Consider the following 144179-nt stretch of genomic DNA (forward strand, 5'->3'; position numbering starts at 1 on the left):
AACCCCCAGTGGTATTTGTGTGCAGCAGCCCTTGCACAATTTCAGCCCTGTATACTCTATTCACTGACACTTTTGTGAAGAAATGCATTCTGCTTGTTACAGAATAAACGTGCTTTATGTTTACATCTCAAAGTCACAACTTTGCTAATCATCTCCAATAAAACTGCAGCCTTAGGAAGCACTTTCTCCCCTGTCTGCTGAGCCTGTTACCTGACTAAATTAGAATGGACTTCTGTGGTTTGGCTTCCCAGGCTTCAAAAAACCTTAAAGCCAGTTTCCTCACTGTAAACAAAAAATCCCGAACCAATCATAAGGCCATAATTCCTGTTTACAGAGATAAGCCTTTATTGTATGCTATTGTAAGCAAATGGGACATGGTTACGGTTTTATATACAGAGAAGTCTGTAGCATTGGGTTACAATCAGTGGCAAATGAACCAAGATTACAGTGCAGATCTAAGTGTTGTGTACAGTTAATAACAGTGGCTGTCATACAAATCACAACACAGAAGCCAAATGAAGCCAAGTGTACAGGGTACAGCATCACGTGAGGAAGCAACTTAATGTACAAAGAGCATTCCATTTACTTTACATTTGCAGGCTTTTTTGGCTAGTGAGTAGATAAAGCTCAATTTAAAATTCGGTGTGCAGTTATTTTTCTTCCCATTCAACTGCTACCAAATCAAGACAATTTGAATGTTCACATTACATTTTTAATGCTATAAATAGCTAAGGTTGTTGCCAAATTACTTTATTTGAAGTTGCGTTATTTACAGTATAGTCAGGAGTAGTTTAATCATCATTGTTCTCTACAGATTACAACTTGGGAGAAATCTTAAATATTTTGAAAGTAGTTTGCAATTGGACCACAAGGATCTCTTGTACTTCATTTGGAAGTTTAATTCTGGGTAACTTCTTTTGAGAGAGAGACTTATTGGGAAGAAAGATGGAATTATCCACCAAATTACTCATTTGTGGAATTTGTTCATAGTATTTAAGGTTTAGATAGTTCAAAGGTCATACTTCTTTTTATTCAATGCCATATCCAATCTTAGTGTAAAAATAAACACTCTGTCCTCTGTGGATAAATAAATCCATCTGTTGGCTGCAGGTCAGACCTCTATTGGTGAAAGAGATTTTAGAAAAATAGATCTTTTCTTTCATGTTTACTATGCTGACCCACAAAGGAAAAGTGAAATTCATTCAAGTCTAGAAACAGAAATACAGTACAAGTGATTTATAGAATTGCATTCCTTCCCTCTACAAACTTGCTGAGCATGAAACACTGTCCCAAAGCACTGCCTCTGTCTTCTCCTTGTCTTGTAGAAGTAATTGTCATCAGAAAAGTCACATTCTACTGCACTGCCAGATTTCTTGTCTGCCTTCTAGCATGCAGACTCTTAGCAGGGCTCTGCCTCCTGAGGATTCTTTGCTTAAGAATTATTTAGATGGATGAGTGGTGGTAGTTATACAAGGGGGATGTTTTAGCCCAAATTAGCAGCAATTGTTTTAATTGAGTTGACAGATGATGATTTTTGGTGGGTGGAAACTCAACCATTAGGAAAAAAAAAAGCTTATGAGTTGGACTTGGAAAACACCAGCCTTTCCTCAAAATCTCCACTTCCAAGACTGCTTCTCATTGATGTCCTTCTCATTAAGGGGCTGGTACATTTGGCAGTACAGGTTTCATGCTCAACTTTGTCACTAAGAACTGGACAGGACTTCAAAAAGCATACAGCCCACAGGGACGTGCTCTGCTGTAGTATTTCAGTGCTTTTGACAGTCCCCCCACAGCAGTGTTGCTCTCATAGAAGTGCAAGTGTCCCAGAATGGCTCTGGGACAGCTGGAGGATGGGTGACATTCTAGAGTGGAAGTAGTAGTTAAGCACCAGTTGCTGGCCCCTGCAGAGGCTTGAGAGAACAGAATTGCTTCGTAGAGAGTTTGTCGACCTAAAAAGCTTAGTCAGTTTGATCAATAAATATTGACTTAGGGTTAGGATCAGAAATAAGACACTGCACTTTGGAACTGGAAGACAGAGTCAACTTTTTCCCTTTTCCTGTCTAAAAGGAGACTAGCTTTACAACATTTGTCCTTAAGGACCTTTGTGATGTCTGATGTGTAACTCACTAAGCATATATGAATGTACCTGTCCCTTTTTCAGGGAAGAATAAATGTATGACTGGACAAAGCTTCGAGGCTTTTTTCTGTGGTTTCTTCTTTTTTTAAATATCTGTTCTGTGTCATGTTGTCCTTGAAGGCATATTTACCCACTCTTAAATTTTGCAGCATTGCCCAGAGAATGGCTCTGTAGTTGAATATGCCCTCTGCATTACACCCTCCATTTTCTTCCAGTATATGTATATTTCCATGCAATAGATGTTGTTAGAAAACTACACTTGTCTTTATCCTGTTATTTTGAGCAGGGAAGCAGTGATACTAGTTTGAAAATGCAGGGCATAATCTATATAGCAAATCAGACTTTTGATAATTAAATGCATACAATCACTAACTTTTCAAAAGCTGTACTTCTGAATGCTGTTCTTCAACCCACCATTATTCTGCTTGGAGCAGTATCACTTTACGTCTGCTTCTAAACAGTTATTTGTGCAAATAAAGAAGAATACTCTCTCCTACACTGACTACATTTTACTTAGTTTACAGGATGCCCTTACAGAACTACGGGTTCTTTTGGGAGTGCAGCAATACACACATTTCCCTATGCATAGATCATTAAATTGTAACAGTGCCAGTAGCAAAGCAAAACCTGCCAAGATGTTCTGTTCCTCTTAATTAAGCTTGATTTATATGTGCCTGTTGACTTAAGATGCAGTTAGTGTCCACTGCTGAGATGACACAGTACCCTGAGTAACTTTGTATTGATTACGCTTACACAAGCTTGTGCTTTTCTAAGAACATAGAAATGAGCACAAAGAAAATAAGTAAGTACATCAAGTTGTTTCCATGGAACACTGTTAATCAACTTACTCATAGCAGCTTCGAAGTATGAAGTTAAAACTTACCTTCTGCTCTACTCCCTTCGAAACAGATGATTGCTATAATTAACTCTCCTCTAGCTTAAAAAAATAGAATTGGATAGAATGTCAAAAAGTGCTTTTCTGGCAAGATGAACTTACTTTTTCATAACTAGTTACACCAATATTGATGACCTGAAATATGTACATTACAACATGTAGTTGTGGAAGCAGTATCTGCTTTCCCTTGGTGCTATGCTGTTCTGTGTAAAATCCAGTTGTCTAGAAGACTGTGGGCATTGTAGAAATAAGTTACTAGTATTCCTTTAGGCAAAATCACTATTATTCCTTTTGCTCCCAAAATTCAGTTGCATGCAATGTACACCGCCTGGAGTAGTCTCCCTGTTTTGGACAGGGCTGCATCAGGAAATACGATTTGTTCACTGGATTTCTCCCATTCCTCTTTCTCCTCTAGAAAACCTTACACCCTGGATTTGTTTACTGAATAGAAGAAAAAAAAAATTAATTGCCTGTGGCAACATCACTAGAAGCTTTTAGACTGCTATAAGGGTAGCTTAAACCTCTTATCTGATTTCTTACAAACTATGTAAAAAACCAATACCATCTCCCCCTGCTCTTGGTATACTAAGGCTCCTGGTTTTACCACAGACTCTATTCATGGACTTTGAAAAAGCAGTGCAACTTTTCCCCCAACTTGCTATCTATGGTGCTCAACCTTTTAAGACTGAAGAAGGGCATTCTAGCTTCATTTCTGTCTTTTCTTTCTCTCTCTTGCCTCAGCCCATTCTCCCAGGACCAGATGCATTCAGCAAGCCCGTGTTCAAGTAGAAGCTGCACTACACCTCGGCAACTGCAAAGCAGCGTAAGGCACCTGGCACTTCTAGACCCAGGTAAGAGGCAGGAATGAGGATTAAGTCTACGTGCTATTTTGGAATTAAAAATTAATTGCAACTTTTATTCATTCCAACTCCCCTGTACCAATGAATGAAGGATAGCCAATTACATTAAATTAATAGCTTTTAGAATTAGTGTAGCTTGTTCTAGTAGAGATAACAGTCCAGAGTTTTTCACAAACGTGCACTTTTGGCTAGCTAGAAAACGTTTTGATGTTTTTTACTTACACAGCATAGAAAAGACTGTACCTTTAATTATCTTATTGGCACAAACCTTTGGAGGTGTAAATCGGATAAATTCAGTCTCAATCTGTGGTTAAAACTTTTATATGCACTTTAAATTCTTGCAGCTCTTGTTTATCAATGGATTATTAATTAAATGTGGAAGAGAACTCTCCCACTGAGAAGGCTTCAGTCTTTGCAACAGTTTTGTAGACTAGGCTTCATGGAGTCTTTTAAAGTACACTTAACAACCTGTTGTACAGTATACACGACCTTAGATTGTACAGATTTAAGGCACCAAATACAAGATAAAACAACATCCAAAATAAGAAATTTGCTTCAGAATTGTATGTCTCTACGTACCACTTTTGGACATTCAGCTCCTTTTAAACATCAAGGTCAACATGTGGTCTGAATGTGTTCATGCAACCACAGTAATTGGAAAAAAACCAACCACTTTACTGAATTTAAATCTTATACTATGATGAACTCTTCACTTACAAAACTCACATTGCTACTTTAGTAAGGCATTGCATTGCCTATACAGTATCAGACAGGCCTAGCAGAAAAAGCACCCTTTCTCCTGGAAGACCCCAGGCTAGAGGAACAGATATATATATATATGTGTCCTACTGATGCTTTTGTATTGTCTTAAACATCAGTTACGGACAAACAATGGAATCAGTCCCATTTCTATGGGCAGAATGGGAAAAAGGAAGATGTTTCAGGAACACTAGGAGACTTAGACATAAATAGCTATGGATTTAGATGACACAGATAAAGCTAAGGAGACATAACTTCTAAGGTTAAGTAATAAAACAACTTTGTGATGACAGTTCATGTCAAACGCTTTATTACTAGCTTAAGTGGTTAACGTTCAAAAGAAAGTACAGGTGAAAGCTGCTGTGACAATCCATAGGCATAGGATTTCAGTGCCAGGTTTCTCCACTGAATTGCTCTAAAATGACTATAACAGAATTTCCACAGTAAGGATCAGATTCACAATAAACTAGATGTGCTAAAGCAGAAGAATGAAACCAATGAGCTGTTAGACAAGCTGTCTCATATACTATAGATAGCAGATGAAACTATAATATCCCTTTGCTTTGCTTTAAACAAGTCAATAAAGTATCTCATTTTTCAATAGATTTATTCAGCAGGAAGCCTGAGAGGGTCTGTGTCCTGAACATTCAAGCCAAGTTACTTTTTTTTAAAAGACTGTACAGCTCCTCAGTGAGTCCAGCAGAGAGCTCATTTTCATTCTTTTGATGCCAGAGAGGAAAGGTCTTAGTCAGCTTCATGGCTGAGAAGAAGAATCTAAACTTCATATATACATGTCTCATCATGTATCCAGAAGAATCCAGCACAGCCGTTTTTGTAAGCTGCTTCTGTGACTTGAAATTCATCTGAAGCTGGGACATACTTTTCCCTTGATTAAGTAACAGGCAACTGCCTACAGAGAATTTAGCTAAAGGCAAGAAGTTCTAATACTGAATAATCGTATCTGAGCCTACCAAGCAAAAGAGGCAGAGTGAAACTTGCAATTTTGCCTTGGTAAAGACTGAAATACTTTTGTCCACTTGCTTTTCATTTATACAGTTCTGGAGAGATGTTCAGGAGTCCCACCTCTAGACTATGACGATCTGTCAGCTTTCAGCAGTGCAGATGGAGAATTACAAATGAAACAAGGGACACTGTTTCTTTCAGGGGATCAGTGACTGAAAAGACAGGGACCGCCAGGCTCACTCTCCAAGGACATTGCTGGGACTGGATCAGGGATGGTACATTAAAGCTGCTCACATTTATTGCAATCTTGGAGTTTTAGAAGTGCCAAGAGATTGATGTCCCATAGCTGAACAGCAAACAAACAGGAAATTTTTTTCTTAGACCACCTGAAAAATCTTAACGCCACTCTTCCTTCATTTTTTACTTCCTACTAACATAAGGAACTTCTGGACAGGGAAGTTTTTCTCAATTGTTCAGTGAAAGCAAAAAGCCTCAATAATTTCAGAGGATTTTATTGTGGAAGAACTTTTCCACAATTAAGTTCTTTCAGTGGCTAGAGGGCGTAGTCTTTTATTGAGTAAGACACGCTTTAAATCTTTTTTCCTACCAGAAGGCAAGGGTTCTCAAAGAAAGGATCCTAGTCTCCAGAGATACCAGAGTAGTTTTCACAGATCTTTGTAAATGAGTAGAAGTAGTCCCCTGACACATTAATAAGTTGAAATATTTGTAGGAAAACTTGTTTCTCTGAAACTCTTATAGGCTGACTAGAAATTTTCAAGAATCTAGAAACTTCTATGTAACAATTCCAAAATTTGAGAGAATCAGCTATTTACTGGGATGCTAGAAGGTGATCAGAAAAGGCAGGGAAGGAGGACAGAATTCACAGAAGCAAAGGTATTTAACTGCAGTGAAAGTCACCGCAGCAGGGTTTACAGCACATTAAGTGGGAACCATGACAATTGCTGAATCATCTAATTAACTCACATTGGCTACATGACAGCAAACTATACAGATTAGGAACCGCCTACTTGGGCACTAAATTGCCGTTGTGAGGGTTGGATTGTGCACTGTGTCCAACAGAAATTGCTTGGGCAACAGAGGCCGCGTGTCATACATTCCTTCATGAGTTTAGGCTGGCCTCCCTCCATCAAAGTGGCACACTGCCCAGGAATAAGGTCACCATGTTCCAGCTCCTGAACGTGTGCTTAAGGAAGATGGCAAGCACTGGCAGAGAGAGGACACGATAGCAGGAAGGATCATGTACCATGCTTTCAGCTAGCCAAGCTCTCCAGACCAACCTGGTTGTCTTAAAACCTTCTCTAGATAGAACATACCTGGAGAAATCTCGTATGGCTGGCAAAGTAGGATTGAATTCCTACTTTATTAAACACCTTATTTCATCAGAATTTACAGTTGAATATCTGGGAAAATGACAAGCATTCCAGCTGCCACTTACCCAACAGAAGGAAAAATGTTGGTCAGCAGGTATGGTCAGCAGTATGCAGTCCTGAAGGGTTTCCATCTGTAAAACACTGCTGTTTAAAACCATTGCAGCTGGTGACATGGAGGTGCCAGCTCCTTGCAGAGCTTTGCACTTTTGGAGAGGAGCTACCAGCTGATTTGTACCACATACATGATAATGCCAGGTGACTCCTGAAGTCATGTACTGACAAATTTCTAAAAAATACTTCTGTTTAGCTTTCACCTATTTCAAAACAAAGGAAAACAGTGCTTCTAGACCATATGACCTCACAGCAAGGTCGTATCAATGCTGCGCTTACAGCAGTGCTATAACTGTGTAAAGTCAACTGGGATTAAGTTCTCTGAAGGGGTGATAGGCCAGAGAGAACCACTGTCCTCCACGGGCACTTCAGACAACAGTCAGACAGTGCACCAGGCTGGTTATCCATACATTTCTGCCTCATGTGGTCCCATGAAACCCAAACTGGTAGAAAGGGAAAGCAAGTACCTGCCTGATGATGGGTATGTATGCAAGAGCGGCTAAAGGCAATCAAATGCTGTTGTACCATTGGAACAGTCTGTATTTTATCCCCACTCTGCAAATAGCCTTGCTTCTGTCCATGTTAACTGAGCAGACCACTGGAGCTCGCAGTTGTTCTTCCAAGTCACTGGTAATGCCATCCACCGCCAGTACAGATAACACATTAAACAGGTCAATTCTTTATTGTAAAGCTCTGGCTTCTTTTAATCCTTTAAGTGCCAGACACCATCTCCCAAAATATCACCTGGTTAGCTAAAACTAGAGTTAAGGTGAGTAGTGTACAGGCACAGACTTTCCCTGGTACCCTATTTATGTATGTACTAATTGATAGGAATATTTTCAGAGTTCTTTTCCATGAACCAGAAATGCAAACTATAACATTTTTGCTTCACTGAAAAGGTACTACAAAATAGGCAACGACACTAGCAGCTGCATGAAGCATATGGAACGAGGTTTACATATTTGGCCGTTGGGTATATCCAGAAATACAAAGCTCAGTAGCCGTAAAATAGACCTCTAATCTCACAGAAAAGGCACTTTAGACCACGCTCCCGTGAGGAGGCTTTTAAAAGGAAACCTGCACATATTATGCCAAAGAAAGGAGTTTGTAGTTCTGCCTTAGCAATGCGCTTATTGCAACATTGATCAAGCAGATGTTACACAAATTACTCTCAGATAATAGCCTGGTATTTCAGCTAGGTTAAAACCTGGTGTTAGAATTTAACTGCTCTCTCAAATGTCAGTCTATTAGGCACTTAAGGACTCTACATCCGTGACCCTTCAATACACGGGAATGTTTTGCTCAAGTTCCACTGTCAATGAAGCAAGTTCCTAGGCAATCTTGCATCATTTTATCATTGATTCCAAGTGGCTGCAAAAACCAGGATTTAGGAGTCTTAAGTACGTGGTGTATCTTGCATGGCAGGAAATGGTGTCTCTCTCATTGAGAAGGGGTGCAGCAAAGGCAAGGGAGCAGATTTCAGATGCAAGTACTTGCATTACAAACAAAAATGTATTAGAGAAATTTCGTATCTTTTCAGTGAAAAAGAGAAGATACAACAAAGTGAGAATTTTAAAAAAGCAGAAGAGTGGAATGCTTCGTATTGTAAAGAGTTAAAAGGGTAATGACAAAAATAAGGAAATTCACAGTCAAAGCCCTTCTGATGGAAACCAATACAAATGGATTAAGCTGCCAAGCACAGGCCACAAAGAAACAGATGAAATAAGAGTCAGCAAGTCATTTTATTAATCAGTCCTTGAACTGGACAGTGCTTGTCAGACTGACATCAGTTAAGCCTAGGAAAGGAATACTCAAGAGAAGTTCATTATGATGCACCTTAACGTTGCCTTGACACATATAAAATAATGTCTTTTGAAGAAAGCAGAGCAGCCTGCTGCTCCGCTATCAGCACTGCTTAGCCTGACAGGCTGAAAGAAGGAATTGAATTTTAAGTGGGCTTCAGACCAAACCCCAGGTTTGCACCTTGAAGATAACAGCAGATGAAAACCTGCACCCCCGAATGGGAAGGACATTCTGATGGCTCATCAATTGCACCTGCAAATGTAATCAAATGGTTATGTGCTTTCATGGGCAAGTCACTGGTACAGTTCCTTAAGTTCATTTCCCCAGGTGCAAACATATAGGCCACTGGCAAGATCAGGTTTCTGCCAACAGTAGCAAAGCTGACAACATGGAACAGCTATTTTTCTATATCAGCCTGTGAATTCTATCCGGACATATCCTGAGTTATGGATAACCTACACATGCAGTTATTTACTGAATTTGATGTTTTCAATATTGAAATGAAATACAGTTTATTTTTGCTGTTATATTTTGATGCAAAACAACAAGCTTTGGGCCTGATACATTACTACAGATTCCATACCAAGTGTTTTCCTGTTTTACATCAGTATAAACTGTGATTAGTCAGGGTTTTTTTATACTTTCATCTCTGAATTGAGACCCTAAAATGCTAATAACAACATAACAAATCTCTCCGTATTTTTTTTTTAATTTTTTTAACCATTTTTATAAAAAAAGAGTTGTTTCCAGCAACTTCAAGTACTGCAAGTACTGCAATTGTGCAGTACTGTACTATGCAACTTTGCATAATGCAAGGTTATATAAAGGCAAATTAAAAAAAAACCCTAGTATTTTAAAACTACACATATCATGTGCACCATATAGGTCATAATCCAAACCCATTTTAATCCAAGTAAAATATTTGTTAAAACATTTACTACAGAACTGAAAAGAATTATTTATGGATGGCTGTATCCTAATTTCTAGCTTTAGAAAACCACAGCTAAGCAAATTATTCATGCAGAGTTAAATCACTGCCTGCCTGCTTGCCTGCCTCTCCTCCCACTAGAGGAAAGCAAACCTGGCTGCTTCATGAATTAATTTGGCCTAATGTAATTTGATCTCTGCAGATTTTAACTGTAATGTCTTTTATTCTTCATTTGGAGTTTAGCTTTAATAGTTTAGGGAAATAATTTCTTTCTGTATTAGTTAGATAATACCATACATTCCACTTCTCATTTTTATTCCACATACCTATAACCATGGTATGGCTTCAGCGCAGGCCATGACCGTGGCTTTGGTACCTGCCCAAATGTTTTCCAGAGGTACGCAAGGAATGCAGTGCCTGACACACAGCAGTATCAATACAGCTTTTTATGCTACACAAGAGAAAAATATTTGAAGGAGAACAGTCTGTTGATAAAACCAAACAATTTCTTAAAAGTATTAAGTCACATTTCCTTTAAGTGAAGCTGGAGTATTTGAAGTGGCCTTGAAAAATACAAAGTTGGAATTCAGACCTACGTATTACCTGTTTAAACATTTAGTTAAACAAGACATAAGAAAAACGTGCCATATACAAGATTGTCACAGGTATATGAGATTTTTAGAAAAAAGCAATAAAAATATTCTTTAAGCTGAAAATAAAATCTCTTACCTTTTATATCACGATCTCAGCTTACAGTCACTACATTTCTGCTTATTTTATACAAGTGCATATGGCTATGAAGGTCCGGAGAGAATGAGAATAAAGTGGTATTAACCTGCTGATAACTGCTTCAAAGTCTTAAGCTGCAACATATAGATGTTCCAATACCATTTAAAAAAACATTCACCTTTCAGTTATTGCTGATTCACAATCTCAAATTATCAACATACAAATAGTTAAGAGGAAAAAAACTTAGTAAATTTAGAGCAGCAAAGTTTTTTGAACTGGATGTTTACCAAACACTATGTTTTCCTATCATTTGGAGATGATTTTAAGAGACACAAAAGCAATCCATTTGAAAGTCAAGTTCAGGCCTACCCTTTTTGTGCCTCATATTAATGATGTGGGGAAGAGACAGAGAGAGAGAGAGAGAATATATCATTTAGTTAGGTTTTGGAAAAAATATATATTCTATTTTTTTCTTCTGCCTATTGCTACATTTCATGTCTGCTGACACACACAATGGTACAAAGCACTACTGCTTCAAGAGTGACCATTGCAAGTCATTGTAGCAATTTTTATAGGAAACATGCAAATACAGTCATGGTATTAAAATTCTGAAGTATTTAAATAGCGAAAGTAAACGCAGGATTCACTGCTTAAAGCAGGCACTCTGCTAGGTTTTGTTTCTTGGTTTGGTGTTTGGTTCCCCCCCTGCAACACACCAGTCTTTCCCTTCTAATGTAGAGAAATAATCAGAAATATATACACATCTATTGCTATGTACCCAAAGAAAGGACTGTGGCTTGGAGTAAGTATTGCTTTTCTTTAAACGGAACAAAGTTCAAGAAGTGAGAAAAACACTTAAAAAAAAGGAAAAAAGCTCAGATTCCATGTCTGAAGTTGAGAAACCTCAAAACAAGCCACGTTTGTTCTTGCTTTTAAGACATGTACAAAATGCCATTTCGAGCCACACAACCTGATGGTTCTAGAAGTCAGAGAAGAAATCTTGAGGGCCCAAGTGAATAATAAAAGGTGCGATGCTGAGAGGCTGGCAATAGGGACTGTCAATGAAAAAACCACCTACAGTGGGAAAAGAGCAGAGAAGCAAAAACTTCATGTTAATTTCAGAGACTGGCTGAAGCTAAAGCTCCATTTAAATTTCTCTGCTCTTTCAGCTGCAAGTGGAATTTTCATTGTAAAACGGGCACTTTTAATTCTTTGAAGGTATTGAAACATCTAACACTTCCAAGGTTACCACTTTCTAAACAAAGAACTGACAGCTCATTCATATTTTGAGTAAAGCAGAGAAATGTAAAATATGCAGCAAGGGGGCAAGTTTACAATGTGGTTAGTAACTCCCAACAAATGACAAAAAAAAAAAATGACTTCTATAAATCATCTGAAATGACTGCCATCATGTTGGAAAAGAGCATAGCGCCCTCCTTGTTTTTGAAATAAGAACAAGTTATTTGGCTTACAAATGTTCATCATATACAATTGGTTCAGAGAATATTTTGTTTGAAATTTTACAAAGCTGGGGATTCAAAAAAAGAAAAAGAAAAAAACACAAACTACAAACAGTTGCCAATCAGGGGAACTCCAAAAGAGGGGGGCGGAAATGTGCGCAGAGGAAAGATTCCTTTAATGAATATTTGATTAACAAAAACGGGCTTTTATCAGCCATGCTTTTTCTGCTCCGTGATGGCTTCCTTTCATCCATAGGCCAGCAAAATGTATCGGTGATTTACGAGCACCACTCAATTTGATGGCATCCCCGGGACCCTGCTCTCTATTTCAGCGCTAACGCGTGGATGACAACAGCAGGCTCACCGCTAGTTGTCAACAGATCTATGTTTTTTATTAAAGTACCACCAACACCAAACAAAAGCAAGAGCTATGGCAGAAGAAAAGCCATTTAAGATATAAACACATTCCTAAGCACAAATACTTAAGAGTAACGGCTGCAGTTATTTCCAAGAAAAGCAGCTTGTTACATAAGCCCCCTCTTAATAAGCTTTACTATTTCCTTTCCCTGTGACGGGGGGCGCAGGGGAGGAGGAACTTGACATGCTTTAAGCACCATCCGTACACCCTCTCCAGATACAAAGCTCCCGCCTCAGCAGCAGGGGCTGCTGGCGAACAGTGCATCGAGGCAATCTTTGAAACGGCATGAACTGAAGCAAACCTACTGAAAAGCAACGGGCAAGGTCTGAGCAGAGAAGTACATCCAACAACGCCGCATATTTTGTAGGGTGATACCTTAATAAAGACTACTCGAATCCCTCCTTTGAGCCCACCGCAGTTTTTATGCAGAAGGCTACAACACACGGAGACAGCCTGGAGCTGGGGCCTGTCCCGCAATGTCGGACTGGGGCACACGCTCCGCAGCGGAAGGGGGATTCTTTCCGTTTGAGCACCAACTCTCAGAAAAGTACTGGCCTATGGCTGAAGTGTGTCACTTTTCACAGCAGCACTCAACAAGAACTGGGACAATTAAATAGCAAGTTTTCATGGGGACCTTGTTGCTGCTTTAGATTCTTATAAATGTAAGGGGGAAAAGGAGAACCCTTTGTTTTAATATAAGATTGACAACTAAAATGTTTTCTGTAGAAATGGTGGATGGAAAAATCAAGGCTGGGCAGACAATCGTAAAAGTGAAGAAGGCCACAAGAACAAGTGCATTTTTTTTTTTTTTTTTTCTTTTTTCTTTGTTTTTTTGTAAAAACAGAAAAGAAAGGAAAACAAGCAGCTTTTGAGCTCTAAAGAACCTGATTGTAGCGTTATTGTCGTCCTTTCTCTGGGCAATACGGACTTGACTGTGTATCCCTGGAATTATGTAAGAAGAGTGCTTCTGTGGGAACTTCCTTTGTTTAATACTTATTTCACAGAATGTAATCTAATACAGAGAGACAGGCTAAGATTAATTCCCTTCATTTCATTTGTTTTTCAGTATTTCGTGTAGAAGTGAAAAGCCTTCTTGGATAATTAAGACTGTGTCTAAAATCACAGTTACAGTATGCTGATCTTAAAGATTATAAGGAAACTCAGGTACTGATGCTTAACTATAAAAAATAAGATAAAACAATATTTTAACCCATATTTTACTAAGTTTATTACACACCATAATATTTACAAAGTTAAACGTTAACTGTAAAGTTTCTATTGTGTGAGTTGTTTGTTTGGTTTTTTTTTTTATTTTTTATTTTTTATTTTTTAAAGAACTATGCCCTGCATTTATTAACCCTACAACAAGTACAGGTCATTAACTGAATCTGTGTGACTGCATTAGGAAACAGGCAGTACTCTTGTGTTACAACAAAACAGTTTATTTGTGATCAGTGTTTTATATTCTATACATCCTTCACAAATTTAATTTTACATAATCGAATACTTCATTTAAAACGTAAGATTTAAGCTTCTAGTTCTTCCCTATAACAGAAGGCTGGTATAAGTTATTTGAAAATGAGGTAACATTTCACAGAACATTTTTTTTTCAAGTTTTAGAGAACTAAATTTGCATTTCGTTAAAATCAAAAAGTAGGAAAAAGATGTTTCTTTACAAATGACTTTGCTCAAGTATGTGTTCAAAGAAAACAGGATAAAAAGGCTTTTTTTCTTCTAACATTCTGTACTGTACTGTGTTGTTCAATCAATAGGAATTAGCTTCTGCCATTTGCTAAAAGAATGAGTAGTGGGGAACAGGATAAGTTGGGAATTTCATAACTGGTAACAGAACCATTCTCTTGGGTAAACCTACAGAGAGAAGAAAGGGAGAGGACTCCAAATAAGTTCAGTGATCCAAGAAAGTCAGATAAGAACTTACAGTAGTGTTCTCATTAACCTTTTCCAGATCAGTCAGTCCATGTGATTTTAGGGTGCAGTGTCCCATAAACAGTAACACTTCGACACTATGACTATTTCAAACAGATAGTTAGCTTAAAGCTTGCTTTTACTTTTGTCCTGGTGTTTGGTAAAATTAAAGTAAGCAATGTTCTCAAAAGCAGAGCATGTATTTGGACTTAGGCTCCACTTCATAATCTTTATGATAATTAGTCTCTACTATCTCGTTCTACGTACAGAGTTAATTTCAAAGGCCAGTAACAACTGCAGATACTCTTTAAGACAAGCACTGCTGTGCATAAAGGAGAACTCACAGGGAAACTGTTCAGCAGTTTCGATAAGCATCCAGGTAGGTCAGCCAGAAATCAAGCACCTACAGTAAATTCTGCATCTGCTTCATTATTCTGCATATCCTCTCCTGTATTGAAGTGGCAAATCTGGAAAGATTAATATCTGCCTGATTTGGTGATTATTATAAAGTTCTTGTGGCCTCACAAACTTCTGCACAATTAAATGTTTGTTTGTTTTTTTAATCTTGCCTATTTAAGTTCTAGTATTTAACCTACGTATCCATTTAGAAATCACAAAGCAGCAACAGCAGGTATTCCAGAGCACCAGATGATCAAAGTGAAGTTTCCCAACATGCAACAGCTTACAAAGGCAAAGAGACACGTTTACCTTACAGCCAAAAAGCATTATCCCAGTACTTCGCATCACAATCATAAGACATTAAAAACAGAAACTCTTTATGTGAAAAATGGGGGCATTCAATTCCACAATGCTTTGAAGTCAGTGATATGTCACATATACACAGCTAAGTAATTAAAATCCAGCTCCCAAAATAGGCATCACGAGAAAAAACACAAAACAGAAGGAATGAATGAAAAAAGCAAGAAAAGCTGCAAAGAAAGTTGGTAACAATTGTAGTCGTTTCCTCAGCAGGGACAGGATTCTTCTTGTGTCACTATGTGTCACTGCTTGTAAAGAGACATACATGCAGAGACCGCTCATCCTAGTTACAGTCTGTGACTGTTGCTTGGAAAGAACCAAAAGGACTTTTAAAAAATCCGTACCATGAATTAAGCCCTAAACTAAACTTCCGTTCATTTTACCCTGAGAAAACACATAGCTGTTCCTTGTGTGATGCACCACAAAAGACAAGACAGAGAACACTCAATGGGCCAGCACTGCTGCCGGTCTGTCAGAGCACTTGGCCAGCAACGGGGCAGGAGTTGTACACCTTGAACATCGCTTCAGTTCTGCAGGGGAATTGCACACTGAGCGCAGCCTGTGGGCCCAGTCTCCTTCCCCTTTCCACTGCAGGAGTACTGAATAGGACCAGCTGGTCTTAGTCAAGCAAAATGAACATTTTCAATAACGCAGCAGCATTCTTCCACTGTTTATAGCTCATACCTCTAAAGGAAAGTAATGAAAGCAACTTTTCAAAATGTTTTTAACTATTATCATGCTATCAGGGGAGTTGGTACTGCCCAAGCTATACAAATTTGAGAGGAGCAAGTATTTGCAACAAATGCTGCAAAAGCTAGAAAATTCATAGTAAATTGCAGGCTTAATTTCCCAGTGAAAAACTGCAGGTCCTGAAACATGCTCAGCTTGTCATTTGAGAGCAGGCTTTCAGCCAGTCCCCGGACAGGAGAGGCCCGTGGGACTGGTTCTGGCGGACGTGCTTTCTGTGTGCCAGGACATATCACTGACTCCAAACGGCTTTGCTCCCATTGCCACATAAACCTCATTCAAAGTAACCAAAAGGGCCGGTTAGAGGTATGCATTGTTAGTCTAGCATAAAAAAAGGCGGTGGGTAGGGAGAAGCTGAGTTAAGAAAAAGCCTTCCATCATAGCTCCCTGATACTAGTTTTTTTACAGTCGTCATGAACCCAGTGCTTTGCCAGCCTAGTATCACTATGTTTCTTGGTAAAAAGCATTTTGGGAAATCACCATGTCCTAGCTTCCCTGCAGTCTGATTGCTAACGGTATAAGCTACACAGAAACCGTTCTGCTTGTCCCAGGCAGCGGTGGTTCAGCCTGTGAGGGGGGTGGGGGGGGGGGGGGGTCTGTGCACACAGACTTCAGAGAGTCGCAGCATTAAGGGAGCTTTGTCCACAAGCCACTTACACTTGGGACAAACATTTCGCCAATGTTACTGTAATGCCATTTAGATAAATATTGCTCAGAGGTGCTGAAATAGGCCCTTCGGTAGTCTTTGAATGGAGCACAGATTGGCTGTAAAAAGTAAGAAAACTACTTCAATTGGGTTTCAGTATGAAAGGGAACAGGCAATTAGAACAAGCAGTCCTTCCACAGATCAGGCAAAGCATAGGCAAAAAAAGCTACTCCAACCAAAAAAGAACCACAAGGTTATGGCATAAAAGTGTTGTTGTCATGGTTTAAGAGCTTTAATCTCTTTGAATTTCTCCTTGGACTGCCACATTTGGACTGCCACAACAGTTTCTGTATCATTTCTAATTTGTTAATTATTAGGCTATACATACCGTAAGCTGGCGCAGCTGTACTGTACCCATATGGTGCCCCATAGCCTGCAAGAGAAACATAAGGGATGGAGTTTATTTCTGAGGGTATCTGAAGACAGACAGTGTTTGCACACTAACACCCAGGGAGGGGCCCTTGCTGGTACATGAAGCAGGACCACGGAAAAAACAAACTCACACTAATACGTATAAATATTGCTGAAAACACTAAAATACTTCTACATGGTGGCCTGAAGAAAAAGCTACCCAATGACTTTCTTAAGCCTCAGCACCAAAAAGTTAAATTCTGCATTCATTTCCTTAGCATTTTCTTTCAGCTGAAGCCCTCAAGTCTGTACTGTCAGAGCACGCAGTTAGCATGATCCAGTCAGACATCCCACACTCGCTTAGGTTCTTCCTAAAATACGAATACAGTCTAATGCGGAGAACAGTCATTTTCCTCAACATCCATTAGAAGGAGGGGAATGCTAGATGCCTGTGGCAGATACCACATCATCATCAGTAAAGCTCCTGTGAGTTCTGCTTTCTCTGCCATTTCTAACAGATGAGACAGTTTCACGAGGACATGTGAACACCTAGAGGCAAACCAAGAACAGGATGTTTTCCCCCAGAGAGCTAAAAGTGAGATCTTTTCCTCCAGTGAGACAAAAAGCAGCAGTGGTAAACCCAATCTCAGTTAGTACATCTCACTGGTTCATGAGGGCTTTACAGGGTTTTTTATGGTGGGATCACTTGTGCACATCACAAAAAGCAAGAGATTTCTGAGAAGAATAGGGGATGAAGAGAAATCGTCTGTGAAGGCCAAGGCCAATAAAAGCTTAACAACTACAGCGACTGGGAAATGGAACCTATTTTTGGAGTAATTCCATGCTGGCAAGAAGCATGCCCCTGGCAGGTTAAAGTGTCTCATAAATGACTCCTTAGGCAGAAAGACAGTTCCAAAAACAATGTTAACAGCCATTAAAAATGAATTACTGGTTTTTAATATTTATAATTACATCAACATACAGGAACAATGAAGACGACGTGCTGTCAACTGTGCCAGGAAGCAAGTCTACCAAACAACGGGGCTGTGCTGCTAGCGTGCGTGAACTGCTGAAGGGTGTAATTAGAGCTCATGCTGTAATCTGAAAACCTAAGCATGAGGAATAAAGGTTTTACTTTTTGAAAGCTATTGGATTTGCTTTGACTAAGGAATCCCCAGCATCTCTTTCTTACAAAATTGATTCTTATTCCAAGTAAAAACAATGTCTAGATTCTCTTCACATGTCACCTGCAACCCTCAGACGTGTTGTGGAGTCCCAAAGAACAATGCACTTAAAGTAAGGGGAAAGAGAAAGTGAACATTTCCTTAAAATTTTCTTCCCTTTACATTTTAACACCTTACACTTCATGTGCCTGTCATACTAAAAAGAAAACAACACAACAAAAACCCTGTGCTATTTAGTACCAGCCAGTAGTAGCTGAGCACTTCAGCTCTTCAGGCTGGAACAGCTTTGCCTCTGATGGCTGCAAATCTGCCCTAAGGAATCAGGAATGAGAGATCCTGACCAGTAACTCACCTGCTCTGAACGGTAAGCACCAAGGATGTGAACCAGAAGGCCCTTGGATTTCAAAAGGAGCATCTGCTGATCAGAGCAATGCAGCAGGGATGATGAATTAACAGCAGACAGAGTATGAATGGAAACTTTATTTTTTTTTTGGCTACGACAGAAGCTACTAATGGATGCTGTGCTCACATACGCAATTCATGTAGAAGGTTTCTGGGAGCCCAGTGGCTCCTGAGCCTGCCAACCTTATCTCCACAAGGGTTTCCTGGGAAAGCCACTCCTAATGCTAAAGGGCACATGATCCACGAGGTTCTTAGCTAGGAAGAGAGTTCTGGGAATTGTGCCATGGCAGTGAGCTATGAAGAAGACATATAATAAAATAATAAAGCCAGGAAAGCCATTATGCCTGTAACTGTGTGCTCTGTGCACACCAGGCTTCAAGCTGTACACTTAAAAAGGGCAAGTACTGCCAGATTTTCAGCTCTTTGATTTATTTAAAGCCCCATGAACTCTCCCTTCTGCTTCATCTCAGATGATTAAAGACGAAGATATCACTTGCATAGGTGACTGACAGACATGGAAAAGAACACCCAAGCAGACAAATATTAAACTATTAATGTTGTGCGTTACCTGGTGTTATGTATCCGGTAGCAGCAGCTGCCCCAACAAATGCCCCCCGTGTTAAAGCGCCTCGTCCTCTGCCTCGAACAGCCTGGACTGCTGCAGAAACAGCTGTATTGACAACCCCTTTAGTCTGCCCAGAGTAATAAAAAATAGCAATTCAGAAAGCGAAAGCATTGCTGGAAATGCCATCTGCATTAAATCACCACCTTTTAAAAATCCCTTTAAACATGCTTCATTTGCCAGTCGTGTTAAAGGCAGAATACAGACTGGAGAAGTACTGACCCGCAGAATCTGACACACACCCAGCCAGGTTGGTGACTGCAGTGCACAGCGGTGCACACCCAGTCCAGCGCCTTCACTTGCCTCAGCCCTGCCGGTCGGCACAGCCAGACCGTGTGTTATTAACTTCAGGTTTGGTTGCATGGGCATGAACCAACACCGGTGGCTTCTACCCTTTCTCTGCTGTGCCTCGCTGCTGTTTTTCCCACCACCTTACAAGCTTCCTCTCCTCCATCTACAACATTTTCCTTGCTTCTCTCCTGCCATTCTGAACCCACAGAACTTCAGCAGGGCCAGAGTTTCACCCCAAAGACAAATAACTTCCTTGGGACAACACTGCGCTGCTTTAACCGAACTTCGCTAGAATGCCACCTGCCTTTTCCTATTGTCACCAACAAGCAAAAGCGCGCAACGAGTTACAGAAGCTGCTGTTGCTCACTGCATCAGAGCACAGCTTTGCTGTACTAGATGCCCCAGCTGCCCCTGAAAACAATAAAATCATGTAAATTCAGGTATTTCAAATACAAGTTTGACAGTTATTGCTACTGTTTACCTGCTGCAAAATGAACACATGAACAACAATAAAAAAAGAAAAATCAGAATTTAGGAACTGCCTGAATCAGAGGTCATTTCCGTACCTTAACTGCATGTGGAATGTTATCCTGTGAGGTAGTGTTTCCTCATTAACTAGACTTTCAATACTCCTAACCAAAGGTCTTAGTGAAATGGTGAAACAGAGTGGACTTATCTTTTGTAAGTGTATTTTAAGATACATTCTGCTCCAGTGTGAAATGACAAGAAAATCCTAATTCTAACGTTATTCACGCAACAGAGACACAAATTGTAATCCTCGGGACTTAGCTCAGACTGTAGTCCTCTGGAGGAAGAACACTCTAGTTTCTGCTCTGTTCAACCTTAATTTTAATAGATTTGACACACCATTGTGGCTGTTAAACCTAATGGACGAGACTGAGCTTTTTTATTATACAAGTCTTCCTCACCAAACCAAATGGCTCATCTGAAAAGTTGAAAAGGTGCAAAAATTTCCGTTTACTCCAAAACCTAGAGTTAAGACCTTTACCTGACAATAAATGACTCATCACTAAGCCTCCACATCGTACCTGATGAAGGAGCACACTGCGGCTCTGGCCCAAAACACAAGAGACTTCCACATCATCACTGCCTGAACCACTGACCTTACTGTACCTCCTCCAGCTAATCGGCGCCTCTTTCTGTGTGCCTCCTTTTCTACTGTATTTCCCACAATATGGGCTCAACTATCAGATTATATTGTTATACTACAATAATTATTATAGAAGAATAAAAATAGAAACCTTACGTGTGTGTGCATAGAACAAGAGACTGAAATCACTTGCTTCCTGTGTAAGTTCCTGTATCATAAAACAACCCAGAGCTGTGATAACAGAGTGGTCCAAAAAGCAAGTAACAACTCTTACCTGAGGAAGAATCTTCTTTTTCTTGTTGTTTGCTGCATTGGGCCCAGAAAACAGTTTCTCAAGTGCTGCTAATGCAGCACTTGCTTTTGCTACTTTCTTATTTGGGCCTGCACCTCTGAACTTCTGCCCATCTACTTCTACCTGAAAATGGAGACAGGAGTTTATGCCTAGTATTTATCCTTGGGAGTACCACACTGCACCCACTCATCATGGTGTGCCATCCATAAAGAACTTCAGAAGTTTAAAAAAAAAATAAAATCCTCAGTGTTTTATGTGACAAATTCCTATTGCTTCTAGGTTATGAAGCTGATAAAGAATACCTAAGTGATCCTGTGAACCATTACATCGCTGCTGTTAGGAATCTGGAACCTACGAATGCAATTCAAAGACCAGTATTTCTCTTTGATACTGAATTTAGCCAATATGCTTGAGCTCCTCAACACGTGAATGATACCGCTGGGAAACAGGGGGTTTAGGAATCATTTGAGGCTCCCCTCATCTTTATCAATGCTTTATATACCAACATCTTTGCCTACACTATACATACGCTGTTAAACTGGGATGCTGCCTCACAGCACTTCAGACCCCAGCACTACTGCAGAGGCAGCACAAATAGATGAAGAAGAGAAATGAGTTTACTCTCTGCTACAGTCATTCCAAATACCCCTGATAAGCTGGCAATAGGAGACCGAAATCAGGTCACTGATGTGGGGTTACCAAGTATGTTTGCAAAAGTTGCAAATCAGATATTTTTGTCATGCTGTGGATCTTCTACTTCCCCCTCCTCCTCATTTCAAGACATGATGTAGTTTGGAGCTGTCAGAATCCTGCTTTAACTCTCATTGTATTTTCCTAAAGCATAAAAGACATTCCTTTCCCCAGTCTAATCATCACAGCAGTAATAAGAGATAGAAAAATCTGAAAACATGACCACCGCAGATGTGCATTGCAAAAAGCAAAATGCAAAAAATCTGAACTGTAGCAGCAAGCAACCCCAGAGGCTGAAGTGCTGTTAATAAAACCACCTACCAACTCTGTAACTCTGCCTCACTCACCTCCATCACAAAGCGCTTGTCATGGCTTCCACCCGTCTCAGAGATGAGCTCATACTTCAGACCTCTTCTTTTTTCATTGAGCTCCATCACTGGGTTTTTGCCACTTGCTGTGAGTATAGGACCCTGAGTTCTTACCTAGAGAGACATTTATGGTGTTGCTTTAGAGCCTTTGTCTCTTCCAAAGGCAGACAGACATCTAACAGCACTGTGGCTTACAGTGCCGCATGGCCAGCCACTCGGAGAAGGCCAGCAGTAGCTTGTTCTTCCCACCACACAGGCCTCAGCAGGAACAGACCTGTGTCAGAGGCAACACTGCTTTGGCTTCAGCGTAACATGCTGCACTAGAACAGCAGATAGAAAGTCTCTTCTCTAAAGAACATCAGGGGGACAAACAATACTGGCAAAGAAGTCACACCTTTATTTCTGTTGGTGAGAGCTACTGTTCTGGTGGCTTGGTCTGGTGCCTACACAACACTGAACATCACACTTGGAATTTCAACCCTGAGAGTATCCAAAGCTGAAGCTGATGCCACAGTCTCAAGTTCTTTGAAATGGAAGGCTTTACCACTGAAAGGAGAGATCAGCCTTCACAACCTCGCACACGTCTCTGCTGCGCAATTACATCCTGGCACTACTGAGCTGTGGCTGAAGAAGTCTCATATCCCAGGTCGCATGTTTCAGCAGAAACACCTGTAACTGTCTGGGAAGCAGGGAAGGTACAGCTGAGCTCCCAGCACACCAACCTGTGTTAGAGTGCACTCAGCTACAGATACAAATCACTCACGAATGAAGAAAACTATGATTAAGGGATCAAACCAATGCTTTCCAAAGCAGCTTCTTATTTTGGATAAAGATCAGGAGTCCTAGTAGCAGGACCTGCCCTTTGAAAGTAAAGTGGCTCAAAAATGTAAACATGAAAGCACAAAGTCTTGTAGCTTGGGAAATACCTTGGTCATCTTAAAATATTGCCCACTTTTGTGATAAAATACAATAAATTCTAAAGGAAAATTAACAGGTCAGTTTGTTGAGTATAAAATACACCCATTTTCTTTCCCTGTAAATGTCTCAGTGTACTAAATATATATGTGAATTGAGTTGTCCGTGATTACAGACTGTCTGGAAATTAAGTGGCTTCCAACTGAAGAATTTCATGTTTTAACACCTTGGCAAAAATTCGAAGAACAGAACAATTACTTATATTTACATCAACCCCCCCTGCAGTCCTGGAAAAAAGCATTATAACAAAAAAGAAAGCAGGGATCTACGATGGTTTATCAGTACAACCCCCAGGAAGCTTGCCGCAGAGCTATCAGGCGGACAAACAAATATACAAATTAAAGCTGTTCCTCAGTCTTTACACAGGATGCTTCTCCAAAATCCCTGGTGGCAATTACAAACACTGGTTGAGGAAATCAGGAAGAGAAGGGTGAAAGGGGTGACATCTACGCACGAGTTTAAAATCTCCTGTTTTCTCAATGGTGAAAAGAAACAAATACCAGAAATATTTTAAGAAAATATCCAATTAATGTACTACAGTCCCATCACAGCTTGATTCTGGGGGACATTCAGCTAAAATTACTGGAATTTTGTCCTTTGAGGAATACTCTATTTCCCACAGCCTCAGTGAGAAAACAAGCACAGCATGCTCCTTGTGGCACCTGACTTCAGCTACAAGTGCCAAAGTTAAAGTACATTACATTGAAACTGGAGCATTTTCAATGCAGCATGTTCTAGTCCATTCAATATGCATAGAGTTACTAGGTTTTACATTTCTTAACATCTAATGAATTTTTATATTTTCATTGGTCTTCATGTGTATCAGTTTAAAACACTGTCTATGTAAGTACACCTTTTTGACAAACCCACTATTACAAAACAGAAATTATGAAATTTGCACTACTAGCGCCCAAAGGCACCAAACCAGATGGAGCTGTCCCAATCGTAAGACCGTACATAAGCCAAGAGACAACACCTGTCTCAAAAGGTTTATGGTCTTCTGAGGACAAGATGGCCCCCACCCTAAACTTGAGGAAAGGAGGCACAAAGATCAGTTACTCGTGACACAAAGTTTATGGCAGATCTGAGACTGGAAACCTTCTCTTCATTCCTCATCCACCACCACAACTAAAACACGATCCTCTTCTGGGAGAAGAGAAAAAAAACCCACAAACCCCAAAACCCTAAAGCCCGTACCTCTCCATCACTTGTACTTTTTAATGCAATACTCACCTCTAGGGTAGCGGAGGTGTCAGCTGTGGAATTTCCAGTATTATTGCTTGAGATTGAAGATATTGTTTCATTTTTACCTTCAGTATCTGATTTTTCATCAGAACTCATACACTCCACATCTGCATCAAAACCAGTTGGATACCCCATCGCTTGCAAAACCTACAACAAAGCCACAGGAACTGAACTGTAAAATAGGTAGCAGTACAGGAACGAATACAAAGCTGACTACAACACAACAAGAATGTCCACCATACACTTAATAAAGGCAGATTGCTTAGAAATAAATTTTCTCCTGTGTTGAAATGGAGAAAAACACAATAGCAATGGGAAAAATAGTTCCAGGTTTCCAAAAGTGGAATCAACACAAACAGAATTTTAGTCTCAAAGACAGCAACTACTCATAAGCATCATCCATCATCTCAAGAATTCCTTGAGCAATAAATCAAGATTCAGAAATGCATCCACTGCACGGCACTGCTTAAGAGTATGATAAGGAGATTGTTCTACACACCATTTTCCCCCTCTCTCTGTGTATATGGACAGATCAAGAGATTGACTGTGAGGCAAACAAGACAAACAGTCTTATGAGAATCAAACCATTGTAATTCTCTAAGATGGTAGTTATGGAGTTTCCTAGGAAACCACAGGCAACAGCGAGTGGGTACCCAAGTAGTACACAAAACGCATCCCTGAAGCTACAGGGCTGATACCACCTCCACCACCAGAGGGTAGATGCTTCCAAAGCAGCTGTACAGGGAGCACGTTCCTGAACAGAGACGTGAGGTGAAGGGACGCCCAGCAAGCAGAGAACAAAATCTGTCTGCAGTGAGCCTGCCTGGTGGTGAACCACGCACAACCTCCAGGCCTTTCTCCATACTGCTTACAACTAGCACCTCTACAGCAAATGAAATTTTGCTGATTAAGGTATTCATCAGTTCCCTCAAAAATAGCCTTTGCTAGCAAGGCCAGCCTCTCCTTTAACCAGCGAGCCAACCTAGCTGTATGGAGCTACCAGACGCAGGCCCAAAAGAATCTGAAAAGAACCTGAAGCTGCCCTGAAAATTGAGTCCCAAGAACAAAGTTAGCAAAAATCACTGTGTTCCAACACTGAATTGAGAACTGAATGGGTAACTCCAAGCTCAGCTCCTGTACAATCGTGGTCCATTTGGCTGCCTTTTCAGAGCTTCTAAATTCTAAAAAGTCAGATCTAGAAACTGAAATGGGCACATTATTCCCTTTTCTAAGTCTGGGAAAGCAGGGCCCAGATCTACTTAGGAAAAGAAAGAATGAAAGAGGGGAAAAAAAAAAAAGCTAGTCTCTAACACACCACCCCTTTCCTCTTGGCTGGAATCAGACATGTTTTGAAGTGTAGCCCAGGATTTGTAGGTGTGAAAATCTAGAGAAGACAGAGCTGGGTAGGCACCAGCACAGATCTGGCTGATGCAGAGAGGTTCAAGGGCAGACAAGTCACAGCTTTTCAGGGCAAGTTTTGTATTTTATTTTTTTTAAATGACTGCAGGGATAGAGGCAAAATAAAAGAATGAGGCAGAAGGTCTGGAAGGACACGCATGCAGAGAGCTACTTTTCCTGGAGGAACACCACATTCCCTCGGATACTTCTGGACACTTTGAACTTGAAAGGACATGGGGCAATGGGATTTTCAAAACTGAAATCAAAGGAAAGCAGAAAGTTGCCAGATGAAGCTTCTAAAAAGGAAATTCTGTTCAAAACAAAGTGAAGCACAGAATGACAGATGGGCTTGTTCCTATGATAAGTGCAGTTCCATTAAAAGAGGTTCGCTTTCACATGAATTGTCTGGAGGAAACTTTAATTTCTTCCCAGAAACTGCTCTCGCAGTCTGAACTGTCCTCACGCAATGCAATAAGGACGTTCATGTGGGATGTTTCAGTCTGTCACTGCTTTACAGGGCTGAGCTCTGTCATGTAGAGCACCCACAAGAAGCACCAGTAGGCTGGCCAGCACCTGAATGATACTAGGCCCTTACTGAAAATTGGACTGGAGAGCAATCATTTAGGTACGCTGTTTATCCCAGTGCACACAGGTAATCTTCAGACGCTGAAGACAGGAAATGACTCCACATTTCCAGGAGCTCACAACCCAGGAACAGACACAGCGAAGGAAGGGGAGAAAGAAGGAGCCACCAACATGCCGTTTTCAAATCAAAAGGAGGAAGGAGTAGAACAGAACTGAACCCCTCCAGTCCAGAACTTAAACACCACATTCAATCCATTGTCACTTGACCTGACCTGCAGAGCCCTGGGAAGTTCTCCCTCCCCTCCACTAGTGTAAAACCAGGGATGCTCTTTGAACCATGCCCAGCAGTGTTTAGCGTATGTAGGAAACTCAGCTTCATCCAAATTTATTTTTTTTAATTCTGAGGTTGCATATTACTAGTTCTAACCATATTTCATACTCTGTGTTCCAAGATCTGGGTTAGCAGATTACTTCAGGCTGCCTTACCTTCACTGCCACATGGAGCTTGGCTGTTTTCTTAGAAGGTCCTGATGCTTCATATGTCGTACCATCAACATCTACAGACATTGTGAAGACTGGGGCATGGACTGGACCAGACTGTGACAGCAGCTTATACTGAAGCCCTGGCCTGATTTGGTTCAGCCTCATCAGAGCATTCATGAGATCTATTGCTTTACTATCTAGTACTAGTACAAGATAGTAGAAAGGGGAGTGGGGGAGGAGGGGGAAAAGAAAAAAAAAAGAGGGGAGATGAACAAAACAAGATGAACAGAAAAATGAAACAGTTTGCATTTCAGTGCCTTTGGTCTGTATAAAGGAGCAAAACAACCCCTCAGCCTCTCAGAGGTCGAGGATAGCCCTCACACTGTTAAGTCTTCAATAAGCCATTCTAATTCTGGGTAATAACTACAATTACCCATTTTTTAATATTGTTAACGCGATTCTTTTGTGGCTAGCTGTATTCTTCCTGGCTGCTATAAAAGGAGCAACAAGTTTTATAGTTAGTGAGGAACCAGATCCAGAGCTGGCACCCAAGTAGCACAATGAAAATAGCCCCCAGAACTGACTGGGTCCCAGCGATGCTGAGAGACATCTAGTCTGTGCAGATATGCAGTGTCAATGTTTTGTAGATTAAGTATTTTACTTTTCTTGTGGGAGGTCTTGAGAGACCAGCAACTAGCTCTAGAAGAGGAAAAATATAAAAAGGCAAATCTTCACCCAGCAAAGTGACTGCACTATTTTGGAAAAAAAAAAATAGACCCACAGTATCGGGACATCAATAAAATACCTCAGCTGCTTGGGCAACTTATATTTTACTGTAACTTGATAGGTAATCCCATTTTAAAATGCAAATCATTCAGTTAGTAAAACATGTCAGGGGAAATTCAGATGCACAATAAGAGATGTGTTTGACATTCCAAATGTGGGGTGATAAGAGACAACACTTTTTTGTTCCAAAGACTTTTTCACATGCTATTCCACACTGACACAGAGCAGCTTTTAAACCAGCTCCCACTGTACAATAGAGCTTTGAAAACAGTATGGAGAAGTGTTGCACTTACTTTTCCTCAGATTACGCTTCATCTTTTTATTTGGATCTTTATCATCCCCGACGCTGTCTTCAAATGGTCTCTTAAGAGCAGATGAGCCTGTACCTAGGGTATAAATTTCCTTGTAATATGGATATGCTATTAAAAAAAAAAACAAAATCCCATAGCAGGAGTCTGATTAGTCCCATACTGTTCCTTGCATGTTTATAATGAAAAGAACTCAACCATCAGTCAAAGCTTTCTTACTGCTACATGTCAGCCAATGTTAGCTTATTACTCACTGTACCATGCCATGCAAGATGCCTGTTCCCAATATTGTGTGTGATATAAGCACTGTAATTCTGCTGGTTTTTACACTTAGTCTAATAGCATTGTTTTTGAAAAAATGCATAGGAATTTATTTTTATTAGATGTATATTGTTTTCTAGGATGAATTCTTGAGTAATTTTTTTATAATAAGACATGCATCACATGTTTTTTGAGCAGCCTACAGTCTCTCCTTCCCCAGCATAAGAATCAAGCACGCTACTTTTACTCTTCAGACCCCAAAGGACTTTGTGCTTAAAGAAAATCATCAGCTATATTCTAGCTGTACTGCTGCTCTCCTCTGTTGGTACGTCTAGAGAACAGAACTTCCAGATTTTCTCCTAACAGTGAAATATTTTTTAAAAAAAACACATTTAACACAAACAAAAGCCTTTACCTTCACAGCCTAACTCACGAATTTCACACATTCTAAATTAAACCCCAGTTTACTGCCCAATTAGTGGTTTTTGGAGCAAACAATACCTACCTTCTTTGTCAGTTACTGACCAGGAATATTTCTGAAATGACTTATTTGATGGGAGGGGATCCATTTCCAAAACTTTATAGATCTGACCAAAGGCTGATAATCTGAGGGCATGCTATAAGGTGACAGTAGAAACGTAAGTTACATCATAGCACTGCTTTATCTCAGTTGTCTTAAGTTTCTAAATAAGTTTGTAGACGCAGACCCACTTCTATGAGAAGACAGCTCCTACAGCTACCTTCTGTGATAGCTATAGAAAATACTAATGTCTAAAAATTTCAACTCGTTAACTTCTGTAATACAAAGCACAGGACACTTGGACAGGGCACCTACTCAAGGGCTCCGTGCCACAAGCACTTGAGGTGGGATGCAAGTGGCACCCAGACATTAGACTGCCTTTTCTGAGGATTAGATTTCATATACTTTTAACTCTTGCACTCATGAACTATCATTAAACCTTTCCACCATAGCACACCAGAAGAACTGTCAGGACTGCCATTAAAATAAACTATCCTGGCAGAGAATAAATTGTATTAATGAGCTGCAATCTTCACTGTTACAGTATCGAGCTCCTCAGAAGTACGAGTTTTCTACCTGAGCGCTGTGTGTAATGGCTTCTTTTTGCTGAACCGTCATATAAGACAAAGCATCTGTTGGCTCCCGCTCACAGGGGTCATGCAGACCAGGGCCTCCTAGGAGTGAAAGAGGCGAAGCAGATTATTGAGAGTAAACGTGAAGCAATACAAAAATGGGGACTGATGGCTATTGCAAAGCCAGGCTCAGTCTTCAGCAGAGCAGGAAGTGCACCTTTTCCATAAGGGATGCAAACATCATACAAAACAAGCTAATTCCAAGAATTGTACTCCCTTGCAGCAATGGCCACAGAATTTACCAGGGTTAACACCGCACATGCATAACAGCAGGAACTAAAAGCAGTAGGTTTAAAAAAACCAAGTTATTTGGATAGATCTATAGATTTCAATGAATCTATAGAAAACAGATGGTCATTAAGTCTATTAATTGTTTACAACCCCTTAATGAGATAAGGGTTAATTTCTAAACAAACCTAACATTCCCCATTAACGTCTACTACATTAGAAGTATTCATTCGAACAGTTACAACCATGCAATTCCTTTTTTTTTTTTTTTCTGCCTTTTAATTTTAAATAAGAAACCATTCATTTAGCTCCACTGCAGGTTAGGAGTTCAAGGCAGGCATTTTTCATCTACTCATACAGCCACAGCAAAACGTTAAGGCCTCATCAACCTTTTGTGTTCCTGAAGTTAATCTGGCCGCTTACCGGGAAGCAGAATTCCAGATGCCAAACACTCCATCACTCGTCGCAATGCTTCCCCAGCGCCCAAAGGTCTATTACAAGTACCTATAGATTTTTCACATATAAGCTCGAGTGGCTAGAAGACATTAAATTATGATTAGTATGGACACAAGGGTAACTGTAACTGCAGTTAAATACGGAGGGGTAGAAGGGAAGAACATTCACATCCGCTTACTTCATTTTTAATGCACGACAGGTCTAACTGACGGACAGCCATCCTTGAGGACAGCTCACGGCACACACATTTGTCCCCGACGCTGAGTCACCTTTTGAGGAAAGCAACTGCTCTCCACTAACCACCCCTGAAGTCTAAAAGGAGGAGCCTTGCAAAGCCAAGTCACATGAGTATTTCCCTCCTCTCAAAGGGTTATCAGTTCTACATGAGAGAACATGCTGCCTCCCCTGACCTACAAAGCATTCCTCTCTGGATATGCCAAGCATTTGGCCCTCTCCAAACCTGCTAATGTGAAATGGAATCCTCTGGTAGGAGCAGCACTGTCATGGTAGCAAGGTCTTTTTGAAAAGCTAAACTTGGAGGAAACAAGTGGGATTCTATTGCAAGCCCATGAGGATGTGCAAAGCCCACAACATTATGCCTCTTCCCACGGTATCCGTACATCTTACAGACTGAACAAATACTCGTGTTTTCTTTCCTTCCTACAAGCGCTTTTCTACACAGGTAAGAGTTAGTGGGGAGTAAAAGGCAGGGGGTTAAGGAGGAGTTCCACACAATGCACTGTTTTCTCCACTCCAGATGCTGCTACAATTCTCAGGAGATCTGAGAACTGACCCTGTGCCCTTCAACTCTTTCTGTACTTACCCATCCTTTCAGTGGTGCCCATGTGGGGACTCTGTTGCACAAATCCCGCAGAATACGAAGGACAATTACACATGATTTTAGTCCATTTGCCCTGGCCTAAAACAAACAAAATGATTCCAGTACACCTGCAAAAACCTGGCCTTCAATTTTGCTTTTCTTTTTAAATGTACAGAGTCCTGGGACAGATTTTTTTAATTATTATTACTTAATACGTAATCAGCTTCATGCAAAATAAAAACAGCTATATAAAAGTAAAATACTTCAATTTAGAGAGACATATAAAAGAGGAAGCAAAATGTCAAGATTGCTTTTGTAGCCTCATGACAACTCTAGACCAGTTGGCTGTCTACCTGTCATGTTTGCCCTGGTACAGTACAGCACTGACTTCGGAACGCTAGACCTTTGCTCTATTAGGGGCTAGTCAGAAATTAAAGAGGCATTAAAATTAAAACTGTCTCAAATTAAACCTCATAAGGCTACAATAACAACAAGGTAAGAACAAATAGCCAACCTGAAACCATTTGGCGTGCCGCAGAGACGCCAAGGCCTCCAGGCATTTCTGCCTGTCCAATAAGTCCGGAGGATCTTTCATCGCAACATTATCTACTGGTAAAAATGGGATAAAAAGAGACAGATACAATTTGACCAAGGGGTTTCTGTCACAATACAAAAAGAGTGGCAGCATCTCAATGAGATAATAAGACTCCCAGAATTTAAGTGCACCATGTTATTTAATTTAAACAAGCCATTAAAGGTAGTAAATGTGCACGTGTGCAACAGAAGCAAAGGCATTCACTCCTTGTAAAATAATAGTAATAATAAAGATGGCCACTGCTACAGACAATCTGGGATCTTATTAAAAACGTAGAACACATTTCAGGGCAGAAAATAGCTATATAGCACTTTTCCTTTTTTGTTGTTGTTTGGGTTGTATTGGGGTTTTTTTTCCCCCCTCTCCTTTCCCTTCTTTTGACTTTTATTCCACAAAAGTGGCACAGAATTTCAGACACAAGTTTCTTTTGATTCTTGGAGGGATATAAAAAAAATTGTAAAGAAAACCGTTGAATATTTGAAATATTATTGCATGAACAGTACAAGCCAATATAATTCAATGAAACAAATATACAAGAAACACTAGTAAGAATTTTTACAGTTTGATTAGTCTTTCATATAAACAGAACATATGAAAGAAGTGAGTACTTTGGTAACTTCCAGATCATTAACGTATTAGAGAAGTAGTCCCCTCCTGTAAAAATCTCTTCCCAACAGCAACTGAAATCAACAGAGGAAATTCAAAGAAGGATTTGAGAGACAAGACACCAATATCTTCTGTGCAGGTTTACACTTTTTTCTTTTTTGTTTCCTCCCCTTTTCTCTTTTTTTATCCACCATGCAAACAAACTGCTTTTAGCAGTCCTATCTGATTCCATATTGAGGGACATTAGGCATCAGACCTTTCTTCCCTAGTTTTGTGTGTGTGTGTGTGCGAATGCAACGTCAATTAAAACCTTGAATATGTTATTTTCCTATGAATACACAATTACTCTATATTTCAAAATAAATAATTTGGAAATACAGTCTTTTCATTGTTCATAATGGTCAATTCTCCAGGTCTTGAGACTTGTGCAGGTCTGAATGCAATACAATACCCATTAAAAATTGAAGACCATGCTAGATAAGCAAAATACAGCAAGACTTGTAAAATATGAGGACAAGTTTGAAGAATAAAGTACCATCAATTTGTAGTACAATTTATTAGTAACATCTCAAAGTACTTTTTTGTAGGTTACTTTGGATAGTACTGGTTGAACGTGTAGTTGAATCTTTAATGTTAAAGTTGCTTCACCTCCTATTCCATTCAATGGGAAGGTTACTCTGGTAAAAGCACATTGTGTTATGATGGATAAAAGAGCCCAAAGCCAAAAGAAAAAACCCAGTGTAAAACTGAACAGAACCAGTTGTCTTGTCTGACAGTTCACAGGTTGGAGTTCACACCTGCTGGCTCTGCTGTCAGCAGAAGACTTAAGTGCTATACGCTTATTTTCTAACACCAATGAACTTCGCAGCAGATATTTGCATTGTTTCTTATTGCCCTTATCAATAGTATCACAAGACTGGATTAGTCACTCCTCTTGCCTGTTTTCCAAATAAAAGCTGCAGAGTCTCAAGGCACGGGATTTCTATGAGCACAAAAGGTCACTTTGGAACACAGGATTTGCTTCTAAATTTCCTTTGCAGTTTCATTATTTTCAGGAGTGACATTTTGTGGCATACAATTACTAAATGTACATCTATGTAGTTCTGTAGGAAACTTTATTGTGGACAATATAAACATCTGCTTAAAGCTCATGTATTGTATAAAACAGCTACTGTCAATGAATGATCAGAATCTTATTTTAAAACGTTAGAAATGGCAAAGGTGACTGATTGCAAAATCATTTAATTTCTTGCAATGAACTGGATCTTTAAACGCCTAGGTATTTTTAATTAGTATTATACAAGGCTTTGCTAAAGTCTGTTGCAGCCATTGACAAAGTATATTAATTTTTCCTTTAAACTACAAAACATAAACAGAATACTTATCATCTGTCATTCACGTGAATGAAAAATTGTTTCCAACAAGTTTTTCCTACTGGATTAAGGCTAATTCCAAAGGTCTAAATTACAAATATGTCAGAGAATTTTGCCAATTACAAATTCCATAGTAGTGTGCTGAGCATCAGGCACAGATGTTGCAGTCAGCCAACTTTTGGGTGCAAGATTCTATTAAACAGAAAGATGAAGAGAACGGGCAGTGAAGAGGGTGAGCAGCTTTAGCAGACTCCCTTTCGACACCCTCGGGAGAATGGCATGTTTCTTCATGCTCTGCCAGTCAGGAAAGTGAGACCAAATCAAAATTTTCAAATGTGATTGCAAAGCTTTACTTCTTTTCTTGTGGTTTTAAGAAGGGCAATGATACAGGGAGTTTAATAAACAGTTAATAACAAAGCCCTGACATTAGCTCACACTATGCAACACGGAACCAATCCTTCAGTAATTCTCTCCCCACTTGCTGTATGTGTTCTCTTCACACAGGAGCTGCCAACTTCATTCATTTGCAGCCAGCCATAGGAGGAGCATTGTCTTCTCCATAGAGGCAAGGTAAATCTGTGGGTCGTTGCCCCTTCAAAGGCACTTGGCACCTTTGGAGCATCACTGGCCACGTCTGCACAGCGAAGGCAGCAGCAGAGGCAGACCATTCTCAAGGAACAAGGTTGATTTCAGCCCCACTTTGGTAAATTAACTTGTTTATTATTACATAATTTCGTTGTTACTATATGCTCAGTAGCAACAACCAATTTGCAAGCTACAAGGTTCTGGTCTAGAAAGCCCAATTTATACTTTATGCAATGACTACAAAAATTCAGTTTCTTAAGAGGGTTAAATTTTAAACTGATGCAAAATGTGGGAATTTTAGGTGCTTGACTTCTCAAGTCAACATGAGAAAGCAGAGCTTTATGGATAGCCATTTGTGAGAAACACTGAAATGCACACACACACACTGGTCCACTATTTATTTTTGCTAACAAGCAGCAAAAACAAATAGGACAAACACCACATCTTAAACGTGAACACTCTTCCAAAGAGGCGGGGACTGAAGAGAAATCCAGGAATGTTTTTTGATACATTCTGACATCAGGGCATGAAGGCACACACAGCATTCCTACGGGACAAAGGGGAGCGCTGGGGCGGCCGTGTCGCCTCACCTCACAGGGTTAGAGACAGGTTAGTGCCGCTCCCACCCAACTGAAACCTTGGTCAGTTTCGCCCCGCCCTGCCCCGAGCGGCCCACGGCCCATCTTACAGCCAGATGAAAGGCAAGTTGACAAGCATTTTGAGCTCCCTCATTCAAAAGAGTGGATGGAATAAACTCAAAACAGTTTTTAAAACTGCACAGAAAGTATATTTACATTTAGGTGGCATTATTGGGGGGTATTGAAAAAAATATGGCAGTACTTTCTTTGGAGAGCGAGGTGTTTTCACCAACAGTTTCTCTGAGTATTTTCTCTTCATATTAGATATGAAACTTTTCTGGTCTGAATCTATGTGACAGTGACCTAAATATGGTTGGAAATATTATGGAAAAAAGTATTCCTTCCCTTTAAATTTACTTAGTGACATCTGCATAATGTTTCACATACCTTTGAAAAGGAATATGATAAATGTCTCTGTTCACTTGTGATGAATCAATGTCAAAGATGCTGGGCTTTAAAACAAGATCCACTAACCTATTAACTGTCCTTATCGGCTGTACTGAAATGATAGTGTAATACCACTCTTAAGAGAGGTAGTAAAAACATTTCAATTTTTTAAGAAATTAGTACAGAATTTTGAAAAATATTTTAAGATACTGAAAACAAAACAGAACACCTACATTTGAAACATAAGAAAGCATAAAAATCCAAATCCTCATTCAGTTTGAGATTAATTTAGAAGTCCCTGAGTTTACTGCCACAATGGCATCACTTTTTGCAAGAAAATACTAGGAACAGAAGCCTTTGTGCAAAACTGTATCCCCTTGTGAGAATCTTACAAATCCTCTGCCATTAATATTTGTTCTGCACTTTGTGCTCGTTCTCATGACCATGGATCAGCTGCAACAACTACAGGGGCTGATCTCAGCATCTTTTGGGAAGCCGAAAAACATCTGAAGTAATATGCAATTTATTTTCAATGGTATTGCAAGAGAGCATGGTTGCTAATTTGAGAATATACAGACATTGCAATTAGGGAATCTTTGCCATTCATCTGTTTTGTAAGATTTTTCTGCATCCAACTGCTGCCAAAGTTAGATTTTATTGGAAAAGAGATCCTTCCTGCCACTGCCTCGAACAAAACCGGAGAGAAACTGACCAACATTTCTCATTGTGTCGGTATTTCAGGTGGGAGAAGGGAGGAAGCAAAGGACTGGTGGCAGGTCCAGAAATGGGAGGAGAGCGAGAGGGAGTTCCCTAGCCCACACGGGCCCGGCTGCCTCAGGTGTCATGACAGAGAGTGGCCAGTTGGTCAAAGGTCTGACATCATCCAGTGGCAAAGCTTCTAGGGATAGGTTTGGGAAGCGGAAGCAGAAATTACTGACAAGATTTTTAAAATAAAACAAAGTATGGCTACATTTGCTCTTCTCTATTTCTCTTGGTTTGTTTCCAACTTCATTGATACTACAGTCAACATTCCTCTAACAAGGGGCGTACAACTACAGGGGTGTCACACTGTTAGGGAGAGGGAACAGAAAGAAACTAAGTTACAGTTCTGTATCTGTTTTGCTCTAAAGAGGGGAGGTTCAATTCAGAAGCAAAAGTGCTGTATTACAGCACTGTGACTTCAGTTGTATCCCAGTTAGGAAATTCTTAGAGCTAGAAAAATACACATATGTATCATCAATTAATAAAAATTGAGGGCCAGGACAACATACTTGGAGCTTTGCAGGAGAGGGTTGGGTTTTTTTTTAATGTAGAAGGTGAAACAATTTTGAGTTTTTCAAGATACTACGAACCAATCCCACTTGACTGACTTAATTTGAAAACAAGACTGTGCAGCACTGGGGTGCTCAAGAATTAACTAGCAAGTCTGAAAGAAAGAACTAAGAACTAATTGTATGTCAAAGTTAATACTGTAGCAATATTGCTTGCAAATGAAAACTATGCCTATTTACATAAAAATTAAGTGACTGTTGTCTTTTTAAGGCACAACATAACTTATTGTGGCAATAGCCGATCTATTTAGTATGTGACGCGCAATTAGAAACCTACTTCCCAATTAACCCTGTGCTGCACAGTCAGGGCATTTAGATAGAACAGTCTTAAAAACAAGGTAAAACGCTCTGTGTACCTCCTTCCTTCTTCTCTGCTTCATCTCGAATGAGAGGGGATGTAAGTATCACCTTCAAAGTTAGCTTGGGCTCCTTTGTGTTATGAATAATAATAGCTGCCTCATTTACATGCTCCTCCACGAGATACTTCTCTTCTGTAAGTTTCTGAAAGTCACCAAGAAAGATTTCAAAAATCTCTCAATTAACTGAAAAACTGCAGAATCTCTGTATGTGCATATGCCTCTTAACTAATGAAAAGCCTACAAGACATTGCAGTAACAAATAAGGCCTTGCCTCCCTCAAAACCAAACAGAACTCCAGTAACGTGCTTAAGAAAAAAAGGTCTGCAGCAAGTTTAATGAGAATACTAAGTAGTTCCACTGTGTTACCACTTTTTAAAAAAACTTTTTTTTAAATAAAGGCAGAAGCTGACTTTCATAGCTGCTAGTGTGCAAAATACCACCGGCAACTTTTGTTCCTAGTAAGCACACACTTCTCCGGTAATGCTGCCTCTAAATGTGAAAGCTCTCCCATGCAGCATGACCAGCACAGCCAAAGCTCTTGGTGCAAATGGATGATGGGTTCCAGCGCAGGAGCCGCACCGGCTTGCCTAGGCCATGTACCTGCCATGAAGTATGACCAAACATACCTCGTCCATCTCTTACCAACCATACTCTTCAGATGCCCTAGCAACACACTTCACCACCTCTCCAAATAGTCTGTTCTGATTCTTAGCCGCACATATCATTTAGATGACCTATTTTGCAACAAAATCCCCCTTGCTACAGTTCCAATTACTGCTCATCCTACCTTTGGAAGCCATATGAGATACCAAATCACTGCTCCTTTATAAGTAACCATTAGTGTCTTAAAACTTACACCTACATTCAGTCTTGACTTTTTCCAAACCAGATAGTTTTAATTATGTGGTTTTCTAGGTGCTGATCCTCACTCATTTGATTTTCTCCATCTTGTCTGTCCATCTCTCTCACTCCCTTTCCACACAGCACTTGAAACTGCATGCAAGACAACACTGTCACCCACTTTGTTCATTAATACCAGCCCCAAGAGAGATCCCTGACAATGCCTGGAAAACCTGACTTTCCTCTCTTGACAGCACACCAATAAATTGAGTGTTTTTTAAATGGCTTTCAATAAACTTTTTATTTCTTGCCTAGATTTCTTTTGTAGATAATACTACAACTGCCCTGTTCCATTAATGGGCATCGTATCAGAGTTATCTCAAGTGACCTGTATCTGCAGGTCTTTCAGCAGTCTTTTGGGACCTCTCTCAGGCTCCAAAAGTGCAAAGATAACCACGGATGCTTCCGAGTCCTAAAGCTATTCCTTGTATTTGGGAGTTTGCTTCAGCAAGACCATACAGTTAGAATGTATCTAACATATATTGTAAATTCCTTCCCTGTTGCAATCTGCGCTGCTCCAGCTCCTTATTGTTGGGATGAAAACACTTAAGCATCTGCTCCCTACTAGCCTTCAAAGAAGCAAAGCAGAAGCTGTTAACATCTCTGTGCCTCATCTGCTCTTTTTGTCCACTAATGGGCCTACCCCTTCCTTCTCCCTCCTGTGTCTGATGCGTCTGCAGAACCTCATGCTGTCTTCTATGCTCATGATAGTTGTAGCTTCATTCATGAGTCAGGTTCCTCTTACCTTATGTTTTCTGTAATCCCTTCCCTCACAATGCTTCCCCATAACATCTTACCTACTTGTTCCTTGAATTTATTGCAGTCTTCATACTTTTAATTACGTCTGTTCTGCCGTTCTCTTTTTTAGAAGTGTATGCTAACTTTTCTTATCACTTTGAACCCTTCTCATCTCACGCCTCACTACAAACAAGTAAAATTTACTCTTTACTACTCAATACATCCCTATCATTTTCAAAGTAGTAAAATTTACTCTTTACTACTCAACACATCCTTAGCGTTTTCAGCTATGGATAAGCCACATCTGCAGGCACATTATCTCATTAAAACAAGCCCTTTACATGAGAAAATGAACAACGAGGGGAAAAAAACTGTCAAGAATGCTAAAACACATACTGTGTATGTGGAAATAAACACAAGAAAAGCGGATCAGGAGAAAAGCAGATCAAGTTTGGACATAGTTTGGAGAGGGGCACTTGCAGCGGAATACTTCAGGGCACAGCTTCTGGGCAACAGTGCACATCAGTCTAGGGGCTGGACTGATGTTTCAGACTTAGAACTCTGTCAAAAAGGTATTATCCCTAGCCGCTTTAGAGACCAGTATTAGCTGTAAGTGCTGCCTACTGGATGCCAACATAGAATCATAGAATTGTTAGGGCTGGAAGGGACCTTAAAGATCATCAGAAAAAAACCTTGAAGAACATCAGAATTAAATAGCCATAAATAAAAAGAATTATGTGCTCCTGATTACCGTGAGCTAAAATGAGTGACCACCTAAAGCGACTTGTTCCCACTTCAGAAGTAGAGAGGCATTTATCTTGGAATGGCCCAAGCGAAGCAAAGCAGCTGCAGTGTAGAACTTCAGGTTCAGGCAGGGGACGGGGGACAACACCACAGACCAACTCTCATGCTTGCGCAGGGAGGATTTCTGGGACTGCATTTTAGCTCATGTTAGTGGTTGGACCAGAGAGCAAAAATCAGCTGGGTTAGTTCCCAAACAGAAAGGTTAGCTGCCATCGTAGGAAAACTGACATTGCAAATAAGGATTAGGCAACAACAGGAATAAGATGTTAAATTTTGTGAATAGCTACTTCATGTCATCACCACATTAAACATGTCACACCCCCTAGATGTCGTCCTAGATTCAGAGTACACTTCTTTAATCTGTATCACTTGTCTTTTTTCCTGGGAAAAATTCCAGCCTTTACCCAAACACACCTTGCAGTGCTATCCACCAGTGTTAGAGGACTACCCTAAGTTAACTCACCTGAATTTGAGCTGGGAGATTGTCTTTAACTATACATAACAAGGTCTTTGTGGGTTTTTCTTTGCACATGAGAACCAGCTCCAGATCCATATCATCCTTTATCAGCAAGCCCTTCGCAACCAAGCCAATTCTCATAACACCACACAATGTCCGACCACCTTGGTCCCTGGAAATGAAACAATTTGGAGTAATTAAAATGGTATTTTCACACATTCAAAATACTTATATTATCTTATCACAGTGAGGAGATAAACTGATGGAACTGATGATTGTGATAAAGTGGCGAATAACTGATCAGAAAATGAAAGGCAGACTCCTTTTATGCAAGTAACTCCTATGAAAAAATTAATTGAAGCACTGATTTGCAATTCAAGCAAAAGCAGAAGTTGCCTAGTTCAAGTCACAAACCTTCACAAAGCTCAAAAAAGCCCAAATTCACTATCTACAGATCTACCAAAAGAGCAGAATAATTAATCTAGAATAATTAACCTAGAGTATTTTAAATGGAAAGGCAGGAATAGGTGCTTAAACAATAGACAGAAGAAAAGAAAGAATGACACAGAAAATGAAGCATCAATCCCAGACCAGCTACCATCCTTGGAACAGCCAGAAGCAAAAAAAACTGTTACAAAAGTAAAGAACATCTTAACTTCCGCCCTGGAACTGTGCTACTTCCAACAGCATCTGGATGCAAATGTGTGAGAAAATGCAGAACTCCTTTAGATATGGTTTGTAACTAGCATAAAGATGTTTTCAGCTACATATTTTTCTACAGCATAAGCCCCTTTTACCTTCTAAAATGATTAATAAAATAATTTGTCCCAAACAAAGGCACAAATACACAAACTATTTTATACGTATAAATAATACACTGATGTTTACAAAAACTGTACTCTAAATTTGTAACAGAACACAAGCATGAAAAATCCTGCAGGCACACGTGTAAAAGCAAGGCTAGCCAGTTGCGTCAAAAGCATTTACTGCAGGCTTGGATTTTTAAATATTATTTTTTTCCTGAAGAATCCATTCTGGGCCTATCTCACCCACATCAGAAGACACCTAAGAACACCACCAGTAATGCAAGGAAGTCATCAACACAACACACAGCACCCTGCCTGTCAAGAAAGGCTGGTTCTTCAGCAAAACACTACCCTTAAATACCTTCCTCAAGAAGGTGACAAAACTTAATTGTCCATATGTGGAGAAACAGCCTGTCAATCCACTACAATTATTCTCTGGTGCCAATACAATCATGCTGTCTTAAACAAAGGTATATATTAATTTATGTAAAAATATTCATTATTTTAAGCATTTTGCTATTTCTATTTGAATACATTTCACACCAAAAATGTGATATATCACAGCTCGGCCTTACAAGTCTGATCACTGGCATTTTTGTGTGTCTGTCAAACATTTATTAGGGAATGCAGAAAGCCACAGGCATCAAAGTGAGGGACCATTTGTGTATTTACTTTTCCAACACTATCGTACAATGGTCTTCACACGGTTCAACATTTCCTATGTGGATCAGTCTATTGGGAGTAGGTGGTGCTGCATTTAAACTCCAGGCAGAGCAAGCAGTTTCTTTCAATAGCTCCCAAGCCCACAACCTCTCCTACAGAGCGTCAAAGGCAAGCTTCAGTGTTAAAAATGAAACTTATGGAAAAACACTACTAAGACTTGACGAATTTTCTGTAGAATCTTGGGAAACCAGCTCAAGCCATGAATGCTTTCTGCTCTTCCCAGCCACACAAACTTCCTCAGTTAATATAGCACAGTTCTTGTTTCTAAACTGAAGTACATCCAGATAGTGGGGTACAGCAGGGCTTCACACCTTATTTCCTGACTGTTACTCTCAAAATTTACGAGATATTTAGAAACAACTAAAACCCACATTATTATGATAAAATAGGAAGCAATATTTCACTTTTGAATTTCCAGATATATGTCATTATGCATTTAGGACTAACTGACAAATACAATGGTAATCGCTGTCTCTTTCACACTATATCAGTAGACTATATTTTCAGTTTAAAAACTGATAGTCTTCTTGATTCAGAGCTAGATCCTCCTGCATTACCTGCACTGAATTGTATCTTACTCCGGAAGTATACAATATACAGAGTGTATTTTGATCTGTTACTGCTAAAGTAGGCTATACTTCCCACCATTCCAAAGTGTAAACAACTTCACAGATATATCATTTACCAGGACCCAAAAATTACAAAAGGTCTCACAATAAACCTCTCACTGCCATAAAAGGTGTCAGAAAATATAACAAATATATGTGAAATAATAACCATATTCTTATACACTTTATCAGTTTTAATATCAGATCTTACTGGGCAAAGCCCATGTAGCAGCAGACTTTCTTAATATTCCATGCGTCATTAGAAAGGAAAGGGAAAGAGTCCTTTGACTACATCTCCGTGCTGGTTCTGCTACCAGATGTACCCAGATGAAGTCCCAAAACACTCAGTAGAGAACTACTGTATCACACGAAGTTTGGTAAATGCAACTTCACACCATCACAGTAAAATAAATAAATAAAGAGCAACTGCTGCCCACATTGGGCTTATTACTATTCCCTGCACTCACCCTACGTGCTCCCACCTCAAAAAGTCCAAATATATCCACTTCCTCCTATGAACGTTCATATGTAACAGAATCCAGTAACACTGCAACTCTTATTTAGAAGGAAAGGAACCCATTCAGAGCAGCACAGTAACACATTATGAAGCTCAGCTCACTCACTTGGCATTGCTTTCTGCAGCTTCCTCCTTTGCTTCCACATCACCCTCACATTTTGTAGACTTGTTCTTTTCATCCATCCAGTCAGAGACATGTTTAAGGGCACATTCTACTGTTGATACCATGTTCTGGACAGCTTCAAGTTCCTCTGGAGATGGATAAATGGTTGAATGTTTCACCATAACATGGCGGTCATCATTAGCAAAAGATCGGATAGATCTCTGTTATGAAGGGGGAAACAGGGAGGGGGGGGGAAAAGAACAGAGTTACTGGATTATCGATAGAAGGACATTGCCTGAATGGGAATCCTCCCTGACAGATGTAGGAAAGTGTTTTATGATGACCACTGCTTATAATCATACAGGAGTGATTTCTTATCCTTATTTAAATAAATTTAAAAAAAAAGAAGAAAGAAACCAAATACTACTGCAAAATCAGCATTAAGCTCCTAATATTTGATGCCCAAATTCAACTCTTCTAGAATCCTTTTACTGGCTACTGGGAGGAACAGGCACATCTGGAGCACAGCTCATGTTTATGTCTACCAGGCACATCTGGAGCCAAGTTTATGTTTATGTCTACTTTAGGAAGAGAAAAATTGTTCTTTAGAGGTGCATTTCCCCACCCACCCACATGTGACTACAGAATTCCAGACTGCTGTACCAGATAAGCCACTACAGGCATCTGAAAATTAAGCAAGCTGAATTTAATCTTTTGTCTGGTAAATCCACCATAAGTGGAAGTTGTGATGGTGCATGCACTAGCCACAAATCAGAAAAAGGGAGAACTTCGATCTAGGATGAGACAATTCTCCGTACTCCCATATACAATGATGGTGAATACAAAACAGGGTCAAGACCTGCACTATGCATTACTCTGTTTGCAGTGGCTAGAAATGGAGTTTCTACATCTTGTTCTTTCATAACTTCCCCCCCCTCATTTTCTTTTTTCCCATTTTCATTGTTTTTCCCTCACTTCTCCCTGCCCTCCCCTCCAAGCTTCTCTTTGAGAAGAGGGCACGGTCTGGCTGGCTAAGTAGGTGTAAGGCTACAGTGCTGAAGCAGGGGACCCAAAAAACCTGAGTTTCATTCCCAGCTTTGCAACAGAGAGTCTAGGATCTTGGGCAGCTCATTCCACTATTAAGTGTCTCTGACTTGCCTCATCCTTTGACTAGCTTGTTTATTTAGACTACGCTTTCAAAGTGAGGGAGAAAGCACTTAGGCCTTGATCCTGCCTGAAAGATCTACATCTCATGGAGACAGGAGCTGTGAGCAATAGCACTAAAAGAGAGGGGGGGCTTCCATACCCTGGAATACTTGCAGGAATTAAGGAATTCCTAATTTCAGTGAACTTTGTTGGTTTGGGTCAGCCCTCAGCAGCTGGATAGCTCGGAGCAAAGGGAAAAGCCAGGTCCTTATTCCCAAAGGTAACTTCATTTCAAGGCAGGGAAATTCAGAACATAAGCATTCTAGGGTGAGAGCAGGCTGAGTAAAGCATGTGGAAAGGAGGGCAGACAAGGAGAACATGGAGCAGATTCCTATTTTGTAAAAGGTATGCAAAGTTGTATTTGGAGAGAATAAATATTCTGGACGTGCTGAGTACAGCCATCTCTCCTCCGTTTATGCTACGGACAATGGCAACACACCTTAGAACAGGACAATTAGCCATTCCCTTATGGTTTTGTTACTGCTGCAGATGAAGTCATTGGCAATACATGTTGCTGCCAGAGGCTTAGCAAACTGCACAGGGCTTTACAAAGGGATGAATGAAGATGAGGATAGAGATGAACTGGTAAGAAAAGACCAAAATAATTCCTAAAAAATATGAAAAAAAGGGAAGATATTAGAGTGCTAATTAGAAGAGTTTGCAGTGAAACTCAAGGTCCTGAGTGATATTGCTGAGGAAGGTAAACTTAAGTGGTTGGGTAACTTGTGCTGGGAAGCTATGGTTTGTCACACACTATCCTGATGAGACTTAATTGATCTAAACAGTGACCCGGGCCAGTTGCCATCACAGCACAGACCTCTGGCAAGAAGAGCTCTAAGTCTTGCTCTCCAAAGACACAGCAATCACTGCTGAAAGCCTCCCAGAACTTGGAATCGCCAAGCAAAAATCTCTGTTCCTCCCACACATTAAACACCTTAAGTAGGTTTCATTTTCACCCCTACTTCATGGATTTGTCACAGTATGCACTTAGGGACAAAAAGGGCCTTTGAAGGATCTCAAAGGCCTCTGGGTTGAATCCTTGTTAAGGAACTGGTCATGATTTCCTGGTTCACTGCATTCAGTAGGTCCTTGTGTTCCTACCCAGATGGACAATTGAGGTAGGCAAGCAACTCATCAGTCAGGGTCTGGTATTATCCCCAGTACTTTCATAGGTTGCAAAATGCTTCCAGGAGGTCCCTCTTGTGGCTTATTCGCAACATGGATACAGAAAGAAGCTGCAGTTCAGCAGTGAAAACTGACAAGCTTGATTTATTAATTCACCCTCACCATCTCTTATCTCATGAAATATCAATTAGGAAAAACAGCCAAACAGGAACAAATTAGTAACTCATAAATTACAGGACTTTTTTTTTTTTTTCCTTTTCTAGTAAACAGGGACCGACAAGATTAATTTTTCATTATAATTTAGGCCAAAAATAATAGGAAAATGTGACACTATTTAAAATACAATATATTGACAACTCTGCTTTGTCAAGTGTTCTTCTTCCCTTTGTGCTCTGTAACAGGTAAAAGTCTCATCTTAGGTCTTTTTTTTTTTGTAACATAAATATAAACACACAGTCCATCAGCAGCAATCAGCTACACAAACATTAGAGAACTGTATTTAAAATTTATTGCATTTATTCTAATTTCCATTCTCAGTAATAACCCTTAGAGGACTTTAAGAATATACAAATATGCTTAAACTGCTCTCCACAGCTATTTGTCAGGAACTGGGTAGGCTTATTGCCTTTTTGTGAACTCATCCTTCAGAATCTTACCATCACAATAATTCCTACTTGCACAGCTTTACAAGTTTAACATCTCAGGCATTACCAATCTGCAGCCGCTACCAGACAAATTAGAAGTGACTCCTCACTTAAACGATATACACCAAGTATATCTGACTACACACATTTCATCTACACTATTGACAAAGTGTGCATAGAATCACAATCAATTAGCTTTTCACATATACAAATACGAATAATCAACACTCGCTTTTGTGAGGAAGAGGTAGAAAGGGAATATCAGCATTTGGTTATGCAATTGCAAGTTCAAGGTCACTTATACTGTTTGCTACAGCTTGCTAATGCCAGTTTTATTAGAAAATCTTATGAGCATCCCCTTCGTTCATATTTAATAATTCATGTAATGCAGGCTCACAAGACAACTCTCTGGTTTTGAGAGGCTGACAATATATCAAACCTCATTTGCTCTGCTCAGAGCATGCAGTACCATCTCTAATTTAGTGCAAGGTCAGAAAATCCCCTTACTCTTGTTTCATCAGGCCCCATGCAAGACTGTCAGCAGAGAATATTTTTAATGCAACCCCATGAAAGATGACAAATACCTACCATGGTTTGTTAGTGTTTCAGCTCTCTCTCCCTCCCTTTTTCCTTTTCCCTCCTCCTTGGTGTCTTTGCTAAGCACTGTTTTGCCTGACAGAACCTCTTCATAAGCCTCTCAGTCCCTTGACAGCTCAAGAGTTCATACAGCCAAGATGCTCTGGAAGTCACTTTCTGTAATTCACCTGCAAAAAGAGAAACAACTTGAAACCAGAAGAAATGGCATGTTAATTCCAGGAAGTGTTCAATGCAGCACATTAAGTCAAACTCCTGATTAAAGCAAGCAGGCTTCAAGATGGGGAGGCAGTCACTGAACCATTTATTCCTGAATAACAAGCAGATGTTACAGGGGAAAGCAACTTTTTGCAATGTGCCCGCACATATGTAACGACTTTCCCATGCCAGTTAGAGCTTATCTCTGTGTGGTTTGTCAGCCACCTGGCAATTTAAGTTTCTGAAACAACGAAGATGGGAAATCCAACATCTCAAATGTGGTCTGTGTGAAACCAGCTCAAGAATTCTCTATTTTTATGTTGCATGCGCATTAGGAATCAAACGCACTATATTTAATTATCAAAAAGTAATTATCTGTTGAAATCCCCAGCGCAGCCCTAGATCTTGAATGTGCCAGATGCTGTACAACAAGAACCAAGACTTCAGGTGGCAATAACTGTTAAGTTGTTAGTTAAAAAAAGACAATTGCGTTATAACAAACTGAAGACATAAGACTTGTGAGAATGTTCAGCTGAAATCATCCACACCGCCTTTGCTGCCCTTGCACTGCTTTTCACAGCACAGAACATTTAGAAGATCCTGCAAGAGCAGCCCTCTTGTACTAAACTAGGAAACAAACACCAGCACTGGCAGCAGAAGGGACTGCAAATAAACGCTCTGTAAGGCAAGAGCAGAGCAGAATAACAGAGCAGGTAACGTGAGAGAGGAAAGCATAAGCTCATTGTATAGCAAGACACACTAGTCCTTGCAGAAAAATCGTGTTTTCCTTTTACTGCGCATATTGTTGCATCAGCTTTTCAGGAATGTTTTGAAGCAACTGGAAACCCAGTCAGTAAATTTCTGCAGACTGACACACACACACTCAAATGTTTTCCTTTTCTCCTACATGTCGATCCTCCTTCTCTAGCAATATGTTGCATATTGTCTGTCAGAGAATCCCGACATTGTTAGAGATTAAAAGCATGTTTGGCAACAGCAGAGGGATAGGCAAGATGACTTGAAAGCCGAGTAGCTGCTTAAACCTCAGGGGTGTGACAGGGAATAATTAAAATGTTGCATCCCGTAGAGATTTGAACACACCAGGGGAAGGCAACAACAAATCCTACTTCACTATTTTCCTAGTTAAGAAGAAATGAAGCAGGTTTACACGACCAATAGCTTTGGCAGCAAGTGCTTAATAGTTGTTTGCATCTCACACCACTGCATTTAGGATGTAGAATTGGGTAAAACAAAAAGCAGCCAGACATGAACACTGTGCAGGGGCCTGTCTGCTCCAGCAGCTAAGGATTGCCAAGGAAGAAACCCCAAGAGAGTTAAATGCAGTCATACTAAAAATACTGGGGAAAAGCAAGCTTTCCCCTGAAGGACCTCACTTCTTATCACAAAGGCTATATGCCCTACCAAGGTATATTAACAGTCTACCAAATTGCTTCCCAGCAGCTAACAAGGAAGGGGATGTTCTTTCACAGAATCAGATTCTCCTCTGACAAGATCCCGAGAGCCAATCAGGGGCAGCTTGGAAGAAAAATAAGGAAGTATTACTGCTTTGGCACTATTTATTCTATGAGCTAGTCATAAGCTCTTCCACATTTAATAGCCTTTCACCATCTCCAGAAGCAACCAGACTCTTTACAAGGTCTTTTTGTTTTCCTTTTCTATAATAATAATATGCTTTTTAAGTCAGTAGATGGCAAACTAGAGAGACTTTTACGAGACGCATTTCCAGATCATCTATCTATTTCAAATTAGTTCTCTCTGCAAACTAAATACCAGCTATCTTCACATGCTCTTCTTCCCTGCGACTCCTACATTTCACATTTTCAGTTTGCTATCTTCTCTGGTAACTGTAACTTGGCAATTCCAGGCAGAGAGAAGGGCACTGGAATGTGTTGCTGACTTCAGCATATGCCCAGTACAGTGTCTCTAGACTCCAAGCAACACTCCAGCCTGGCCTCCCTCCGAAGACTCCTACAAGCTGTTGCTTATCAGCTTGTACAGTGTATTGAAAGCAGATGGACACAGAGAGCTGGCTGAGCAAATTCTCCGGCTTCGGTAAACTGCCGAGCAGACTGGTGTCTAGAGGGCAAGTCTGCAAACTACCGCAAAAGCTCTGGAAACAGACTCACCTCAGGGTGCAATTCAGGATGTGCTGAGTGCTTTTCCGTGTTCTTTGAAAATCTGAAACAGACCGAAGATAACTGTTTCACAGCTATGATGAGGGTTAATCTTCTACTGGACAGATGAAGCAAAAAGCACCAACGTCTCTCAATACTCTGCCTTAGTGGGTAGTAACCATCTTGTTTTCAAGACAAGTTCAAGTTCCAGTGACAAGTAAAAGCTGTTGGATGATGGTATTTAAAAGTTTGATTCTACCTGCCCCTTTTTCTCAGTATTGAATGGCTGAGGACAGGGCATATACAGCTGAATTACAAAGGGATCTTTATAATAAAGCTCAGAAAACTGGGAAAAAAAGATAACGCGAAAGTCAAGTTGAAACTGATATACAATGTCTTTCAAGTCATTAACATCCTAAGAATATTTCACAGAAATGTGCACAGGAGTGAAAACCTAATATAGTTCAGACTTCGAGAGAAAATTTTCCACAAAAACACTAAACAGGAGGGAGTTTACTATAAAAGTGCAGACACAATATACAGAACAAAGTACATTTGACAGCATGCAGAATTAAATTAAGGAAAACTAAAATCAAATCTGCTCCTACCATATGGACTAAGGCAGCAGAACATAGCTCAGCACCAAACACATCAGAAAGCATTATATGAAGTGAGCAGCAATTCCATAAATCTAACAGCCTCACTTTACTACCAGGCTATAGCAGGATATTTGTCCCTGCATCCTTAGGGAAGTAACAGCTGATACCCAGACTAAAAAGCACAATATTAAAATGCATGGTTGTCTTAGCCAGGGGCTGCCACCCACACTTGCAAGAAAATTTCTAGGAAAAGCTATTAGCATTACCGAGACCTTGATGACCTTGAGAAAGTCACTTTACCTCGGCATCATGTGGCCCTAAAGTGTAAAACAAGAGTAAATACTTGCTGTCTCCAAACCAGGTCACAGAGGAGCCAAGTAGAGTCTGCATGTGGTTTAAAGTCACTGTGGATTTGACACATTAGAAATGTTATTAAAACACCCTGACAGTCGAACAATGTTTCCATTAAACATCCCATCCTTCACAGCGGAAGTTTATGCTTTGGCACAAGACAAACAAGGAAAAGAATTTCAGATGAGGCCTTTGTAGTAGGAGATATTCCTGCATCTGGCAGTTGTGTTCCCAAGAGACAGACATTTAAACAGCCAGGATGAATATGCTATCTCCCTTTGAGCGCTTGTGAACAGAAAAGTGAAAAAGCAGGAGAAACAGGCACTTTTACTGCACGGGGACTGAAACGTAGCATCAGAATCTGAGAACTCTAAGCTTTGAGAAAGGAGACATGAACTGCATTTGGCACCCTGGTATCCCCTCGCAGCACAGAGCGGCACCTTGCACAGAGGTGTTACTGGTGCAAGAGAGAAGAGGAAATCAGGGTCACTGGACTCCAGTCCTCCAAACCCCCACTTCAATGAGCTGCTGTTTAGGCACCTGGCCAGGCCAAGTAGAATATCAGAAAAATTGGTTTTAAATGCTACATCAAGAAGACACACACGAACAATATTCAGCTGAAGGATTAAAAAACACCCTCCACCCTCCTAATCTACCCTTACACTAGTATCTGCCCATAAGAAATACAGTTTACAGCATAAACCACCCTAGGATCACTCAAAGTTTATGTTAACAGAGCAGCAAGGACAAGTAAGGTTGCTAATAACAAACCAGTGAGTATCTAACACAGCCTGAGGTGTATCAGACACAGTAATAGAAGAGAACTGGAATTTATACAGAATGGGTCAGTGCAATTTATATCCTATTTTTGTTACATTTAGAAGTCAGAATAAGAGGCTTGCAACTTTAAATGGCAAGTTTATTTTGACTTCTGCTTTGCATTCAGGAGACAGGTAATTTTTCGTCACACCACACAAAGTGCTGCTGAAAATATGTTATGTTTTTCTGCAGTATAATTTTATTGCTGGCCTTCTGCCAAGAGGCTTTCTGGCAGCATCTCCCACAGTTGGAAACTGTGTATCTGGGTCAGAAAAGACAAGCCGCTTTTCAGAACAGCTCAATACATTTGGCAGAGATGCTGATATTATAATTGAACTCTTTCAGCAACTCTTTTTATGATGTACCCAGACACCAAACAAAACAAGATCTGCAATGTTGATTAATGTCAAGATAACTGACAGAGAAATATCAAAATAGTTTTCCCTCATGTTAAGAGTATCAACAAACCGAGGGGAACTGATAAGAAATACAATTCACGAGGATTCAGTGAGGAGCATGGGGCAGAGAAATCTGCAAAGTATGACAGACCTTCTACTTGTGCAGATATTTACTATTTTAAATCCGAACTCCCTGTAGAGAACTGGTTTCTTCATTCTTCACCATCATCTGCAGAGAAATCCTTGCCACTTGCAACCATATAAGCATTCCGTAAAGAAGTGCAACACTGGGATACGCATTTAATAAGACTCAGACTGCTTCCAGCAATATGCTCAGCATTCAATTTCACCTGGAGACTGTATATTCATAGGAGTTTTATTATTTTCCAAGTAATGCAATTCCTGGCAAAGTTGCATCTGGGTTAGCCTTTAGAAGCCTGGAATTTTCCAGCCAAATGAATAATTACAAAGCAACACTACAGTTAAAATCTGGAAAAGTACTTCCTCTGGCAAATTCTTACACTTCATACAACAAATACTTGAGTCTAGTATTACTCCTGCCAGTTCAGTTCTCACAACATTTCAAGAAAAGGCTCCTATACTCAGAAATCTCTTAGGAGTAGCCTTTGCCAGGCCGCCCCAACACGAAGCTTTAAGAAGTGCCAAAGACAGGGTAGGCATATACTCGATGGACAGATCTGGAATCATGGCACCTGTAATCACCAGAACGGAGGAACCAAAGTCATCTTCTATGGTCTAAAGCTCTGCCAATCCTCACAGTGCAAGGAAAGCAGCAGCCCCACTTGTCAGCGTGGAGGAAGCTACTGAGAGAGCTCCTAGAGAGAATTCAGCTGTGCCAAGAAGGACAGGCACGGACAGAGAACTTGAGCATTCAAAGATGCAACAAAGCACTTGCAACTGAAAATGGGTGAACACATGGATGCCCCTCCAGGTGGTAGAGCCAGGAATGAAAAAACAACCAAAATAAATCACACTGGTAAAGGAGTTGAAGTTGAAGAATCAAAGCCAAACAATCAGTTAATCTAGATTAATGAATTAAGGTAAAAGCAAGCAGGGATGTTCAGAGCATAGCTCATATTTTTAGCTCCTGAAAAGAGGGTGAAGAAAAGATGGTCTAAGGGGAAATCATCACTAGCCTAACAGGAAGATTAAGAAAGCAACACAGAGGCACAGTGTGAGCATATATACAACCATTTGAAGAAAAGGCTGTATTTTATATAGAACCACACCATCCAGTCTCAGAAAGATACATACATTAGTAGAAATAACTGCAGATATCCAATTATAATGTATAACAAAGAAAAATAGTTTTGGAAGGAATATAAATCCTTCTCCTTTAGGATTTAAACTACTATTCACTACTGAGGACAGGAAGATATGCCACCAAACTCACTATGTGGTCTTCAGAGCAGCATACCAGTTGCAGTCCTCAAGGTATTTTTTACATATATCTCTTTCCAAATTTTTATGGCCTCGTGTCCCCTGGCCCCTGCACAATACCCAGCACACCAGTCACACCTAGTGGTGTGGTCTCTATTGGTCTCTAATGAAATAATTTTGAAATGAAAATTTTGAAAATGCCTTCATCTCTTGGTATGGGTATCAAGATGCAAGACTGATTAGAAACAGACCAAGTGCAAAAAAGAATTTAAAGTTGGCTGTTGACACTTAAATAACAAATCAACACATGAGCATTAATAGTTTAACGTATTTCCTGCTCAACCAGTCAGAAACATCCAAAACAGAATTGCCTGTAAAACTGAGCACTACAGAAAACAAAACTTCTTAAAGGGAGCACTTCCTGGCAAGTGTCTTAAAAAATAAAATAATAAAAAAAAAAATCACAAACTGGATAGTACAAAAATAATTAATAGCAAATTACTAATTTGAGACAAGGCAGAAACCACCACTAAATTCTCAATGTCTGTGAAATGTTAAATGATTTCTGACTTCCAGTAGCCTAAAGTAGGCATTCCTGCTCTTCTGGCTAAACTGGACAATGGAAACCTGATGCTACTTTGCAGTACACACCCGTTTGTGAAGCAGTCATAATTTGCCATTCACATTCAAAATCATCTGAAATTCATAACAGACTACATTCAATTAAAGTTGAAGAATTAACTAAATTAATAAAAAGGATTACATGACACTGAAATGACACTCACCATCTGCAATGTCATTTTTCCAGAGACAGAGTCGGTTTAAGCAGAATTCTGGATCTATGCCTGAAATTACATCACATTCTCCAAAAGAGAATCACAGTTCTACCTCCTCCACCACACAGTGCAGTTTAGTGCCATACTGGGCTTCTCACCACCCAAGCCTTGTCCTGCACTCACATCCCAACACTAAAGGTTTACAGACCTTCAAACTCCTTGATACTTTCCATGTCTATATCATTTGTGTCCACTTCCTTACCTGCAAGGTTTTCTTTGCTCCAGAATCATACTGGGAAGCAGCCACAATGTTTAAGAGATAAAGACCAAGGACATTCATTCCCGAGCACCCTTCAGCTTAACTGAAATAGCTGCAGTGCCCCAGTTTCTTGCCTGCTATGATTCATATCCCATAGACTGCAGGTTGACCTAAGCTGCAGCCTGACAACTAACTACATTTGACACACACAACCAGCATGGGGACAAGGTCACCAAGATGTCACTCTCCCACCACGAAGAATGGGTCTTCTACAGAACTGTGCGGCCAAAGTCATATACATGGAAAAGGCTGAAAGTCCTGGCATTCCCTCCCTATGTTGGTAACAAATAAAATAAAATTTATTAAAAAAAAAAAAAAAGAGGGGGAGACTGGAGAACAAACTGTCCTACAGTAAAACTAGATCTGCTTGTACTGGTAGATTGCACTTTTCATCAATTCCATGATGCAACATCAAAACTTGTTTGCTCTACTAACTGCTCGCTGTTCTGCATCTCAAGCTAATACATATCCTGGTAATTAATAAGATGAAAGAGAAAGGCAACATGAATTCTAAACCTCTGTGTTGTAAATAAAACAAATTTGGTAATTCTTTCTTACAAGTAATATAATGTAAATACGGTATTTGAGATTCACATTTTTCTAATGTTTACATAAAGTTTCCATTTCAAAGTATTAAAAAGTTTTTAAGAATAAATGCTATTCTTCTGACTAAAACTTGAGTAACCCCCAATGGGTTAAGCAACAGTTTCTCCCCTAGAATTTCTTCCTTGATGTCAATATGTAAAGAAGCTGGCATTTTCAATATTGCAAATCCACACTAGCTACTGTGCACATCTGCCTTTCAGCCAGTTTAAACATTCATGACTCTCCACCTCTCCACTTAGATGCATTTTCTAGTATGTCAGTCTTGCTGCTTCAGTGACTTTATTTTTTTTTTAAATTTAATAGGAGAAGATTTAAAAGGATTTGGAAGAGATGACCACTAGACTCTGCAAGTATTGTGCAAAGAGCTCTTGTGCTCTCAGCCAATACACATCCTCCATCAGACTGTTACCATGCTTTAGTTCCACTATGACTACTGAAGTTCAGGTTAATTTTTTACTTCCTAAATGGCTATTTTGTCAAAGACCATCTTGTGAAAGGTTCTAGGTTACTAAAAGCTTCTTTAAGGGCATTTTTCTTGCCATCTCTCATCCATACAACCCGGTTATTTTATTTCTCTCTTATTCTCCTGTGGCTTAGATTATTATTTCCAGGGAAGTCTGAAGATCAGTGTCACAACATATAATACCACAGAAGCACATGTAACTATGATCTTAGGCTGTTTCAGAAACAAAAGCCTCCTCTTTTGAAACAGTCTTCCTTCACAATGTTCAGACGTGGGCCGTGCAGTCTCACCAGCCCAGAGCAGCAGAATCCTCCTGTTGCTGCTGCACCACTCAGGTCTTCAGTTCCTCAGCAGACACAGCACCCTCAGCTACAACAACACAGAACCTCCAGTTTAATCAACGAATTTCTTCCACATGACTGACTTGAAATTGATTTTAAGTCATTCACTCAAAAAAGAGGGGAAAGGGGGATTTTTAGTAGAATTGTTGCCAAAAAGCACATGTTCCAAAAAAACAATATTCAAAGCCAATTAGTCAGTGTTAGTAATGGAAGCATTGCGAGGGAGAAGAATTGAAAAATACTGTCTGCCGGGCAGAAGCTACCAAATTTCTTTCGGAATACAGTGCAAGAACCCCTACAACAGAAGCAATGGGGATAACTCTCTAGGGAAGAATACTCTCGCCGCCATCGATTTTCAGCCTCAGAATGCAATTATTTACTTCAAATGCACAATAACTCTACCAAAAGATTTCAATTAGTTTATTTAGGCATGAAAGCTAGCAACAATATCCACACCAACACGTTAGGTGGCAGAGAAAGAACTGTCAGTCTGACATTAGTGACTTAAGTCCACTATTTGTCTTGAACAAGATTTTGTAGTAGAAAGTCCTAGCTTGGCTAAGAGGAAGAGCGAGCACCACAAACATATTTAGAGACTTACAAAACTAATATTAAAAAAACCCAACAAAACTATTTCCCTGGAAAACCATCAGAGTCTAAAAATACTTTAAATTGGCTTAATCCAGCATCTTCTTGCCTCAGCAGATCTACGCTGCATGCATGTGCTGTCAGATCTGCCAACTTCAGTTGCAAAACCCATCTATTATTCTTCTCTCCAGTTAGCAGAGCACAGCTATGTAAAAGGAAAAAAAGACAACTTTAGCAGGGACCATCAGTGGTGGCAATGCTCAATTTGAAGACTACAAGGTAGGTTGCAAAATTAATTTCTCAGTGAAAGTTATATCCGTCAGTCTCAACCTGAGGAATTCCCTTCCTGAGATAAGTAATGAATTCCACAGCCGTTTTTGTTTGCTTATTTTTAACATATTGAAATAAAAAAAGTTGTCAAAATTATGCTTAGGTGTCTGTAGCACTACATTCTCCAGTGTCTTTGGAGAACGCAACTGTGTAAGTAATTGATCTTGAACTTGAGAAGTTACAATTCAATCTTTTGAATTTCAAATAAAATCAGGGGGAAAGAAGCAGCTATGGGTATAAATCTTCCAATCCCACCTGAATCTCATTTTTAAGAACATGGACACAACTATGTTGGTTTGGTTCTTTTCTTTAAATTCCACATAGAGCTATGAATTAATTTAATCTCTCTTCACAGATAATGATGTCATCTCTCATGTGCCACTTCACTCTCAACAGCACGAGACTTTTTAGTTCTTCATTTGTTAACAGAAGGCTTCCTCAGCCTTTGCCATTCACTACTGTTTTCTTTAGATCAAGTAATCAGCATCATACCTTGTTCTCCCTGTCCACATTAAGCAACACACCTCTGAACAGCAAAATATAAGGCTATGATCAACATCAGTGTCTTGGAGGCAACACACTTGCCACAAGCCACAGGAACCCACTTTTTAGTGAGTTTGTGGAGGTTAATAACACGACATCCAGGTTAGGAAACAGAAGCGCGCCATAGCAAGCTGTTGCAACTCCAACGTAACGAGGGTGCAGACCCATTTTTCTCTGAGGGAAGCAAACAGACTGTGCAATCAATAGCAGCATTCAAAGTGCTCTCAGCTTTACAGGGAGATCAATTTACAACAACAAAACTCTCACTTTCTCCCCAAAGCTCACTTCATATACTATAGTTGCTAAAAGTAACACTTGAAATTACTATCAGGGGAAAAACTAGAGAAAAACAATCCAAGTTAGTTTATTTTGGGCCATTAACTGCATTTTGTGTCTAGCCACTTCAGTTTCCCTGATAACAGGAAACCTGCTGTTCCTAAAAGCAACATTGATGGGATTTATTTTATTTTTCAAAAGAAGGTCCCCTTGGAAAACCACAATCTGTCAGGGTAGAAGAGTGCACGGTCCAAGATACAGAGGACAGGATCAAAACCAGAATTAAAAGCCAGCTACTATATAAATTGATGGTATTCTCCAGAGCTTGGCAATAGGACATAAAAACCTTTCATCCCTCAGTGAGAAGTTACAAGGAAGCTAGATTAGAATATTAACAGTTTTATTGCCTGCTTAGCCACCTATGTAAATCTGCGTCCATGTCACACCGCCATCATTATTACAGGATACAACAGCAAGGAGAACAAGAACCAAAGGGACATGAACATTGAACTCTGCTCTTGTCAGCACAAAAAACTTGCTTGTTTTCAGTGTCTAAAATTATACTTTTAGTGGTAAAAGAATGTAAAACTATAATGCCATCAATCTAGCTTATTCCACAGTTCAAAAAAAATTCAACTTTAAAAACCTGAAACTTTTGTGTTAATGAGAAAAATCCTTTTTTTTTTTTAAAAAGTACGTGTATGTGTTGCTTTGTGCACTGAAAGAGCACTTGCTTCTGCTGTTTTCTGAGTTCTTCTATTCACTTTGCATGGATCCTCTATTGCGGAAACAAAAGTGTCTATATTGGGCCTTCTCAGTGATACTTGGAAACTCCTACACTTACTGCAACAGAGTATTCACAGGCCAATAAGAACCACTTTAAAAAGTTAGTTCATCATTAATTAACTGCAGAAATACATTAAAGAAAACAATAACAAGGTGAAAGAACATTCTTCCAAAGGCTTTTTGCTTGTTTTGAGAGAAACAAGAAAAGAAGTAATTAAACCTAGCCAGCACTTTCTCACATAGCATTTTGCTCTAAAGCATTTAGAACTCGTACACTGCAGGACCAGGAAAACAATGCCAGAACCACCAGGGCAGAACCCTCAACACAAGCAAAGGTTGTCCCTGAAATTCAGTGGACAAATACTACCAAATAGTTTCATGCTTTACTGAGACAAAATCTACAAGTTAAATTTAGAATGATGATTTCTGCAGGCACTCAGATGTTTCTGTTTTAAATTTTCTAGAAATTGCAAATTAGAACTTGGCAGACTTTAAACTGACCCAGCATGCGTCTTCTGTAATCCAAATCATATTCTGTCCTATTACTCTGTAAAACTGTTAGGAAAAAAAATCATGCCTTTCAACACATGGTTTCAGACAAGCAACAGAGACATTCCATTTATCTCTGCGCTAAGAGCAAAACTTTAGTGTTTTTTCCTCTTGGAATATCACTGTGAAAATTAAAAGCTACTAGATGAACCAAAGTTATGTCCATTGAAGAATAAGCACAGTTTGCTAAATAACACTACTTACATAACTGTATTAATTCAAAGCGGTTGTGGTATTTTTTTGCCATTTACCACAGGGAGAATATATTGCATTCTTAAATACTACAACTAGATACTCAAAGTACGCAGGTGTCACCAAGCTGTTTTGTGGACACAACTGGCGATCCCTGCAAGTTCACTAGCGTTGTCTCTGCAGCCAGTCAAGAGATTAAGGTTTTTTGCTACACAATGAACAATAAATTGAATGAAACAGCTCAGAGATTACAAAACAAAGAAATCTGGGAAACTACTTCTCCATCTACCGGTAAGCAGACAGTACTACCCAATGTTCCATTTCTAACCTGTGGGAGATGGCAATCTTCAGGCTGGACTTAACAGCACAGACTGAAACACATTACTCAGTCTCTTCCATTTTGACTGCACTATCAAGCTTCAAGGTGCTTTTATTACCAAAAAGATATCAGACCTCAGCTACACACACAAGAATTCCACAACCCTTCAAAAACATTACTTTTGCACTCAGAAGAGACCCCATTGCCCAATGCCATGGTAAATCAGTGGTGGGACTTGGAAAAGCGGTTTTTAATTTACCATACACACTAAGCTCTGGAGCATGCTGTCTCCCCCTCCTTCTGGCTTTCCATCCTTTACTTAGGCTTCTTTAGTTTCATTTGAACAGACACTGCACTGCTGGCTGCTTTTGCTGTTCAGTCTCTCCCTCATAGGACCACAGCCATCGTTCACAGGCCAGCTTGGCAAACTGTCATAGTAAATGCTTGACAACAATTACCTGTAGATTCATCAAATTCAAATTAGCAATTCAGTATCTGAATATAGCGTGATTAAACTCAGGAATCTAATTCAGAATGTGTCCTATTTTCAGGAGTCCAATTTTTTGAGCACTCCACACTTTTAAAAGTCAAACTGACGTGGAATCAGGAACCTTATGTGTCTTTTTCAAAAGAGGACAATGGAGTCCCTTTTTTGTTAGGCAGCAGGACACATGCAGTCTGTTCTCAGGAAGAACAGAAGCCAGAAAAATAAGAACATTTCAGGACACTAACAAGGGACCTGAGCTATTCTGTAAGATAAGGGGAAGCTGCACAGCCCAACTCTATAAAGCCCACTCCTCAGCATTAAGCATCTCACTCTGGACACCAAATTCCAGCATATCATTTAGTTTTAAAGAAAAAAAAGAAAGGCAGTTGTCTTTGCCACTTGGCATTTTTAAAGCTCTAGGTGGCACAGGAACAGGCTATGGAGGATAAGGGAGCTCATGCTTCTTTCTCTCTTAAATAGCAAACAAAACAAACAAAAAAATCAACCAATTAAAAAAAACCAAAACAGCCTTCACACTATTAGATAGTCATCTAAAACACCCAAAAACAAACAAAAAAGATGCAGCATCTGACAGCATCTCTCTTAGAAATCAGAAATTGGCAACTCCTGGATGAGCAGGAGTGTGTGCCATCACTTACCCTGCCTATACCCAAAGCACGCACCTCAAACAGTATCTCCAGCCATCCAACAGCAGTTTATAATTTCTGTGAGTTCATTCAGGATGGCTACTTTGATCCTAGATCTGTTGACAAGGGGACTACAGAGCGTGTACTTCAATATGATGATCCCTACAATAAGCCAAACTCTGCCAAAAGGTCACTTTCTATACCTATTGATGTTACTTTTTCCTCCTAACCCTGTCGTTTCTTAGGCTCCTAAGAAACAAACAAAAGAAAAGCAAATGTACACATGCAACAAACACGTACTGCTTCCCTTGGCCTTCATACCTTCTGGATATTTGGATTTCCAGGCAAGCAATTTTGTCTCCTGTACACCAAACACAGAGAGGTCTAAAAAATACGGGCTCATCTCTTTCCCTCCATACTAGTCTTAAAAGCTAGCCTGTTTAATCGTTTCTGTGCTAGAATATCTGCAAGCTGTTCTTGTGCTGCAGTGCTCAACTGCTACAGAGAGACTGGCAAGAGGAAACCCAGTTTTGTGCTGTGGAAGAACAGCACAGAGGGCCCTGTCAACCAAGCCTGCACCAGTTCTGCCTGCTCTCCCCCTTCCCTCCAACCTTCCCGTTCTCCATGTTTCGGGAAGAGAACAGTAGGTTTTTGCAACCTCGTGACAAACTTAGAAGACATTTTTCTTTCTGAACAAGAGCAGCCAAGAAATATTTTTCAATCTTTTCCACACCAACAACCCTCTCTCTACACAGTTCTATGACTGAATGCTACAGAGTTCTACAGTATAAGGCTGTCAAGTTTTCTGATCTGTTCCAACATTCTGAAGACTTAAGATTATCTTGTGCATGCATATTATCAAACTACTATCCAATCTACCAACACAAACCCTACCCATGCACACAAAAAGTCTTTTGACAAGATATTACGGATTTTGTTAGAACTGAATATTCTCAGTTGGAAGGGACCTGCAATGACCATCTAGTCCAACTGCAACACACAAGGAACACAAATAATGGAAATGGAGCAAAGAAAAGAGAGGGGAAGTACAGCAAATCCCTGTACTCCTCAGCTTGCAGACAAAATTCAACCTCCTGTGTACTGTGCATGAGGCTTGCTACTGTACTGTGTGATGAGGGTAAAGAGAACTCACTGAGACAAGGTGCACCTGCTAAAACTGGCAGTAAAACCAGTGGACTACTCCGAATCAGTAGTGCCCAGCGCAAACAGAAAGCAAGTCTTTGTTCTTCCGGCACAAGAGAACTACTTTACTGTGAGCACCACATACAGATCAAACATTTACAGGCAAAAGAAAAGAAGCTAGCCAAGGGATTTATATTAAAATAAAGATTACAGATCACAGTGTGAAAGAAAACAATAAACGAACCACTGAGTCCCATGCCCAGACAAGCTCTCCTCAAGCAGTTCTTCCTCTGAAGGAGAACTGCAAGGAGACAGCCTGAGCCAACAGTTTCTACAGCAACTGCAGAAGCACCGGTACAATGATATTCAAACCCTGCAGTAACTGCAGAAGCATCGGTAAATGGATACGCCAAATACTGAAAGCACATTTGATGGTTTCACCTAGACTCTCTTACCTCATTGGGCAATTAATTGATCCCACTCAGCTTAGCTCAACTCTGTATTTGCCTATTTCTCTGAAAACTCTTCTGAATCCTCTTTACCCTTAATATTCTTTCAGAACACTCGCTCCCCTCCAAAATGTCATGCAACCCGACACAGCCATCACAGAAGGTTCACATGGGGCTGGAATGATGACTGACATAATCCTGTATGGGAGAGACCAACTGCATCTTTGTATGGTGCTGCTGCAAATTCTCACTCTGGGTGGAATGCTGTTATGACAATGACACTACGCTTATGTTGCATTACTAAAAGCACAGTTGGAAGCATCTCAACGGGAACCAAAGCAGAGGTATGTTACTACCCAACTACACAGAAAAAGCAGACCCATTTGTAAAATGATAGTTATTTTAACACTAATGCACAATCCATATTAAGGAACAGAAAATACTGTACCTATGCACTTGCTAAGTTTTTCAACTAAGGACTGTAATTTATTAAAGAATGTTTAAGGCAGGCCATATCTCACCTCCTTTTTAAGAATCGGCTTTAATAAGTCACAGTGCCTCAACAGTCGTAGCTGTATCAGTAGTTCCATGTAACTCTTTGCAAGCGTTTTTTCTAAACTCCGCAGTCTTACTTTGCTTCACACTCAAATTTGGCATGAAGCTCAGGCTCCTGACCCATAGCAAGAAGTTAAACAACATTGCTCATTTGTTTTTAAAAGGGTCAGGAAGTCTACAGTTTCGGGTTCTTCAGTGTTCAGGGTGGAGGGGAGCAACATACAGAGTCACCATTCAGGAACATTCAGTATTCAACCCTTGTCTGCAAAGAACAGGGGTTAATCAGAGAACTGTCAAAGATGTACTTTGTAAACTGCTCTTATTATTGGTTTATTACATAAGGCCGCATCCACAAAAACAGATTTTTGGTCAAGAGTTCACTACTTATATAATGCTGACTCCCAGCTACCTGCTCTAAACGCTATCCTTTATCTCACGGGCTAAACAAAAGAAAAATGACTGAATTCCCACAAAAGATAAAGCAGACTGTACGGAAATAACCAACCTGCAAAAAGACAATATTATTCCCACACTAACATTAGTAGAAAAGAAACATAAACACAAAAATATTTTATTTTTATTTTTGTGCTTTTTATCAAGATTGATTCAAATAGTATCATCACTATTTAGATGGTGACAGCTGTTTTTCCCAAAATGTGAAGTACTATGAAATCTGAAGTGGAAAATATCTTATAAGTTGTTAAAGCATAAGCATACAAAGAAGACTTCTAGATCAAATTTATTCCTTAGCAGGCTAGTTTTGAAGGAATAAAGAATACAGTTCCAGCCAACCATCTTTTAATACAAAGTAATATAAAATAATATTTATTTACCAACTATAAACAGTGTCAGGTTTCACATAATTTGCTAAGGCTGAAAATTCAACCAAGTTTTTTGAACTGTTGAAAATACCCCAGTTACAGGAGGTTCTTGTTCGTCTCCAAGGTGGGAGTCATGATTCCTTTCTCTTACACAAATTTAGATAACTGTGTTCTCTCTTCAGCCTCCTGGCCATCTGTAGAGATGAGGAGGTGTGTACAGATGTGGGCTCAGAGCAGAACAAGCTACTTCTCTGAGCTCATATTTTTGGCAGTCACCAATTTCACCCTCACCCACCAGAAGCAAAGAAGTTATCAGCCTTGTTTCCCCCCAACTTCCCAGGATGTGCCTTTCTTCCTGGCTTTTCTAGAACACTTGTCACCGTATCTACCAGAGTACATTTATTACTGGTTTTAAAGTAACAGGTTTTGTAGGAGAGGGAAACATTTCAGGTCTTTATAGGGGAACTTCAGACGGTAAGAAATTAAATCATGCAGTAAATCAGTGGCAGAACCTGAAAAGGGGCCAAATGCTCCCCTAATCAATACTTTCAGTTTAATCACCAGACCTTCTTTGCTGGATCACAGCGTTGCCCTGTGCCTGGTATTGAAGGGTTTACTCACTGGTCTTTTTACCAGTTTCAGAAGGAATGCGCACCATTATTCAAGGCTTGGCTGTGATGCACACAACATAACATCCTTGGTTACCATGCATAAGAAACACCACATTTCAAGTCTACAGAGGCCCAGTGAGACATCCACCCCTCTTTAAGGTCATCCAAAAGGCATAGCTGATTACTGTAAAGAAACAAATTAAGTCTCTATATGATTAAAGACTTGGACAACATAACCAGGTAACCAAAGAAGCTCTAATCTATTTGTTAAGTCCAATTATCTAGACATCAAATCAAGAGATCATGAAGCGTTAGGATGTTGAATAGCTGCTTGCTAAACACTTTTATCTCTCTGAAAAGATGATAATCACTAAGAATCTATGACATGGGAAAGGTTTTTTTCAAAGCAAAGATGGGAGAAACCAGTTCTGGGGCATTTATGTTTTCCTCTCATCTTCTGTAGGGCTAAACCAGCTATCAGAGTAGAGAAAGAGATTAGGATTGGAAGTGGAAGAGGAGAAGAAATCCAAGCATTCCAAGTCTCTGTGCCACATGCATTTACAAAATAATTCGAGCAGATATCCAAGATTAGATCCGAGATCTCATTTCTCAGTTCAGAAATGTCAAAAGTCTTTGTGAGGCAGATAAAATGAGCCCAGGCTCCTTCACTTTAGTTAAGAGTCCAGCCTTTGGCCTCAACAGGTTCTCAGGGAGGATTTCAGTCTAATTTAAGGTTAAAAAAAAAAAAAAAAAGAAATATCCAGTTCTCACTGCACTTATTGTTCAGGAAAGGAACTGCAGAAGCCGAGAACTGAGGCCGCACATTTTTTTTCTCTTTGTGTTAGGGCAAGGTGTTACATAACTAACACTCATCTAAACTATCATATTAACAGAAGACCCCACCTAGGCATGCTATATAAAAAGAAAAAAAATAGCCAGTCAGAATTATAGAATCCACCTCCATAGTAAAGTACAATCCAACCTGAAATTTCTCTTACTACTCTAAAGTCAGTCCAGGCTTGGCTCTGAGGTGCACAATTACCACAAAATATGATATTACAAGGCTAAACACTTACCAGATTTTTATGGGTACCTTCCATCCTCAGTTTCCTCTGCAAGCACTTTATATAGTCTTTTAGTTTTATATAGTTTTATAGTCTTCCATTTTGTCCTTTATGGATTCCTTGCAACCCCTTCCTTTCCATTATCTTACTTGAAGCTCTGTGTCCCCTACTGGTCCCCATGATACCTCAGCTTTCCAGTGGCTGCACATATTCGGCGGTACTTCGCTCCCTGAAGACACACACTGTACACCTACAGCTCCCCCTTCTATTCCAGGGTCTTTTCCATTAAAGCAAATACTCAAAAATTGTCCTATTACACATATGGAAATCAAGCAAAGTAGATAAAGAAAGCAGAAAAGTACTAAGCTTGTGGAGGGTCAGAAAGCAAACTACAGCATCCCATAACCAGAGAAAAAGAACAAGTTTCCATATGCAAAGAGCTGCCCCTTCAGCATAGAAGTATCAAAAAATAGGAATAAGTGACTAATTTTTCCTCTTTTCTTCGTACTGGAAAATTGATGTCTTCACCCAAACTCAGCATCAGTTACACACCTATCAGAACATCACACAGCTTCCTCGCAGCATAGCTGGAAAAACCAGCCGTGCCGGTTGTGCCGACTGCTACCACTCCCCACCGGCTCAGCGCCGCGGGAGCACCGCGGCCAGCCTGCACTTCTCACCAGTCCTTGCCATGCCCAGGACCGCGTAATTAACACCACATAAATAGCTGTTATTCAAATCCAACCCCAAAATTGATTAAATGTTAACACACATTAGTCAGCACTTTCAGATGCTCTGATAACATGTTATTTGTTTCTATGATTAACAAAAACATCCGCAACCCAATGCCATTCATCTTATCTACATAAGGTTACACCGTTGGAGCCTTTAGGATCATGCTACATACCGTAAGAGAAACAGTACAGCTTCACTCTTGACAGCTGACTCCCGTAGGACAGAGAACTCAAATGCCTTTTTTTTTTTCTTTTTTATACAAGCTGTAATTTGGTTTTTTTTTTTTAAATTAACTGATTTGTACTGTCTTAACTGTAGGCTTTCACCCAGTCTCCATGTGATATGTTTAGTACACCATTCAATGCTTTGCTAAGCAGGCTGTAAAAGGAGCATTTTAGTTAAATACCTTCTTTATTCAGCTATATACCAGCTAGCAATTTTAAGACCATCACCTATTTCAACAATGGCAACTAAATTCAGTGGGGTGCAGCATGCCAGCTTGTTTCTTTGCTGAATTATATACAATCTTTTTAAAGAGCAAATATGGGGACATTCAAGAGAGATATCACGTTTATAGAAAGGGTTAAATAGGCTCTTGGTAACAATGCTTTGGCTGCTACATAACAAAAAGTCAGAGCCACCCAATGCCCTGCAACAAATACTGAAATTTTTTTATGCCTCCTCCAAGATTAACTAGGACTTACCACAGTCCACTCTTACAGGACCCAGCCTACCCCCTTTAAAATACAGAATAAAAAAGGTGTATCGGTTTCACAATATCATCCACACTAGGATAAACCATTTTATGGCAAAATCTCACTGGAGGAAATCAGCAGTGTTGCATGCCCAAGAAGATCCTGCTCCCAAGCCTCAAGTCTCCTCAGCGTCTCCAGTGACTGTTTTGCCAAAGCTCATTTCTAGAAACACACAATACTTGTTTCCAAGCCAGCTTCAAAGAGGCTCCATACACACCTGTAGTCTGTTTACACTTTTCCAGGAAGGCAGGTACTGCCAGCTGAGAACTAGGATTAGAGGAAGATTTTGTTTAGAGTCATAATCAACTAAATTAATCCAATAGCTTGGGAGAAACATTTTCACATGTAACATCATACCTGTGCTTCAGAGAACTCTAAAGACACTTTAGGGCCCAATACGTAAAACACTACGCTAACACTCAAATTTGCTGTATTACAAGTCAAACAAGAAATGTGTTTAGTGAAAGCACCTCCCCTCCCAAGAATCAGAGGAAATAGAGAAGTAAAGGCCTCCAAAATCAACTTGCCCTCTTCCGCTTCTACTAAGGGGCAATTTTTAAGAGGCAACATCAGTTTCTCACCATTGAGTTCACCGTAAAGCCAAATGCCAAGTTCTGCTTCAATATCATTTCACTTCTTCAGCACTAACTACATCAAAGTTTAAGGTCTAAAATCTTAATCAATTCTGTTTTCTAAGAATTCTTCAAGTTCTCTGACATCTCCTGAGTACCCACTAGTAAGAACATTCTTCCCAACCAGAAATTCAAACATTTAATTTTTCAATAAAGTCAACTTAAAGTAAATGCACAAAAAGAACAAGCAGCAGCAAAACTTGGTTTTCTGTGCTAGCCAGACACACCCCAATTTTATTTTATTTTTAAGCATACAATTAAGAGCCATTTAATTCCCCTATGTAGACATTACATGAAAGAGAAACATTACTGTAAGAAAAGGTTATTACTATTGGTACACAAACCTTAGGACAGATAAATTAGAGCCTAGTAAAACAGCATATAATTTACATTTTGTTATGTCAATCACAAGTAGCATCTTGAGGCTCTTAAACAGTATGCCAAACCACAACATAAGAGAACTAGTTTAAATCAACCCATGCGGCAGGATCATTTAAGTTTCCACAATCCAAAAGATCCCCTAAAATGAGTTAGCAGTTTCAATTTCACAAGATTATTCCTCTTCAACATCCATTTACACTTTAATTTACCAGAATATTATGAAAATATTTTACTACAAAGAAGTTATAAAGTTTTGCACAGTTATAGAAAAATCAATGGAGTAAAACAACAAGGGCATGGGTTTTAATAATCCATGGCCTTTACTACTTGAGAAGCCAATCACCAAATGTGCAGGTGGCCCCGTAATACAGCGGCCCTGCTCAGCTGCATGGAAAATCCACGCATTGGATTAGTCTCAGGGTTCTTGGTTTTAGCCAGCAAAGGAGGAGGGACAGAGCAGCCCAATACCATGCTTTACATACCTTTCAGTAACAGCAGAACAAATTACATACCCTGAATTTTTTCTTATGCTTCTATAACCAGCACCTTGTCTACACTCCTATACCACATAGGACATTAACAGAAAGGTCAGTATATGCATTGCAAAGCAAAAGTATGAATACAAGGCAACAGATCAACATGGACTGAGGTCCAACAATTCCTCTTCCATTCCATGATGTTTAGAGTAAGAGAACCAGAAACAGAAGGTAATTTAGCTACAAAATAGAGTCCAAAAATCCAAACTGCAACTCACTCGTATTATTCGTAAGAACTCCTATACATGCTTTTTCTTAGAGAGACATGAACTAAGGTTTTCAAAAAAGTTAAAATAGTGTAGAAACACTATTCATCTGAGTTGACGCAGTGCACGTGCCACTATCTATGTTTTCTGTCCCCATTGCTCAGTGAAAGACTTGCATATAAGAAGCAAAAACTACACAAATGCCAAGAAATACAGAAATACAACTGGAAAAAAATATCATCTTAGGTCTCATAGCTTGTATCAATTATCGTTTTTAATTTAAAATATAATCAAATATTTTCAGGTAAGGCAGCTTAGGCTTCTGTTTTCTTAAGTATGAAGTACAAAGTTTTATTTGTTAAATCCCGCTGCAAGTACAAAAAATGTACTCAAACTATGACTTCTACAGAAATGTTTGAGACTTGCATTTTTCTGCTATTTAAATCTGTAACTGTTTTTCATGTTGCTTGAAACAGGAATTTTCCTTTTGATTTCATCACTGCAGCATATACAGCAGTAAAGCAATCTTTACTTGCCAATATTGCTCAGTTTATAGCAAATCCAGGACGCTACATCAGCCAAGTGCTCCTCGTGTGGATGTTGTTAGAACAGAAAAGTTGTCCCTCCCCCAACCTCAATACAAAGTAAATTACAGAAATCAAAATGCTATGCTAAAGTCCTCTGTCAGCAAGGCTAGACTTACCATAAATCCTAACTCGCCAAGTTAGCATGGCGAGGTGTAGATGGAACCTCTGCATCCTCACTCGCCTAGCATCTCCCTCGGATGACCAACACATTCCTGGGTACCTTCCTCTCAACTGCCCTGAGTGCCCTCCTTCACCCAGTCTACGGAAATACACAAATGGCCACTGTTTTCCTGTTTCATATTTACGCTTAGACACATTGGCCAATTCTAGGTGTATGAACATCACCACAACCAAGGACAAGACTCTGCAAATTTCTCTTCTGTGTTTTGACAGATACTTCAAAAAGCATGCTCACAGTGGCTTTTTACACACTCAAAAGCTTGCTAACCAGCCAGGGCACTTCTCTCTCCCCCTCTTTCCAGCCATGGACGTGCTCTTCAAAGAGCTCTATTTACATGCCAAGTTACAAAGTTCAGCTGCTTCCAAAGCAACGTGGAAAAAGTGCAGCTTTTATGATTCTACAGTGCAGTTTTTCACAACATGAAGCAGCTTCTTAGACTACTTTTTTTTATTTTTTTTTTATTTCCAAACAGGATTTCACAGTTGAAAAAAGAAAAAAAAAATCTCAGTTCACCCACAGGCCTTTGAGGAACATTAACTGAGGGGCTTCAAGAGAAGAGAGCTCTGTTACTGAATGAACATCCATAGAAAAAGCTGCTTACAAGTCACAAACAAGGGTCACCGAAATCTGCATATCCACTGAAGTTTCAACTACTCCTTTCACATTTAGGCATGGCATGCCTTTTGCCATCTTCTGTTATATCTTTCCATTTATTCCCTCTTTCTTCTCAGTTGCTTCGGAACTTTTGGTGTTAAATCAATCATGTCTGAAATTCCTTCTTCTAGGACAAACCACAAGGCTGGATTTGGTCACTTTTCAGCAACACCCATTATCAGTTACCACCTGGGGCTCCCCCCAGCACCAAACACAAGTATTTCTAGAGAGGTTCTATCTCCAGTTCCCCAAAAAATTAAGTCCTAGACTTCTACCTTGCATTTAACCTGTGAACCACCTGGAGCAAGAACTGGCACTTCAGCATCTTCTTTGTGGAGAGATGACAATATTGTCAATAGTAATGATGTTTGGATTAACAGCCTATGCAAATAAAACCCCGTTATAGAAACAGGAATAAGAAAGTTAGCAAGGACTAAAGACTCCACTAGAAATGCCAAAGCAGCACTGGACTTGTACCATCAATGACAAGATTCTGAGAAAGAGAAAACTGAAAATATTAAAACTTTACTATTAGCAATCCTTACCCGCTCTTCTCCCCATCTCTCCCTTCATTCTACACCATGAAGCAGAGGAAAATGATTGTAAAGTTCCAGAGAGAAGAAAGTGACACGTGCCAAGAACTTCCAGAGGCAAGTCCAACTTCCTAAAAATGACCAGGAATTTAGTAGAAGCTACCTCCAGCCACAGTTGGCTGACATGGATTTCTTCTTCCTCTCTACACTGGCAGGAAATAACTACAACCCAGGTTTTACACATTTCTGATGGCCCGTCTTATAGGTGGACTATTTAAATCCTTAGAAAACACTTTTGCTTTTCAGACACTATGAGCAACAGCCTTGTACAAATAAAGCAATACAACATCTACAGAGACACTGTCAGGCCTTCCTCCCTTCCCATTACAAAAGTTTTGTTTTTAAGGCCTCCCCTCAAAGTACAGATAGCACTTTTCCATCTTCCTTCCTTCCTTCCTGCAAATACTAGGCCCTCTCTACCTCCACAGTTGCTTCCTTTGGGTCTCTCAAAAATGGTTACCATATCTTTAAAAATAAAATAAGACCAAGTTTTGCAAACCTTCCTTCTCCATTCTTTCCAAGGATGTTAAATTATTCTGCATGAATGAAAGAAATTATTTTAATTTTCTGTCTTTACCCTAGAAGGCTATGTTTCAAACGCTCACTGGAACAAACAGCTATTTTAATTTAAGTTAAATAGCCCAGCTATTTTAATTTAAGTTAAAGTTGCACAAACACTTTTTTGGAACTTGGGATTTGAAGTACCTTATGTTCTGACAACAATGCCCAGTTAAGTCTTTCTTTACTGTAGCCACGCTTAGAATTTCTAAGTTTTCAGAACAAAGTATGATAACTTTTTTAAAATGTTAACAAACTCTAGAATATAGCTAAGAAAAAAAAACAAACAAATTCGGACATGTTCAGGACCCCCCATTTTATAAGTTTTTTGTACTACCGTGTTCTGTGCATGAGGTATTTGGAACACGCACTCTCTGGAGCAGGACATTTTCTTCTTACTTTCTGTAAATCACACGGTACCATTTTCAGAGCCATGTAAATAAATAGTAAGACATTTAGCTAGACAACGCATATTTCTATGTTGATTTAAAACTCAAGTTTTGCTTTACTTCAGGAGCCTGCATGAGACCCCTCAGTTATCCCGTCTAAGTTCTCACTTCCAGAAAAATTAGTGGGTTAATGATTAACAAAATCCAGTGCAAAGCAAATGCAGAACGAAAGAGGAGGAGGAAGCAAAACAAAACCAAACCCAGCGATGATGTTTCCCTCAGACCTGCGGCGGTACCAGCGGGACGCGGGTCCCCCTCGTTGGGCGCGGAGGCCGGTCACTGGGAGCACGGCCGCGTCCCCGGGCAGCGGCAGGGGGCCGGGCCATGCGCCGCCACGGCGCGGCCGGAGCAAACTTTGGCGGGGGAGCCATGGCTACCGCGCAGCTCGCCCGCCGAGCCCGGCGCTGCTCGCAGTCCTCCCCTCCCACGGCACCTGGGCGGGCGATGGCGGGCTGTCAGGGACGGGACTGCCGGCCCTGCCCGGCGGGGGGAACCACCTCACACACCGGCGGAGTCCCCCCCCACCCCCGCGCCCTGACCCGCCCGCGGCCACCTGCGCGCCCGCGGACAGGTACACAGCCGGGGGAAGGGCAGGGCGGCCGCCTGCGCGCCCCGAGGCGCCGAGCCCCTCATCTCCGCCCCCTCAGGGATGGCGGCCCCTCAGCGCGCCGAGACCCCCCCTCACACATACACCCCCCGCCCCAACGGCCGCCGCGCGCGCAGCAGCGCCCCCCCCCCCCTCCCCTCACGCACCGCCTCCCGCGCCGTGTCCTGCCCTTGCCTCCTGCCCGCAGTGCCCGGTGCAGTGGGAGGAGCGGTGCCCGGCGCCCGCCTCCCCTCAGGGGCGCGCAGGGAGGGCCGCCCGCCGCCCGCCACCCCTCCCCGCCGCCGGCCCCGCCGCGCGCCCGCCTCACCCCGCTCGCCGCCGGCCCCGGCGCAGCCCCCCCGGCCCCGGCCCGGCTCCGTGGCCCCGTCCGGCTCCTCCGGCTCCGCAGCGGCGAGCGGGGCTGCAGCACGTGACAGCGCCCAGCGCCCCCATAGGCTGGGGCTGCCGGGCAACGTGAGCCCGCCCCCTCCCTGCACCTGAGAGAGAGCCTTACGCCAACTGCGTAGGGGGATGCCGGGCCGCCGCGCCAATTCCGTAGCGGCGCGGAACCAGTCGTTTCCTCCCTCCTCGCGGCCAGCCCAGCGCAGCCTTACGGAATTGACGTAAAGCTGCTGGGCTCGGCCCGGCCGGTTTCCTACCTGGGGCCGCTACTCCTTGCGTAAACCGCGTAATCGCGCCCACCGCCCGCGGAGAGGGCTCCCTGCAGTTCGCAGAGCTCCTGCAGCCACGCGGGTTAGCAGCGGCCAAGCCTGCACCTAGGAACGCCACTTACGTAAAGCCCCTCAAAGAGGTTAGTGTTTCTTACGAATTCTCCGTAATGTCGTCAACGCAGGCGCTGCACCTGAGAGGGCTCCCGTTGCGCAAATGCCGTAGGTGCTAGCGTATCGGGCGCAGAGTGCGCAAGCAGCGCGGTAGGGTCCTCCCCATCCCCGTCTGAGGGGCGGCCGGGCGCGGCGGGAGGCAGGTGTGTGTGTGTGTGTGTGGGGAGGACCGTCCCTGCCCCGTCCCCGCTCAGGGCGGGGAGAAGTCGCCGCCCTCGCGCCGGGGCACCTCGTCGGGGACTGGGCGTGTGCTTTCACCGTCTGCCATCCCCGCTCGCAGCAGCCCAGGACCGTGAGGGTGAATACTCACCACAGGCAGACCCGGCCCCGCCGGCTGAAGGGGCGGGAGGCGGCGGGCGCCGACAGGGCCGGGACGCTGGGCCGGAGGGAGGGATGGGACAGGGCTGAGGGGACGGGGCGAAGGCGGGGGTGAAGTGTGAGGCAGGGCCCTGGCACCCCTCACCCGGGCGGGGCACGACCCCCATGGGTTTTATATCCCAGTGCAAAATCTAAAGCAGTGCAGAAAGAGTGCAGTTTCCTAAATTGAGCTGAGAAGTAGCGTTTCCATATGAGCAGTTGTTCTCCGTATGGGATCCTCGGTGGTTGTCCGAGGACATTAAAATCCAGGCAGCTGTGGGGTGTGTTTAGGCAGGTCAGGCTTCACAAGGGATACAGTGTTCAATGATCGCCATCATTCTCTCAAGACAAAAGGGTTCAAGTTAGCTTTCAGCTGCCCTGCGATCATTCTTCCTAATCCCGGACATCTGACTGTTCTAGAGCAGATGGGCACCACAGTGAAGCTGAAGTGAGAGCTCCATGTACTGTTCTTCATCACACTCTTCAGAAAAGTGCTAGCATGCCAAAACCTTTAGGTGTGAGGAGGGAGGGTTGAGGTGGTGTGATTTTCTTCTTTGTGTTCCACATAACCTTTATGATTTTGCTTCAACATCCAAATGGCCAACATCTTCACACAAATGCTTCAAAATTTCTACCAGGTTTCTAGGTTTAAGTGCCTTTTCAAACTCAGCTTTCAATGTATAAGTCTATGGCAATCATATTTAATATCACTTTTTACACTTTTCAAAACTAATTTTATACGGGCTGTAAAAATGAAAAACTGTTGACTGGGGAGCTCTATGTCAAAATAATCAGTACACAACATGCTGTGCTGAAGCGGCCTATGGGGGAACTTTGGCAAAAGGCAGTAGGATCAGGAGATTTGCAGTGCTGAAGTGAAACACTAACTTTCATTCAAAAGAGCGATTTGCAGCATTAGAGTGGAAGTAGAAAACACGTGTACATGAATAACTTTACATGTAGTGAGGGATCCAGCTTGTTCAAATTAAATATAGATTTTGTATATTTCTTTGCAAGCCTGTGGTTAAAGTGTCTGAACAGACAGAAGTAGCTCTACTTTTGCAACAAACTTTTATCTCATTATTTTTAAGGATTGAAAGGAGAAACAAATCTGAGGAATCTCAATTACTGCTTTCAAGTCTAGGATCAAGAGGTTTCAAAGCAATGAATGAGTTTAGCTAAATCTCCTGTGTCGCGTTAAAATATTAGTGTAGGCCTTGAGAAGGGGCGAGAAGGTAATAGCTAGAAAATCAAGGACTGGCCCTAGGACTTAACATGAGAATATTTTTATTTGAAATTGATTACAGCAAATAGAGACACAGTACAAATATAGGCCAGAGGAAGGCTGCTGGAGGAGACAGTGGAATGGGAAGGGGCAGCTGTGAAAATTAGTGGCTGTGCAGTGAAGCTGGAAGTGTAGTAAGGAGAGAAAAATCTGCAAGAGATGGCATCTCAGATAGTGAGGTTTTTGCAGAGGCAGAAGAAAGATATTTTCAGCTGTGGTCTGAGTGAAATCTTGAATTTTTCTGTTGAGCTCTCCCTTGGGCTAATGATTTGCCAAGGGCAAAAACACAGAGGAAAGGGGATTGATGGATTAATTTAGAATACAGGGGATTGGAAGAGCTTTGGCGCTGCAGTACAAGGGTATAAATTTAACAAGGAAAAGAACATCTGAGGTTTGGAAAAAAAGTTAACATCTGTCTTTAGGCTTCATGGAATAAAAAGGAAGAAGATTAAATTTATATCTCTAAGTATACTCAGTAAGAGATGGGGACTTGAATTGCGCCAAAAGCAATCTGGAATTAGATTTACCTTGATGAAAGTTCAAGTAATTAACAATAATTATGCTCTTTCCTGGGACAAAATACTGGCATAGAAAGATTTTTTTTTTTTTAATATATAACTATGATGCAAATAACATGTGTTTCCTGCAGAACTTTTGACAGAAATATTTAAGACATTGTCATGTATTCTTGAATGTTATCCTTAGACAACTGAGGGAATCAGGAAGGCTGTAGAGATGCAGAGACTAAGTTAGGTAAAATACTTTGTTGGAGGTCACACACACAACAAGTAGCATAGTCTGGATTAAAATTCCAAGCCTGGTGCCCATTCCAGTAGGCTGTCCTCACAGTTGTGAGCAGAAGCAAATCTAAATGGTGATATTATCTTTGAAAATACAAAGTTTATGTTGTTAGTGTGTAACTTGGATTTTGTTCATTTGTTTTGTTGGGTTTTTTTTGCTTTTTTGAAACAAGTTGACAATCTAAATGATTCTGGCAAATGTAAACTTTCTAGGAAAAGTGCATGTGGAAAGGGAACTCATAGTTATCTCCTGAGTACTGTGTAGTGGCTTGTCCTGTCTTTGTATATCTCCTGACTGGCCAGATTAGGTTGGGATGGCCTGATTTTAAGTACTATGTAGGTTTTGTGCTGTAACAAGTGTATGTAATGAATAAAACCAATCATATGAGAACAGTATACAGATCTGAGGTGCTAATGCAGAGAACAGTCATGGTGATGGAAGTCTCCTAAGACTCTTTCACTGATGTTTACTTACACAATAAATGTAGAATTAGTTTGTAAAAAAAAAAAAAAAATCTCTGTTCCTGGACTGATTTTCCTGCTTGTAGATCTCATACTTGGTTACACCATATTCTATAAGTGTGATAAAGACATTTTATTACCAGTATTAAATAAAAAATAGAGGCAAGGCAGGAGCTAGTATCTATGACCAGCATGTGAAAGCAGTTTTTCTGGGGACCAAAAAACCCCAGAAAAAGAGAGGGACCCTTTACAAATAGTTGTTGACAGCTACTGGTTTTCAGTTTGGAGTGAACCAGGCACTGAAATCTGCAGTGAGGCAGCCCCATGGGATGGTGGACTTCGATGATCCTGCATCAGCTACAAATACTATACTAAGGACCAAACGGCTTTTAGCTATAGTAAAGGGAAAAATCCAAAGTGAGCAAAGATGAAATGTAACCCAGCAAATTTCAAGTGTTTGGTATTGTTTACAGACAAATGGGAATGTTCACTTAGTGCCTGAGGGAAGAGGTATTTTTCTCTTGTTATAATTCAGAAATCTCTGTTTTAGACTTACCATTGTCCAGTGACCCAGTTCTTTACAGGTTTCAAATCCTGCCTTTAGACATGCACTAAAGTTAATGGGAATTGTGCAAAGATATCTGAGGACAGACTTTGAATTGGAAAAAAATAACTCTGTATGAGGCGTGTATTTTTAAAATCTCCATAAAAAAAGCTATCTGTACCTGTGAAATTAGTCTCATAAGCTTCACAAGAACTTAAAAATAACAGAAAATTATAGAATTTGAAAAGGAACTTGTTTGACTTTACATCTTTTTAACCTATAAAAACAAATAATTACATGTGCTTAACTTTAATTTCAGGGGGACTAATCACACATTTAATGTGTCTGTTTGCAGGCTTTGAAGTTTGGCAGCGTTTGAATACTTTCCACACAAGAGGCTTGGATTTAGAAAGGTGATAAGCTAAGAAGATGACTTGCAAATGTGAAGTATTTTGAAGAAAATCTTGAAGTTTGAAAAAGCAACTCATCCTTCATGACAAGAATGAAGTTGGAAACAATTCTGTACAACACAGAACAGTGTCCAGAGCTACTCTTCTGTCTTGTGTATTTGCTTGTGTGGAGAGAATTCATGAGAAAAGAAGGGAGGTAGAATGCCAAAGGATACAGAAAACAAACTGGAAAGTCATGATGTCATCTGGTTTCTACAAAAAAAACCCCAACAACGTAGAGAGCAGAAGGTGAAAGTTAAAAGGTTATAATATAAGCAGCATAAAAATAGATGTTGAGCGGATTAAAGCTGCATTCAGAAAGGGTAAACATTTTTTTTTAAATCCCCTATCTTTCCAGGGCGACTATGCAAGTATGAAAACCCAGAGTCAATAAAAATATTTCTGCAGATCTGCATTAAAATCAAAGGCTAAATATCTGAGTAGTCAATTGCTGGCAGTGGTCTGGGGGTGCGGGAAGGGAAATCAACAGTGAAAACTTGGCAGATTTTAATTGAATCTGTTTCTCTGCAGAATGTGGGCAGAAGATTCACGGTGGGGGAAAAGAAACATGAGATGATATCAGTACTTGAATAGTCTTTGCTGGGGTAGATAAGCATTGCTTGTGGTAGGTGTAACTGTGTGTGGGTATTGATCTCCTGAAAGTATATCCAAGCCTTAACCAAGTAACTCTCCTTACACCCTGTTTGTGCTGGGACTGATGGGACTTGTGCACGGGTTCTCACCACGCAGCTGGGAGCACGAGTACTGTTGAGGTTTACTCTAACACGGGCTGTAGCTTGTCTGTTTCCTGCAGAAGTTGATTAACTGATTTCATGTTTGTAGTTCTCAAATGGCATCTCACTGTTCCTCGAGCATCCCCCGTTGATCCTTGGTGTCAGAACTTACCTTGGTTTGTGTATACTTGATTCCAACTTTATTTATTTATTTATTTGTTTCCATTCTGCCTTTGTTTTTGTTTGACCCACAGCTACTAGATAGTTAATCTGTGGCATGATGTTGCAAAGAGTTTTATTCAGAAAAATGCTTACAAGATCTGTATTAATTTTTTTAAAAAGTATCTCTTAGGCATAAAAGGGAGAGAGTCAAGCAGGTGACTATCCTTTGTGGAGGGTACTTAAAAATCTAGAATCTTTTCTGCAAAACAAAATATGACATTCATAAATCTGGCAGTTCTTTCTGTATCTAACTCATTACTAAGAGTGTTAACAGAGTACTTGCTAATATCTGGTGCAATCCTGACTGATAGTTGTTTGACTTTGGAATGGAGCAAAGGAGATAAAATGGTACTGGAGGAAAATTAGACACTAAAAGAGGTGGAATCACACCATGAAATGTACCGCAGTGCTCTTCAAGTCCCAGAGCGGGCTCTGTGGGGTAACATTTCAGAGATCTTTTTAGCAATAGGGATGAGAATCAGCTTGATAAGCAAGCAAAACTGGAACCAAGTAAGTGGGAAATACTTTCAGGTTATGACTAATGCAATTATTAGAGAGGCTACTGCATGCGCTGTGGTGGATTTAGCTTCAAATAAGAACAGAAGTTATGCCATGTGTGATTGATTCCAGGTTGGGTTACAATTTAGAAGTGCAATTAGTGAGTCATTTGCTACTTTATATCAATTATTAAAAACAACAAAGGTCTAGGTTAAAAAAAAAAAAAGAGTGTATATCTCAATATGTGCTGCTCTACTTGTTAATCTGATTTCCCACTTCTGCTTGATGTGTCTTAACTTTGCAGAGTGCCATGGTACAGAGTGTTCCTTACACTCGCAAGCGAATTGCTATACGCTGTACCAGACCCGGCATCCCAGTCCCTTTGGTATGACCCTGCACTGCCTCTCTCCTTACCTTGTTGGGCTAGAACCAGCCCAAGTGGAGTTGTCTGTAGTGAACCTGCAAACCAGAAGCTTCCTGAACCATTTGTAAACAGAAGTGCTTTGATCTTATTTTTATAGGTGTAGTTTAGGGCACAGTGGAAGGCAGATAGGCTTGGCCATCCTGACATCTAAATTGTTGTGTAGACTGTGCCGTCTTCAGCCTGCTAGTTGTATTCTGGCAACTGCTGAATCTATAATTAAAACTTTTCCACCAGTGGCCATTATAGAAGTCATAATAGTAAACAAGCTTATTTAAAATGCGACTGTGCGTGTGCAGACATGTCTTCTGCTGAAATTATTTCATTGTGGTGCGTGTCCCAGGAGTGTTTCCCGAGAAATTAAAACTCTGTAGTTAGTTTAATGGTTTTTTTCAAAGTACGGATTGCATCGCTCAAATGGAAAGAGAATGGACTCATTCAAAGGACTGCTGCCATATTGCTCATCACTGACGTTGAGAGGAGGGCCCATGATCGCTCCTGTCAGTGGGGAGGGGAAAAAAAAAAGTAATTTTAATTCTTGTCTCAAAGTGTTTCTGCAGGTTAGTGGAATCTAACAAACTCTTGTCGCTACAGAAAGGGAAGTGAGACAAAACGGTGGTTACTGACTTTGTACCCTCTAACATCACTAATACAACAATTGCAGACCCTGGGCAAAACCAGAGAGAAGACCCCATGGGAAGCGGCCAGGCTCATGGGCTCTGTCTGCGTGGAATCTCCTGTTGCTGCCTTCAGAAGCACAATACCAGGCTACACAGGAGCATTGAGCTGACCCAGTAAAGCATTCCTTATGCAACAGGAAAGCCTGGATTGCATTTAATTAAAATTTTTGTAAAGGTGGGGCCCTAAATGATCATCTGAAGTCTTCTGATCCTTAACATCTCTCCTTTGGGAAATGGGGTGTTGATATATCATCTGGCATTTAACATTTTTCTTTCCTTGTGAATGGAAGTGCTTTTACCTGTTGTGCACATGGGAATGGGGGGTGACTGCTGCTGGTTACAGGGCATCTCTGCCTGTATGGCCTGTCCTAGAGAAGGTGACAGATGGTTCTACATTCGAGTTGTAGCTGAACATGTGGGGTTGGCAGTGTCTTATGCAGCAGGTTTCTCATTGCAATCTGACGGCATAAAGTTCCAAAGATTGACTGTTGGTCTGCAACTCTCCTCCCTAGAGAAGCCTGGACTGTATGAACAGACATCCAAAGTAGGACTGAACTTCACAGAGGTGCCCACAGTTTTCGGTCTTAATACTTCATGATACACACTTGAGATTTCATCCTGTGATTGCTTAATCCTCACAATGATTGTGGTTGATGTGGTTAACACTTATATGTTACTGGGATTGTAGATGTGATGAACCAATCTGGAAATCAGCTGTTTTTTCCATTTTGTGGGTAGGATATGATGGATGTTTATCTCATATCAATATGAGCTAAGTATTTTCACAAATATCAGTGGCAAGTAGATAAATATTTGGGGGAATATGTACCTCCTTTCTAGAAAAATCATGATACAGTTGTAAGGGTTATTGTTTTAGGGAAGAGTGTGATTAGACCAGGGAAGACAGGAGTTCAGCACAGGTCCTTAGATAGATGTATTAGGTGTCCTTTTTTCCTTTCCCTTTGAAGTTTAGGATTGAAAACTTGCCATCATTCCAAAGTAGAAACAACTTGGGTGGCCTTTGTATCACTAATAGGCAGAGTAACTAGGCAGGACTGTGACTCCACTGAAAAGAGGCTCTGTCATACAAGAGGTTTTCCAGGTCAAGATTAAAAGCAAAGTATCTCTCATCACATGAGCCGTTGTACTGCACCCATATTTCCTAAATGCTTTTGGCTTATCTTTAATGTTTATGCTGCTATCAAAAATAAACCCAGCTTCCATCTCTGCGGGTGTTGTATTTAACATCAACAGTGAATAGGCTTTTTCATTCCTAAATGCTAATTTTCTTTCTGTTTTCAATCTGTTTCTGGTACAAAAAGTTTTGGTTTTCAGTGGTGCTGGTTTTTTTCTCTTTTTTTTTTTTTTTAACTGCGTGTTTTCTTCTTCCTATATCTGTTTTTGTCTATGGTGATCTGTATTTTTTGACGGAGGAAACAGCTGAGTGTGTTGATGACCCTGAAGCCTAGAAATTGAATCAGAGTTTGTCTGAGCACAGCTGGCAGTACAGTCATAATAATAAAAATAATAATTTTAAAAAAACTTTACCAAGATACATTTTCATTAACAGAAAGTGGAAAATTCTTAGGAATAATAGTAATTGTTAGGTAGAATTAAAACGCTTTGAACTGTGGTCAGAAATTGGGTCTAGATATCTTGCTAATAATGAGAATGTTGGTTGTAATGAAGTAGTTTTATAACATCATTAAAAATTTTGTGAGACTACAGACAGAATTCAATGGTATTTGGAAAATATTCACAAGCTGTATCATTGGGATAAAATACTGACCTTGTTGAAGCTGGTGTGTTTCCTGAAGGTATTGGTACCCAAGCCAGTACCGCAACGTGGGGTCAGAGCAGTTTGTAATTCTGATGTCTGTTCATGTCTGAAGTTCTACAGCAAACAGATATGGTCCAGCACATAAAAACTTAGATCTGATGAACAGGTGTTGGCATGGCCCTCTAATCAGAATCACAGCAGAAAGCTTACTCTTTGAAATCTGTTTTCTCTTGTGATAACGTGCTGTGTTCCTTGCATTGCATAAACTAAAAGTAACCTTTCAATACTTGAGACTCTTTACTCCACGTACCTAGTATGCTGCTGCTTAACTGACTGGTAGTGTCTTATAAAGTGATAAATGGGGAACAGATCTGCAGTGGATACAGGTCATAGTCCGTATTACATACGTTTTCTCATGTTTAGTCTAGTACATCTATGAGTGTAGGAATGCCCAATTCTGTGTGTTGTCTTTGCTTCATACCTTAGATTAGAAAGCTCCCTTAGAATTTTTGATCTAAATTCTCTTGCATTATGAATGGGAAGTTGAATGCTTTTGACATATCTTTTGGGGTTTTTTTTGTTGTTGGTTTTGGTTTGGTTTTTTTTTTTTATTAACCCACCAAATAATTTTAATGCAGGTATGTATTGTTATCCTACTTTGCTTTCCTATTATAGATGCTCTTCAGCAATTCTGCCTCTTATGCTTTGGTGTGCAACTTTTCCATCATTTAACTCAACAAAGAAATGTAAAAATTCTATTAAATGCAGGTGTTCATGGAGCTATGACTCTTTATTTATCCCGCTTGCTATTTGATGACCTAAATGATTTCAGCTCTTCTAATTACTTATTTAAGGACTATTGATCTCTCAGGTTTCTTCTGGGAGGCCTTTCGGAATCGTATATCACACAAATGGCATTCTAGTTGCCTGCAAATTAAGGCAAGCAGACAGACTGTTGTAACATTGTAGTAACCAGGCAGGTGGCTTATTTTAGGCTAAGTTCTATGTGAAAAATTTATGTACTGATTTAAATACTAAAGAGCTGGAGTTCACGCAGTACTGAGAATACAGCTATGTGTCGGTCAGCAGTTGGATCTTCCTAGTGGAAAGCCCCATGATTATGCTCTAAAGACACTCAGCAGTTAGTGCCCTTTGCTAGGAACCACGGAGCTCTGAGTCACTGTCTTTGGCTTGCCATTCCTGGCGTGCTAGTGTAGTCACAGGAGAGAGATAACGAGAAGACTGTGAAATTTAGTAGATAAGTGTTGTAGCATTGAGAATTAACGTGTGATCATCATCATTCATTGTGTTTCCTGATAACTTTTTCAGGATGGTATTTAAAATGCTCATATTTAAAATTAAGAAAACCTAATATATATGGTTCTGTAGGGCCAATCTTTGAAATTTTCCTGCTCAATGTCCCAAAGTGTTCTGTGTTTTATGTCATCAGTCAGCTCGTGCAGATAGTGCTACGTGACCCCTGTCAAGTCTCTAATAAGGTGCTGTGAAACACTTTTACTGAGACTGAGTGTTGGGATGTTCCTGCTGACTTGCAAATAGGTCCTCTTTCCTCAGCAAGAGACAAGTGGCTCATTTGATTTGTTTCTGAATACCATGAGGGTCACTGGAAATGGGGACTGAAATACATAAATAAGTGCTCCGGACATCTCCTGGGGGGAGACCTTCTTCTGAAGTTCTGTTTACATCACTTGATCTAACAGACCGGTTAAGTTAGAACTTGAATAATAAAACTATCAAACTTTTAAGTCCAGGTAATCTGTACTGCAGGGTGTGAGATCAAGACCAGTAACTAATAATTTAATTTAGTCAAGATCTGGGGGAGATGAGATCTCATTGCATGGGTTAAACAATTTCAGTAGTCTTCCTAAATATCGACTACCATTTTGTTTTTCTAAGGTATGTTGAAAATGGTAGGTGTTTTGATCATGCTTGAATGTTACTGATGATATTTCTCTTCCTTTGCTATTAAAGGAGATTCAGTAAAGGTTTCTTTTAATTTATTTTGCGTATTCCCAATTAATCTTTACAGACAAACTTTTCCCAGCTTTGCTAAGTGATTAAATGGGATATGTGAAGAGTATGCAATATTTTTAAAGGATAGTTTTCTATGGGGCACTTCAGTAGGAAGAGTACTAACAAACATTCATAATTTATATGTTTGAAGCCAGCATGGTGTATTTGTTGTAGATACCGTTTAGTGTAATAAGGTTTCATTGTGTGCAAAATTAATTTTTTAAATTACTGGGAGATTTTAAATGTGGAAGTCAAAGGAAAAAGGAGGTTTTCCTATTTCCTTTCAGTTCTGCTCCATTGTGCATCTTGCAGTTAGTAACCAACCTGCGTATCAGCACTCCCACTGGATAACAATCTTCCAGGCTTATGCTGCTTGTACCCTGAAGCACAGCTGCTCTTCCCAAGGGACGGGCAGAATGCAGTCAACGCTGCTCCTCTATTCTGTACTCACTAATTGATCTCTGGCTTGGTGACTTCTAGCAAGGTCACAGAATTGGCAGCTACAAAAACAATGTTCTGTGGAAAATTTAAAGGGGAAGAGGAGAAGTACCTAGTATGGGATGGGTTGGGTTTTTTGGGGTTTTTTGGGTTTTGTTTGTTGGTTTGTGGTGTGTTTTTTTTTTTTAATTCATAAATACTTTTATTGGTTGGCTCTTCTATTTTGCTTCTGCAGAAGTCTAAAACTTGGAAATAATTGATACCAGAAGTTTGTCCATCGTGACCAGTTCCTTCAGTTAGTGAGTAATGCCCCATCCTGAAAATTGTTCTCCTCTCTCTTTGTAAATCTACTTCTGTCTATTATAACAGGGCATCAGCATTCTGATTACAGTTCAGATCTGGTAAAGGGAAAATAATTTCTAAGCAAGTGTAGTGTGATCTTCTCAAATTTCTTTCTTTGCAGAAGACTTGTCATGCTGGCCTTGATAGGCATCCATGTGTGGTTTTTGCAAAAGGGCTTGAAATCATGTATGCTGCTTTCTCAGAACTGACACTCTGATTAATTCAAGTGCTTTATTATTTGAAAGGTGATGGAAATTTGGGGTTAAAAAAACCAAACAACAAACAAACCTAAACTGTCAGTCTCCAAATGCCATGGTCTGTGCTGCTCATTAAACACTATGCAAGTAGCGCTCACTGTCTTTGTCATTGTTACAGTAATGCCCTTTTTATAATGCTCTGAATGCTGGCGGCTGTGCTCAGCAGGTAGCATTACAATGAGCATGGCCTCTGGTCCAGGGCCACATACTGTCTGTTAGGCTATTCAAGTTGAGCCATTCTAAGGATATTTACATGCGTTTTTTTAAAGCTGTGTAGCATGCTGCATGTGTCTAGTCTAGCAAAAACATGTGAGAACTGCAAATAAAAAGATGCATTAGCAAAGCTTAAGTGCTTAAATACTTGAAAAGCAGATGAGTCTACAGGGTTTGAATAAAGGAAATGGTCCCAACTGCATGAAAGCAAGACTGGAATACTGAGGGCAGAACTAAGCTGTACTCCATTATAAGGGGTTTCATGAATGGTGTGGCAGAGACTGGAAGAGGGGTTTGGTTGACCTGGTAGGACTTGTGTGATGTAAAAATACAGGGATCTTCTCCAAATTTTGTGAAGATATTGATCTGTTATAGCAAGAAGCTGGAGCAACTGAAAGAAAGATTGACAGATGGCCAGTTTTTCTGGATCTTTGGGTGGATGCAGAGGTCGATGCTGTTGTCATAGTTACTTAAGAACCTGGATACTCTGATGCTAAGAGCTATAAAAATAGTTAATAAACATTATAAAGCATTTGCTTCCTATGAAATCCTGCATGCAGATTTTTGGTCTTACCTGACCTTCTCCAAAAGAAGGATTTGCAGGAATTTGGCAAATCCCAGGTTTATGATATTAAATTTATACATTCGTATTTTTCCAGGCTTCATGCCTAATAATGAAGCAAAAAAGAAAGGTGCACTTCTCAACTAGCTTGTGCAGCACTTAAGGCACCAAATATGCAATATACAATTCTAGAACTAGACATGTTTCTGGAAATAGAGAAGTACACATATGGAATGGAAAACTCAAATATAAATAGGTCTAGGTATAATAGAGGGATACCAGTTATGGTAACTCCTCACCTATGCTAAAATAAGATGCAAATGGAGATTTCAGAATTCTAGCAGCTGTGACTTAGGTTTGGAAAATATTAATGTAAAGGATGAAAAAATAATATTCTAAGTGACATAGTTCTGAATAAATGAAAGTTTGGTAGATAGTATATTCAGTCTCTGCAGTAACTACTTCTGTTGAGAATTTGTAAATTACGTTAAATAGTTGGTTTCTCTCATTCACATACACAGTTACTGCCTGCTCTGATTTTAAGCCATATTTGTTTCTTCATGGAAAGTTAACAAATCTGCAGTAGCGGTAATAATTATTCTAGATCCTGAAAGTTACCACTACCAAAACATCTTGTTGTGTTTATGCTTGCTCTCTGTCTTCATTTAGAGTGTCACAAAAGGTCCACAATATTTAGATAAATGCATACTTTGTAAATAGAGCACTCCTATTTGATGAAGTACAGCTGCTATAGATAGAGCCAGCTTGGCTAACCTGGTAAACTGGCTAGATGCATTTCATTTAATTGAAGTTTTATTAAATGGTTTATACTAAGATGATGTTTAATTTTGTCAGTGTTTCTAGATTAGTGTTTTCTTGTGTGGACAAACCAAACAGTTATTATTAGGTGAAATTATCATTATTTGGAGGCTAGTGATATTTAATTCTGAGGTTAAATGCCTGTGGTTTATAAACTCTGTGCTGAACTTCAACTTGTACAGTCTGTCTGAAGTTCCTGTCAGAAAAAAAGAGCTGATAAAAGTTACTTGTCCTTAAAGAGCCTTTTTCCTAATCCTGCTTTACTAACTATTGTATAATTGGAAGCATTCTGGCTTGGAGCATGTCAGCAGTGATGTTCTGCAGCTTTGCATGTAACTTACTCTGAATGGCATTATGGAGTTGGAGACTTGGGTAGAAAGGAGTAAAGACTGGGGGACAAAATTCGTAGGGAGCAGGAAGAGCCCATATGCCCAAGGTTAGGCATAAACTTAGCTCACAGTGTTCAGCTCAGTCCTTCTGTAAAAGTCCTCCAAATGTGAATGTCAGTTCCCTTTAATTTATTTATAGACCCGGTGAATAGTTATTGCTGTATGTATTTATGAGGTTCACAATGTCATGCAGGTTCTAAAAACACTGTGAAACACAAGTGGAGAGCATAGATGCAATTTGCGTAGGGCCCTTTGGCTTGGCTTAAAAGGTTTTTCTTGTGGCTAGACCTTGCAGTTTGCTGCTGTGTTGGGCAAAGCTGATGAAGTCATGGGGCTTCCCCTCTCATGGGATGGAAGGTTGTGGCCACGGAATCAGAGCTGTTGCAGCATCTTTAGGGAATAACACATGCAGCTTCCTCAGAGGTGGAATGATAAGCAAGGTCTCCTGAAATAGACATTCAGAAGTGTCTGTTTGTAGAATATTGTTTATTCATGTTGTGAACCAAATTGCATAACATATACTGTGTTTATAGTTGCTCTCAGTAAGCTAGTAATTGAATTATCAGCTAAAGACTTAAAGATTAGACACAATGTCTTTGGAAGAGGGGTGTAGAAGCAAGCCTGATTTGATTATTGCAGCAAATCTATTTTCTGTTCACTGTGAGTTGAAGCAAATAGTTTGATGGTTCAGAATTTCTTATGCTCTTTCTGTTACAAAGATAGCTGGTGGTGTTTGATGTTTTAACTCTTGTGTGAGACATGACACCACAGAGAGGAAACAGAAAATGAACGTGTTAAATTGTCACGAACCCGTGAGCTAATGAATTGATTTGATACTGTTTATTCTACTAGAACTCAAAGTGATTAATTGAATAAATGGTTAAGTTTGAGTCCTTAATTTGTCTATAAATATGTATAGTAATTAATGAGGAGGCAAGAAATAATCTTGAGAGTCACCTTGGGCAGAGAATAAGCATGCATGATGCGTTCTTGGGAACCAGAAATGTAATTATGGTATCTAACCTCTGCCACCAAGTGGCAGTTAGATTTCACTGCCTATCATTGGCCCCATGCAGAGGAGGTCTGGCTGCAGAGCTGCACTGCTAATCAGCAGGCCAACATTGTCACTGTTTCAAGGGAAGGTCATTATGCCTAAGGGAAAGACAAAAGCACAAATATTCTTTATGCAAAATTAGACCTGGAGTTTCAGAAGTTTTCGCAGCACAAAACAAACACCAGCCTGCATGTGTGACTCTCTATCTGAAGTTGACAGTACTGTTTTCTGCTTGAAACTTAGCTCTGAGGAGCAGTGTTTACCTTGCACTGGGCAAAATACTACAGACCCAATGTGAAGAGGTAGTGGGGTGCAGGTAGAAGAACGCTTCTTGTTGATGTCTGACTATTGAAATGGATAAGAACAGGCCAACCTGTAAAACTATCTTAGAGGTTTAATTATTTATCTATTACCACTTCTCTAAAAAAATCTTTATATATGTGTAATACCCAACTATGTGTTTAAAATGAACAACATAAAATAGAAACCAAAAACAAATGGAAAGAAGAGAATGAAATGAAGGATATAACACAGGAATTGTTATACTAATGGATCATTTGTATGTGTGTACATTTATTATAGATCCACTATAGCTAGCAGTGGCAGAACTTGATATGATGGTTAGGTGTTGTCATCACTATGTGTATAGTCATATCATGACAACACTAAAAATAAAAAAGTTGACTTTTGTTTCCAAGTGACATTACAGCTAGATTATATGACATTGTAAGAGTTGATTCATTTCTGTCCCTCAACAAAAATGGTGGAGGCGTAAATGTTGAATTAGAATAGCAAAAATGGTTATACTTTTCAACAGAACAGTAAAACTGCTGATAAGATAAAGTCCCAGAATAATCGGAACAATTCTAGGACTTGCCATACCTTACAAAACCACTGACTACTATGAAAGGCATGATGTATATTCTGTATTTAAACACTTCACATTAAATCAGTTAGGTCTTATAGGCTTTTAGGTCTAACGTACCTATGTATTATGTTATTCTTGAGCAGTATTTGGGCTGAGTACAGCAGGATATAGGAGAAAGTTTTTGCTCACCAGCAATGTAAATGTATTCTTCTGAGGGAGCTACAGGGAGTTTCTTAGGCACGTGGGACAGCTTCTTGCAGTGAGACTAGCTGTGCAGATTTTATGGGAATTACAGGATTGCTTTAAACTGGGGTGAGCCTGTTGTAGGACACACTCATGTCTTATCCTGGATGAGGAAGCACTATTGCACAATGCTACTTCTTTCAACCATAATTCCTGTATGCCCTCCATACATAATTCAGATGCAATACATAAGTAAAGGACTATAAAGCTACACTTACTTTCATATATTTAAATCACTTGGTGAGCCAGAGATGGTGTTTGCCTTCTCTGTGCTTTTGCTTTGCCTTTTTCTATAGCTTGTTGAAACACTGGGGACCACAGCCTGATCAGTCAGAAGCTATTGACAACCACTACCAAAATGCTAATCAGTACTAACTGATTGTCAGGATTAGTATTATATTAGAAAAAAGTATAACTATGTAACAAAGTCTAATTAATTTGCAGTTGATACTAGAAAATATCAGTGTGTTCTGCAGATATTCACCACTTCTCGTTAGCAATGTCTTTGTAAAGTGTAGCCTGTTCAAAGGAGAAAAACCCTAAGTTGTTTTCCTCTTGAAGCATACAGATCTTACAGTAACAATAAGAAAACCCTGCACTGAGTTGCCTAAACTAGCACACCTCCTAGGAATACTGTCTGTGTAGTGCATGAGTGTGTATAACATCTATTTTCTCATACAGGTCTACAACCAAGACTGGCTTACACATGGAATAAAAAGGAAAAAAAATAGTCTGACATCTTGAACTTTCTCACTGTTCCATTCTGTTCTGCACTTCTTTTCTTTAGAGCAATAGTTTGTGACTGCTTCATATGACAGTATTTCCAGTACTTCCAGTGCTATAATGAGCTCTATGTGGAAAGCATTTCTTAGGTGCCCTGGGCCTTTTTGTTTCAAACATTGGACGTGTACCATTTTATATATTTAATCGCCATCAAGCAGAGCGTTTGGATACAAGCTGTTTAGAGCGACTGGCTGTGCTATTGCAACCCACTCAGGTCCCAGAGGGAGACCTCCGAACAGAAAGAAGTCTGAGATTTCTTTGAGCAATTCAGTATTGCCAAATGCTTTGGTTTGTTATGGCTGCTGGGTTATGGGATAGAGAGGTATTGGGAAGATCTGTTCAGAGAACATTGTGTTAAAAAAGATCTGTTTAGAGATTCAGGAAAATGCTTCTCACTGCTCTGAGCACCAGAACTGTGAAGAAAACATAACTTATGTTGAGCATAAATTGAGGTAGAAATCAGTATCTCAAACATCCTTCAAAAACAGAATTGAAAACTAACGCCCTTTTACAGCTCATGGCAGAAAAGGCCTCCTCTTTAGTTGAACAAGTTACCAAACAAGTTACCATTTACAGCAATTTTAATAAAGGACTTCCTGACAAAAAGACTAAATTGTAACATCTCCAGACTTTATAGATAAAACAGTGTGTCCCTCAAAACCGTACTGCTCAGTTAAACCTTGCTGGCATGTTTTGGGATGGGGATACATAGTCTTTGATAGTTCACATTAAGCCTTTTCCATTATATGTTGATAACATTTAGTTCCTTCCACTTATGGGATGTTTTCTATTCTGTACTTTCCACCCCTTCTCCCCCGCCCCCCCCAACCTGTGGGTGGAAACAACCCACCAAAAGCATGACTCTGTCACTTGACACTTCTCAAGAGCTCCACTACTCGGAATACTCCTGTAAACAGTATCATGCCAGGGCTGATGACACCCCAGGCCATGGGGCTGGTGTACAGCCTGCTCTCGTGCTGCATGCAGTCATCAACCTGCCCAGTTCTATGGCCTTGCTTGATGGTGTGGCCAACCAGTCCATCCTTGGGAACCTTCTGTCCCTGAGGTCAAGTACCTATGCTTATCCCACTGCGTATCCCACCCTGCAGTAATTGAGGCATTTTTCTGGCAGGTCATTACAAACAGGATTTCACAGCATGATAATCTCCAGCAGAGGGACTCTCACTATTCTTTTTTTTTTTTTTTTTTTTCATTTTCACACTTTGCTTATGACACCTCCATCTGTTTGCTGTTCTGTGCTTGTATCGTTGCTGTGAAAAAATAAAATGCAACCACATCTTTTCTTATCTCTAAAGACAGAACAGATGACATAAAAGTTCCCTCAAAGCTTGCATCGTCTAGTGTTTTTAACTCATTGGACAGATGTTACTCAGGACTTACTCCCTCTCTCCGTAGTTTTTCTGACCTTTGGCAATCTCCCGGTTGTCACAATCTGCTGAAATGTGGAAGGACTGAGCTTCGTAGCAGCATGCTCTCTGTGGGCCTGAACCAAAGCTTACTGTAATTGCTAGCTGTTTTTAATTACTTCACTGGGCTTTGAGTCAGATGGTAAGTGTAGAAGACACGTAGTAACTAGCAATCTCTCTGGCTTCTTCTGGCACTTCGACTTATACTGTTGTCCCATGAATACCTCTAAATTTCTGTGTTACTTTTACTTTAATCTTCCTATTTTAGTATTTCTGCTTTATGTTCCATAAGCTAAAGCTGCAGAAACCTCTTTGATGTGATTTTCCGTTGACCCCAACCGTTTCCCTTGCTCACCACAGAAATTCTGTCTCCACTGGTCTCCGTGCAGAATGTGAGCCCAGGAAATCCTGGCTGGGCCTGGAGGTTTGGGAGCTTGTTCCTAGGTGCTGAAATTACAGGTTTGTACACTCTGAATGGAAGAACTGGCTTGGCCTCCTCACACACAAATAAGTAACATATCTAACTATATGGAGTCCCAAACCTGCTTTTGACTGGTTTCCTTTTCCTTCATTCCCACTTCTTTCTTGACTTTCCCTCCTCACTACAGGGAGAACAAACTGTAGTCCTTGTCTTGATACTGCATTAGGGAGCTGGGGCAGAAGAGTGCCAAGCTTCTATGATTAATTTTTAGTGACTGAAGGTTGGTGAATCATCCTAAGTACTTCTTTCCTCTTTTTACCCCTGTAAACAGGAACTGCTGTGGTATTGCTTTTCAAGCAGGGAAAACACTGTTGCCCAGCCTTTGAACTGGGATTAATTCATCTGCTTCTCTGCTCCCTCATTGTATTTCTCCATGAACTGATACTTGCATATTACAATACCAACATTGTATAATGCACTAAAAGCCTGGAATTGGGAAAATGTGCAATCTGGCGAGAAAGTGTAAGCCTCCCAATACGCTGCCATACTTCACCCCCTACCTCTGCTTTGGGAACAGTTGTTCTGTAGAGAAACAAGCTGGGTAGCACCGAGAAAATGCACAGGCTGAGTGCTTCTCTTCTGTCAGCAGGGTATTTTTCTCTTAAATGTTTTTTTTACTTTTTTACTTTTACTGTTACTTTTTGTGTTTCTTTTAAATAAGATCCCTTGTGGATGAAAGGTACATTGTTCAGAAACTGAGAGACTGAAGAAAGTACAGAAAAAGCCCCTTCTCTATCCATGAATTTGTACTGCCTTTCCCTGTGTCTCAGTTCTTCAGCAGCGGGGACTAACCTTAATGACTCTGCACTGATAGAGAATTTAGAGCGTGCATTCTGTTTTCCAAAGAGGATCCTTAAAGACTGTGATGTGGATTGTGGAATGTTTTACTTATCATGTAGCTGCATGTAATTGTTCTTGAGCTGCCTTTTACCTAAGCAATTCACATTAGTTTAAGCGCTTGCAATTGCCGAGTTAATATTCTTGATCATGTTAACAACATCTGTTTTGGGAGTTATTGCATTTGCAGTTAACGCATGCAAAGCGGAGGGGGAGTACTCTCTTGCGGAACTGTGCTGATGAGTAATTGGGTAGCAGCAGTAACCTCTTAACCCTGTGCAAACGCAACCACAACAGCATGCCTAATCGTGTACTCATCCAAGTCAGTTTGTGGGACGTGAATGAAGGTTTTATGGTGAGGGACGGGCATTTCTGTTGTGTTTAGCATAGGGTAGTCTACACCCTCCTCCTCAACACTTTAGTTTGCAAAAATTTTAAGTTTTTCTTGTCATAATTGCTTTCGTGCCTTATTAACTGTGATTCTCTATGCCAGTATACACAATGACTGTTCTCTGTCGTGCTCAATATTTATGTTTTAGTTTGGTTTTCAGGATATGAATATATTTTCTTTTCCATAGGATGGTTGTATAGTGGGCTACAAAGAGGAGTGGTCATTTAGGGCTGAGTCAATATATCTTTTTGCATAAGTTGTTACCCAGTTACATATGCTACAGTTGCTGATTTCATAAGTTAGTCCTGAAGTAGGGTCTTCTGGAAAGGCACGGTGTTAGGAAAGGAGGTGCCGTGTTTTCTATCAGTATTACCTTGAAAGGAGTACATTGTTATTACATTGCTATAGAGCAGCATAATTCAGAGCATTATATGAAAAGTGTAATGGTCAGAGGAGACACAATAACAGCTCCATCAAATATTGATGAAGTAGGATTATTAATTTGAGCAGGGGTGTAGGATTAAAAAGTCCCTTGAGTTTCATTCCCCATTTGATATGAGAGTGTGGTTTTGCGGTCAGAGAGTGGGAAGCTCAGGACAACTGGAATCTTTTCTCATCTCTTCCACGTATTTGCTTAAGGTCCTCAGTGGTTCAGTGAATGTATAATACTATTGACCAGAGTTCATAGAATTATGATATGCTCCTATGGTGGCACTGCTGAGAGTGAACTTTACAATGATCTTTCTGTTAGTGTATCTTAGTCTGATTTGTACCTCCATGAAAAAGAAAACCACCTCTGAACAAGCTGATAATTTGCAGTCCTGTTGCCTGGAGTCTCATCCTCCTTCAAAGAGCTACATGCTTTTGTGAGATGGTGAAAACACTGGATCAGTACCAGGGAGCAGAGAGCGTATGCCATTGGACCACTTGGCCCTCTGGTACAGAGTGGAGGATAATATTTCGCTTTTGATGGTGTGTATAGTTCTGAACTAAATAGATATCAAAGCAAAGAGAATAAACTGAATTTCCCAGTTACACAGCCCTTGTTTAAAAAGGAGCTTTCAAATGTCTCACACTTGAAAAAGACACTGCAGGTTAGTAATGAGATTTACTTTTAGAGCAAAGCCCTGATCTGCATTACTAATAACAGTTGTGGTCATTAAAATAGAAAGAATTTCCCTTTGAATTTCTTTTGAACAGTGTCTGCATCCTCTGCGTCACTGGTGTTAGCTTTTCTTTTCCCACAGTTTTGATCGACCATAACAGTGCAGTAAAGACTTGTTTTCCTCTTTAGGTTCTTCCTGGTTCTAATATTCTACCTAGAAGAAGTATTTTAGACCTGTTATAATCATACAAGTTCTGTAAATTCATTCTTCCATTCTTATGTGCAAAGTGCACATTCTTGCCATCCCTCACTCTGTGTCTGTATGTGCAGCAGCATTTTAACATTCCCTGTGTGCCCCAAGGCTTTTTTAACTGATAAAACTCTCCAATCTAAAGCACCTTCTCTTTTTGGTTTTTTTTTTTTCCCCCTTTTTGAGTGTTTCCCTTCTCTCTCTAGAGCCATTAGATGTTCTGACTATGCACTTCAGGAGATCAATATGCTTTTGGTATTTAGAGGCATTATCATTCTGAGGCTGTACGACTAGTATGTATTCATCCTATTAACATCTGCTCAAAATTCCCAACATCCCACCACAGCTAACAGAGAATGACCGTTTTGTCCTTGGTCAGGCTCTGTGGATTGGTTGCCTGACACCTGGCTTATTGTCAGACAGATTCCATTTCACTCTTTACTTTGTTTTGACCTTAATTCACCCCCGGAAGCTCAGTTTCAGCTGAAGATGGATGAATGAATTGGGAAGTATTTACTCCGTTGCTGCCATGGCAATTCTTGTATGTTACTGCCCAAGTAAGTTATTTAGTTCTTAAATTGTAGGAACCTGTTCTGACCTAACAGTGAGATTCTAACAGGCCACAAGGATGTGCTCATAATTGAAGTACCATTTCTGTAAAGCAATAGAAAAAGACAAGGGATCAAGTCCTCTGCTGGGCAGAATCAGCAAATCACTGTCCTTACTGGCTAATTTAATGGTGGATTATGAGCTTTAAAGTCATGGAAAGAGGATGAACTGTGGCTTTGACTTCAGTGTTAACTCCAGTGGCTATTTGGTGGTGGGAATACAAAGTGTCAGCTTTATTATTTTAACAGAAATTGCCAATAAGGTTAAGGTACTGAGGGGAAATAAACAAGGCAATTGGAGTTAAGTATGTATCAGTGTTGAAGTTAACAGCCATGAGTGGATTCACAATTTTAAAATCATGTCTGAAGGACATAACCTCTTACTGAATGGGAAGAAACTTTTTCAAGGTAGAAGAATAATGTGTTGACATTCCTGGCTTTCTCCAGGGCATTTTGGTTGCTTTTGTTTTCTCATTCACGTACTCCAGAAAGTTGGTTGCTATAGTAAGCGGTGCTGGATCATTCACATGTAGTGTGCACTCCTGAAGGCTACTTAGGGTTAACTTTGACTAATAAATCAAAATTCAAAGTAATGATTAGCTCATTCAAGATTTCAGGGAAATGGCTGTATGACTCCCCAAGTTCTAAGAGGCGATGTTATAACAGCCCATGCAGTTGACAGTATTGCAGGTTGATCTTTTACCTTTCTAAGTGAAAGCAAGCTGTGAAATCTCAGAAATACTGGATGCTGTGTGGTGATTCATCTCCATGTTACATTGTCTGGCCTGAATCAAAGGAAATGCAGAAGCAAAGGGAACCTATGTTTCAACACGCTTTACAGAGAAGTAGAAATGGAACTGAAGAAATTTTCATTTAGTCCCATATAGTACAAGTGACAGTGATTTGTCATTTTCGCAGAACACACACATCTAAAGAGATTTTCTCCTTGCTTCTCCGATTCCATTTTTCTCCAGAGTGGTTGCCCTACTGACCTTCTGGGAAGTGAGACTAGCAGAAATATGCAAAGTCCCTTGGTTCGGACTCACGCATTAAAAAGGCTTTAGGATCAAATGAAGTTTAAATCTTCAGTCAAATATAGTTTTGGGTTTTTTTTAAAGCATTGATAGCCCCTCTTGAAACATGTGTGACTCACTGAACATACAAGTTAACAAAGCTAAAGATCGAGAGATAGATTCATACACCATGGAGTGAAATTAAATTTCTGCAACCGTTCTACTATTACAGGAAGCTCAGCCATCCATACTTTGGCTTGCCTTCTGGTCACAGATACAGGAAAGGAAATTTTTCTGAAGTCATGTCCTGTAATAGAAAGAGGAGAACCTAAAATGAGTTGGAGCAGAAAGTTTCATCATTTGCCCAGATGGTGTAGCTAGGCTAGCATATGCAGTCACTTCCTAAGCAAATGAGAATTAAATTGTCAGGTTTGTGACTTCTGTCTCATAAAGTATTCAAGCATAATAAATGATGCTGACAAACTGGCCTTGGTGTGGAAAACTTCTTTAAAAATACAAGATGCTCCTTCTTACTGGGATATATATAGGGTGATGTAGTTGCAATGGAGTTTCTCAGGGATAAAATAGATAGTGTTCCAATAAGCTGTCGATTATCATGTTTCTTTCCAGAAATGATACATATAATTGCCGCATGGCAAGGCTGGATTGGCATTAGACATCTGATTTAAAGTATTAGAATTCTTTCCATAGTTCTTCCCATAGTTCTTGGGAAGTTTCTAGATCCATCCACTTGAATATTTTGTATACAACCTTCTAAGAAGCCTTATATGTCTCTCGTCAGAGAGACATGCTTTATTGCTTATTCTTGCTCTTACTGAAACAATTGTAATCCTGATGAAGCTATCATTGTGCTTTTGTCAGGATTAACCAGTGCTCTATTCCTATGATTGTGTTCAAATTAGGTTGGAAGAGTTTAGAATGGTTCCCCATTTGTAGGTTTTTGAGTGCTTGTGTGAATGTGGACTCTTCTGCTTCAAACTTTGCTGCTGCTGCTGCTTCCCCGTCCCACACCTGAGGCCTTTGGCAGTGCAGCCACAGGACTGATTGTTCTTGAATTCCAGCAAGAACGACAGAGGCCCTTGGCTGCTTAAAAATGTTCCATATAGTAAAGTGCACGGTCAAACAATTAGAACTGCACCATTCCCACTAATCCAGTGCGTTGTCATCACAGTTGATGTAATGCACAGCCAGACTTGGGTATCACATCTCCTTTTGCCCATTGTAGCAAGAAACCCATATTGACCGTGTGTGATGGGATGTACTGCGTATATGGAAGTTGATGATATTATAGTTAGACTTCTTGATTGTAAACCAAGATTATAGAGTGCATTTTAATTCAGCGTGCTATAAAAGCTTCGTTTTTCTTTTTTTCAGAGGCCATCGAGCAGGTTTTTTTTTCAGACATATTGATGAACTCCTGTGCACATTCAGCACACCAGTTAGCAGAGCTGAAGATTCAAACACTTGTGTTGCAGATCAATACCACCTTTCACAGAAGCTCAGCAAGAGCTTGGTTTGCCTCCTGTTGCAAGACATGAAGTAGAAAATGTGCATCAACCATGCTCCCTAAGAGAAATGGAACAAACTAGAGCTTCCCTCAGGGCAGAGAGAAGCACTGAAGCCCTAAAAACCTCCACCTAGCCTAGTCTCTGGTCCTGTTACGCAGTTAGAGGCAAATGAGGATATTTTTCAGAAGCAGATGTGAGGGATTAGGCCTGATTTAAATCTGCAAGGATCATAGAATTAAGGTGGGCATATCTTTTGAGTCTATTTTTTACCATGTCTTTGAAATAAAATTTGATTTGGGGTTACTGATCTCTTAAGACCTGTAACTGGTCAGTCATAAACCTTCACTATTCTGAAGTTGAGAAAATGAGAAAATTATTGGTGCGATTAATCTGTTGTATTTATCATAACTGATATTGAGCTGTCTTTGGCAGAGAATGTATATTTCCATAACTTCTAATTATATAGGTCCCTATCCCTTCATTTTAGTTTGCAGTAATGCAGCAGTACTAATACTTAGTACTTAGAATACTGTATGTGGGGTTGTCTCTCAGCTCAAATTGTTCTGATCTGACATTAGTGCTGCCAAAGTACTAGTAATGTAGTTGGTAAACATCAAAACCTTTCTATGCCAGAAGGAAAGAGTCAGGAGTACAAGTATATACGCTTATTAAGTTAAATTTTCTAACTTACTTATATTATCTTTTCCTAAAGAGGGGTCTACACATACAGAACGGGTCTGGAAGAATTTTTGCCAGTGTGGTGACAAGTTAGTTATTCAAGTCCTAATTGTGAAACAAATTCAGTGTCATTGACATTGGTATGAGGCACCATTTGAAGACCATGAGAACAAGCTTGAATGCTGTTAACAGTTATCTGAAGATTTGTATTTGTCATTCTTAAAGGTCCGTTAAGGAACCTGACAAATGGATGGCAATGGCAACACCGGGATTTAGCATCTCAGCAAAATGAAACGTCTGCCCATATGCCAGTACGTGCTGCCGTAATCCTTGCAAAGCTGCCAGACCCTCTTGTCCAAGTCATAGGAGATCCAGCAACTTTTGCACACCTAGTTTAGGTAAGGCCATTGCTCTGGGGCATCTATTAAGATGAAACAATTGACTCACACGGGAGCTTCAGTCTGTGAAATACTCTTAGAACAGAAGTTAACTTCAGAGATGTTTGCTACTGTGCGTCACTGTGGCACAGTCTGTGCTTATACTAATATTGATGTGAAACATGGCCTAGAAAGTCACGAGTGTGTGAGCCTAAGATACTGAAAGTAGCTGGACAATATCCCCAGCTGGCGAGTCAGGAAACTGAACATAGGGCTATTTCTGTACAGTTGTTCCTTGTCTTCAGGTTGTCAGGTGTGTCTGTTTAGTTACCTGGATTAGCTTTGGAGGTAATAAGGGTACTTCTTCAATGGAGTGTTCATTAAGGTGCAAATGCACAGAAGCAAGACCTGTATCTTTGTGTTCTTGGGGAAGGTTACTTGTTCCCCAACATTTGGTACATCCTTGGGCTGAATCCATTTTACTTCCTGCCACCTACTGTGGTAAGAGTGTCCAGTTTTTCCCAGAGGCCTCATTACAGAGCAGACTGCGCATGAAGACTGTGAGAGACAACAGAGATTACATCTGGAAGGAAAATGAGGCAGAGCTCGCTGATTTATACAGTATTCAAAGGTGTCAATTCCGTGGCAGACAGATATCATATACAGCACTTTGAGGTTAGACTCTGCCTCAGAACACATAGCTCTCATGGTGCAGCTAGACGTGTTTGTTTTTCAGGTCCAGCTGGGGACTCTTCCAAAATTCCCGTTTCCCCACCCCCAACGTCTGGCCTTCACAGAGTGCAAACTTTTGCATTACAAGGTTCCTTTCACCCAGGCTCTGCTGCAGGGCGTAGCTCTCTTACTTTGGCTCTGATTGTGGTTCCTTTGGTTCTGGCTGAGCGTTTAGCCTTTCCCCTGAAGCCTGCTAAGCGCCCTAGGCACCAGCATGACTCCAGGGTAATGCAGATATTTGCAACAAACATTTGCTAATTTAGAATGTTGCGTTTCAAAGCTGTTTTTAGGCTGGTAGATCAGAAAACTGCCCAGCACTGCCCTCCAGTGGCTTGAGAGGCTCCCTCCAAGCAGTGGTGGGATAGTCGTAGTGAAAAGGAATATTTACACGTTGGATCATTCTGACAAAAACAGCAGCAAAAAGGCCTCTCAATAGACAATACAACTTCAAAACACTCTTAGATCCAGGCAATGTATTGGACACTTCCTTCTTCCTGCTATAACATTTTACTGTAGAAAATCTTGCCTGAGACCTTTTTTACACTGATAACTGCTTCCTCTTAGCTGATCAACATTCTCATCTTCCCATCTGCCAAAGGAGGCCCCTTGGAAGGGATTCACCTCCACCGAGGCAGCTGTAAGCAGTGGAAGAGGATCAAAGGGGCTTCAAGTTGATCTGCAGCACTCCAGCAGAGTCTCACGTAGATCAAAGGGTACGTACATGGTTAGAGCCCGACTTCTGTAACTTCCTTTAGAGATAACTTGGCAGAGGTATGGCCCTATCTTTATTATGGCCTGGTCTGTGTATGTAGTGAATGGGCTTATATGTTGGAGAGGAAGCTATAGGTCCTATACATATATTGGATATCCTTCTTACAGTTCTTACAATTTGTTCTTTGTTGGAATGAGGCATGTAATGAAGATCTCTGCACAAGCAGCCAATTTTGCACGGCAGAGTAGGTGATTTCAGACTTCAGGCAGGTCTGCTTCATTTTTTTCCCTTCAAATCCTAACCCTAGACCATCTATAGTCTGGAGACAAATACGGGAGTCTTCCAACAAATTGCTGGTGATACCAAATAGAAAAAGTTCTGCCTAAGATGTAATTTCTTTGTAGAAGTGATATCCTTTTAAGAGGACCCAGTGTTGCCCCAGTTCCTCAGTTAAGGCAGGATTTCACTGAGGTTTTGTTGGCTGTTTGTAGCTGTATGACTGACATAAATCATGCGTTTGAGCTCGGTCTCTGGTGCATGACAAGAGTGAGAGTCCGTTGCCACAGGATGGCGCCTGATGGCCAGGCTTTTAAGGCTGCATCTGTGGAAGAGTTAGACCCCAAACCTATGCATAAGGGATATCTGTGCCACATTCAGTCTTAAACCACAGGGGTATTTCCTATGAAATTCTCGTAAATAAATGTTCATTCTGCATCTGTCCTACTGCACTGCCAACCCTCTTCTTCTCCAACACTACAATTTTATCTGAAATTGATTAGTGTGCTCCAGGAAAGTGAGATGGGATCAGAACTCTGACCATACATTACATTGTTCTCTCGAGTTACTGCATGGCAAGAAATAGCAACCTTTCTGCTATTTCTTGTCATGATTTTTTCATTGCCATTACCTAGGACTGACCAGTGTCATATGCTCAAAAGTCTTATCAGGCAGCATGATTTACTTGCCAGCAGTTCTGGTTAGCAATGAAACTAAAATTTACTGTGACTAAAAAGTGCAATTAGAATGTCTTGCAACTGGAAATTTTGTGTGATTTTGCCAAGTTTTAATAGCGCGTTTAAAAGTTTTGACTCACAAACAAAACTGTTCCATGGCTCTTCCGATGTGTGGATGTTGCTGTTGGTCTCACAGTGCTCAGTGTGCAGCTTGGCACAGTCCTGCAGCATTTCAGGATGTTTCTAGTTGCATTCGTCTGACAGTGCAGGTGATACATGAATTTCTTAATTCCCGTTTTCACACAATGGCCTTTGCTTGAATTTGTGCGGTGCAGAAGGGACATCTAGTGGCCAGATGGAAAAGTTGTGACAATGCATGTTAAGGGCAATAACCTTGGTTATTACAAGAAACAGTAAATTTCGAGTTAAGAGATTGGACCCTGGAGAACCCTCAAGCATTACATCATCAAACTGTATTTGAGCTTTTCAGTTTACAGAATTGGCCTGTGAGTACATAGGCTTGAAATTCCAAAACCTGAACTTTTAAAAAATATACCTGTCACTTTTCAGCAGTGACTGATAGCAGAAGAGCGTACTGAAACAGTTGTTTTTAGCACACCTTTTGAGTGGAACTGGAAGTTTGTTTCTTAACAAGATCAACTTCCCAAGTTCTAAGTCTGCAGCCACTGTTAGTATGGGCTTCTTTGTTTATGGTTGTGCCTAATAATCCTCAGAGGATGAAGCTAGGGAAAAAATCAGAAGATTTTGATGCTGTTAGCTTGCATTGCTCAATTCAGAAAAGTAGATTTGTATTCAGAGGTGGGGTTCCGGAATTGTAAGGAGGGAAGGTACCTGCCTCCTTACCTGTCTCCTCTGAGGCAGGTACAATATGCGCATGTGAGAGGAGATAAGAATGCCCTTATTCTTACCAGCTTCTCTCTGTGATACTGGCCATCATGTTACACATCTAAGCTCAAGTATCCAGTCCATAATATTAGGATTATTTTAAGCCCTGTGTGAGGAAAGATTGTGAAACTCATGCAAGCGTACATTGTTCTTTGAATGGAAAGTGGAGGCTGTTTTTCTTAGGTACTTTGCTGTGCAGTTCATTCTGAACTGTTTGTAGAGAAATGTATAGGATTGTCTTGTGAAAAGCATACAAAAAGTACAGAATAAGAGGACAGAAAGGCTCTGCTGAGTACCCCAGACCTACTTGCTCCCTTTTCTCTTAATCCACCTTGCCTACTGCTGCCCCATTTTCATGGCATGCATTTCCGGCTTGCAAAGTTTCCTGCCTCCCAGCTGAGAATAGAAGCCTTGGTGTTATGCTGTCCTTAAATCTCTTGTAATGAGTGTTACACGGACGAAAGCAGCTGTGTCCTTTGGCTCTAGTTTTAATACTATGTTAAAGAGCAGATTATACTGACGTTGGACTGCAGCGATGCGGAGGTAGCACAAACCATGGCCAGTTTGGGGAAGGCTTTAGCAAGGATGACTAAGGACTGGGAGCTTATGCTTTAGATAACAAATCCACCCAATTGTGTACCTTTTTTGGAAATGTAGTCAAGCGTAACAAATCAGGGCCTTAACAGAGTTGCATTAGGGTCCTTTAATTGGACTAAGCTGGTTAATACCCACATTGGCGTTTGTATGCCTGAGGGTCCAGCACAGAAATGGTCTGCCATTTATGCTGGCAAAATCTCATAAAATTGCAACCATGAACGTTGAAAAAACTAAATTCTAATATCCTCACAGGTAGACACTGGATTAAGGTATTATGATTATTATAAGGAAGTCAGATGTCTTGACTTATGCGGGCTTTGTTAGCTTGGGTTTTGAGCGACACTAAATGAGCCTTAAGTCCCGGCAGAGCACTTGGATATGCTAGCATTTAACAGTGGTCATAGAGAACAAATCAACACTTTTTTCAAGAGGATCATCACTCGTCACCTGCTCCAACCTCAGAACTCACAATGTGTGCATCCTGGCAGCAGTGCAGGCATGAGAGTCTCACCTCTGTCTGTGGAAGACTTTGGCTGAGAACCATATACTGCTGCCGTTTCCCAGGTTGCTCGAGTCCAAACCCTGTTGTGATAAATGCATTAAATGGTACCTTCAAAAAGGTACCATTCATAGCATTCTTGCATGTGTAATATTATTGACCTATTGGCCACATTAGCAGTTCAGTTCGAACCTGTCAACATTAACTTGACAGAAAGACCAAATGAAGACTCCAGAATAAAACTCAGCCACTAGCACAAGAAGCTGCTGCTTAAGACATTGTCTCAAACATACTGAGACACCAAGAATGTTCCTCTCTGGAGGTCCTTAATTGTTCAGCCTCTACTGAACTGTTTTGCTGGTTTCTGAGTCTAGCTAGTGCGTAACAAGTCTTTCGTGGCTAACGGCTCTGTCAGGGGCAAGAGGTGCCACAGGCCACACAGCACAGCGGCGGCAGCAGAGCTGCATGAGAGACCTAAGCCTCTGTGGGAGGACCTCCACTTCCTTATGTGTGGGAATTTGTTACACTAATTCTGTTTTATGAAAGCTGAGTATGTCCTTCAGGTAGACATATGAGCCATAAATCACTATGGATAGATTTATTTCCCAAGTGCTGTGAAGTATTGCACTGGTCGACTTACAGAAGTGGCTGTATTCGACCAAGGAAGAATGGTGGTTTCTTGCAGTGTTAATTATGCAATGAATTCATACTTACTTGCTTTGATTTGGAAAAGGTGAGTTGTTGGGAGGATAATTCACACAGGTAAGGCAAAAATTTATGAGCAGAAATATTCTGTATGTGTCAGTGCTTGGTTAAGTCCCCTGACAGCAAAATGAGAATCTAAGGAGAGAGAAATGAGTTCCAGATGGTTGTGGTAACTGGCAAGAAACTAATACTGAGCCTGATCTTGAGAAAACAGACTGAAGACATCAGAGATGAAAGTGGGGGCAGGGTGGTCCAGATAAGGTTGATAACACATGATATATCATCTTTGGAGCATTCCAAGGCGGGATAGTGAGATGAACCATTTGTTCTTAATTGCAGTGTTTTGGTGGTGAAGACGCTCTTGGCTGTGACTGTTCTGCTTTCTGCACTGAAGGTAAAAACAACGCAGTAAATATCCCATTTCCCTGCACGTGGCCCATCAGCCTCTGTCTGCTCTGCAAGATGCTGAAATAATATAAATTACTCATTGTAGGATTGCTGTTGTTTTCATCACGTGCAGCCTAGGTCTGTCTGCACCAATTCCTTGCTATCTTGCATATGTCTTGTTTAAACTAGGAATTTGTATGGCATCTTACCTGCCTTCTATTTTTAGTTGTCAGTGGAAGGGTGAGGCAATGTACGTAATTCTCATTACTGTTAATTTAATCCAATTGTGATGTGGATTTAGAGGTACTTAGTAGGTCGCAACTGAGTGTGGGCTCTGTCTTTTTCCAGTTACTCTCATAAAACAATGGACACTGATAATTTTTTCCACTTCTAAAAGTAAACACATGCATCTAAAGGTGGTGATGTGATTTGGTGCTTGTGTTATGTTATGCAGATACTTCTCCTGTTGATCCCTATAACTGTTCCTTAATTGGGAAAAAAGGGTTGATGTACATTTTGTGGGTTCGTATGTCTCGTGGGCTCACACATGAGAGCAGTAAAGACTAATGTGGACTAACTCTGCTCTTTGGGATTAATAGTGTGCTTTTTTTGTCTTTTCTGTTTATTTTCTCTCTGAACAAAGCAGCCCCTAGCAGAAAATTGTGATTGATCCTCATCTGGACTTTGTTTGTAAATATGAGCTGATACAGAAGCCTGCACCCTAGAAGTGACCCCCGGCCGCCTCAGTCCCCACGCCGCTTCTAAGCTGCTGTCACAGCTATGGAGGAGACACCAGGTTTGTTTTCTTAGTTACACAGTGGGAGTTCAGCCACACAGGGTCCTTTTGCCTTGTACTGCGCATCTCCCGGCTCTCCAATCCCCCACCACCCCCGACAGCCCGGGCGCCTGTGGGAGCCGGCCTGCGAGCCCTGCAGCTGCCCCGCCTGCCCCCGCTGCCTTCGCCCTGCGCGGTTCAGTCCGTGCGATCCAGGCAGCGTTTTCCCTCCGTTCCCGCAGCGCGAGCGGCGCGGTGCGCGGGGACAGGGACTCTGTCCACCGCGTCAGTGCTGGTGCCCGGCCCGGCGAGCATGGACCCGCTGCCTGCGGGGGAGAGGGGTCTCCAGGGTCCCTGATGAGGGGAGAGCTGGTGTTTGCTAGTTTCCAACTACTGTTTCTCCCCAGAGGCTTTTAGAACAGCCACTCTTAGACTTGTCATGGAATTAAAGAAAACTACATCCAGGGCGTACAATGCTGCACTCCTGCTGCCACTTTTCCTCTTATTCTGGGGTAAGTTTTTGTCTTCTGTGCCTGATTCTTGCCCAGCTACTATGCGGTAACTTCGGATCAAATCTGTGACCTGCCCGTGTGTTGCAAAGGTAACTGAACAACATGTCACTCTCACAGTTAGATTTGAAGCCTGAAAACTTCTTGTCTGGAAGATAAACAGGCATTTCATTTCAGATATGTTTTTCGTTCTATTTATTTCTTGTCTCCTTTTCTCTTTCTTCATGTGCACGTGTACGCATGCATTTATTCACAAGAGGTAAAAAGTGTGTGCACTTTCATGTAATAAAGTATTCAGCTATAATAGTAACCACTTCTTCCATTGAAAAGTTCCGAATTTTATGGTTGTGCTCATACAGAAGAAACACAGAACTTCATTTCCATTCTATATGCTTTAGAAATACATCTAGGCAAAACAGGAGTGTATCTAGGGGAGTATGCTAATACGTTGAAGTGCCAGTTACCTCTGGTACAAAACGTGGAGGAAGAAGACAGTACATGAGTGTTCTCACTTAGCAATTTTGAAGAAAGCAGATCTATCCTGGAAGTGCAAGAGAGTCTATCACGCTAATGGGGGGTTTTGTTTTGTTTTGTTTTGTTTTTTTCCACATTGAAAACTTATTTTATAGCCAAAGAATATACTTGAGTATACTGGGATTCTTCAAGTTCACAGGAACATGTCTTCGGGCTCCAAAAGTCATCCTTGTATACAGTTTCTTATGCTCCCTGAAAAACAGAATTCTCTGTTTCTTCTGGAATGGGTGCCTGGAGACCTGCTGGGCCTAGACATCTGTTTTAGTTATCTAGGGATTATAAGGTCATGTCAGGAACATGTCCAGCCTTTTACTGGAAAGTATGATTTGGATTGAACCAGCCTCCTTATCCTCTCCTTGAGAATGCCAGGCCAGTACCTGTATGTGAAAGTCCTGTTTGGTTTCCACTGAGCTAGGACAGGAATGATCAATGACATGAAGAAGTCCAGGTGAAATATGGAGAACATGCAGCAAATACAGTCAAAGAGCCTTTTCTCTGCTAATATCTGCTGAACACTGTATTGGGCATTTTCTCACATTAGTGGGTGATGTTTATATACTTTTTGAGAGTTGGAGAAAGTTTTCAGCTTTTCCTTTGATTCCCCAGCGTCTTTTTTTTTTTTTTTCCCCTCTGAAGCCTCCCTAAATTTCCTTTGCTCTGATCACCTCACACTATGAATATGAAAGTAAAAATCTGTTTTGATTTTTTTCTGATTTTTTTTTTCTCTCTCTTCCTTGTACCAGCTTCTTTGTCTGGTGCATTCACTCCAAGTGCCTGGAATTCCTCTGGCCACAGGGAAGCAGTAGGACTGTCCTTTTGTATCTAGTAACCATAGCTACTGGTTTGGAGTGTGAAGCAATTATGGTGGCTTTGTATTGTGCAAAAGGAAGGCCCATTGCCTTTACGGTATTGCTCAGTATGAGGCTGCCACAGACCTGGCATGTTTCTGGGGATTTGTGCTGTTGGACCATTGCACTGATAGCTTTTCAGTCGTGGGTAAAGCTCTTTTCTGGAACAGTGATTTACTGAGAAGGTTGTTTTCTCTTGGAGTGCAGATGGGTGACACATCTTGATATAGCCGGCAAAGCTCAAGGGAAACGGTAATTTCCATAGTCTTTACACCTGCTCCTATTTTGCAAGGGGAATTCTGCCAGATTTTAACTATAGTGAATAATGGTATTTATGTAGCACTTGTAGAATTTTAAGGCCATAAGGAAATGCCTTTCCTTGCCCTTGTGTGGCATATGACTACGTTTTTTATTTATTTCTAATTAACCAAGTGTAAATGTCATTGAAGCACCAAGTGGCTAAGTTATTTGTTCAAAATTTTTGAGAAAATTCTGATTATCCAGATGGCCTGTTGCAAGCTGTAACCATAAGACCATCCTGCAGCCAGATCCACACTATCTCCCATTGTTTAAAATAAACTCCAGAGGGAGAGTGGTACAGGCTCTGCATGTGACTCCAGTTTTACTGCTGCTGTCTGTGTAATGGGCAGAATATCTCTCAGCCTTATTTGTTGTGTTCTAAAGGAGATTCTGGAGGCCAGAATGAGTGTCTACTCATTTCTGTTCCCACAACTCTATCCAGCAATGAGCACCGTAATTCACATACCTTTGGCCTGGAAAATGCTTTGGACACCTATTGAGAGAGAACACGTGCAGACAAATCTTTTTTCTGGCACTTCGCTATCTGCTCTAATGGAAGCTCTTGAGATTAGCTCCGACATACAAACAGTTTCAATCTTACTTGCTTCAAAACGTGGAAACAAAGAAATTGAATCTTTTCAGCTCTTTTGTTGATTGTCAGTATATTTAAATAAGAATTGGAAATTAAAGCTTGTGACTCAATCTGGTTAACTGAATACACAGGAAACCCTGTCTCAGCGTTTGATCTGTGGAAGTGGCTGAGAGATCACAGAGTGTGTAAACCATGAAGGTCAGCTTGGAGGAGTGTTTATTAAGGGAAAATACTGGGGTGTCATAAGCACAGGAGATCAAAGAGTTGCTGTGGCAATATATGCAATACTATCATAAAACATGGATTTATAGCTCCGGTCTTTCTCCAAGTTCTAGAAGCATGATAATAGGAGTCTCATCTTCAAATCTGTGTTAAAACAGTGAACAGATAATGAAAACAAGCTAGCTGGCTACTTGTTCTATGTTAAGAGTAAGTTTAATTTTCTGAAGCGGTATTTCTGATTAATGCTGTTAATGCCTTTGACCATTATATTAGCACTGCCCAGCCCTGTGAAATGCTGCCTCCCATTCGGCACCGTTCAGCAATTCACTGGGCAAGCTGGGTTGGGAGAGAGCCAGGAATTAGCGTTCTGCTTCTTTCAGGGGGTAAATATTCTGCATATTTCACAAGGGGAAACTGAGCCACATCTTCTTATGCCTGTCTTAATGAAAGTCTAGTGGTCTAGGCCTTTATAAATTCTTTATAAACACCTTACACTAGTAGACTGTGTACATGTGTCTGGCATGAAAAACCTCTGTCACATCAAAAACCTAGCATGCACGTGTTGTGGTCCGGAAATTGTTCGTCTCCAGTAGCAAAGAAAAACGATGTAAGAAGTATGCTGGGAAGTGATGAACGCACAATATCCACCTCAAACTTTCGATAGGAAAAACTGCAATCTGAACTGTGTGCAGGGACTTCACTAGAGGTTTTTAAATTAGTATCCAAACTGGTCATTGGCTAGGATACTGGGCTTGTGCATTTAATCTACCAAAACTCTACCAGATACATGAAAGCCATGAATAGTAAGGCTCTTTTTAAAATGACTCTTCTAAACAATTCTATAGGCATTGCTAGAATCCCTAGCATCTTGCTGGCCCATTTATTCAGTGTTGTCTTAGAGGTACTACCTGCTGATGGCCAACAATGCTTTTTGATTATCTAATCTTTATTTTGAGGTTGTTTTTTTTTTTGTCTTAGTGTCACGTCTTGCTTTACAGAGATTGTCAGATCTGATAAGCTGTAAACCTGAGATGGTAATGGTGATGTTTAGATTCAGAGAGCAGATAGTATCTCAGCCTGCATTTTCACTGAAGTATTATTTCTCCCTTCTATACCGTTTGTGCAACAATAAAAAAATGAAATAGTTATTATGGAAAAATGGAAAGGAAGAACCTGATTCTGGGCAACAGAATCTTGAGGGGAATTGAATATGCCTGATTCTAATGGCAACACCACCTGAGCACAAGACCAGGAAATTCAGACAAAAGCTGATGGGAAGTGGCTGGGGGGAGAGGGAGCAGCTGGTAGGTGGGAGTGAGTTGCTTCGACAGAGCTTCTCCTGATGGCTGGCAGAGGTGGGAACCTGCTGCAGCTCATGGGCTTAGCAGTTGTGATCAAACATTGGTATTTTGGAAAGTTTCCCATGCCCACATCCAGTTTTCTGATGTTGACTAGAAGAGCCCACTGTTAAAGCAGCTGTCAAAAGATACCTGTTAACATATTAAACAGGACAAGGAATACAGTTTATGGAATATTTTAGGCTAGGTGAAATATCAGTGCCAGTTATTAGCATTTCACGAGCTTGTCAGTAGTTTCAGAGAATTTGAGGGTCTTGTTTTCTGATGCTAGTATTACTAGGAGCAGGTGCTTTGCTCAGGTCTGGAAAGAAAGGGTTTAATCTCTCTGTGTCGAGAGGGAAGTGGGGCGTGTAAAGCCCTAGACTGCGTAAAGGCACCTAAAAAGGCCTTGTACATTCCCTGGACAAGTGCTTCCTAAAGAAGGATTTGACTTTATTCTGCCATTACCTTCCATAGCAGATATGCTATCCTTCCAAAGTTAGCAAGGGTGGGGAAGAGAGAGGGTGAACAGCGTGAAAGCCCCTTTTGAGGCCTGCCCAGTCTTCCTTCCTGGTGCGTGGATCCTGGGAACAGGCCACAGTGTGTACCCTTTGGCTAATCCTTTACACTGACCAGGATAGGGAAAGATCAGCAGAGGTCAGCAGGGATTTACTAATATAAGCACATGCCTTCCTGTTGTCATGGAGACATAACTCTTTCCATTCCTTTATTCAGAGTTTATTTAGTAGTCGTGTTACTCTGATACTTGAGGTGGAGGGGTTCCCTTTCTCTCCTGGGCCTCAGTATCTTTCTGTAGCGGGAAATGTGCTGGGGCGATGAGCAGGAGCACAGCCTGACTGGGAAGAATTGCATCAGGCTGGGGTTCTGAGCATTCCCGGTTTAGGCACTTGAAGATTCCTCTGGCTCAATTACGATTGTGGTGCAGTTGGAGGCTGCTGCTGGGAAACCTGCTGTTCTCACCTCTTGGTTGTAAATTGTCTTTTTTCCAGTTGTTGTACTGAGTAGGGCAGGTGAAATACACCTGAAAGAAGCCTCTTTCTCCACAAGCCTTTTTTAAAAGATGATAGTCATAGGGAGCAAGATTTAAAATAGCATGGAAGTCAAGGAACTCAATAACAAATCCGTGCACAAAAGTTACTTAATGCGTCATGACTGGGTCATAATTTTGGAAACATAAATAAATACTCGTAAGCATGAAGCGGCCTTTCCCAAAGTATATACTAAAACAAGAGGAGAATATGCTATGCCAGTCCTGTCCATTGCAACGTGTTTAACAGAAGACAAAATTGCTGTGCTAGGAGATGCAGTGTGTAAACTCTTTTTCCTGTTTGGGAATCGTTCACAGTAATAGGTTTTTGAGGAGAACAGTACATGTCCACTCGGTTCATGTCACAGGGAAGCACTGTTGGGCATACATGTAACCCAGTTACCCCTTAAAAGCATTGCAGCTTCAGTCTGGTATTTTACATCTCCTGTTTTTCTGTCCTTTTTTTTTTTAACCTGGACTGTGGGTAATGTAAATGGTGCTGATTTTCTTGGAGAGAGAAGGTGAAGGGATGAGAAAGGTATTCAGAGATGGGTATTTTCAGTGAGTACTGCTGACTCTGCTTAGAATTTTTTTGTGTTTGTGGACATTATATTGTTCCATTGAATAACACATTAATTATAATTAAAGAAAAAACCCCAAACATTAATCAGTTGTCAAGTTTGTCCTTTGGTATGAAGGAAACAAGGTAATCTCAGGGCTGATAACCCCAATGTGTGCCACTTCCCTGTTGGAATTTTAAGTGACCATTAAGAGCACCCTTAGGGTAGTTGTCAGTGAAGCACTGAGCATCTTCCCTGAGAGCAGGTGTGTCCCCAGCTTGAGGGCATCCATCCTCTATCACAGTTTCCCAAGACTGAAAAAACAAACTTGTGAAAAACAAACCCCAAAAACAGAAGCCATTGAGTAATGCTAGTGCTCACAAGCTGTGAAGTAATGAAATGACTGAAGCTCCTTGTCCTGTGTGTTGTCTTAGAATCCTTGGTGTCTAACAAACCCTTCTGCCAGCAGCGCTAGCCTAATGTCAGGATGGAGAGGGGAGGCTGTGAAAGAAGTTACTTCCACTTCCATGCGACTCATGTTGTGGGGGGAATTACCACTGAGATTTCATGGCATGTGTGAGATAATGGAGAACAGACAAAGTTGAGGGGGTTTGTTTGTTTTTTAAAGAAAAGGACAGAAACCTTGCTACAGCTCTTTGAGAACCTCCTCCTCCCGCACTGTTTTTTATCAGTTCCCACAACTCGCTCTGCCAGTGCAGTGCAACAGCATCTTGTCCTGCTTTACTGCAGTAAGAGATTCCTCAGGACTCTCTGGGAGAGAGATCGTGAACTACTACCAGGGGGGTCTCGTGTTGCCCAGAATCTCATTAATTTCTGATTTCTCTTTTTATGGCTGGAAAACTCACTGTTGCAACTGCCCTTTGACAAGATCATTTAGTAAAGATGTAAAGTATAAAATTATTAAAGCCAATTATTAAAACAAAGCCTGGTAATGCAGCTAGTTTGCCTTAAAAGTGATACAAAAGGTCACAAACCTCATCTTTTAGGGAAAATCTTTGTCCTTGTAAATCTTTGTCCTTGTACCTTTTAAAGTGTAAAACCAGACCTGTCCTGACTGAGCTCAATGAATGCTTTATATGGGATTCTGTTAGCCTTTGAAGTTCCTCCTAACCCACCCCTAAATGCCTGGAACGTATTCTTCAAAGAAACTGTAGTCTTCTCTGGTTTCATTTCAGAGTAGGGTTGCAGGATGATATGACTGTAATATATTTTTTAATGTTTTTTTTCACTTACAAACACCACTGATTGATGTTCTTCTTGTGAAACATAAAGGAAAAATCCTGAATGTCATTGTTAATCCAGCAACAACTACTTTTGTGGAAAACTATAAACTCTTGTCATTCAACGACTTCTTTGACCTGGTTTTCACCATTTTCATGAAACAGTATAGTCTGCCATAGGACTGGTATATGAAAATAACAGAATCAGAGCTAAAAAATCATATGTGTTCTTTCTCAAGCTAGGTGGTAGTCTAAGTCTTTGATACCCATTTAGTACACTGAATTCTTGCAGGCTCTGCGTTTAACTTCCTGGCGACATCGTAAGTGTTGTATTCACTTCTCACTGCTGAAATCCCCCTTTCTGACATCACTCTGTAAGAAATTCCGTTTTCAATTAGCGTCTCATCTGTGGAATTATTTAGCCAGAAGTTTAGCGCTGCCACTGAATTAATACTAGGGTTGTACTATATTTACACAGGGGCATGTTTTGTCCTTGGGAAATATTCCAGTATTAGTATAGGCATGCTATATACAGGGGAGTATATGATATAATCTTGGAGTTAGTGTTGTTAATACGCTTGTAACCTCTACTGAGTAGGGCAAACGTGGGTATTTTCTGCAAGCTGCAGTTCACAGAATAATTTGAAGTTATTTAGATGTTGCTTCATTTCTTGTGATTTACCCTGCGGTCTTCTCAGCCTGCTCCTTGCATGCCTTATGAGCAATGCTGTGTTACTTCAGGATGTTTGTTCCAAAAAAAGGAACATTTTCCTCCAAAATGAAGTCCTGCTGAAGTCATCACTTTTAGACAAAACTAAGGTAACATTTGGTCATAAAAAGTAGCTAAACCTACTACAGTAACAATGCAGGAAGTCAGCTTTTCTCTGTGCAGTCCTGTACATAACTAGTTACTCACCACACATTATGAGTACCCATAACTAGTTAACCACTCCTATTGTTGATGATCATAGTGAGTTTAGAGGAGACTGGAGTTCTCCCTGTTACTACGTAGCTGTTCTTTGGGAAGCCAAGAGGGCCTTTTGGCTTCTTAGTGAAGCCCTGTGCTCGCTTGACTTGGTACCTGTCTGTAGTTGAGCCCTGTTGTGTCTGCAGGTTTGTGTGTGATGGTGGGGCCATAGATTGGTCACCAAATCTTTTTGTAATGGACTGGCATTAATGGCTCCTACAGATTATTGAGCATTGCAGTCATATGATGAACAAAAATAAAGAAGGTACAAAAAGGTGTGTCTGTTGTGAAAGAACTTTGGAAAAGACAGGAAATAACAAAGGGATTTGATGTTTATCTTTATTTGCAGGAAGCATTTAGACTGTCTACTTATAATGGAAGGAGAAAGCTGTGCATGTAGCCTTTGAAATGAGTTCAGCCTGTCTACACTAGCGGTGCTTGGTGATTCTGTTGAAATATGCATTTCTTTGCAGGTGGAGTCTGCTGCAAATCAGAGAAGTCGATCTGAACATGCAGTAGAGTTGGTCACTTTTTTTTATCACAGGCTGTGCTCCTGGCCTTTGGAAAGTGCAGGCTGGGACTGGTTACTCATTAAGCGCACAAAGGCTCCTATCGCCTGCCTAGTAAAGCTCTTTTGCGAATAGTTTCCTGGGCTCCCACTCTTAATTGCCACAGAGATTCCAGGCAGATTCCGTCATCCTTGTTTTCTGCCTGACTGGGAATTTGAGAATAAAAGGGTTGATGGCAGAATAATGCGGTTGCTGGACAGTGCAATGCTCAGCAGCTCTCCCCGGCATCACATGAGAGAGGAAGGGAGGGGTGGGCCCTAGAGATGATGCTGGGAAGAGAAAGGGCTGTCTAAATCCCTGAGTGCCCTCCCTCCCCCATCAACACTGCCTCTTAAAAGAAGACTTCGAAACACTACAGTCTTTTGGTGGGAGGAATTTGGGGGAGGTCATGGCAGGGGCAGGCTTTTGTAAACCAAAGTCTCCTATAAATCCCTTTCAGACCTGAAGTCGGATGCCTCCACCTTCAGGTACAAAGAGACTGAAGAGCTGATGGGGCAGTGAGTTGATAGAAAACCAATGACAGATTAACTACTGGGTGTGTAGAAGGTGCACCAGAGCAAGGCAAACATGACCAAAAATGGGCTGGGATAATGACAGCATGAATGAGAGAATGTGTAAGGTCAGCTGAGAAGTGATGCTGTAGTGTGTGATCCTGGCAAATCCTTAGCGTGGAGCACAGCATGTTAAAAGAGCATTTCTCAACTAGCAGTAATTCAGTGAAGTCCAAGGGTGGTGAGCTGTGGGTAGTGTCAGAGTAACTGCCCACTCTCCATCTGCAGTTTTGTGGAGTTGCCCAGAGACTGATTCCTGTCACTAGCTGGCCCAGAATTACATACAGAAGGCGGCAAAAAGGGCAAAGAGCCGCTCACACAATGGCATCTAAAACCAAGGTTAAATGCTAGTGATTGCTTGGCTTCCAATGCTAGGCAAAGAGGTTGGATCTAAAATGCCATCAATACAGTGAATCTCAGTCTTCTTTGCTGTTCTTGTAACAGCTAAAAATTTCCTGCTGTATTAATTTACATGTCTGTCCTGTGGGGAGAGGGTGCCTGGGCAGTAGTTTTCAAACTTTGAGCTGCTCAATATAATCAGAGACTGTGTGAAATGTGCCAGTTCGGAGCTTGAGGTGGCTTGTTTATGGCAGTATCTTCAAATCACTAGTGGATTAGCTGGGACAAAATTGTATCCCCAGAAGGAGCAGCTGGGACATTAAGAGCCACAACGAATATCTTTAAACATACCGTCTGCCTCTCTGGATTTCCAAGCACAAGTCCTGTGCCCAACCAGTGAAAGGGGTCATCGGATTTTACACAAAGTTCTTGTGAATGGATTTAAGGTGATATGTTTCACTGCTCTCAAAGTGACTCAGGGATGTCACAAGTGAAATAGTTGGGTTTGTGAGTGTCTCCTAAAAAATTTCTTGCTAAGTCGGGTCACCCAATTTAGCAAGAAATTCTTGATTGCCATGATACAAAGGCATGTTGTGTTGTCTTCTTTATAGTAAATGTTTGATTCTCCAGTATCCTTCTCAGCTAATGGCTCAAACAGTCCCTTGCAGTGTGGAATTGAGGTGGGCAACCTTGTTCTTGTATCATGTTGTTGTATGTGGTGATCAGCAGAAGAACTTTCTTCCTTAGTAGGCTACGAATGCCGACTAACAAAAAGTCTCTTTTCTCAACAGGAACTTCATACTCTGAAAACGACAGCAGCTGTTCCTCATCCCCATGTAAAAATGGCGGGAGCTGTAAGGATTTGGAAGTGGGTTACCAGTGCGCCTGCCCCATGGAGCCTGTAGCCTACATGGGCATAAACTGCGAACTCCTCTATGATGCGTGCAATAAACACGAGTGTCCTGCCCATAGGAATTGCAGTGGGACTCCAGGACGCCTGGAATACGAATGCATCTGTATGCCTGGCTTCACAGGTATTGATTGTAACATTGATATTAATGAGTGTGAGAGCAACCCTTGTAAAGATCCTCGTTTTGAATGTGTAGATAGTGTAAATGGATACACCTGTAAATGCCAAACAGGACTGAACGGAGAAGGCTGCCAAACAGAAAGCTCTGTGTGCTCTAGCCACCCCTGCCTAAATAACGGGACATGTGTCGAGGGTCCTGGGGACTATGCCTGCATCTGCCAGCCTGGCTTCACCGGGGCCAACTGCAGAGACAACACTGATGAATGCGCCTCCAACCCCTGCCAGAACGGAGCCATCTGCCGAGACAGGGTGAATGAGTATAGCTGTTTCTGTGTGCCGGGGTTCCAAGGATACAACTGTGAAATAGACATCAACGAGTGTGCGTCCCGGCCCTGTAAAAACAATGGCACCTGCCTGAATGAGATGGATCACTATTTGTGCCAGTGCATCCCCGGCTACACAGGTACCTTTCATGCTCATGTACTAGCCGGGTGGTTGGGTTACGTCTCACTGTTCATGTAGTTCCACAATTTGCCTGCCACTGATGTGTCTTGTAGTGTTAGTAGCTGTCCTGAGAAGCTGTTCTTCTACAGCTATGAGACTAAACCTCTGTTGCACGACTCTTATTTCTGGAGTGTTTGGTACTGCGTGTGAATAATTGTCTAGTGCTGCTTGTTGCGGCTTCCAGGCAATAGTCAAGGCTTTGATTTCCATGGATGGTGTGGATATTGAGAGACATGGATCTAAGAGTGGAAGTGGGTGGACTGTCTGAGACTTCAGTACTAGATACAAAGTATGATTAGCTCTCAGTATGCAATTAAGGTAGGTATACAAGAGAAGAGATTTATTATAAGGAAATGTATACTTAAGTGTTTCCAGGTATAACTCATCTCTGCCTATGTGGCTGGTAGTTCTTTGTCCTGCAGGATTTCTCTGAGGGAATTAGTCTTTTTGAAATAAAGTGTCTTTTAGTTGGAGATTTGTTTTCCAATTCTTTCACGCCTGGCCAATGTTTTTTGGCACGTGACATAAGTATCTCTTTTTTGTGCATCTGTGCTAGTGGTGACTCAGAGAGTAATCTACACCTGTGAGTTATCTGTGAGGGAGGCAGCGGGGGGGTTCTCCTTTCTCCAGCCCTGCTTATCGGAGTGGAATGCAGTCGTACTGCGCCCACGTCTGCCTGGTACCACCTAGCACATGAACTTTCTCAGCCTTCCTCGTTGTCACAGACTGAAGTGTTTAAAGAGTTGGGTTGCTGTGAAGGAATGCTGCCGATTACCAGTGGACTGAGGAGAAGTTACAACATCAGGAATGCAGTCCCTGGTGCTGACTCACTCTGATAAAAATAAACAGAGATGAAGGAGAAAAAAAGCAGAATTTCTGTGTAGGCCTTAAGATTACTGCTGATTTTGAGTATCAAGCATAATTCTGTCTTTGCAAATCAGTTTCTTTTTTATCTTTGCGCTGAATCCTCGATTCAGGATTGTGGGATTCCCATGCCAAGGAAGTGATAAAAGGACCCAGGCAGCTGGAGGAGCTTCTTGTGCTCCAAGTTATTCTGATGTCAAATATGAGGCTTTGCCTTACGATCTAGTGCATCGTCCAGAGTTTCTATCACCATTGGCTAGCAAGACCAGGTTGTTTCCTGGTGCTCGCAGCTGGAATTTGGGTGAAGGAAGTTTTGCGTTGGTGTTGACGGGTTTGAACCAGCAGATTAGGGGGCCCACATTCCATGAGGATTAGGATGGCCATGTCCACTATGTGGTGAGCCTTTGCAAAGAAAGGGAGATTAGATGGATTGGCAGGTGCCACTGTAATGACTAAGGTTTGGAGGTGATGCCAGGCCACGGACAACTCAAAGAGGTGGAATATAGTATGGGAAGATAGTTGCATAGCAGTCGCATAGGAGGTCTTAGTCTGTCAGGGAAAGTTGAGGCTTTGGACCAAAAATGCGTGACTTGCTGTTATTCTTGACTAGTAGTATTGCAGCTAACACCTAATTTTTAATAGCATTTCGTAATAAAATTACTTACTAATATCTAATATCACTGTAACTAGCATTTTGCACTACTTTAATGCCTTTTTCCTAGTTATCTTAGAGCAAGTTACAAATATTATTTAAAAAAATGGAACCATATTTTGGAGAAGCAGGTAGGGATCACTTTTCCCAGCTGCCTCTGATGTAGAATATTGGATTGATTAATAGCAACGCAACACGAGAGTACCATGTCTAACTAAAACTGTAAGAGCTATAGTCTATAGAAAAGTTTAAATAACAATGACTAGCAGTGTGATTCTTCTCTTCCTGCCCTCCCTGTCCTCAAAGGATCCCAAACCAAAATAGCCGTCATTAGATTTTTAAAAGAGCTGAGTAGAAGATCAAGATTTTATAGCTTACTTAGCAAATGGGTGCTATTTGTGAAGTACTGACTGATCGGTTACTTCAGCAAACCTGAATGAAAGAGACTAAAGCTTCGCAAATACTGGAAACTATTTTTAGTTTTGATAGAAGACTAAAATCCAAAAGTCTGGACAAAATAATCTTGTTTGCAAATAAGAATTAAAGGTCCTTAATTTGTAAGAATTGCATACGCTTCATGAATTCCCGATATTCTTATGGCAAAATTCGAACAGATCACTATGCTAGCCAGTTTGGGTTGATAACATGGCTTTTGTGATTCCAGCTCAGAAGTCCAGGCAGCACAGATACACATTTCTGGATTTGTAACACAGATATTTCTCTGTTTTGTAACAAAGGTATGAACTGTGATGCTGAAATAGATGAATGTGATTCAGACCCTTGCCAGAATGGGGCCCTGTGCAATGATCATGTTGGGTTCTACACCTGCACATGTGCACCAGGTTACCAAGGAATCCAATGTGAGGTGGACATCAATGAATGTGCGAGCCACCCATGCCAGCACAATGGGACATGTCATGACCTCATTAACAGGTGAGAAATCACTGTTGTTTGGGCAATTAGATACTAGGACTGATCTAAACGTCTACTTAGTGTAACCTGTGAAAATTGGAGCAGAAATCTGTAGGGGGAGTTGGATTTAGTGTTTTGTACATCCCAGTGGTCGCAGTGGCAGTAACGGAGTGATTTATGGCAATAAGCAAGAAGGCCTCTCCCAGCAGTAGAACTCCTGGGCTGCTTAAAGGAAGGTAGGAAAAGATTCCTGTTATTGCTTCCAGCAGACATGTCAGATACAAAGGGAAGTGATTTGCAGAGCATGAACGCCAAAAGCAACTGCTGAGAACATACCTGTGTGTCTGAATTTACCTTTTCACAGGTAAGGTGTGAACTCTGAGACTGTTGAGCGTTGTCTGCACTGTTGTTAGTGTGACCAGGTTGTGCAGATGGAACTGTCTTGTTCCTCTGCCCCACAAGTGGGTACGAGGACTGGCAGCTTGGCTCCATTTGCTCTTTCCTCATGCTGGGCTTTGCAGTCAAATTAAGAGCTTATGCATTGCTCTGTTTTCCTGCCCCACAGCTACCGTTGTGACTGCAGTGACACAGGCTTTGAGGGGGACCACTGTGAGATGGATATTCTGGAGTGTGCCTCTGAACCCTGTCTGAACAGTGCCACATGTGTGGAGGGAATCAAAAACTACAGCTGTGCCTGCTGGCCAGGTAGGTTAGAAATCTATTTTGCTATGCTGGCATGTAGGCACACTGCAATGGAGAGCACATGCTAAATGGCCATGTTGAAGAAGTAAAGAATTCATGGTTGTACTGCATGGTCCAGTGTGATTTTTCATTGTCTGAAACAGTGAGGCTGCCATTGCTGCCCTTCACAGTCCATCCCAAAATCTAGTTGACCTCATTGCTGAGAAATGCACCCTGATTCTCAACCATAAAATTTTCTTTCTTTTTTCTGCCATTTTCCATCATGTGTTTTTCTATCATGAGGTAATGCTTTCCTGCAAATTGATTATATGGTTCCTGTGTTTGACATAGTGGAGAAAGTGGAGGGCCCTGGGACTCCCTGCTAGGTGAGCTGCAGTGTCTTCTGGGTTTTATTCTCACATTCAAGGCAGCCACAATATTTGGGAGACTAGTTCCAGTGAAGTTATGGGTGATGTTGACACTGATGTCTCTTGGCAGGTTACACAGGGCAGCACTGTGAAGAGGATGTGGATGAGTGTGCAACAGATCCCTGTCACAACGGAGGTGTGTGCTTTGAGCGATCCAACCAAGCCTATTATGGAACACGACCTGACTTCCCCCGTAATTTCAGCTATAGTCAAGCAGCTGGTTTCCTCTGTTGGTGCCAGCCAGGCTTTACAGGTGAGCTATGCAGTAAAGGGTCATCCTCTCTGCACCCGATAGATGCTGCATGGTTTGAGAAGATAGGAATGGAGCAATGACGTCTGTGCAACAAAATCACTTAACTACGGGTACTTGAGAGGGGGCATCAGCCTGGTGCATCAGGAACGTGCTTCTGTTCACACCTGTATGAATGTATTGCAGGCAGCTGTCGGAATGTCATTCTCTGTCTAGCAAGCCTGTCTCGAGGCTGAGGTGACAGCCTATGCACTCTCCAAGTGCTTTGATGAATGCCCTCTGGCTATGCAGATGCCAAGGTGGTTTCTCTTTGTCAGTCTCTCATGCATATGGCAGAATTCATCCCTCCAGGATATCTGTGAAACTCCTCATCAGAGGAAACTAATTCCCTGGAGTCCCAGATAACTATTCTAGGTGTTTCCTTGATGAGACTACTCTCATGACAGCGTGTATAATCAGAGTGGGTAGGAGAAGAGGGGGTTCTTGATATCTTGCTCTTGGGGCTAAAAGCTCCGTGGATGTTTAACTGAAATATCGCCCTTTCCCTGATTTATAGATACATATAAAAGGCTTGATTTAACAGATGGGGAAAATCCCTGGTAGGAGGGCCTAAACAATAATACTTTCTTCTTTTTTGAGAGAAAAATGAGAGTTTGGGCCACTGTTGCACAGATGGGAATGGTTCAGAATTCTGATCCTGCCACTGCTCACTTTCATGACACTGGAAAATCATTTGATCTTTCTGCACTTCATTTTCCCTAATTGTTTCAGTGATAATACCTGTTTGCCAGAGTGTCTGGAGACATGTAGAAAATTAATTCAAGAAATTCTTTTGCGTTTTTAAATGGCAGAAATGCAAAGAATTATGAATGCAGTTGTCATTCAGATTCTTTCCTTCACTGATAGGCATGTGCACCTAAGATGCCTGTTTGTGTTTTCACTTTGAAGGGGAGACCTGCTTTACTAACATTGATGAGTGTGAGTCCCAGCCGTGTCAGAATGGAGGGCTCTGTGTGGACCTTATTAATGGCTTCCTTTGTCATTGCCTACCGGGCTATTCAGGTAATGTTGGTGAAGGGGGGTGGTCGGAATCAGGTCCTTCTGGTTAACTGATGCCGAGCTGCTGCATTTCTGCCCAGCTGCAGGCCTGGATTCCAGCACTGGGTAGCCCAGGCTGCTGGGCAGGACTGAGATGAACTGTGGGGAGCGCGGTAGTGGTACAGTAACGTGTCAGGGGAAAGGCCGTGGATGTCGTCTGCCTAGACTTTAGTAAAGCTTTTGTCACCGTTTCCCACAGCATTCTGCTGGAGAAACTGGCTGCTCATGGCCTGGATGTGTGTACGCTTCACTGGGTTAAAAAATGGCTGGAAGGCCGGCCCCAGAGAGTGGTGGGGAATGGAGTTAAATCCAGTTGGGAGCTGGTCACAAGTGGTGTTTCCCAGGGCTCAGTATTGGGGCCTGTTCTCTTTAATAGCTTTATTGATGATCTGGACAAGGGGATTGAGTGCACCCTCTGTAAGTTTGCAGATGATACCAAGTGCTTGAGTCAACATCCCTGGAAGTATTTAAAAGACGTGTAGATGTAGTGCTGGGGAACATGGTTTAGTGGTAACTTGGCAGTGCTATGTTAATGGTTGGACTTGATAATCTTAAAGGTCTTTTCCAACCAAAATGATTCTATTCTATGTTTGCAGTCCAGGGCTCAAATGCCATGGGAAAGCTATGTGATTTTGGTCAAGTAAATTGATAGGGAATGAACTAGATTTTGAGACATGAGATCAGCTATGTAGAAGGCCTGAAGATCAGACTATCTAGGGGATCTGTATCCTGGAGTGAAAGTTCACTGAGAGAACTGTGGGGTTTTTTTTGTACGCGTACTATGAAGGTGAACAAAGTCAGCGTTCAAATAAAAAAAGGGGTGCTTGACATTCTAGTTGTCACAAGCTACTGACTGTAGTAGATTGGATCCTCAGCACGTAAAACATCTGTAACACATCTCCATTCCCTAACACCCCTGGATGATAAGAGCCAGCGATTTTTGGCTGAAGGCAGTAATCTGCTATGTTAGGAGGTCAAAAGGTCTTTGTGATGTAAGCAACTGAAGACTTCTCTGTTTACAAGGGAATGGGGAGTCTGGATTCTTACACAAATGCCCTGCCTGACCCTCATGGATCTCTGTTTTCTAGCTGAGAAGCTAGGGGATAATGAATATTGCACATCAGCTCTGTTGGGAAGGTACACAGCTAACTGACACTAAACCTCATTTTTGTTTAAAGTATTCGTTCTCAGTCTTCTGCATCTTTAAATTCCATGTGTACACTCTATTTTGAGCAATTTAACACCAAACAGTAGTTTATAAGAAAGGTGGTCCCCAGCACGGTCTTATATTTATTTATTTTTGAGGTGGATGTAACCTTTCCACAGTGTTCCTAGGCTGCCATCTCGTGGGAAAAAGAAAAACTTGAAGCCAGAAGAAAACCTTGTCCTTTAACTTCTTGGAACAGCAGGTAGCAGCATTCCAGAATCTGTCTTAGGCCTTTATTGTGTGGCAAGGTTTTTTTGTTTTCCTTCTGTGGTCATAGTGATTGAGTGATGTTGGCGTAACTGTCCTGTCTTTCCCGGGAAGACCCATTACACAGGTACTTTCACTCCCAGAATCTCAAGTCAACTCCTAGTTAACACCTTCTGTAACAGGGCTGGATTCTTTGTGCAGTTTTATGGCCTATCTCATTTGTTTTGGATTCCTAATTTAGGCTAGGCCAAGAAAATTTTTCCTTTTTTAGGTGAGGTCTTGGAAAATAGGCGTTTATCTAAGCTCTTTATTGCAACTTTCTTGGGTAGTTACAATGCTATACTCAAGAATTGAGATCTTGTCTAAAGAGATGGTTTAAAGTTTATCCTACTTGTCAGAATTCCCACTGACATATGTGCCTTGTTCTTTTTTCCTCCGTCAGTGCCCCAGCACCCTCAGAGTTCAGAATTTCATTGTGCTTTGCCAAACTGCAGATCTGTTTAATCCTTTCCAATTCTTAGCGTGCTCATGGGCAGAAAAGCTGACAGAAACACAGGATGATGGGCAAAGGAGTGCTAGAGTTCATTCTGTTGCATCAAATTGGGGTTCATTAGTACTTGAAGGGGATTAGAAGCAGGTTGCTCTTCTGGATATTGCTTTTGGTAAAAGACTTTGTCTCAGCTGAGGTAGTTCTGACACATTAACACAGTGAAAGGCTGGGCGCAGTCTGTGAGATCAATGAGTGCGTGTGGAGGAGTGAAGCTGACAGGGAAATAATAGCAATTAATCTCCCCTCCTTTGTCAATTAATCCCAGTACAGTCATGCTGGGTAAACAGCTTATTACTTCATATTAGGATCACAGAACAACTTTGTGAAGCTTCCCATAATGTTTCTGTTCAAAACACATTTCTGTGGCAGCTTAGATCTGCCATGAACTTGGGTTTAAGCTGCCTCTGCTGATTAAAGTGAACTTGCTACTCTGATGAAGAATGCTTTCTTGGGGCGGCAGGGGGTTCTTTCTGTATTTTTTTTTCTTCAGTCTGAGGAATTTGGGGAGTGTTGGGATAACAGTGTGAGTCAGGAGAAATTCTTTTAACTGCCTCAGTGCTGTCTGGGCTACAGCAGTGCAAGGAGATGAACCAGCTCTCCTTGAAATGTAGTTGTTGCAGAAATGGTGGTTCGTTCCTGAGAGAACTACATAATAGGGCCTGAAGAGGCTGTTCAGTGCGTCATTTTGTGCTTTAGTAGAGAATGTACCCTAAGAGGATGTAAAAGGTATGAATCAAAAGATTGCATGGGTACCAAGTGAAGTGAGAAAGAGAATGAATCATGCATGGTCTTGGAAATTATGTCAGTTGTGGTCAAGAGAAAAACATTAGGAAAAGTCTGTCTTTTAGGAAAAAAACCCAACAAAATGAATTTTTATTCACAGGAATGGTTTCAGTCCATCATGTATGTACTAAGAAATAATTGAGGCCAGGACATGAAGAAGTCAGGTTACATCTATTTGGAGTGGGAAGCAATTTTTAACCTGCAAGAATATAATCACTTAAGTTGAATTTGGCTCATTCACTCTTTAAAAACTTTTAAATGGCCTGAGCGCTCCCACTCGTATTTCCACTCCTGCTAAACTTGTCTTTAGAAAGGCAGTGTCCTAAAACACAGTGCTGAGGCTTTGGTTGGCCCGAATGAGAGGGGAAGAACACCATCGTTTCCATTGCAGACACCCGTTGGCAGTGGCACCTTGTGATCATGGTAAAATTCTGAGCTTTTTTGCACATGGCTGAGGACTGCTTCTGCTTTCATGAGAAATCAGAAGGTGATGTGGTGGGAAATTTGGGAGGAATTGTGATTGCGAATGTGTCTCAATATAATTGGAGTGCGTTTTGACCATTTTACTTTGTTCAGCCATAATGTCTTTGTCAATGGTAGGATACCTTCTGTGTAGCCCGCTATAAATGCTTACTCTGTAAGAGTGCGAGCCCAGATCAAATAGGCTTGAATTCCTGGGTCGTGGGTCATGAAATAAATGGGGAATGCTTCATCCTTCTAACCACCTTTGGATAGATTTAATTTTTTTGTGCAGGTATTTCTTGATGTCAGATTTGTTTTAGAGATGTAGCCCCTAGATAAGGGTCAGCTAAAAGGTTAAGATAGTAGAGATTAGAGGACTGTTACCCCTTCAACAGAATCCCTTTTGGTAAATATAGCTGAAGGGAGCTAGGGAACACTGCGTGAGACACCCACACCCACGTTGCATCTCCCTTCTGGATCATAGCTCCACGGTTAATCAGACTTTTGACTTTCCTGTCATCTGATGAGAATGCTGCAAGAGCATACGCTTCAGTTTAGATCCTGCTTGTGTCTAGGTGTCGGGTGAGCTTTGATCAAAAGTGTCCTCTGAGATTCTGATGTTTGTGATGTCATGATCTGTTTTGAACTAGCTTTTTGCGTAGATTTTCTGCCTATGGACAGCCTGCGATATGTCAGCTCACCATGGTTGAAGACTTTTGAGAGGATTATTAATGGTGGAGCAACTCTAATGAATTAAATTTGACTTTGTTACTAACCAAAATGTGTGAAGTCCAGCTTAATAATCATCTTTAGAATCAGGTCAGGCAAGTACTTGGGCAGAGCAGTGTCCAGAGACTGAAGAATTCTCCCATGCGTAGGTATGGCGAGGTGGCTGTCTTTTAACAGTGTCTACCAGGAGAGATGACTTCAAGATGTCAGATATTAGACTAGATTCAGTGTGTTGATTTTCATATAAAATGCTTATCAGCAATGCTTATTATTCTCAGTAACAGTGGATTTGCTTGCCAGCAGGCAGATCAAAGTTTCCTTTCCTTTCCTTAAGGGGAGGCAAGCTCTTGAGACTAGGATGGGTGTCTCTGAAGCCTGGAAAGAAATTCCTAAATTTCTGGGACTCATTTACCAACACAGGGAGGAAGTTGCTAATCTCTATCTAAAGAACATGTGTGAAATTTGGAAATTTCTATACAAAGTTCACTCTCCATTTTGTAACATTTTTCTACTAAGGACCCTCTGACATATATAGTGTTCTTTATCTTGACCTCCTCCAAGAAGTCTTACAAATGATTAGAAACAAAATAATTCTCTGAATTTAAACCCCATGACTGAATCTTCTAACTTGCATGATTGCCAGTGTGTAAGAAAGGGGAATTAAAACCTCTAGAAAATTAATCATCTGATCCTTTTAAGGTCTTTAAAATCCTCCAATTTCAAAGCCCCTAAGCAGTTACTCCTCAGTTGTGTGTAGTTTGAAACAGATGTTCAGTGATCCACCATTTTGGCTTATAAGAGGTCTTATTTAAGTATTTCATCTTGCATATAGATGTACTATTTAGAATTGTCATGGCTGTACTTCTTCATCCTCATTCTGTCTCTCCAAGAGAACCCTAGTCTGCATAGAAAGAAAGCAGTCACAGGGTCTAATTAGAAGTATTTAATGTAATGAATTTGAAAAGATGTAGTGACTAGCAGGGGATCAGAATCTGTGCTGACTTATGCTACATGGATTTGGGTACAATATATTTTCAATCAGCAGTATGGAGATAGACTCTGTGTGTGTGTATGTAAATATATGCATGTGTGTATAAATCAAAATATGGCTCTTCTTAAACAGATTTAACGTTCTCCAGTCTTCACAGTTGTTATACTTTATTGTGAGTGGGCACAAGCTACCAATTTGTTTTCACTTCAACAATAACAGAAGTGTCATACTAGCTAATGACATGTAGTATTTAAAATCCGTGCTAGTCTGTGCATGCGTGCGACCCAGATGTGACTCTCTGAGAAGTTTTGACTCCAAACAAACACTCACCATATCCCACTTAAATATCTGTAAAATTGACTGGCATGTTTGGATTGAGTGAAATGAAGAAAGTAAAATAGCTACAAGAGTTGTTGGAATGCTTTCTTTTAATATCTTAAAGAGATACTGCTAATGCAGATTCCAGACTCTGACATGTGGGAGGTTTTGTTTGCTTGGACCTGACATTGATACTAACAGAGACTCCAAGCTTGGGGAGAAGCTCCCACATAACATTTCTTCACAGAAATAAGAACCTTCTCTGAGTTCCTTAGAACACAAAAATACAATTCTGCTTCCAGGAACTTTATAATATGAAAGGAACCACATTTAAAAAAACAAAATGCAACAACTCCCAGAACCACAAAGGAAAAAAATGTGGTTGCAACAGCTAATTTTATAAGGTTGCTAACAAGGAAAGAGAGGCTGTTGGTTCTGCAGTCCCATGTTTGAACCAGTACAGTCAGCATAATACAGGAAATTTCCTTCCATTCAGTTTGACTTCAGAGAAACAGATCATGGTAGTTAAAACTTGAGACTTTTCTTTGTGAATGTTGCAGAGTGGAAATGCTTGTGCTCACAAATGCACAGAACAGGGCACGTGGAGGAAGGAAACGATGTGAAGTGCTGGTTTAAGTCAGTATTGAATGTACAGCAGGGCCCAGGTCGCGCTCTGCATTTGGAACTCTCCTTATTTGTATGGCTTGGATATTTCCCAGTGCTGGGAATGTGGCTCTTTGGCTTAGCCTATAAAAAGAAAATTCCATATTTTGGCCTTATTCAGGGAATTTGGCAGATTCACCTGGGAGGCGGCAAGGGCAAGAGGTTGTCTCTTGGCTTTTTACTGTGGGAGCTAATGCTGTGGATACTGCAGGGTATTACTGTAATGCAGCGAGTGAGGATACACTGTGAGAGCGCATTCTTTGTGTCAGCACTGACAGAGGCCAGCTGGGGAGGTTTAGAGCGGGGCTGGATTAGATCTCTCTGCAACGCAGGTCTCTGCTATATTGGCTACTTTCATCTCCAATCCCTTTTTGTCTGACTGGCATCAGGCAGCGCATTCTGCCGTTTCAGTCCAGCCTTTTTTGTCATTCCTCCCCCCCATTCGCCCCCATTTTTTTTTTCCCTTTACTGTCACAAATGTCCACAAGGAGTCGGCCATGAAATCCGTGCTGATTGGTGTGATCCTGAAGGGAATTTTTCTGCTAGCAGGTAATGAGATCTATACAGTAATTGCGATGTGTCCTGAATGCTTGCGTGCCTGCCCGGGGCAGGGAGCTGGTTGTGCGATTAGCAGGAGCTGGAGGCATGAGAAGGAACAAGAATTGACTAGAAAGGAAGAATGTTTTTATTTTGAACAGACCTAAAGTTTTGTTTTGGAAACTTTAGGGGAAGGAATTTCCTTGTTGCCGCAAGATGAATGCGGAGCCGTCAGATGCTCTGTGTGCGTCTTTCCTACAGTTCTGCCTTGTGCTGTGCAGGAACCGAACCTGGGGTGTTCCACCTTGTTTTGTACTGTGTAAACACACGGATAACACATCCTGTTAGTTCTGTGAAATGTTGTGTTTGCTTTTTACAGATGTTTTCGCAATTTTCCTTTTTCCTTTAATGATTTAAAACTCCTTTACAGAGAAGTAGTTTTTGTTTTAACTCAGAGGACAAACGCTTTGCTGGCCTGCGCACTTCTCCATCTCCTCCCCCACCATCTCCTTGAGTGGTGGTGCATGGTGGGAGAGGGGTCAAAGCGGTGTGTTGCCATGGAAATGGCAGTAATTGTGCAAATATAATTGTGTTGGGGTCCATTTGTTGCGGCTAATTCTCTCTCTCCCCCCTCTCTCCCTCCCCTCCTTTTTTCTTTTGATAATAATAATACAAACCCTAATTAGGATGCACCAGGGAAAGGTTGCTTGGAATTCAGCTGTCTTACGGGAGAGGGCAAGCCGGTGCTGGCCAGGAAGCCCCACTGAACTCGCATGTTTCAAGATTGGGCTCATGAATAGACCTCCTCCTTCAAGTTTTTTTGGTATATGACAGCTAAATTAGAATATCTCTCTTTATATGTGCTTATTCCTTTAACATATTACATATCTGTTGAAGTATATGATTCTTACAATCTATACAATGAATCTCTGCTTATTAATAGCAGTGAGTAAATCATTACTTTCATTCAGGGAACGGCAAGCTATATGGATTTTAATAACACTTGCGTCTATGAAACAAGATTGTTCTCACCACATCGGTAACACTTTAGAATCTAGTGAATAGATTTTTATTTGAAAATACTGCAGGCTGTTAAAGCTCAGCGACTTCTGAGTGGCTGTTTCCGACCCAGTCCCTGTCGGTTGTTAGCTTGGGACTGTTAGCTTAAACACTGCGAAATTAACTGGAATGTTTGAAAATGCTTGTCTCCAGATAGCAGCCTTTTAAATAACACTTGTCTGATCTTCAGATAACAAGTTGCACTGATTTGTGTTTGTTAGCCTTTAACTAGATAAGACACTCATTAAACATTTTAAAGTCTCCTAATGATGTAATGAATCAGATTGGCAACATTGCTCTTACTATTGATAGCTCAAATAATAGTAAACATTTGAGCTAAGAAATTTAGAGGGAACAGAGAAGACTACTTAAGAGTAAGTTGGTTTTGTTAAATAGAGTCGTTCCCCCTTTTATTTTTTTTTAAAATATACCTGAAAAGGGATGCCTAAGCTTCTCTTAGAAAAACAAATTACTTTTGAACTTCTTAATACCCACTTTCCAGTCGGTTTGCAAAGACGCAATCGTCCATGTCCTGGAGTAGATTGGAATAATGGATATCCAGGAAATGATCCATACTTCTGAATACTGTAATGGCCTATAGCAAAAATCTTATTTTTTCTGAAGTATTCTGCTGGCATCCCCTTCATTTACACTCTGTCATCTACAGCCAAACCCCAAAATTACAGACCCCTCTGCTGCACTGAAATTAGCATCTAGGAAGCAATATGCAACAGAAATCTTCTTCTTCTGCGTTGTTTTGGTGTAACTGAAGAATTTGACAAACTGGAGATGTTCAAACACAGTTGACAGAACTCATTGGTGATAATGGAGGAGGAGAGACAGCAAGACAGCTGGCTGATGAAGGGTACGGTCTCTGCGAGGTGTATAAGGAGTTAATGAGGTAGCACCGAATAACTGTTCAGCAAGGGGTGACATTGGGTTCCAGGAAAAAATTGTTGTAGCCGGATTTTTAGAACTCTTGCACATCTCCTGTGTTATCAGTTTGTTTTAAAAACTGCTTCAGATTCAAATCTGGCACTGCACTGGCTTCTAGGAGGGCAAGGATACATTAAGTGGTTTAGATGCCCTTTTCTTCTCCTGCTTGAGTCCTGTGATGGCTGGCTGCTTGCTGGCAGAAACAGCGATGGCAATAAAGATGATGCTTATGTTTTTGGTTCCTCTAGGAAGAGCTGCCCTCCTCTCTTTCTGCTGTGGAACATTTCCTTTGCCTGTTTGTAAGCTGTGAGGTTAGACAGCAGTGAGTAAAGACCTGAAGTGTCAGCTTATTTTTTTCACCCATTTCAAACAAATAATCTAAGAAATCAAACCAGCTGCATCCCATGGGAAAGCTTGGTGTTTAATTAGCCACCAGCCTGGGGTTGTGCACTCGCCGTAGGGACTAATTTGCCACCTGGTGTGAAGCACTCACCCCACAGGTGTCAGCTGGGAGGCTGGGAAACAGCCCAAGCAGGTCTTCCTGTGGCTGCTCCATGGGGAGAGCACACTGGCCGCAGGAGATGTGGTCAGGCTGGGAATGTGATAGGGGAAAATGGGGCTGGGACCCTGCCTCTGGTCTTCTCAGAAATGTAGAAATTCATGGCATCTCTCCTTTTGTTATCCAAACCAATGCTATCTTCTCCTCATTGCCCTGGTCTGAAATGAGCAGCATCTCAAGGATTTGGGACTATAACCAACCTGTCTTTCTGACGCCATTCAACAGCCTCTCCCCTTAAATCTGACTGCACACTTGCCTCTTAAAGTTTTGAGAGCCCTCCAATCCACTGATAACTCAGAAAACCCACTCCACGTAGTTCTACTGCTCGACTGATTTTACTTAATTCCAATTGAAGTCTTCCCATCTTCTCCCAGACTGGGATTCTCCAGGCCCAGAGATGTCCATTATACTCTATTTATTCCAACATGTTTCCATCAAGTGTGGCCATATCTTTGTGCTGAAATCTTAATTCCATCCTTGCTGCTTCCTTCACAGGTAAAATCACACCCCAGGTTCTGTGTGCTGAGCAAGCCCGGCATTAATAGCTGGAGGAAAAAGGCTGTGCTGAGGTAGTATTAGCAACTCCCAATCTGTCCCATCAGCTGAGCTCTTCTTCAAGGCAGACGTCATAGGCTTTTCCACAGGCACTACATAGAGCAGTTCTCTTCTAGTTTATGTCAGGAGAGAGCAATGTCCCAGAGGAATCCCAGTTAATGTTGCCTACCGAACAGCTCTAGCATAGCTGGGAAGGGCAGTATTAGCAGAGCCTTCCATTTCTCTTTCAGTGCTTCTCAGAGCTCCATACGTGTTGTGTCCCTACACTGACACAAAGCGACATTTTGGAGCTGGAAGCTGGTGTTGAGTCTTTGCCTATTTGCAGAGACAGCACTGGTAACAGCGACTGAACACTGGGTCTGAAAAGAGTAAAGCAGCTCGGTTAGACAGCGGGGTACTAGGCGTTTGTGCAAGGCTGCCTGTGAGGCATTGCTGGGGCGTGAGGGGGACTGTAACCATCCAGGCATATATTCAAGAAGCCTGTATCTTTGCTAAGTTTTTTCTTTTTTTATCACACATCAAGTCCAGCTCCAGTGCTCCTAATACCCTCTCTCCCCTCATCTCTTTCCCTCAGGCAACTCTCTAATCTCTTTGACATGCACATTCTGTCTAGTGGCTTTTCTTTACAAATGTCTTTTGTGTTTTGATTCCCCTCCTTTGTGTGTGAATTCCTTCTTTTTCTTTCTGCTGTCCTCGTTGTGCTTGCTAGCTAGATTCGCGTGTAATGCTATTAGATTGGGATAATCCATGCTTAGTTTATCTGTGTGACTGTCTCTGAAGATTAGTGAAAACCAATGTTATGGGCTAGATAAAGTGAACTGGTTCAGAAGGGCTCTTCTGTCAGTCTGGAGATGCTCAGGAAAATGACAGCAGATTTTCATTAACCAGATTTGAGTGTAATGTCTTGTAATTTACTTGAGCCCTGTTGGGATACATGTGCCTCAAGGAGACACAAGAACTGCAATGCAGTACTTTTTACCCAGTTCACTTCTGCAGGACTGGACAGAACTGAAATCAGCTTAGCGCAAGTATGGCAGAATGGCTGTGGAGCATGTTTTGTTTGTGGTTTGTGAGTGTTCTACAATTGGAGGGTCATCTGGGAATTGGACTTTTCTTAACTGAGGCTATTCAATAACTTCCCATTTTAATGCTGTTTGCAACAATGGTGCCTGGAACGTGCTCTGGTCAGATCTGTAGACTTAATTTGTGTTTCAACGTACCAAATCTGTTATGAAGGAAGCATAAAATCCTTGTCTGTGCTGTTTTGTCCCTTTAATATCCTCTGTGTGTTGATTACCTGTGGTGCTTGAGATTGTCTGGGATAGGACAGCAGTCTGTTGGGTGATGTAGGCTGACTGCCTGAAGCTCTGTAAGTAGCACCTTCTCTGCAGCAGCTGGGAGAACAGCACAGAAGTGGGGTTTTTCTTGCTCTTCTGTCAGTGGTGGGGCCACTCTGTAGTGAGTGTGGGGCTTCTCGCTGGCAGCCTTTGGTCTTTTGGTGGTTTTCTGAAGAGAATGGCTTAGAGAGTGGCAGTGCTGGGGAGGGCGGTCTGTGGCCGGCAGACTTGCTCTGGGGAGGAGAGTCACCATCCCCTGCAGTGAGATCCCATTTCTAAATCTCTTTCGCAGGTGTGGAATGTGCTGTTAACATCAATGAGTGTGAGGAGGGTCCCTGCAAGAATGGAGCTGTCTGTGAGGATGGCATTGCTGACTATACCTGCCACTGTGCCCCTAGCCAGGATGGCATTATATGGGGAGGGAAGAACTGCTCTGTCAAGCTCACTGGGTGCCAGACGCACGACTGCCAAAATGAGGCCTTGTGCATCCCAACCTACCAAGCTGAGAGCCACGGCCACCTGTGCCAGTGCCAGCCTGGTTTCTATGATGCCACATGCTCAACACCAACAACGTTTTCCTTTGCTTCCAGAGGGTATCTCCTCATTGAGCTGCCCATGAACAATCAGAGCAGGAGGGACGTAGCAGGAGATCAGCTTACCAGCGTGTCCCTCCGGTTCCGAACCACCTTACCCAGCGCCATCCTTTTTTACCGAGGCCATGAAGCTGAATACTTGTTCCTGGAGCTCTTTGATGGCATTCTGCATGCAGGACTGAAGAGGGAGGATGCTGGGTACCTGCTGCTACTGGAGGGGCTTAGAGTCGATGACGGCCAATGGCATAAAGTTGAAGTTGTTCTGCACAGCACTCTGCAGCTAAAGCTCTGGCATGACTCTTGTGATGGAGGTGTCTGCCTGCAGAGCTCTCCTGTCCCACATGGCACTGCTTTGCTCCCACATGCCTTCCTGAATATGTACATTGGAGGGGCTGGGGATCCAATGGTCAACAACACACAGAGCCAGCAAGGCTTTGTCGGCTGCCTGGAAGACTTTCAGGTAGATGCTGAAGCTGTGCTCCCAGTGGATCTACCTACAGATGAGTCCTCCCCAGTGAAGCAGGGCTGTGACCGGACAGAGTGGTGCCTCTCCCAGCCCTGCTTTCATGGAGGGCTGTGTGTGGACCTTTGGGCAACCTTCAGGTGCGACTGTTCTAGGCCTTATGGAGGCCCAGCTTGCTCATACGGTGAGTGCCACAGGCTTTACATCTGCCAGTTCCTGTGTCAGTTGGTGCCTCACAGAGAGTAGATAAGCATTGATGCTAGCTTTGGAAGCCATATTTTCTACTTGACCAGTGAGAAAGCTAAAGCAAACCCCTCGGTAAATAAAATTCTCATTGATCCCTTTTCTGTCATTTGCTCCTGCAGGAACGATTGTCAGTTTTGTTGAGCCAGAGGGTCTGGACTTCATCTTTGTATCAATTCTGTGTGAATGCAGAAGTTGTTTTGCTGTGAAAAGTTGATCTTGAGCTTCTGAGTTGAGGATGAATAGGAATGTATTGCTTTATAGATAAAACAGAAGTGCTAAAGGAAGCTCTTTGACAATTTTGAGATAAAACCGTATCTGCTTGTGTTGTGTTTTTTTTTTATTCCTCCAAGGCTTCTATTAATATTGTTCCAGGTCTTTTGTTTCGCCCCTGACCCCTAAACATGGCAAGTACGAAGTTGTTCTGCTGTTACCAAATTTATGAATTTTAAGAGCAACTTTGTAGCTTCAAAGTCCTTGAGTAAATCTGCTAGGTGGCAAGGACTCTGCTAGACCTGTATTTCCCTCTTCTGCTACTTGGGTGCTTGAATTCATGCCTTCCAGACAAAGCAAGGACACTTTCACCTACTTCTTAATTTCAAAGACCTGAATGAGGAGAGAACGTAATTACCCTGATGCATGTTGAAAATGTTGGGAAGAAAGATCTTGCCCCACTCGTAAGGAGTTGCAGCTTAGAATATCCCTGTGCCAGCTGCATTCCTCTTGTCATTGAGCTGATGTGCATTTCTTTTCTCTTCCAGAGCGTCCAGCAGCAACATTTGGCCTAGAAAATTCCACCAGCTTTGCCTCTTTCACCCTTTCTGATAGCCTTGGTGCAAACTTCAACATCTCCTTTTTCATTCGTAGTCGGAAACCTAATGGTTTGCTATTGCAAATCACCAACGAAACTGACCCCTGCCTCACCATATACTTGAAGAATGGCAAGCTGAAGGTGGAGATGGTATCTACACATACTGTGACATTTCCAGAAAATTTAGTTGATGGGAGAAGACATTTGGTAGCTCTGTCTTTCCAAGGAGGAATTGTTGGTGCTCACCAATCGGACACATACATGGAGCTAGGACAACTCGTAGCAAGACCTCTTTTAGCTGGTTATGACGTGTATATTGGTGGACATCCTAACCCAGACAGCACTGATATGTGGGGAGGCTACTTTAAAGGCTGTTTGCAAGACATCCAACTGAACAGCCACCAAATACAGTTTTTTCAGGTTGAGAACTACAGTCTGCCACAAGAACTCAATAGGACTCAAAATGATAATCTTGTGAATGGTTGTATCTCTGATGATACCTGCAAGGTACGATGGCTCTCGTTTGTCTGTACATCTGTGCAGTTGTTTATTATAGTTCTGTGATTACAGAACACTTTGTTGCTGATATTGGGAAGATGAGAAAGTTTTTAAGTATTGAAGGACGTGTGGTCCCATATGCTCCTGCTTCACTCAATATACTACATACAATTTAAGCACCATGTTTTCCCTAGCTTCCTTGTAGTCTTTGTAGTTTGTAGAACTTGGGTGCCCCCGCTCTCGTGCGGCTGAGCCCACACACACATTCCAGGCTCCACCCACTAACCAGTAACCTTTCCAGCTCCTCCCTTCATCCTGCTTCAGTTGCGCAACAGCCTCTTCCCCCAGGAATTCATCGCTTCAGCAACAGTTCAAGGAACTGTCTCCGTGGTGCCCTTAGATCAGAAGCTTTATGCCACACGTGAAGATGGGGAGGCCGTATGCCCTAATTTTCCCCTTCTTGCTCTTGGTGCTATAAAGTATTGTCACACCTCTGGCGTTAGGTGCGTCCTTCTAGTGACAGAACTTTGTGAGGTTTCTCAGGAGCATTGCAGCTTGTTTCATGTGTTTCTTACCTTTGCTGTTGTGCTTTGTTCTTTTCCAAATTGACAGAGCTGTGCCTAGGGCGTTTCTGTGGATCAGCAGAGCACACAGGGAGAGACAGGGTCTCAGGAATTTCTTGTACAGAGACCCTTGTGCTTCCTTCACTGCTGTTGAGTCGCTATTTTAATTACCCTTCTTTCTTGATTCAAGCGCTGCTTGTACTAATCTTTGCTGTCACATTTCCTTCTACCAATTTCTCTTAGATCCAAAGATGAATTATGCTGTTCCTAAATTCCACCATTTTGTTTTTCAGTCTGAGCCATGTCAGAATGGTGGCAGATGCATTGTCACTTGGAATGATTTCCATTGCAGCTGTCCAGCAAATTTCACTGGGAAGTTTTGTGAAGAGCGAGTCTGGTGTGAAAGTGACCCATGTCCTGAAGCTACCACCTGTATAGATGTTCTAGCGGGATACGTGTGTAAGTACTGTTCTCCTGCTTATGCCTTGGTAAAAATCTGTAGTGTTCACTGTCTGTAATCAGTATTCCGAGTTTGTACTGTTGCAGTAAATATAAACACATGCTGCAACAAGGAAATGGTATGATGCCCAGGTAGCATGCACTTTATGGATTTACCATCAGGTTGTGATAGAGCAAAGATGGTACTCAAAAGATGTTTCCTTCTGTTACTTTGACTTGATCAGGGAGGAACCTATCCACTTTTGTGGAGTGATTGCCTACCTTATTGTCACTGCAGTGCAAAGACCATCCTGCTCTGTAACATTCAGCCGTTTCTAGAGTCTCAGGTTATTTCACCAAGTAGGACCCAATTAAGTATTGCAAATGTGTCTCAGTTTTCTCTCAAGACAGAACCACGGGGAATGAAGAAAACTAGTTAGCTATTGATGCCCCGGGGTGGAGGGAGTGTTGTCTAGGGGCTAGAAAGCGTCCCGGAACTCAGGATGTTGGGGTGTCCCCAGCCCTGCCACTGGCTGCCTCAGCACCTTTGGATGTATTACTTTCTTGACTTATGTTCTAGTTTTTCTAGCAGTAAAAGGGGAATAGTTGGATTTTTATGTAGCGCTGTGAGACTGATAAGTAAAAATTGCTTCACAAGAGCTGGATATTATTATTAGAGGTGCAAGTGTAAACAGGAAGCGCTTTAAGGGTGCCAGCAGCTAGGCCTGTAATCCTACTCACACTAAGCTTACGTGATCTTAAGGGAGAGAACCTGCCAGGAGTTTGTGATTGGTCTGTCTCAAACATGACACCAACTGTCTTTCAGATCTGTTATGCTCTACCCCTTTATTTATAGGCCTGGCTAATGCAACATTTAATAGTTATGCTGCCATTGAGTTTACCACCAATACATCAGTGACTAGAACTCTGAGCAGCCTCCACGTGGATTTCAGAACTAGGGATGAAGATGCTGTTTTGATTCGGGCTGTGGAAGAAGTGGATTCCCTCCAGATAGCCATTAAGAACTCATCTCTGCTTGTTGACATCAGGAGTGGGAATAGCATCGAAGGTGTCAGGTTCCTGAGTCAGAAGACTGTCACGGACGGAGCCTGGCACACCCTCTCTGTGTCTATGGAAGAGCCATCTGCACTTTCTTCCAGATGGCTGGTTCGTTTGGATGGGTCCGTTAATATGACTCTGCAGGGAAATGCTGGGAACTTGGACTTTCTAAAGAACAACGCGCTGATTGTTCTAGCTGAAAATTTCACTGGCTGCCTAGGACAAGTGAAGATAGGGGGGATCTACCTGCCGTTCACTGCCCATCTCTCATACCCCCAGCCAGAACAGTTCCAGCAGTCCAGCGGAAGGGCCATCCAGCTGGGCTGCACCGGGGCTGATGTTTGCGCTTCTAACCCTTGTCTCAATGCCGGCACCTGCGAGGACTTGTTCAATTCCTTCAGCTGTGCCTGCAGCGCTGGCTGGGGGGGGCTGCTGTGTGAGTCTAACCTTGATGACTGCCAGTCGAGCCCATGTGTTCATGGGGACTGTGTCGATGCAGTAGCAGATTTTCAGTGTGAATGCTTCCGGGGATTCATTGGGAAGAGGTGTGACATCAACGTCGATGACTGTGTGCGGCACCAGTGCCTAAATGGAGCTACCTGCATTGATGAGGTCTATGGCTACTCCTGCAAGTGCCCTCCTCAGTACTCGGGACCTCGCTGCGAGTAAGTATCTTGGTTAATTTGATGCAGGGGTCAGAGGAGCCCCCAAATAAGTTGGCCTTTTTCTTTGGGACACTTCGGGAAAATTTTTCAATGCAAGTACCCGGTAGGTAAAGCACATAAATTCTGCTGTGAATTGGAAGGTGCCGTCCAGGTCCAAATCCTCACTGAAAGGTGCTCAGCCTCATCCTTCCTTTTTATGCGGGTTATCCCCATGCTACATTTCAGAGCTGTTTAAAGTGCAAGTGCTGTAGCCTGTTGTCACCTCCCTCTTGCATTCCCTAAGAAAATCCATCTTCTCCAGGATTTGACTCCCCTCTGTCATATTCCTGTATTGATTCAAAACAAAGCAAACAAAAAACCCCTGCTGGCCTGCCTATGAAATGAGAGGAGGCTCCCAGCCCCGGGAGCATGGAGCAGGCTGTACTGGATGTCCTGGAGTGCAGAAGTGGTCCCACTGAGGATGGGTTCCTGGGCAGAGTGCAGAAGAGGGACAATCTAGTCTCTGCAGAGAATGCTATTTTTGATAAACCTTTGGCGCTGGGTTTATAGAGATTACCTGTAGCAGAAGTTCCTAACTGCGGTTATTTTTGCCACTAGTAGTACACAGCCAACTTTCACGAGATACTTGGCCTGCCTGGGAGCAGGACACTGCCATTGCTAATGACGGTGCCCATTGCTACTACCTCTGCAAAAACAAACCTTACCCCGACAAATATTTTCTTAGAATATTCGATAAAAATACATGTGCACGCCTAGACTGATTAACAGCATTCCTTCAACCAAGGGCTTGGTTGTATTTTGTGGCATTGGCCCTAAGACTAAGAGGGTTGTTTCTGTGTATTGGTTAGAAAAAATGTCTATTTGAGTATCCTGCTCCTTATCAAATGTGTACTGGGAGAAGAATGTTTCTTTGCCCATCACCTTACTGCCTGTGCTGCTTAGCAGTGTGCAGTTCCTGATCCCTCCATGGAGCTCACGTAAAGTTTGACGGGAAATGGGTATGGAGTCAGGAGGAGGGCTGGGTTTTTTTGATAAGGTCTGTATTTATAGCATTTGTATTAGTTTGGAAAAAATCCAGCATATTTTAGTCACAAAGGTATGTCTCGTATCAGTAAAGAAAGTAGGAATCAACATGTTAGACTTCCATCCACTTGTGCCTGTTCAAATTGAACATTGAGATAAAAACTTCTGTGGCTGAGCTTCAGTTATCTAACCTACCCAGCTCAAATTTGCTGTTGTTCTTAGTTTATTCTAGTGTAGACAGTTATTTCATACTCACAGCTTCCTTTCGGTAGCCTAGCTGTGCTGCAGTTTGCTATTCCAAAATGCCAATGTCTGTTTATGTCTTCATCAGCAAGAATGGGCAACTGTGTGAGAAAAGCTGTAGTACTGATACAGCTCCTGCGTATTCTCTGGGCATGCTCAAAGTAAGACTCTGATATTATGATGATTTCTGAGACTATTTATTTGTGTCAAACTCCTTCCTAGAAATACCAATGACTCCGCGTATGACCTTTGCGAGCCCAGTCTCCACTGAGTCTTAGCATGCTTTTACCTTCCCCAGAACTGGTTGCTTTAAAGGCCGTCTCTTGCTTTCCCCAGATGGCCGTTCCCACCTGAGCAATGCGGTAAGAACTTCACCTGTCTGAATGGTGGCAAGTGCATCAGTGAGAGCTGGGGAGCCAACTGCACTTGCAAGCCAGGTTTCACTGGGAGGAAGTAAGTGCTATTTTTCTGATGCCTGCAAGGGAGCTAGCGCTCTGGTTCTTACGTCAGTGGGGTGGCTGAGCAGGTTCAAATGCTTCATCCTCTTATATATCCTTTTGCCATTCAAACAACTGCTCCGAAACTGTAAACTGGCTGTTATTTTTAGGAGAGGCAGGCTTGATATGATCCTGTTGACAATACCCATTTTTGCAGCGCAAACTGCTGCCAAGTAGATCTTGTGCCTCATGAGAATTCACTAACTGTGCTAGAGACCCACACGGGCTTCAGTCCCACAGAAATGACAACAGGAGGACTGGTATGAACGGGTAAAACTTTCATGTTGTTGGACCCTGGAGAAAGCACCTGAAAAAGATGCAACAGGAACTTTTCAAATAAATGAGGCTTTTGTAGACTGTATGATCTTATGGTTTATGGCACAAGAACACATGTGAGGAATTTCATTTAATTCTAATACACTTTTCCTTTCCAGTTGTCAAATTAATATAAACAACTGTGATCCAAACCCTTGCCAGAACGGAGGTACGTGTCAAGACTCTGAGAACAAATACGAGTGTGTGTGCAGTGCCAGCTACACGGGAGAGCGCTGTGACATTAACGTAAGCACTTCCCTTTGCTCGTGGAAGCTCCTGTCTATTTTTCCAACACGTGCTTTCTGAGGAGGAGCAGAAGTAGCTTAGCAGAGTCCTTGGGTACCGGGGTATTAGCGACTGCCCGTGTGTGGCATAGTCGCCTGCAGGTGTCCTGGCAGAAGCACACTGGTAAGGACAGGCAGCAAATCAGCTGTACCAAAGAAACCTGAAGTGGGAAATTATTTTGTCTTTGCAGTGCTGCTGCATGTTAGTCTCCAGCACATAAGCAACTGCAGGAAATAGTTTTCAGTATCTGCATGGGCTGCCTCTGCAACTCTCAGATTTTACAACTGCTTGGACAGTGATCGAACAACTGCAGTTGGACCTGTAGAAAGGAGATATTGCTTATATCTCCCCCACAGTTTCCTGGAGAATGGAATTTCAGCTGGCATTTCATCTTGGATGAAAGTTACAAAGCACCTTCCCTCTCCACAGATCTGGGTAGAAATGGTTGTGCCTGGAGGAGGCAAGTCAGATAAAGTCAGGCTAAAAGCGGTTCAAGTACAAGTGAAAAAGTAGCATCGTTTATCTGCCGAGTCTGCTCTGACCTGACGGGCCTGGTGGGGGGGCAGTCTCAGCGATGCTTTTCTTTTTCTGCATAAGCAAAGCATTGCTGTTTGAGGCTGAATTCTCTCCTGTGTGGAAGTTGCTTTTCTCTGTAAAGCTATTGCATGGACAGGCAGCTTGTCTGGTAACCTGGGAATGTACTAACCCACAGTGCATGGAAAAGGCTGTGTGCCAAGGTGGGGTTGCTGCTGTTGCTGTTACTAAGGGTTCTGTAATGCATGTGCCACCAGCCACTCCTGACATTTCCAGTTTGCATGCATAGACTCCTTCAGGCATCTTTGTCTTCTCTGTCCCAGGACTCTTCTGGTAGATTCCTTGTATTCATTTTCATCATCCCCATTACTTCTTGCAGAACTGTCTTTCTTTTCCCTCTTAAAAGGCCGGTGCCTGTGGTGGGGGCAGGGAGGAGGGCAGGCTATGGCTGTCGCTGTGGTTGCTGTTAATGATCGCTGTAGAAGCGAAGGGCTGTTACCTGCACTCTCCTGCTCCTTCTCCCATCAACAGCAGCAAGTTCGGAGCGTGCAGCAGGCAGTAGGGTGAACTGCTAAAACCTCCCGTAGTGTTGGTACTGCGTGACAAACCTCCCGTAGTGTTGGTACTGTGCGACTAATCCGCATGCTGTGCAAAGCTAGCACTAACCCCAGCACATCGCTCGAGTCTCGGCAGGCTCAGAGAATCAACTTGAACTTCAGTCATCTGAAAATGGCAGAAGGACTTCCAGGTACTCTGGGAATATTCCTTCTGTGCTGTGGTGCTTTGTGACATCGGCATAGGCTGTATGGCATCCAAAAGCTGTAAATAATCAAGCTTGAATTCTTTTGTTTTCATCTGTAAGGTGGCAGGTACTATTGTTGGCCATAAGAAATATTTCTTATTTTTAGCCTCCTTGTAATTTTAAAGATTTCTTTAATGACAAAAATGCCACAACGTAAAAAATTCTTTGTTACTGTGTTCCACACCATCCTTAATTCCACCAGAACCTAAAGAATACTCATTCAGCTACATTTCTCTCTGCAGTACTTGGGCCTTATATCGTTTCCATGTACTGACCTTTCTAACATCCCCCCCTTCCTGCTGCAAGTTGTCTTCAAGTCTCCCTGTCCCGCGATCTTCAAGGAAGCGCTGAAACACAAGCCTGTGTATAATCTTGTTGCGATGAATAGTTTAATGGCTAAATAAATTCTCTACCTTGCCATCAGAGGCACCATTGAAATTTTTTTTAGTATCATCCTCTGGGGTGATAGTATCATTTTTTTAGTATCATTTTTTGGGGTTACTGAAAATTCACAGTACTCCACATTAACTTCATAGTTCTAAATGTTATTTTTTTTTTACATCGGTTAGCTCTTTCCTAGTGACACCTACGTATTTTAGTCTGATATTGGTAAGGAGGCCCCTTTAATAGATTTCCACTGTGGATGCTGAATGTACTGGCACTTAAATCTTAAGGAACTGTCCTGCTGTGAAAATCATAAGCAGGGAGGAGAATAGGGAGTGCGTGATATTATTTGGACAGTTTTACTTCATCTAACGATGTCTGAAGTGTTGCTCAGACTCTTCGCTACTGTTGTTCTGACTAACAAACAGCCGTGCATTGTCTTCATTAGCAAGTGGTGTGCAAGGGACAGCGCTTTGTATAGCAGTTTTATAGCTCCAGGATTCGTCCCAGGAATTATTTGCATTTAGTTTTGCTGTCCCCGTGCCGGATAGCTGCTCAGCTCACTAAATCCTCTCTTTTCTTCTTGTGGTAATTCTGTCCATGTGCCATGTGTGAATTATTGTAATGGTATGAGCTGTTCCATCGGTAAATCTGTTTATAACTCTGCCCTGGTGAGATCGGCTTCGCCAAGGTTGACACTTAAAGAGTGTCACTGATGAGTGTCACTAGTTTTGAATCAGAAAGAAAAATTCAGAACCTGTTACTGTCTTTGTATTAAAAATAGTCCATTTTAAAAAAATAAGTTTGAACGTGTTTTGCTGAGAGAGTAAAGAATGACCACACGCGTTCTCAGTGCAGGTGCCCTCAAACCCTGTACTTGTTCCTTGCTTGTCCCTTTCTGTTCACGTACAGATCTTCTGCTTTTTTTTCTTTAAAAAAAAATATTCCCTCTAATCTGACCATTTTGGATTCTTCGACTTAAGTTATTGTAACTGCTGGAGTTTCATTGTTTCTCCATTAATTTCTTTTACAGAAAGGGACTCCAGGTGCTCTCTTCCCCTCCCCACTAATTGAAGTAGCTGTCCCTGTAGCCTGTGGCTCTTTACTGCTCCTCAGTATTGGGCTCATATTCATGATTCTCACTGCAAGGAAGAGGCGCCAATCGGAGGGAACCTACAGTCCGAGTCAGCAAGAAGTGGCAGGAGCTCGGTTGGAGATGGACAGTGTCCTAAAGGTGCCACCTGAAGAGCGGTTAATATAGGCACTACCATGACAAGGAGGTGCCCCCACAAGGTCTGCTTTGACCTTGATCTCTTTCGGCACTTGCACAGCAGATCCACCCTATCTCACTTTCCTTAAGGCATGGTGATGAAGACATGGACTTAGCAGTAAAAGCAGACGGCGTATGCAATAGCTGTTCCAGCTGCTTTCAGTTAATTGAGTCAATTGCACACCACTGGCTCAAAGTGAGCCTCTTTACTCCCTTCCTGCGCCATGGACTGCCCCATAGGGTCACCTCAGCAGGAGCTCTTGAGCTGCACCTGCTCTGAAGTTGCTCTGGCTCCATTCCACCTTTCAGGCAGCAATGGCATAGTTAAATCTGCTTTAAAAGGCAGGGTTAAATTAGGCACTAATTTACACGTTAAGATCTATGTATACTTTTAAGGAGCGTTGTATAGAGGGTATTTATGATTGGTTTGTATATACTGTTCCGTTTTTGTTAACAACTGAACCGCACTCAAAGCTTTTTCAGCTCAGGTGTATGAGGTTTTACACAAGCAGCCTTCAACAGCAACAGCAGCTGCGCACTCCTGCCCTGTGACAGCCACAGCTAACAGGGAATGGTCGGGAATTACTGAAATCATTGCACAAATCAATGGTTTATGATGTGATCTCTGTTAGACATTCCCATGGGTACCGCACAGGAACGGTGCAGTCAGAACGGCGTGGTTTTGTGGGCCATTGCTGGAGCCCGTGACAGGACCTGTTGCCAAGTGCTGAGCTTACCGTGTGCATGGGGGTGGGTGGGTGAAAGAAGTGAGCAGGAAAAGGGCCACTGGACTCCTGTATTCCCTGGCCTCTTGGGTGATGTGGAGGGGAATATGGTACTTACTTGAACAGTGGAAGGGGGAAGCTCCTGTGTAGCGCTGCTGGCAGCACAGGGCAGCTGAGAGAGAGGTGCTGGGGCCCGGGCTGCGGAATGTGAAATGCAGCACATGGAAGTTCTGAGTAACACCCTGTTCTACCGCAGCAGCCAGTGTGGGCGCATCTTAGCAACTCCTCCGTTGTGGGAGCAATCGGGACTGCAGGGGCTGCCCTTCTCCTTGCACTTGTTGCAGCCACAGCCATTGTCATGAAGAGGAGGAGAGCAACTCAGGGAACATACAGCCCAAGCCGGCAAGAAAAAGATGGGGCTCGAGTGGAGATGTGGAATGTAATCAAGATGCCACCAACCGAGCGGCTGATATAAGAACTGTCGCGCAACAGCTGCCGTGTCATCCTTTAACAGTCGTGGAACTGCTGCCGCATCTCTGTCTTGAGGTGTCTTTTTAGGACAGGTCTGTACTGCTTTAAACTGCTTCATAGGCCACAGGCAACTGCCTGCTGTTACTTGGCAGGAAGATTCAACTGCTTGAAGGAGCTCAGTTATTGCAGCTCATCCCATAAAAGATTTGCATAAAATGGGTCTGGCAGCAAGTGCAGTAAAGTCTGGGAGGAAAATGTTCTGGAGGGGCCAGTGGAGGAGAAGACGCAAGGGGAGGCTGTGGCAGCAGAGGGAGGGGACACAGACCCGCTGCCAGTACAATGCCGGGTGTCACCAGCAAGAGCGATGGCGGGGCCACCAGGGCACTGCCCAGCCTTAGGGCTTCTGCCTCGCCCTCAGCCACGCAGGGCTCTCAGCCCCCGGCACTCTCATGGCCATGCAGCCAACATAAACAGCACCATGCAAATAAGTGAGGCAGGTCTAATTAATGGGAATCAAACCCCTGCATTAAGAAATAATGCGGTTGTTTCAAAAAAAACATGTGCCTGTGCCTCCTCTGCAAAGCTAAGGCAGGTGACTGACTGATGGGAGGTATTTCCTAGAGCCGCTGCTGTCCTTCCATACCTAGGCCAGAGTTAGCTTTACATTACCCGAAAGTACCATGTGGTTGTATTAGACACTTCTACTAAATCTTTTCCTAAGACAAGACTAAACCATAGGAATATTTTAAGTGCCTTCCTGAGACTGAGTTGCCAGCTACAGCATTCGCTTTCTTGAAAGGAGGATGTTTACATGCAGAAAACCCGATGGCTTGCTTTGATCAGCCGTTGCAGTGAGGTTGGTAGGAGCAGGCGGGAGGTTTCCCCACCCGTCCCCACCTGCGGTGGCCCAGGCTGGCGCGAGGGCAGGAGCTGGACGTAGCATGAGATTTAATGTTTGAACATCAAGTGGTACTTGCTTGTGAGAGGAGGGGAGAAGGAGGTATTTCGAGCCTTGCACCTCTCAGGACCGAGGGGTTTGGGCTTGTCAATAGAGGAGTGGAATTTAGTTCACTAATATGGTGACCTTTAGCACAAAACCAGAGTTTGTGTTGTAGTGAGCCACAGCATTCATCTTCCACATTGCCCTAAAAAGGGTATTTGTTTTGTGGCTTTACTTCTCCTTTGTTACTGTTTTAGATGTTGAGTGAGCTATTTCTTCTCCAGCACAAGGTGGCAGACCCTGTGGAAAGAGATGCAGCAGAGCAGGCCAAATAAGGTCTAAAATCATTAGCATTTCAGGATAATTACTACAACTATCAATGAGAAATATTTTAGAAAACAGTACCCACTTTTTAATCTCCAAAATACTATTAATAAGCAGGGTGTGAATCTGCCCACCATAGCTACTTGCCACCAGAAGAAAATGCTATTCTGTTTTGCTCTTGGATAGAGATTTTTTGTTTTTTGTTTTTTTTTACTGTAGCTGTAAATTTTTCTGTAATTCTAAGCAAAGGGAAGAGTACAAAACTCCTGATCAGGTCTGGCCACTTCAGAACAGGTCTTCTGCATGCATGCAACTGCTGAGATCAGATGAAGAATAAAAATTTTGGAAAATAGAAAACGCCAAACCATTGGGAGACATGACTATTAGTATTTTGTGTGCAAGATCACTTTCCCTCTAATACTGAGGAAAAGTTGAAAATGCAAGTGGTGATCCCACCCTGGCTGAGGTTTGGAAAGGAGCTGGACATAGGACTGATAAGGAAAGGAGGGACCTAACTTCAGTTCGGTGAGCTTGCTAGCGCTTTTATTTATTTATTACTAATAACACTGCTGTTACGTCTAATGTGAATGATTTGCTCCGTGTATTTTCCAGACGCTATTTAGGAAGGTCTAATACACTTTCAGAATAGAACAGTTATACAGCCCGTCACCGTGCTGCACTGGAACTAGCTACTGCACCCCTTAGGGAAAAGGTGAGTGGTGTTTTTTGCTCAGCAGCAACAGGAGAATAACCGACGCAGGCAGCGCGTGGTGGGAGAGCAGGTCTGACGGGGCAGGTCCCACAGGCCGAGCTGGTCACTGTGTCTGTGGAGACAGAAAAGTTCCCCTGGGTCTGAGTCTGTCCCCAGCCTAAGGGTGCGGGCACCTCCTGGTGAGAAAGGACTCGCCGAGGCCAGGGTAGCTGGGGCAGAGCCCTGCTGTGCAGCCTTTACTGAAATGCAAAGGTAGGTGTGGCTTTCGTCACCCCATAATGGCTGTAATAAACCTATAGCAAGCTTAGACTATGCTTCGGGTTTCTGAAAACTCCGACCTGATTAACCTCCAGGTCGTTACTTTTTAGCACCACTCCATTTTTTGTGTTTAAACTGTAGAAAGATGAAGGCAGCAACAGGCTCTGAATGAACCACTCTTACTCCAGCCTGTATTTGAGAAGAAAACCATAATCGTGCCGTAAGAACTATTATTAAGGTACTGAAATATCCTGAAAGGCAACAAGAAGCTACAAACCCCACAGCAGTAGAGATACCTAAACCCCAGCAAATTGCAGGCGGGGAGCCTGTCTGCATCCCCCGCTGCTCCGGGCAGGCGGCAGGAAGGCTCCTGCTCAGGCGCTTGACAGGATTAGCAGAGCAGATGTTTTTATTTCAAGCACCCAAAGCCAGTACTAGCAAAAGTGTTAAAATACTCTGTCAGTGTCTTGAGCATTTCTGCAAAATAATTTATGGAAGTTTTTTTTTCAATAATGAACTTAACTTTCTTTTGATATTTAATTTTTGAATATATTTTTTCACAAAACTGGATTTGCTGTAGTTAATGATCATGATCCTTATTTCTTTTGTAATTGTAAATTTTGTAATTTGTAAAAAATGAGAATGTTCTTCAAAAGAAATTTACAATAAAATTTGGTTAAAAATAGACCTAGTTACCTTGACTTGTGATTTTTTATTTATTTTCTTTTTCTGAAGAGTAACTTGATGGCTAGATGGCTGATTTTGGTCTGTAAGACAG

General features: G+C 41.4%; 2 protein-coding genes across 23 annotated transcripts; one reads left to right on the plus strand and one right to left on the minus strand.

Moving 5' to 3' along the window:
- Window positions 1-327: 327 nt before the first annotated feature.
- On the minus strand, window positions 328-70765 carry STRBP (spermatid perinuclear RNA binding protein). 20 transcript variants are annotated; one of them, XM_054220448.1, is made up of 20 exons: window positions 70647-70765; window positions 48045-48096; window positions 45694-45869; window positions 42134-42351; window positions 39380-39545; window positions 36472-36616; window positions 31115-31209; window positions 30604-30699; window positions 29748-29859; window positions 29041-29138; window positions 28450-28561; window positions 27669-27794; window positions 26593-26792; window positions 24112-24270; window positions 21883-22017; window positions 20828-20968; window positions 19098-19221; window positions 16921-16965; window positions 10577-10641; window positions 328-3074 (listed from the first exon to the last, which is right to left on the minus strand). In XM_054220448.1, exons 3-19 carry the CDS (start codon window positions 45694-45696, stop codon window positions 10619-10621), a joined length of 1998 nt encoding a protein of 665 aa, XP_054076423.1. In that variant the 5' UTR covers window positions 45697-45869; window positions 48045-48096; window positions 70647-70765; the 3' UTR covers window positions 328-3074; window positions 10577-10618. The 20 variants fall into 20 exon arrangements, with proteins under 20 accessions (XP_054076423.1, XP_054076422.1, XP_054076421.1 ...); XM_054220447.1 differs by having other exon boundaries at window positions 328-7136; XM_054220446.1 differs by having other exon boundaries at window positions 328-9171.
- Window positions 70766-102677: 31912 nt separating this feature from the next.
- Window positions 102678-142150, plus strand: CRB2 (crumbs cell polarity complex component 2). Of its 3 annotated transcripts, XM_054220417.1 has the most exons (14): window positions 102678-102868; window positions 112765-113007; window positions 113116-113466; window positions 115761-115956; window positions 116501-116640; window positions 117115-117297; window positions 118243-118356; window positions 129578-130525; window positions 131346-131902; window positions 132750-132915; window positions 133751-134618; window positions 136221-136337; window positions 136816-136942; window positions 139735-142150. In XM_054220417.1, exons 1-14 carry the CDS (start codon window positions 102796-102798, stop codon window positions 139960-139962), a joined length of 4311 nt encoding a protein of 1436 aa, XP_054076392.1. In that variant the 5' UTR covers window positions 102678-102795; the 3' UTR covers window positions 139963-142150. The 3 variants fall into 3 exon arrangements, with proteins under 3 accessions (XP_054076392.1, XP_054076390.1, XP_054076391.1); XM_054220415.1 differs by having other exon boundaries at window positions 112765-113466; XM_054220416.1 differs by lacking the exon at window positions 139735-142150 and adding an exon at window positions 138560-138730 and having other exon boundaries at window positions 112765-113466.
- The last annotated feature ends 2029 nt before the right edge of the window (window positions 142151-144179 follow it).

The sequence above is a fragment of the Rissa tridactyla genome, chromosome 14 (genome assembly GCF_028500815.1).
Source record: "Rissa tridactyla isolate bRisTri1 chromosome 14, bRisTri1.patW.cur.20221130, whole genome shotgun sequence".
Lineage (NCBI taxonomy): Eukaryota > Metazoa > Chordata > Aves > Charadriiformes > Laridae > Rissa > Rissa tridactyla.

Bases quoted from the DNA above. Each gene is read 5' to 3' on its own strand.
- CRB2 (XM_054220415.1), top strand. From the start codon at position 102,796: ATGGAATTAAAGAAAACTACATCCAGGGCGTACAATGCTGCACTCCTG. The intron at 102,869-112,764 runs GTAAGTTTTTGT...TTTTCTCAACAG, and splicing joins ACTTTTCCTCTTATTCTGGG to GAACTTCATACTCTGAAAAC. The intron at 136,338-136,815 runs GTAAGTGCTATT...TTTCCTTTCCAG, and splicing joins CCAGGTTTCACTGGGAGGAA to TTGTCAAATTAATATAAACA.
- STRBP (XM_054220432.1), bottom strand. The intron at 28,562-29,040 runs GTAGAAAACTCG...GTCACCTTATAG, and splicing joins CCATTACACACAGCGCTCAG to CATGCCCTCAGATTATCAGC. The intron at 26,793-27,668 runs GTAAGTGCAACA...ATCTTGTACTAG, and splicing joins GAAGCGTAATCTGAGGAAAA to TACTAGATAGTAAAGCAATA.